General features: G+C 51.3%; 15 protein-coding genes across 41 annotated transcripts; 8 read left to right on the plus strand and 7 right to left on the minus strand.

Moving 5' to 3' along the window:
- Position 1: 1 nt before the first annotated feature.
- LOC128758646 (major histocompatibility complex class I-related gene protein-like) lies at positions 2 to 5470 on the plus strand. 14 transcript variants are annotated; one of them, XR_008414527.1, is made up of 11 exons: positions 4 to 285; positions 935 to 1177; positions 2481 to 2756; positions 2937 to 3239; positions 3439 to 3585; positions 3716 to 3733; positions 3821 to 4037; positions 4109 to 4160; positions 4297 to 4531; positions 4618 to 4935; positions 5165 to 5470. XR_008414527.1 is itself a non-coding variant. In XM_053864820.1 (10 exons), exons 1-10 carry the CDS (start codon positions 138 to 140, stop codon positions 5167 to 5169), a joined length of 1311 nt encoding a protein of 436 aa, XP_053720795.1. In that variant the 5' UTR covers positions 3 to 137; the 3' UTR covers positions 5170 to 5470. The 14 variants fall into 14 exon arrangements, 3 of the variants coding, with proteins under 3 accessions (XP_053720795.1, XP_053720796.1, XP_053720797.1); XR_008414517.1 differs by lacking the exon at positions 4109 to 4160 and having other exon boundaries at positions 3 to 285; positions 3821 to 3883; positions 4475 to 4531; positions 4661 to 4935; XM_053864820.1 differs by lacking the exon at positions 4109 to 4160 and having other exon boundaries at positions 3 to 285; positions 3821 to 3883; positions 4475 to 4531; positions 4885 to 4935.
- Positions 5471 to 6193: 723 nt separating this feature from the next.
- On the plus strand, positions 6194 to 7611 carry LOC128759684 (uncharacterized). The gene is made up of 2 exons (XM_053866836.1): positions 6194 to 7234; positions 7300 to 7611. The coding sequence occupies exons 1-2, from the start codon at positions 6295 to 6297 to the stop codon at positions 7470 to 7472; spliced, it is 1113 nt and encodes a 370-aa protein (XP_053722811.1). The 5' UTR covers positions 6194 to 6294; the 3' UTR covers positions 7473 to 7611.
- Positions 7612 to 8209: 598 nt separating this feature from the next.
- On the minus strand, positions 8210 to 13934 carry LOC128759683 (uncharacterized). The gene is made up of 13 exons (XM_053866834.1): positions 13766 to 13934; positions 13510 to 13706; positions 13144 to 13281; positions 12109 to 12220; positions 11865 to 12045; positions 10773 to 10914; positions 10550 to 10699; positions 10432 to 10487; positions 9922 to 10097; positions 9452 to 9852; positions 9286 to 9382; positions 8627 to 8858; positions 8210 to 8563 (listed from the first exon to the last, which is right to left on the minus strand). Exons 1-13 carry the CDS (start codon positions 13883 to 13885, stop codon positions 8343 to 8345), a joined length of 2223 nt encoding a protein of 740 aa, XP_053722809.1. The 5' UTR covers positions 13886 to 13934; the 3' UTR covers positions 8210 to 8342.
- Positions 13935 to 16906: 2972 nt separating this feature from the next.
- Positions 16907 to 23156, plus strand: arfgap2 (ADP-ribosylation factor GTPase activating protein 2). 2 transcript variants are annotated; one of them, XM_053866520.1, is made up of 16 exons: positions 16907 to 17037; positions 18760 to 18878; positions 18942 to 19014; positions 19086 to 19217; positions 20611 to 20691; positions 20767 to 20851; positions 20922 to 20978; positions 21038 to 21090; positions 21158 to 21294; positions 21355 to 21486; positions 21550 to 21681; positions 21742 to 21897; positions 22017 to 22140; positions 22402 to 22489; positions 22734 to 22858; positions 22930 to 23156. In XM_053866520.1, exons 1-16 carry the CDS (start codon positions 16966 to 16968, stop codon positions 22948 to 22950), a joined length of 1587 nt encoding a protein of 528 aa, XP_053722495.1. In that variant the 5' UTR covers positions 16907 to 16965; the 3' UTR covers positions 22951 to 23156. The 2 variants fall into 2 exon arrangements, with proteins under 2 accessions (XP_053722495.1, XP_053722494.1); XM_053866519.1 differs by having other exon boundaries at positions 22734 to 23156.
- On the minus strand, positions 22566 to 25349 carry pex16 (peroxisomal biogenesis factor 16). The gene is made up of 11 exons (XM_053866521.1): positions 25034 to 25349; positions 24748 to 24783; positions 24610 to 24686; positions 24399 to 24532; positions 24234 to 24328; positions 24110 to 24175; positions 23890 to 24036; positions 23742 to 23814; positions 23566 to 23685; positions 23435 to 23499; positions 22566 to 23368 (listed from the first exon to the last, which is right to left on the minus strand). The coding sequence occupies exons 1-11, from the start codon at positions 25164 to 25166 to the stop codon at positions 23310 to 23312; spliced, it is 1005 nt and encodes a 334-aa protein (XP_053722496.1). The 5' UTR covers positions 25167 to 25349; the 3' UTR covers positions 22566 to 23309.
- A 477-nt stretch (positions 25350 to 25826) lies between these two features.
- On the plus strand, positions 25827 to 35364 carry cars1 (cysteinyl-tRNA synthetase 1). Of its 2 annotated transcripts, XM_053864332.1 has the most exons (22): positions 25827 to 26243; positions 26815 to 27039; positions 28239 to 28330; positions 28471 to 28559; positions 28624 to 28720; positions 29473 to 29571; positions 30411 to 30560; positions 30622 to 30762; positions 30823 to 30911; positions 30973 to 31201; positions 31266 to 31394; positions 31469 to 31598; positions 32202 to 32305; positions 32734 to 32831; positions 33075 to 33264; positions 33908 to 33976; positions 34038 to 34119; positions 34183 to 34263; positions 34333 to 34400; positions 34464 to 34523; positions 34841 to 34924; positions 35000 to 35364. In XM_053864332.1, the coding sequence occupies exons 1-22, from the start codon at positions 26222 to 26224 to the stop codon at positions 35126 to 35128; spliced, it is 2457 nt and encodes an 818-aa protein (XP_053720307.1). In that variant the 5' UTR covers positions 25827 to 26221; the 3' UTR covers positions 35129 to 35364. The 2 variants fall into 2 exon arrangements, with proteins under 2 accessions (XP_053720307.1, XP_053720308.1); XM_053864333.1 differs by lacking the exon at positions 26815 to 27039 and having other exon boundaries at positions 25829 to 26243; positions 35000 to 35358.
- Positions 35365 to 36175: 811 nt separating this feature from the next.
- LOC128758448 (multiple epidermal growth factor-like domains protein 10) lies at positions 36176 to 49859 on the minus strand. 4 transcript variants are annotated; one of them, XM_053864330.1, is made up of 24 exons: positions 49708 to 49859; positions 48009 to 48741; positions 47786 to 47906; positions 47609 to 47710; positions 47124 to 47224; positions 46213 to 46305; positions 45905 to 46151; positions 45639 to 45836; positions 45397 to 45571; positions 43956 to 44076; positions 43731 to 43894; positions 43568 to 43670; positions 41717 to 41863; positions 41487 to 41621; positions 39915 to 40043; positions 39606 to 39734; positions 39413 to 39541; positions 39209 to 39337; positions 38360 to 38557; positions 38057 to 38286; positions 37920 to 37992; positions 37766 to 37846; positions 37211 to 37411; positions 36176 to 37144 (listed from the first exon to the last, which is right to left on the minus strand). In XM_053864330.1, exons 3-24 carry the CDS (start codon positions 47896 to 47898, stop codon positions 36969 to 36971), a joined length of 3174 nt encoding a protein of 1057 aa, XP_053720305.1. In that variant the 5' UTR covers positions 47899 to 47906; positions 48009 to 48741; positions 49708 to 49859; the 3' UTR covers positions 36176 to 36968. The 4 variants fall into 4 exon arrangements, with proteins under 4 accessions (XP_053720305.1, XP_053720304.1, XP_053720302.1 ...); XM_053864329.1 differs by lacking the exon at positions 49708 to 49859 and adding an exon at positions 49373 to 49699; XM_053864327.1 differs by lacking the exon at positions 49708 to 49859 and having other exon boundaries at positions 48009 to 49699.
- On the plus strand, positions 49339 to 60687 carry dis3l (DIS3 like exosome 3'-5' exoribonuclease). 3 transcript variants are annotated; one of them, XM_053864324.1, is made up of 19 exons: positions 49339 to 49656; positions 49723 to 49876; positions 50227 to 50355; positions 50448 to 50583; positions 51942 to 52115; positions 52183 to 52261; positions 53205 to 53387; positions 53445 to 53614; positions 53850 to 54011; positions 54077 to 54324; positions 54389 to 54481; positions 54539 to 54827; positions 54894 to 55129; positions 55194 to 55348; positions 55409 to 55584; positions 55666 to 55808; positions 55870 to 56041; positions 56132 to 58562; positions 58769 to 60687. In XM_053864324.1, exons 1-18 carry the CDS (start codon positions 49434 to 49436, stop codon positions 56414 to 56416), a joined length of 3207 nt encoding a protein of 1068 aa, XP_053720299.1. In that variant the 5' UTR covers positions 49339 to 49433; the 3' UTR covers positions 56417 to 58562; positions 58769 to 60687. The 3 variants fall into 3 exon arrangements, with proteins under 3 accessions (XP_053720299.1, XP_053720300.1, XP_053720301.1); XM_053864325.1 differs by having other exon boundaries at positions 56132 to 58108; positions 58769 to 60686; XM_053864326.1 differs by having other exon boundaries at positions 56132 to 57215; positions 58769 to 60682.
- Positions 56952 to 59369, minus strand: tipin (timeless interacting protein). The gene is made up of 8 exons (XM_053864334.1): positions 59190 to 59369; positions 58751 to 58848; positions 58465 to 58546; positions 58312 to 58387; positions 58122 to 58244; positions 57908 to 57971; positions 57631 to 57849; positions 56952 to 57429 (listed from the first exon to the last, which is right to left on the minus strand). The coding sequence occupies exons 2-8, from the start codon at positions 58839 to 58841 to the stop codon at positions 57080 to 57082; spliced, it is 1005 nt and encodes a 334-aa protein (XP_053720309.1). The 5' UTR covers positions 58842 to 58848; positions 59190 to 59369; the 3' UTR covers positions 56952 to 57079.
- Positions 59460 to 63241, minus strand: crybgx (crystallin beta gamma X). The gene is made up of 6 exons (XM_053864335.1): positions 63147 to 63241; positions 62995 to 63043; positions 61456 to 61577; positions 61243 to 61378; positions 60581 to 60720; positions 59460 to 60517 (listed from the first exon to the last, which is right to left on the minus strand). The coding sequence occupies exons 1-6, from the start codon at positions 63188 to 63190 to the stop codon at positions 60385 to 60387; spliced, it is 624 nt and encodes a 207-aa protein (XP_053720310.1). The 5' UTR covers positions 63191 to 63241; the 3' UTR covers positions 59460 to 60384.
- A 1505-nt stretch (positions 63242 to 64746) lies between these two features.
- Positions 64747 to 94449, plus strand: herc1 (HECT and RLD domain containing E3 ubiquitin protein ligase family member 1). 3 transcript variants are annotated; one of them, XM_053864568.1, is made up of 79 exons: positions 64747 to 65004; positions 66816 to 67816; positions 67919 to 68014; positions 68099 to 68293; positions 68510 to 68821; positions 68886 to 68982; positions 69059 to 69202; positions 69561 to 69688; positions 69764 to 69908; positions 69990 to 70161; positions 70226 to 70360; positions 70428 to 70593; positions 70819 to 70944; positions 71024 to 71242; positions 72156 to 72308; positions 72386 to 72518; positions 72619 to 72810; positions 72881 to 73105; positions 73180 to 73353; positions 73431 to 73545; positions 73689 to 73809; positions 73875 to 74028; positions 74351 to 74693; positions 74766 to 74883; positions 74977 to 75028; positions 75485 to 75756; positions 75847 to 76062; positions 76134 to 76254; positions 76327 to 76564; positions 76742 to 76899; positions 76980 to 77135; positions 77210 to 77316; positions 77793 to 77903; positions 77974 to 78144; positions 78219 to 78458; positions 78541 to 78624; positions 78712 to 79262; positions 79435 to 79969; positions 80084 to 80342; positions 80539 to 80749; positions 80826 to 80992; positions 81059 to 81175; positions 81234 to 81462; positions 82134 to 82255; positions 82329 to 82552; positions 82909 to 83177; positions 83249 to 83301; positions 83366 to 83566; positions 83626 to 83800; positions 83863 to 84127; positions 84686 to 84899; positions 84970 to 85178; positions 85243 to 85370; positions 85432 to 85568; positions 85640 to 85837; positions 85904 to 86034; positions 86414 to 86625; positions 86761 to 86875; positions 86940 to 87086; positions 87154 to 87255; positions 87321 to 87494; positions 87551 to 87850; positions 89849 to 89914; positions 89990 to 90115; positions 90187 to 90325; positions 90391 to 90572; positions 90632 to 90787; positions 90854 to 90976; positions 91034 to 91136; positions 91205 to 91374; positions 91458 to 91596; positions 91668 to 91837; positions 91909 to 92078; positions 92142 to 92307; positions 92380 to 92456; positions 92523 to 92775; positions 92859 to 93011; positions 93732 to 94037; positions 94120 to 94449. In XM_053864568.1, exons 2-79 carry the CDS (start codon positions 66842 to 66844, stop codon positions 94303 to 94305), a joined length of 14694 nt encoding a protein of 4897 aa, XP_053720543.1. In that variant the 5' UTR covers positions 64747 to 65004; positions 66816 to 66841; the 3' UTR covers positions 94306 to 94449. The 3 variants fall into 3 exon arrangements, with proteins under 3 accessions (XP_053720543.1, XP_053720544.1, XP_053720545.1); XM_053864569.1 differs by having other exon boundaries at positions 82329 to 82531; XM_053864570.1 differs by having other exon boundaries at positions 74375 to 74693.
- Positions 94450 to 95017: 568 nt separating this feature from the next.
- cog8 (component of oligomeric golgi complex 8) lies at positions 95018 to 98916 on the plus strand. Its single transcript, XM_053864571.1, has 5 exons — positions 95018 to 95340; positions 96057 to 96264; positions 96329 to 97153; positions 97397 to 97565; positions 97637 to 98916. The coding sequence occupies exons 1-5, from the start codon at positions 95018 to 95020 to the stop codon at positions 97879 to 97881; spliced, it is 1770 nt and encodes a 589-aa protein (XP_053720546.1). The 3' UTR covers positions 97882 to 98916.
- Positions 97870 to 101858, minus strand: nob1 (NIN1 (RPN12) binding protein 1 homolog). The gene is made up of 10 exons (XM_053864572.1): positions 101757 to 101858; positions 99990 to 100122; positions 99794 to 99927; positions 99454 to 99525; positions 99235 to 99396; positions 99049 to 99174; positions 98790 to 98990; positions 98525 to 98622; positions 98318 to 98462; positions 97870 to 98255 (listed from the first exon to the last, which is right to left on the minus strand). The coding sequence occupies exons 1-10, from the start codon at positions 101823 to 101825 to the stop codon at positions 97986 to 97988; spliced, it is 1410 nt and encodes a 469-aa protein (XP_053720547.1). The 5' UTR covers positions 101826 to 101858; the 3' UTR covers positions 97870 to 97985.
- Positions 101859 to 102514: 656 nt separating this feature from the next.
- Positions 102515 to 109000, plus strand: wdr59 (WD repeat domain 59). 5 transcript variants are annotated; one of them, XM_053866159.1, is made up of 26 exons: positions 102515 to 102582; positions 103104 to 103153; positions 103265 to 103400; positions 103465 to 103550; positions 103615 to 103695; positions 103763 to 103800; positions 103866 to 103954; positions 104020 to 104136; positions 104211 to 104288; positions 104351 to 104507; positions 104569 to 104648; positions 105469 to 105592; positions 105658 to 105764; positions 105824 to 105988; positions 106049 to 106144; positions 106213 to 106302; positions 106371 to 106492; positions 106572 to 106722; positions 106837 to 106893; positions 107141 to 107262; positions 107322 to 107403; positions 107463 to 107575; positions 107635 to 107749; positions 107807 to 107876; positions 107949 to 108212; positions 108293 to 109000. In XM_053866159.1, exons 1-26 carry the CDS (start codon positions 102529 to 102531, stop codon positions 108526 to 108528), a joined length of 2880 nt encoding a protein of 959 aa, XP_053722134.1. In that variant the 5' UTR covers positions 102515 to 102528; the 3' UTR covers positions 108529 to 109000. The 5 variants fall into 5 exon arrangements, with proteins under 5 accessions (XP_053722134.1, XP_053722135.1, XP_053722132.1 ...); XM_053866160.1 differs by having other exon boundaries at positions 107813 to 107876; XM_053866157.1 differs by having other exon boundaries at positions 107635 to 107876.
- On the minus strand, positions 108660 to 115119 carry gpatch1 (G patch domain containing 1). The gene is made up of 20 exons (XM_053866162.1): positions 114881 to 115119; positions 113017 to 113151; positions 112856 to 112941; positions 112634 to 112794; positions 112464 to 112561; positions 112342 to 112397; positions 112027 to 112275; positions 111819 to 111972; positions 111674 to 111753; positions 111375 to 111588; positions 110978 to 111310; positions 110722 to 110903; positions 110526 to 110650; positions 110351 to 110439; positions 110118 to 110281; positions 109729 to 110059; positions 109571 to 109648; positions 109071 to 109147; positions 108885 to 109003; positions 108660 to 108810 (listed from the first exon to the last, which is right to left on the minus strand). The coding sequence occupies exons 1-20, from the start codon at positions 114948 to 114950 to the stop codon at positions 108777 to 108779; spliced, it is 2835 nt and encodes a 944-aa protein (XP_053722137.1). The 5' UTR covers positions 114951 to 115119; the 3' UTR covers positions 108660 to 108776.
- Positions 115120 to 132816: the final 17697 nt, after the last annotated feature.

The raw sequence follows: 132816 nt of genomic DNA on the forward strand, positions 1-132816 counted from the left end.
CCGCGCTGCGGATTCCCCAGTAAACACCAGAGGGCGCTCGTCACTAGTCACTCGCTGCAAAGACAGCGGGTGTTGTAGTTTTACCGGCGATTTGGCGCGTCGGAGCTATAAAGCAGCTTCGTGAAGGAACGCGCCTCATGTTCAGCTGGATCTCGGGCTGCACACCGACAGCTTGTGTGTCTCTGCCGCCTGAAACTGCTGATACTTCTTTCCAAGAGAGGACTCGGATGGCGACGAGACTCTTGGCTGTTGTGACTCTATGCTGGATAAATGGCGCGAATGCAGGTAAATGTTGTTGACATATTTCACCGTGTTTGTTTGTTCGGTTGCTATTCTCCCTTTGTCTGGAGTCTGGTTCTCGTGAACTAAAACCAACTTATGGTGATGAAATAGTCGCAGAATAACATCCTGTAGTCACCAACATTATAGACCAATGAACTGTGGAATAAACAAACACACGATCACTGTTTTGATTAAAAAACCCCACTTATTTCCTTATTGGCTAAAGTAAAATGGATAATCGTGTTACTAATAGTTAAAACCTCTGTTCTCTGACTCTAATTCCGGGTTTAATTTCAGGTGCGACACAGACTTACCGGCTTTCTTTGCTCTCGCTGCAGTTGTTAAAAAAATATATATATTGATATTTCTGCCTCTCTGTTTCTCTGAATGATGTTTCAGTAGAAGTGAAGGAGAAACAAAAGGGAATCTTCATGTGTTGAGGATAATGGTTCCAGTTGGAACTCAGGTGTGTCCTGCATTTCAAAATGGCCGACAGAGAAGCGCATGAAGGCTCTCTGCTGTTCATGTGGAGAGAGTTTCAGCTTCCATCTGTGGTGGAGGAGGTTTCTCTGGTGACACGATGATGTCGTCATCTCTGCAGAGAAACGTGGTTTTGGTGGAGATTTCACCTGGACTTTCTTCTTCTCTGCAGCGCTTCACTCTCTCACCTTTATTCACACTGGATCAACTGACATTCCAAACTTACCAGAGTATGTGGAGGTTGGTTTGGTGGACGATGTTCCGTTCCTTCACTATGACAGCGACCGCAAGAGAGTAGAACCCAGACAGGACTGGATGATGCGACTCACAGCTGATGACCCATCATATTTGGAGAGAGAAACACAGAGGAACTTGAATAACCAGAAGATCATGATGAACAACATCAGAGCTAAAGGTTTGTACACACACACACACACACACACACACACACACACATTAAAAACTGCTGTTGTCACCAATTCAATCACTGTCAAAACTTGGCTTTGCTTCTTGATTGTCTGCCTTTTCTGTTTTGGGTTTGATTTATCTATCGGAGGAGGGTTCAAAAGTCCTGGAGGAAACCTGCGTTTTAAGTTTGTATTTTATTTAAAGCTTTAAAGTTGATGCTCAACTCCAAAAGTTTTGCTTATATAATTTCACACCATTTTTAAATTTTATTTTGTTGGTGTTTCTCATCAATGTAAAACAAAGTGAATTATTTATAAACACAGTCAACATTCGAAACACAGCAGAGTTGCATTGAGGATTTATTAATTCCTTCACCTGATTCAAGATGCTTATTATTCCAGATATTTGGTAGATATTTCAGTTGTGGTGCATCAGTCAACTAGAATAAATACACAAAAAGCATCTCTGGAATGAAAAGAATGACCAATGTTTTGACTAACACTTGGCTGGATTGTTGTGACTTTTAGCCGACTAAAACTTGACCAACAAAAATGAGATGTGAATGTCTAAACGTGACTCAGAAATGGGCGACAAAGTGAAGACTATTAGACTCTGAGTCTTGGGATGTTGGTTTTGTTAGGTCCAGTGGTCCAAGTGAGTCGTCTGCCATGGTGCTCTGACTGAGTTCACATCAACACAGGCAGGGTTTTGCGTGGTGCTTCCGCCTCAGCAAAAGATCCTGGTGAAAATGGTTAGATATTGGGACACACACTCTGGTATTGGCGATGCCATCCCCGGCTGCGTCCCCGGCTCACTGATGGCAGCCAAACTGTCTCACAGGCAGCGCCGTCAGTTAGGGACCGTCAACAAACTCTCATTCAGTCAAAGTATTGATGAAGCCATCGACCATGTCAATGAAAACAGCTGTTTTAGGAGAGACAATTTTATCCTACTGAGAATGTAATCCGAATTGATCACTTCCTTTCTAATATCAGGAAGTGGGTCCAGATGGGTCCAAGGTCACAGTGAAGTGCACTATTTAACCCAAACTGAAACTGGCAGCCAGTTTGAGAGAGAGTGAAACCTGAACAAGTGATTCTGGAGACAGACTCCTGTCATGCACAGAACACAAGTGACCAGCTAGTAACTGCTCAGTTTCATCATCAATTCATGGCAACATTTATCCTGATATTTTTACCCATAGCACCCATCCCTGGTCCCCACGGAGCAAATCCTCTCGCAAGCAGGTGCACACCCAAGAAACTGTGTCCGATCTCACCGTGACCTTCTGCAGCTTCTCTCTCCCTCAGGTGTCAACATTATTCAGAGGATAATCAGCTGTGAGTGGAACGATGAGACTGGAGAGGTCAGAGGTCATTCGCGGTACGCTTATGACGGAGAAGACTTTCTATCGTTCAACCAGAAGACTCTGACATGGGACGCTGCGAGTCCACAGGCTGTGAGCACCAAACACATGTGGGACAACGATGGTTATACCAAATACATGCAGCACTACCTGACCCAGGTGTGTCCTGAGTTCCTGAAGACACTGCTGCACTACGGGAAGAGCTTCCTCCTGAGAACAGGTAGAGTCGCATGCCCTGACAGGAAGTGTGTGAGTGACCTGTCCACAGCTCCTCTTCCAGAGTCAGAACAGGAAGTCGTCTCCTCATGTTCTGATCTCTCAGATTCCCAGCAGGATTCTGAGATCAGTTCAGAAATGAAGCTAATCTCAGTGTGTGTGTGTGTGTGTGTGTCTTCACCAGAGCTCCCCTCAGTGTCTCTCCTCCAGAAGACTCCCTCCTCCCCCATCGTCTGCCATGCTACAGGCTTCTACCCTCCAAGAGCCATGATGTTCTGGACCAAAGATGGAGAGGAGCTTCACAAAGATGTTAAAATCGGAGAAGTCCTCCCCAACCTTGATGGAACCTTCCAGATGATGGCTGAGCTGAAGCTGTCAGACCCGTCTGAAGCCTGGGAGAGGTACACCTGTGTGTTCCAGATCGGCGACGTTAACCACCGAACCACCAAGATCACCAAGCTGGAGAAGGAGGCCATTTTAACCAACTGTAAGACTGAACTCTTTCATCACTGACTGTGTTGAGCCAGAGCTTCTTTCCAGGTCACCTGACCCCCGTGATCCAGAGCAGGAGGTGTTCTTCTCTGGAGAACATCAGAGAGAAATGATGAGGCTTTAGCAAGAGCTGGACATGTGGAGCTGTTTGAAGATGTTCCACTCTTGTTCTTCTGATGATGGTGTCTGACCAGGGGAGCCGGAACAAGCCGTCACCAACACTGTCTCAGCGTCTGCTCTGGTTGTCGTCGCTGCTGCTGCTGCTGCTGTTGCTGCCGTTGCTGCTGTAGCTGCTGCTGCTGTTACTGCTGCTGGTGGACTGGTCAATTGCAGAACAGGAGGTGAGCAGACAGGAGCAGGCTTCGGTCGTCAGGAGAAACAATGTTCCACCACATGCTTCAAGGCTTCACATGTGGAACTCAAAGGTCCATCAAATGTTGTGATGTTTCAAGCTGTTGTTGACTTTTTCAGGCTCAAGTCCAGAACCCTGTGAGTCAATCTTCTCTGGTCTGCTGACATCATCAAACGTGCCTCTCATGATGAGGATGTGAGTTGAGAGTGATATTGATGTTTCAGCCCTCGACACCTCGGATGGACTTCTGCAGCCAGTGGGAGCCCCCGCTGAAGATCCAGCCCCCGGTGAGAGTCCCATTCTTCAGGAGTCCAGAGGAGAGACGCTGCTGTGACTCTCCTGTGAGCCAGTGTGAAGATGAGTGCAGGCAGGGTGGAGTACCTGGAGGAGTGTCAGAGTGAGAAGTAGAGGGAGTCATGGGGTCTGGTAGGAGGAGTCAAAGTGAGAGAAACTATGATGGGATATATGAGGAGAAGAAGAGTGAGGATGGAGTCATGGCTTTTTCTCTGAAGGTATCACTCCTGCTTCCTGAAGATGATTGAGCTGGGGGCCGAGAGGACACCTGTGAGTCAGATGCCGAGTTGTTCACGAGTCAGAGTCACCAACAAGATGACTCCCTGTGTTCTTGTCTGGTGTGGCACTGTGATGAGCAGCAGAGCTGCATCACATCAACACTCGGTTCCTCCTCTTCAACATCCAGTGGCACGAGCTTGTGAGCGCCACCCTGTGGTTCTGACCCAGTGCTTCTGATCAGGAACCATCATTGTGGTGCAGCGAGTGGAAATGGTTGTGTTTATATTCTGAGCAGAGTCGGTATCAAGAGAGTTGCAGCAGTGATGACTGTCATATTCTACACCTCCAAACATGTCATGTGACAGGAGGAGCAGACAAGAGGAGAGCAGGATGTGAAGGAGGGCCATGTGATGGAGAAGCAGGTGAGCTGATGTTGCGCCCCCTGGAGGACACACGAGGTCGAACACTTTAAATGACTGATTCTGCTTGAAAACTCATTATTTTGAAGTGATCTGATCTGGATGACTGAGATGAAACTGTTTCCCGTGAAGTGGTTTTGTGGAGCCAGTGGTTGCTGTGGAGATCACTATTATGGGATGGATTAGAGAGCTGAGAGGATGGACGTGCAGGAAGTGACAGAGAATGAGCAGAGGGGAGGTGGACCTGCTGTAGTGACCCTGAGAAAGAGAAGCTGGAGAACATTGGAACTCCATGTTCCCAGTGGTTCTTCAGCCTGTGTCTGGAGAAGGAGCTCACACTGTCTCTGATGTTCCAGCCAAGTCTTCAGACACGCCGGTGGAAGTCCAGGATGAAGAGCCTGCCATTGGTGAGTGGTAACTTGATGTTTGTTTTCATTCACTTGCTGTCTCCACCGAGTGAATGATCTACCAGTAGAAACATGGAACTCATGGCTACACTAGAAACGACCTCAGCACACTGACTCAGACTCAGCAGGCCTGTTGCCATGGTGATGGTCCACCTGAAGACACAAGTGAATCCCAGATGGACCAGTGAGGGCTTCTCCTCTGACTCAGTCGTTCTCTCTGGTGTTTCAGTGTGAACTCATGTGGCAGGAGAAGAAGAGTGGAGATGGAGTTCTTCTGTCAAAGTCACCAGGATTGGATTTGAGCGCCGCAGCTGTTGGAACAATCCATGAGTCAGCGATTTTTGCGTCTCTGCGCTTCCTTCTCTTTCTTACACACACACACATACAGGGTCAAAGCCACAAAAAGTTAGCAACTGTCTTTATTGAACATCTATTTTTAGTTGTCTGTGAACATTGTCTCTGTTTTGTGATGGAGATTTGTTCATAGCTGTTGTGACAGAACAACATTGTAAAAGATTCATGGATGAAAATTAAAGTGATGCTGTTTTGTATAAAGGGCCGTCTGTTATTTTGAAAGTGCGGTCTACATGTTACATCTACACATGCCGCTGGTTATCGTAGCGCCTGACTGGGCAGGGCACAAGGTTTGCGGACGCTCTGCAGTGCAATGTTTTGTTTTGAGCGCAGCACAGACGTATACGCCTACGAATACCGACCTTCCTTTGTTTTGGTGTTCAGGGCTGCTATCAATAATCTGGATGAGTATACAGACACTGACTTCATGGATCAGTGACTGAAGAGTGCATGGTTCCAACACGCACCAAGGTGAGTTATGCAAATGACAAACCTTGGTTCACAGCTGAACTCAGCCAGATTAGACGGGAGAAGGAGGCAGCTCGCACGAGTGGGGACAGGAACTGGAACTGCCACAAAGAGCTGAAGTATCGGTTTCAGAGGGAGCTGAAGAAAGCCAAGGCCGCTTAGGCAGCAGTTCTCAGCCAATGACTCGGCTGCAGTGTGGAGAGGGCTCCACCCCACCCCCTGAACAACTTCTACTGTGGCTTCAAGCAGCCATTTTGCACCAACACCTCTGTGGTCTCTCCAGCCCCCTGTTCCACTTTACAGCAAAGGACTATGCTGTCTCTTAGTGACACAACTAAGACGATCACAGTCACTTTTGATCTTTTGCGCCAACCCCTTCCCTCCCCCCTCTTTCTCTTGACATCATGAAGCAGGACGTGCTCACTCAGTTCAGGAAGCTGAACCTTCGGAAGGCTGCAGAGTTTCCCCTGCCATCCTGAGGCATTGTGCTGCTGAGCTGGCTCCAGTGTTCACGGACATCTTCCTTGGTGTCCTGTCATGTTCCTGCCTGCTTTAAGTCCTCCACTATCATTCCTGTTTCCAAGAAGAAAGCCAGGATCACAGGACTTAACGACTCACCTGAAATCTATCACTGCTTCTCACCTGGACTCATTGCAGTTTGCCTACAGAGCCAACAGACCTGTGGACCATGCAGTGAACCAGGCCCTTCATTTCGTTCTGGAGCATCTGGACTGCCCAGGAACCTATGCCAGGATCCTGTTTGTGGACTTCAGCTCTGTCTTTAACAGGATTCTTCCAGCTCTGCTTGAAGACAAGCCTCGCCAGCTGGACGTGCCTGACTCCCTCAGCAGGTGGATGACAGACTTCCTGACCAGCCGGAGTCAGCGTCTGCAGCTGGGGACAACTGTCTCCGACACTCGGACCCTCAACATTGGGTCTCCTCAGGGCTGTGTTCTCTCTCCATGGCTCTTCTCTCTGTACACTAACTGCTGCACCTCCAGCCACAAGTCCGTGAAGCTGATCAAGTTTGCGGATGACACCACCATCATCGGGCTCATCTCAGATGGAGATGAGTCGGCTTACAGGAGGGAGGTGGAGCGGCTGGTGTCCTGGTGCAGCCACAACAACCTGGAGCTCAACGCTCAGAAGACAGTGGAGATGGTCATGGACTTCAGGAGAGTAACAGTTTCTCTGTCCCCTCTCATGTTGGCTGGTTTAGCCATTCCTATTGTAGACTCCTTCTGCTTCCTGGGAACCACCATCACTGAGGACCTCAAATGGGAGCCAACCATCAGGTCCCTCATCAGGAAGGCCCAGCAGAGAATGTTCTTTCTGAGGCAGGCTAAGAAAACTACGACTGCCGACGAAGTTGCTGGTGGAGTTCTACACGGCCATCATCCAGTCCATGCTCACCTCCTCTATCACCGTCTGGTACAACAGCGCCACCTCCAGGGACAAGAGCCGACTGCAGCGCATCGTACGTTCTGCTGAGAAGGTGATGGGTTGCAGCCTGCCACCTCTTCATGACCTGTATGTCTCCAGGACCCAGAGACGTGCAGGTGGGATCAGAGCCGAGCCTTCTCACCCTGGACATGGACTGTTTGTTCCTCTTCCTCTGGCAGGAGGCTACGGTCCATCCAGACCAGAACCTCCCGTCACAGGAACAGTTTCTTCCCCTCGGCCATCAGACTGTTGAATTTGTGATCAGCCTTTGATTGTTTGTGGGTATTATATTTGTTTTTTATTTTATTATTTTACATCCAAAGCACTTTCCTAGTTGGTGGGATCCCCACTGACCATGACAGTAAAGTTGATTCTGATTAAATTTGAATAAAGTCACTGGCTGCCTCAGACTATTGACCCTGAACATTTTGATGCGACAGTTTTGATGACAGGAATAGAGGACTATATTTGGCTGGTGACCGTGATGATCGTCGGGATCAAGTCAGTTGCAGCGGTGTGGTGAAAGTGAGGGAGCACTACCGCCACCTGCTGTTCAGTTAAGCACATTGCTACTGTCAAACGATATCAAACGAAATAGAAGCGTTTCTCGTTTAAAGTTAGATCGACTGATTTGATTTTGACCGATGAAAAACGGTTGAACATCGTACAGTACAGACCCGTGCAGAGTTTGTAAACACTGATGACGTATGAAAGGACGCGCGAGACGGAAGTATGGCGGAGTGTTTGGTCATTTTCCCTCAGAAAACACTCACACAGAGAGATCATGAATCAACGTTCATGAATCTCTCAGTGCTCATTGTTGTGAGATAATCTTGGTTCTAAGTGACAACATGCAGGTTTAACGCCATGATTGTGTCACAGTTTAAAGTCGCGCTGCTGCCATTGTCATTCAGGACTGAAGTGAACCGATGATGGGGGAAGTTCATCCGCTGATCCTTGTGCTTCAACCTCCCTGCTGCCAGACAGCATGAAAACACCACATCACGTGTCAGTGAAAAACAGAGACTTTATTGACAGATAGAGCCACCCAGGGCGAGGAGGCTTTCTCAAGTGCGACTGTGTGCGAGCTTCAGGCGTGAGCAGGAAAGGACAGAGCAGCAGCAGCAGAAGAGAGAGCAGCCTCACATGTATTCCTTCAGAAGAGCCTTCCGATCCTCGGACGACCGCTTCCTGACACAGTGAACCACCACCACCACCAGGAGCAGCACGGAGGCCAGGAGGGTTCCGGCAAACGTGACAGTGCTGACGTTGCTGCTGAGAACCTCCCGGGCGTCTTCCTCCCAAACCCTCCTCTCCTGCGACACGGGGGGACTCGGGGGCACTGGAGTGGTGGGCCACGCGTCTGCACGTGACACCGACAGGTTGATGCCAGTCGATGGGGACTGGTGAGGGAAGAAGGACCCACCTGAAGGAGGGAGCCCGTCCGTGGTCGCTGCATCCAGATCTGCAGCTTTGTTCACGCCGTCCTGTTGCCCCTGCTCCACCAGCTGGAAGGGACCCTGGGTGATGTAGTGGCCGTTGGTCTCGCCGCCCGCTGAACGCTTGCGTCTGCGCGACGGCTCCGGCAGGCAGCCCTGGGTGCACCTGGAGGAGGTGCTGTGTGAGTCGCAGAGGAGGACCAGACACCTGACGTAGACCTGAGGAGGCAGAGAACATCACCGTCCACTCCTTCATTCAGCCCTGACCTCTGCTCTAGATCACTGGAAGTCAGCTCTTCACTTCCTCATTTCCAAATACCTAAAAAGGTCCTGAGGGGCCCCTGTGAGGGGCCACAGCACAAAAGTGAGTCTTAAATTTCACTTTTTCAGGTTCAAATAATCAAGAAAAACATAACTAGGATTAAATATATATTTTAAAAGAATTTAGTATTTCAATATGACTCTTACATGCAATGACAGAAACACAGAAAGATATTGGGGAAAATAAAATAAAGACCTCAAACGTGGCTAATATTTAGAATTTAGCCAAGCTTCCATCCATCCACCATACTCATGGCGGTCCTGGGTTACCATGGCAACCATCCAGGGAGCACAAAGCCAGTGTGAGTGAAGGCTGTGGCTTTACCGTGTCGTAGTTTCCAGTGAATTTGAACATCTGGAAATGGAAGTGGAAGGACATCTGGTCGCCTGGGTGAACTTTCACCGTCTCGTCCTGCAAACACCTAGGAGGCAGAGGAAGTGCGCTGAATCCGTCGTCCTCCGGGAGACACGCGCGGCCCAGCCAGACTCACCCGTCCTTGATGAGGTCGTAGAACATGGGGTTCTCCGGGTTGTCGTCAGGAGTGGCTCTGCACGACTCGACGAAGAGCTTGAGGTTTGGGAGCTCTGACTCGGCAGCGATGCCCATGAAGATGGGCTGCATCAGCTGCATCTCCACTGGGTAGCTGGTGGCCTCGTACCTGTCCGTGAAGTTGCCGTCCTTGAACACGTTGAACGAGTAGCCGAAGCTGCCGAAGCTGGACTCGGAGAAAATGTAGTCGCTGTTGCGAAGCGTGTAGAAGTTGGTGACGACGGCGCTTTTGGGGAACTGGCAGGCGAAGTCGATCTCCACCGTCTTCCTCCGGATGATGACCTCTCGCGCCAGCTCGAAAGACTTAATCTGGTTCTTGAAAACCATGTAGTCCCCCTGGTCCTGCAGGAGCGGGACACAGAGACATGGGGGTCAGGACCAGATGGCGAGGGACGGAGCGGCGGGCGTCACCTCCAGCTCTGTGCCGCAGGATCTGAAGGAGATGGTGCCCATGATGTGGGTGCTGTTGGAGGTCAGTTTGCAGGACGGGTCCTTCAGCTGCAGGTATCTCACGTCGATCCCAGGAATGGAGGCCTTCTCCAGGAACACGGTCATCTGCTCGGCCGCACAGGTCACACCGCCGGTACCTGCAGGGAGGCGAGGTCACGCTGCTCAAGGTCTTGTTCACGAGTGAGGGAAGGACGAACAGATGTGAGGAATCTGTGGCGGAGAAAGAGCTGAGCCCGGAGACGAAGCTCTCCATTGACTGCTGGGTTTCTCAGCTCTGGAGTGACCCACACGTTCTCGGTCTGGACTCAGAGGAGAACCTCCTGGAGAAGACAGTTGTCTCCATGACCAGTGACTTCCCTCTGATCTGGGTTCTGAGGTCAGACGTGACCGTGTTTCTGAGCTTGTTCTGAGCGTATGCTTGTTTTCACACATGGGTCAAAGAGAAGTGCTCTACAGATGAAGGAGCCACACCTTGTGAGATGGTGGATCTGGATACCATGATCACGACACACCTCATGTCTGACTGTCTGCAAAACAAAACCAATAGTGAGAAAGGTGAGTTGCTGCGACGCACGGTGGAGCGACTCACGACTGGGAGGCCTCTGCCGTGAAGCAGACGGCGTTGACGGTCTGCAGGTCGCTCTCCTGCGGCGTCCAGCTCAGCGTCATCTCCGCCCACCTGCCAGCATGCACCTCTTTGCTCATGTTTTGGGGGCCACTGACCTGGAAGTCGTGGATTCTGGTGGGAGAGAGGCGGACATGAGGTGTGCGACGGCGTGATGGGGTCACGCCGGTGGTGGGTGGATACGCACGAGTCGCTCTGCGCCTCTGCCTGCACCTCCATCCTGAAGGGCTGACCCACGGAGGCGTGAAGGACGTCGCCGTGGGACGGCGTCTTGGACAGGAAGATGGGTGTCCCATCACCCAGTTTACAGTTCGCCACCGATGGCAGGACTGGAGGGAAGAGGTTCTGAGGTCAGGAAAGTTGTTGATCCTTCAGTAGAGTTGGAAACACACCAGACACACGCTCCAACACATACGCACTGTTTGTGGATGCACACAGCACATTACCCCGTTCTCAGGCTCATCCTTGTGGGGACATTGTGAGGTTTCTCTTTGCTATCACCCTTTCCACAGCCTCTCCCTCTAAATTAGACCTGGGCAAACTGCGGCCCGGGGGCCATGTGCGGCCCGCTGCCTGTATTTTTGTGGCCCTTTTGACGTGTGACTCGAACTATAACTGATATGTTGTAATTTTTCTGCCTTTTTTGTTCTTTCTCTTTTAGTCACCGCCACCACTTCAGCAGTAAATGGAGCATGTTCTTCTTTCAAGACTCATATTTTCATGGGCTGTGTTTGTGCATATTTCTTGTTATGTTGAACGTCTGGTCCATAGTTATGTTGATTTATAGTTATGTTGATTTATAGTAAATTTAAGTGCGTATGAATTGAAATATTTCAATGGAATATTTTGTTGAATATTTGCACTTCTTAATATCCTTACTTCCATCTTTTTCGGTTCATTTTGTCCTTGTTACTTAAGTACATATTTTGGATATTTTTCCACCATGTTTTGTATTCTTCGCGGACTTTCTTTTGATAAAGGCCCCTCATAACAGGTACAGTTTCTAATGTGGCCCTTCAGGAAATTTAATTCCCCTAAAGCTAACCCTCCAAAACACATGGCCGACCTGAACTAGGACTCTGAACCAAACTGGAACCCAGTTCAGTCTTCATCCTCAAATTGAAGCTTAATCTTGTGGGGTCCAACTAGTCATACGGTCCTCACAAGGATAGTGTTTTGTCAAGAATCGGTCCCCACCAAGGTAGGATAAACAAATCACACACACACACACACGTGTGCGCATGTGAAAGATGGTGATGTTGAGCCTGGACTCTCTTACTCTCCAGTGTGAACTGCAGGGTGACGCTGCAGAGTGACTCCCCGCCCGTCGTATCCATGGCAACCGACGTCCCGTCGCGGTAGGTCAGAGTGATGTTCCTGGTGGGCAGGTCTTCCAGCTTCACCTCCAGCACGTGGACCCCGACGCTCAGATTCTGGTTCTTGGTGATGGTGCAGTGGCTCTGCAGAGGCAACAGACCAGCGTCAGCTCCAGAGCCGGTGAGTCCAGGGTCAGCGTGAGTTACCGTGTCCAGCAGAACCTCGGGCCCCGTGCTGTTGGTGAAGGTGCACCTGACCCGGTCCCCGTCTGGGTCGTGAGCCAGCAGGCGGATTTGGGAGAAACAGTTCTGTGGAACCCTGCCACACACACACACACCGACACTGAGAACCTAGATGAACGTGGTCTGGTGAGATGTTGGTCCTCCTTTAGAGGCAGCAGCTCGGTCCGGGTGGGATTTACAACCCTCTCCATGTGAGGACCGTTACAAAAGTTACGAAGACAATCTATCTCTGTTGCAGTGAAGAAAGACAGCTGTCCAATTCTGGTCCAACCGGAGGGTTCACCCACAGAAGAAGATCCCTCAGAGATGAGGGGAGGAGCTACGACTCTGCAGTGCCAGGTGGAAAACGTGAGAGGAGGTGGGGGACACCCTGGACAGGTCTCCAGCCAGGTGAGAGTCAGCGGCACAAGAAGGTCGCAGGTCCAATTCCAGCTTGAGGCTTAAAGACGCTGGAATCAAACCTGCAACTTAGAGGTCTCAGCAAAAATCACTCCTCCACCGCGCTGCTGGAAGGCAGTCTGTAGTTGACGTCACACATTCCATGGCTTCATTCCTTGAGTCGTCACAGTGGCATCAGAGTGTCACAGCCGCGGCTCTTTTGGTCTGAGAATGTTCTCAGAAGCTTTCCAAAAAGCTCCGCCCCCTCTGCAGCTGGCCACGATTTGTACAATGTACTTTAGATTTAATTCATTTATCGTGGTATGTGTTTGGAAACGAATGATCGAATGACAAAAAAGATCAATATTTCAGTAATAATAAACAATAAACAAGTGTCTGAAACCTTAGTTCACATTAGTGCTTGTTTGTGTTGCCGCTGCTTCCATACCAAGTTTAATAATGTCATCTTCCAAGAAACAAGATGCAAATGTTATGTAACCGACACTTCTGGAGCCGCTACTGAAGTAACAGTAACATCCTGACATCCCCCCAAGACATTTTCCTGATATATATGTATATATACAGTGCATATGTGTGTGTGGGTGTGCGTGCATGCCGTACCGAAGAGAAGACACACTGGTGGTGACTGGACATTTGTTCAGCGCCCTGGTGTCAGAGCGAACTCCCAGATCAAGGTGAAGGGAAGTGGACCAGTCGCGAGCTCCTTCCACATTGGAGGTCCAGCAGCAGCCGGAATTTCTGAAGCGAGACAGGATGTAGTTTGAACTCATGGGTCTGATCAATGTTCTGAACCTCCAGCGGCTTCCTCTCAACTCAACCCGTGTGCTGGGCTGTTGACTCTCCAAATATAGAGAGCAGAGGGTCAGAGATGTGTCCTCTGAGCTCAAGATAAAAACTGGAAGCCCAGAACCAGTTGGATCCTGGGACCAGGCTCGGAGTGCTACTGGTGTGAAGGACAGCAGGTACCTCAGGTCGATGTGCTTGGTGCCGCTCTGGATGTCAGCAGTTAAATGGGCTTCGCTCTGACACCAGCCTCCCGCAGCGCTGGCGTCCCCCTGCTGGGCCGGCGAGGCTGTGAACTCTGAGCATGAGCCTGACTCGCAGGTGAAGTTGGGGTTGTTGGTGCAGTTGCTCCTGCCGTTCTGCCGGTGTCGAATCACCATCTGTGTGGGGAGAAACGGCGTCAGGAACGAGTGCGTCCTCGGCTTCTCATCCACAGTACCTGGAACGCTCCTCCCTTCCTGGGCACCACACGAACGTTGACGCTGTCGCCGAAGAACTGAGCCCCTCCGCTTTCAAAAGCCACCATGAGAAGCAGGAAAAGAGTCGCTGCCATCGCCATCCTGAATCAACTCACTCCAGAGCCACTCTGGAGTGAAGTGCAGCTGTGTTGTGGGGAAATCACCCGACTGGTCCAACTGGATTCCAAGTCTGCGCCGCGGCGAATCATGGCCGAGAATTTTTTAGCTGTTCTTGTTCTGTGAGATTCAAGAGAACATTTTGGGACGGAGCAACTAAGGAGGAAGCTTCTCTGAAAAAACAGCTAACAGTAACACAACAATGAATCTGAGTGACAGATGAGTCACGCTGTCAATCAAGGCTCAGGGGATGATTCATGTAAACACATGCGACACAAACATGTGGTGCCTGGCTCTTTATACGGAAACTCTTAGCATTTGGAAATATCTGTCTGAATTGTCATCAAGCAGGTTGACAGCATTCCTGCTGCTCAACTCTCTTAATCCCTGTAGATCACATCAATGAAACTATATTCCACTTCCTTCTTTTGTCACGATTGTTCCGACTCATGCGAGGGCCATCGACACGAAGAGTGCGACTCGCTCAGCTCAGGTCTTCAGTCGAGCCATGACTAGTGCTCAACACAACCTTATCTTCCGATGCCTTGTGATCGATGAGGAGAGTTCAGATCCCAGTCTGAGTCGAGGGACGAACATTTATATCAGAAGGCAAAATAGATCGCAACAGACGCTCAAGTCCAGTGTTTTTAAAGTGGTGAGAGACTGTCAGGTGTTGCCGAGGGAAATGATTCACCCAATTTGAGATGGAGGACATGACATTAAAGCATGAACACATTCTTTCTATACACTATAGATCTATGCTGACGTGACTCGTCCATCACTCGCAACCCACGATGCCCAAGACTGTCTGCACCACAGAGCTCACACAGCTAATGTGACGTAATTGTAATTATTATACAATATTAATATTGTTGGAATTGCTTGTGCTGCTAATAAAGAAGTTATTTACAGATGGAGGAACGTTGAATGAGGGAGTGTGGCTGAGTGCGCGTGGGAAAGAGAGACGTTACAGGTGCAGTTCAGAGGCGGGAGTGAAGCACACTGGAGACCTGAGCAGACATTGGAACTCATTTCAAGGTTCAGACGCAGGAGACTGGAAGGAGCTGGTCCTCATAAGAGGGACCTGGGTACGGAGGAGGGGAACGTGCCTTGTGCTTGTTGCCATGGCTACGAGGGAGCCAGCGACCGGCACTGGAGTCAACGACTAAGGACCAGTCAGACGAGGTGTGTATAAAGGGTCAAGACCTCAGACAGTTTTTGGTCGCTCTACCAGACTACTGATAAGGCCAGGTCAGGTGTAGCTGCTGAGCCAGACTTCTGCTTATGTGTTGGACTCATCTGTCAGGGAAGATAGAACTTGGTTCTTGGTAGTCATTCTCAGGAGTGAACGGACGCGCGACGGTACACAGGAGGTGTATTTTCGACAGACGGCTCCCTTCAAATCTTTACTGACACCCGTGTTCTATTAAAGTTTGCTTCGTGGTCGGTTAAAAACTAAATGCAGAACCAAATAAATGTGCTCCAAAATGAGAGGAGAGAAAGAATCATTGCTGTTATGAGCCAAAGAATGTCGAAGGTTTGTTTGGAAATTCCTCATTCTAGAATCGAATCATACAAAAGACATTGTGATATAAACAGCTTTCTTCCTTTTCCTTTGGGCTTCTCCCTTCAAGTGCGGCCACAGCGGATCATCTTCCTCCATCTCCCCCTGTCCTCTGCTTCCTCTTCTCCTCCTCCTCCAAACCTCATGTCCTCCTTCACCACCTCCATCAATCTCCTCTGTGGCCTTCCTCTCCATCTTCTGCCTGGCAGTTCCAACCTCACCATCTTCATCTACCAATGTACTGGCTCTCTCTCTCTCTCTCCTCTGTACATGTCCAAACCATCTCCATCCAGCCTCTCTGTCTTGGTCTCCTAAACACCTGAGCACATGTGCTGTCCCTCTGATCCTCTCATCATCCTGCTCTCACTCCCAGAGAGAAGCTCAGCATCTTCATCTCTGCTACCTCCAGCTCTGCCTCCTGTCTTCTCCTCAGTGCCACTGTTTCCAAACCATACAACATTGCTGGCCTCACCACCCTTTTGGACACAGTGTGATGTAAACAGCTATTTAAAATAAACAACATATGTGACGTAAGACATTTTTAAACGAAATAAATTTTCTGCAATATATTTCTGCAAATAACCAATGCCAAACTCCTGCGTAAATACGTCCCCGTTTTTGTCCTTTATAACCAATAAAATGCTTTATCGCCGTAATCAGGACATAAAACAAACACAAATGAATAGAACTGTCGGTGAAACTGTGGCGACAGCTCTCTGCTTGACATCTCGCTCGCCATCATGTCTGCCCCCACTGCAGGAGAAAGTCACTTCAAAATGCCATCCGTTTGTTTAAAATGTGGCTGTTATTGTTCTGTAGCTGACAAGAACCAAGATATCGAAGCGTCTGCGGAGAATCTTCTAACACCACCGCTGTGGTAGAGCAAGTCTGAGAATCGACCTGTTCTCAGCAGCAGCTCTGTCGAGTCGAACAAAAAACTCCTTTTAATTACAGGCTTCATTGTGAAAGTTGAGTCCTCATGTCATCTGAGCACAAAAGGGCCGGTTTGGAAGCTGACGATGCAGCGTGAAAGGTATAAATTATGACGTATATAGCAGACGTATAGGGTCGTGGACGCGGCCCATCACACGGGTCTGTCACTGTGCGCTGAACCCTGGGGGTGGAGTGCAAGTTTGCATCAAGATAGCCACAGAAAACAACCATTTCACACTCCAGAAACAATGTTTTCTTTTTTCAAAATTACTTTTCTATGTTTTCACTACTCTTTATAACTTTGTGCAGCTTGTTTGATGATCTGTTTTTTTTTCTTATTTTGTAGGAATAAAATATACATATATCATGCTAAAATATTTCAGTCACATAATTTCCCTCGTTTAAAGAATGCAACAAAACGCGCTTTCGTCAGTTTAAACCATTGATGCCACATTAAAACGAAACTATATGAGCACGCGCTCGTAGCATGAGCGCTAAAAGTCCATCAGTTGTTTGGATTCGCGGGGCTCCGTCGTGACGTCACACGGGGAAACCGTCTAGGGCAAGATGGCGTCGGAACCAAACAAGACGGAGATCTTAACTATTTTTAAACGTTTAAGATCTGTTCCGACAAACAAGGTGAGTGATGCGACTATCTCATATCAAATCAGATCATATCGAGGTCACAAAAACCAACGGGATATTTTGCTTCATTTGGTCCCGTCATTTATTTCGGCGATGGAGCTAGCAGCGGCTAGTTGCTAATGCGAAGGAAGGCCACGTATGCCGTCCTCTGATCTCTGGTCGAGCCCTCGGACTTCGTTCTGGTAACTCGCCAATGGGTCTGTGACAAAGTCCACCACCCGACGACCAGATCCCCGGTCTGTATATCAATATGCGGACCGGGTACCAGGTCTGCTGCCCCGTCTATCGGTCCCATAAGCGCCGCATCGTTCATGGTTCGGTGGTGATCAAATGGTCATAATATTGTCATGATATTGTCGAAGGTGACACATAAACGTTGGTGATGGTCGTCACACGACCATCCATTGTTGCAGTTAAAACGTGACCCCTCCGTCTCCTCCTAAAGAATGTCGTCATACAAGTTAGTCTGGTGTGTTTTCGGTGTGGAGACTCTCCATATGGTCGACTGTTGTGCTTGTCCTGGAAAACACCCCAAATGAGACAGACCTGGTGAAACCAAGCCTCCATGTCGGACCGTCACAGCTCTGCTCCACCGTCTATAAGCGACTTTACGCAGCTCAGTGACGTGCTATTTACTGCTCAACATCCAGGCTGTATGGCTGCCTGGAGGTGGAGAAATGAGGCTTGAACCTCAGTGGAATGTTTTCAGTTCCTGTATGTTAAACTCCTGATATCACAACTATGTGAACATAGTTGGGTTACATGAGTTAGCCTGTGTTTGTCCCACAGTGGGGAACTTCAGCCATCCATTGTGTCGACACTTGACTTGTTTCACCACCTTCACCTGCAGATGATCAACAGTCTCTCTTGATCTGCAGAATGGCTGTCAGCCTGGAGTTGAGTTGGATGTCACTGCCGCGCTGCTTCTGTTTAATTAGCTGAAGGAAGGAACTGTTGAAGGTGGTGACGACGTACACGTTGCGCCTGATGTTGGCCTTTTGTAGCTCACGTTTAAAATACACTTGTATAAAGGAGCATTCCACAGCACAGTTGTTAATATGAAGTTCAATCATGGAAACAACATCTGGATGTTGAGAGTACAGCTGCATACAGCTACTCTTCCTAACAGAGTGTTAAACCATGAAAGAACAAGGTGTGAAGAGGAATAAACGTAAAACCTGGAGGGCCAAATGCAGTTGTCCATCAAAAAGCTTGTTACAGTATTGATTCCTCTTTGTCTCGTGTTTGTCCAATAAACAAAGCGGTTATTTGCTCTCAGAAAACAAAGAACAGGTTTGTGGCGGCAGACGTTCTCTGTTTCTTCCTGTTGCCCTGTAAGGGAATTACATTATGACCACCAGCCTGACATTAACAGTCCAATTTCTCTTCTTCACCTGGAACTTTTTACATGCCGAGACGACCAACCGTGTTGAGGCCCGCGGCCGACCTTGTTCTTGGTTCTGCCCTGCACTTGCCTCTTTATAAAAACCCTGAAAGATCCGATATCCAAACAGATCCAATACAGTCTGATGGATAAAAAGGTCAAGTCATCTTGGTTTAACATGAATATTGACTTATCTTTGTACCTCCTGCTTCATTGTTGTTGACTGAGTTCACTCAGGAGCGTCCGACTCTTCTGCCGTTTTAGCATTAAAATATTGTAAAAACAGATTTGTTTTGTGGGACTTGTGTGTCATGGTGTTTCCAAATGTGCAGGTTTGTTTCGACTGCGCTGCCAAGAACCCGAGTTGGGCCAGCATTCCGTACGGTGTGTTCTTGTGCATTGACTGTTCCGGGGTTCACCGGTCTCTTGGGGTCCACCTCAGCTTCATCAGGTCGGTCTCCACCTCTCACCAGACCTGACTGGGCCACCCGGCACTGACTGCGTGTCTCCACAGGTCCACTGAGCTGGACTCGAACTGGAGCTGGTTCCAGCTTCGATGTATGCAAGTGGGAGGAAACAGCAACGCTGTGCGTAACAACCAGACCGGACCTTGCTGTGTCTGGTTCCTGTCTGATCCAGTGGTGTTTCTGCTTCGCAGACGGCGTTCTTCCGGCAGCACGGCTGCTCCACCAACGACACCAGCGCCAAGTACAACAGCCGGGCGGCCCAGATGTATCGGGACAAGATCCGGCAGCTGGCCAACACCGCTATGTCCAAATATGGAACTGATGTGAGTCTGGAGCTGGGGTTACTTTCTCAGGGGTCCAGGTCCGAGACCTTTGTCAGTGTGTGAGACGAGACGTGTCCCAGTCGAGATCGGATAGAGTCCAGACTAGGGATGGGCGATAACTTATCGTACGTGATATCCCTATACGATACCATGACAGTTCTGCATAAACACGCGGCTTGCTGGCTGCCTTGGACCTGCACATGTGAACATGAGGAGACTGTGACGGCGCTACGCTCTCCAGCTCTGCGGCGTTTGACGCCCGACACCTGCGTGTGACAGTTGTGGAGAATGTGGTGGACTTTGGTTCACCATGGTAGTTTGAAAGTGATTTTGAATCCAGGGAACCTTTGTTCATGACACTGGTCGTCTCTGGATCTCTGTTTCTTTGATGAGATGGAGTGGTCCTCATAGGTTCTCTGATGCGCTCCTCTGCCTTGGTTCACATCAACACATGCAGCTCTCCTGCTGCCAAGGTGAAAACAGTTGTATATTGGATATTGGCGGTGTCGTCCTCTTCCGCGTCTCCATGAGGCTTCACTGATGGAGGACACACTCTCACAGGCAGCGCTAATGATACGAGCCGCCATCAGTTAGGGACCATCAACAAATTCTAAAGCCTCAAAGTATAAGTAAAATTTTTAATAAGGCCATGGAAAACAAGCATGTTAGGAGAGAGAATTGTGAAAAGGTTTTTCATCACACAAGACAAAGGACTCATGATTTGGAGAATACAATCTGACTCCGTGATCATTTCTTCACCTGATTTCTAATGTTTCTTCAGCAGCATCTAGGAAATGTGTCCAGACTGCTCCATAGTTCAAGTCAACTGTTCAGAGACATGAGATACAGCAGACAGACGGCTCCATTTAACCCCTAAATGAAGCTGGCAGAGCAGCCTGTCAGACACCAGCGGCTTCTACCAGAGACCTGAAACACTGAGTTTCTCATCTCTGCACTGAGTTCACTGTTCTATTGAGACGTCAACAAATCATGATGTTGGAGACAAACTCCACGAGTAGGTTTCATCATAACAGAGACTGTAGTGTCCGACACATGTAATAGAGTAAACATGGATTTATCATAATTATCGTTATCGCTGAAATTACACCATTTATCACAATAACTATTTTTGTCCATATCGCCCGTCCCTAGTCCAGACCCATGTTGTCCCCTCATGTGTTGCCCTCGTGCATCACCTTGCAGCTGAAGTGAGTTGACAGAGAGGAAGAGGAGCGGTGAGGCAGGTGCCCGGCTGCTCCAACTGAACAGGGACAGCAGGAATAGAAGTCCTAGGTCTGGGCCCTCAACTGACCAGGCAGATGTTCTGTACTGCTGAGGCTTTGATGACGTTGTTTCTTGAGGTCTTTCCTGAGTCTCTGTCATCACGCTGCAGCTGTGGATAGAGTCGTCAACAGGGGGCGGCACCACTGTCGCTGAGAAGAAGGAGACAGACTTCTTCACTGAACACATCCAGGTGAGTCTTCTGAGTGGGCTCTGACCCAGATCCTGGTTCCGAAGGGTCTCACCAGTCAAGCTTTCTTGTTCGCAGCTTGGTAGTGATGACTGGACTGTCGCACCAGCTGCTGAATCGGACCTGAACCGAGCCGCTGTCACCTCTCAGTCCGACACCATCCGTCAGTATCTCACTGTTGGCCGAGTCTCGACTCTGCTGGGCCTCATGTTTGTACCCTGTCACCCCCACAGAGTCTGAGGACGGACCTTGCACGGACGGACTCTGCACCTCGCCCAAAACCGCAACTGGTGAGTCCAGGTGAACATTCCTGGTGCAGAGTGTTGCTGATGTTCCTGTGGTCTCGCAGAAGTGAAGCCGTACATCATCGGGAAAAAGAAGCCGGCGGCGGCCAAGAAGGGGGTGTGTGCTGCTGCAGCAGGTGCTCGGCTCCGTCCGCCTGATGCCTAACGTGCAGGTGTCTCTACAGCTGGGGGTGAAGAAGGGACTTGGGGCGCAGAAGGTCAGCAGCCAGAGCTTCTCTGAGGTGGAGAAACAAGCTCAGGTGGCCGAGAAGCTGCGCGAGGAGCGGGCTGCTGAAGCCAAGAAGGAGGCGGAGCAGTCCATGTGAGTCAGCCCCCGAGCCCGCACTCCCCGTGACCTCTGACTCGCTGCTTCCTCTCACAGAGTGGAGTCCATGCGTCTGGCCTACAAGGAGCTGGAGCTGGACAGGAAGTTGGAGGACAAGAAACTTCAGAATTTGGAGGAGAAAAAGAGGAAGCAGGCGGAGAGGCTGGGGATGGGCTTCGGAAGCAGGAGGTGACGCCCCGACGGTCCAGTCTTGGACCCTCACTCGCTCACCGAAGGTGTCTTCTGTTTCAGTGCCGTGTCTCACTCCGTGATGTCAGAGATGCAGGTGATCGAGCAGGAAAGTCCAGTGGGAGCCAGGACCTCCTCGTCCTGCTCCAAGCTGGACCTGTTTGATGAGCCGGGCTTTGCTTCCGGACCCCCCAAGTAAGCTCCTGTCTGGCTCCTTCCAAGGATCCATCATTCACCTGAGCTGTGCGCCTGCAGGTACAAGGACAACCCGTTCACTGTGAGGGACACCTTTGGTTCTGGGTGGGACGCCGATGGCGGCTCCGCCTCCTCCTTCGCTGCGTCCTGGTCTCTGGAGAAAGAGGAGCCCAAAGACGACGTGACCATCTCCAGCATCCAGCCCATCGGAGACCGGTGAGTCTTGGCCAACAGAACCTGGCGTTAAACCCTGCGATCCATGCGAGCGACTCACGTCCAGTCTTGGGTCAGTGTGGGCCTCACAGCGACAGCTCTGACCGACTGTGTGTGTCCAGTCTCCCCAGCAGGAGGAAAGCCGACATCGCTCCGGTGTCGGAGTCCAGCGAGGCGCGGCAGAAGTTCGCCAACGCCAAAGCCATTTCCTCCGACATGTTCTTCGGTCGTGAGAGCAGCGCAGAGGTACACACCATGACTGACACACGCACTCATGTTTGTATCTCTGTCCTTGTGAGGACCCCACATGGCCGTCACCCTTTCCCCAGCCTCTCTCCCTAAACCTAACCATCCAAAACAGTTATTCTGACGTTTTCACCCCCAAAACTCTCTGGACCGGCTAAAATGTCCTCATAAGATCAGTGTCTTGTCAAAGATTGATCCACACAACAATATTACTATGCACACACACACACACACGTGACTAAGACTCTCCTGTGTCTTCAGTATGAAGCAAAGACGAGACTGGAGAGCTTCTCCGGAAGTTCTGCCATCAGCTCCGCCGAGTTTTTCGGGGACGGCAGCGATCATCGAGGTGAGTCCAGAAGTCATGTGACCTGGTGGTCATGTGATGATCAACACTAACAAAAAGACAGCAGTGCTTAGACAAAACAAGAATCTTTATTTATATTTCAAAAGCAGCCGTGTTGAAAGTTACGTCACTGTAAATGAGGGCCACCGTTACCATAGAGATGTATTAGGGGTTGGCAACGGACTGGAGGGAGGGTGGAGGAACTAAAGGACCAGGCGTTGACTCTGCCCCCCCCTGACACCTGCAGGCCGCTCCTCAGGCCTGGACAGCGTCCTTCCTTCTGCTCCAGACATCGCACAGTTCAAACAGGGCGTGAAGACCGTGGCGGGCAGGATGGCCGTCCTCGCCAACGGGGTCATGAACACAATCCAGGTGAGTCGCTGCACAGTCGTGACAGCAGGAGCTGAGTGCAGACTTTAACTAAAAATACGTTCGGTTTGTAGGACCGTTATGGCGCTTACTGACCAGCAGGGGGAGCAGACGAGACGACCGAGAGGAAAAATCTTAGTTTGTCCATATTTACTTTTTTTTTTTTTTTGGTCCTTCAGATTTTCAAATGTTTATTTTCTCTGAACTCATTTTTTTGTTCCATTGTGAAATACAAACCTGCAGCATGTAAAAGCTTTTAATTTAAAGATTATGACAATAAAAACATCTGCTGACTCGTGAAGACCTGACTGTGTCTCTGGCTCTGTGGTCACCAAACCAGCAGCTCTGGAACTGTTAAAACTATCCAACAAGGACAGGACAGGAGGAGACCGTTCAGTGAGCAAAGTAAACAAACTGTATTGATCCCAAATGCCGCTCCTCCAGTAGAAAAGAGTCATGACCAGGTGTAGAAGTAGACCTTCTGCCAGAAGGGCAGGTACTCCACCAGAGGACCTGAGGGAAGACGGCCATCACACACTGGACTCCACTCAGCGACACGACAGGCAGGCGGCCACTCACGTGACACCAGCCCCAGACCCGGAACGTTGTCTCCCAGCAGGTTGAGCAGGAAGACGATCTTCTCTCTGAGGTGGAGGAAAAGCAAGTGTGGTGACAAGTCATGTGGCCCATGGGGCTTCAGAAGGACTCACTGAGAAACCCTCTCATAGAACGGCGACCGCAGCAGGTAGTAGAGCAGCATGAAGCTCCGCCTCCTCAGCTCGGATTTCTCCCAGCGGCGGAGGAACTTCTTTTCCCGGAGAACAGCCAGGCTGGCGGGAAGGTGGAGGTCACCGACGGGCGGGGTCAAAGGTCACGTTGCACTTACCTGGAGACCTCGAGGAGTCCGGAGGTGAACCAGGGAGTCCAGGAGCGCCTCCCGCAGACGCCCAGGAGGACCACTGAAGCAGTTACGGACTTTAACAGTCGGAATGTTCACACAAAGCCCGAGTCCGAGCAATGCCTACGAAGGATACGGTGGAGCAGTGGACGTGCGATGTAAGCAGCCTCGGCCATCAACTCCCTCACAAGCAGCGGGGTTGCTTTCCCGTCCAGCTCCTCCCTGCAGACCTTCTTCGCCTGCTCAGCGGGGTTGGACCAGACCCGCGGCTGAGACGGAGGCACTGCAGCACCACGGACCAGTCAGTGAGGCTGCACACCACAGTTGATGTTTGTGACCAGCAGGGGGCTCCTTACCGCTGCCGAGGGGCCGCATCACACGTCCCGACCTTTCACCCCTGAAGAAGTCTTGCTGCTCTGATCCTGCAGACCATGTCGGCGTCAGACGGCCGCACACACGTCTTAATGCCACTCAACTGACCTTTGACCTCCGCCCCTCTGTCCAGCGGGGTGATGGGAGGAGTCGTTTGGAGACCCGACTTGAACCACAGAAGAAGAACGAGGCGCAGCACTGCCCTGGAAACACGGTCACACAAATGAAAGTGTGTTGACACGTGACATTAGCATGTTTGTGTGTGTCTCTCACTTCAGAACATGGATGACCGCGATGACAACCCAGCGGCCGGCGTCCCCCCACAGTCTCCAGGCTCCCAGCTCCATGAAGACCTCCAGGTGCTCCAGCACTGACAACCACGTGACCAGCTTCTGCTGCGTGACAGACTGACCCACACCCACGACATCGACATCAACATCCAGAACCAGCAACATGGGAAAGGCCTGCGAGCAGGTCCACCTACCACCTTCAGGACCGGTCTCAGGTGTTTCCTCAGGATGGTGTCGTTCAGCAGAACCAGCAGGTTAGAAGCGGAGTACACTGAGGGGAGACGGTTCTGATCTGATCCAGAGTTGCAGAACTTAACTCAGAAACTTCTTACCAAGCTCGGAGATGACGTGCGAGTCCGAGAACCGCCCTGCAACGAGTCAGATCGTGTTGTTGCAGATGTTAAGACGTGATAATGACGTTCAAGAAGAAGATATATCTAAAGTTTCTGTGTGGAGTTGAGCTGTTTCACTTCACAGTGAGACCTCAAATGTGAGTTGTACTACATTATGAGGTCAAATGCGAATATTTACTTTGGAGTCTGAACCCACAGGTGGCCATCTTCAGCGAGGCGTGGCCCCAGCTTTGACATCAAACCTCGACTGAGCGGCGGAGCTCACCTGCCAGGAGGTAGGACATGGTGCGCACAGCGCCCTCCAGCTGCGCGGCCGCCGCCGGGTTCCGCCGCACATACTCGGTGTACTGCTGGTAGAGAGTGGAAGCTCGGTCCAGCAGCTGCTTCACCTGAGACATCTTACCTGCGAGCCGCAGAAAAGTTCCTGCTAACTGCCTCACATCGTCCAAACACGCGTCACTTCCGGAATGACGTGCAACAAGTAAATGCCTCCTCCGGTCCAAACGTAGTTCCGCTCTGCCCGGAGAGAACTTTTCCTACATATTTAAGATAGTAGATCAAAATTACAGTTTCTGCGAATAAATGTACGTTAATTGATAGATCTATATAAAATATCAATCCGTTTGGTACAATGCTTATATCGAAAACGATTGTGATTAGTGTTGAAACTGTCGATATGTTGGACAGTTCATTTCGAACTGACTTAATTTAGATTGACCCTCAGTGAAAAGAATCATATATTGTAAATGAATATATTGAATATTGAAATTATATTGTTTTAATATTTATCAACTCGTTCCGACCGGTGCGCACACGCTACGACTTTTCCCTCACTATCCAAAAATGAATACGAGCTGAAACTGAAGCGAAACTATGACTGATCTTTTATTATCGAAGTTGTTGATTTACTCACCCTTTTACACGTAAGCTGCTTAAATCTGTCAATCAACAATGACCGATTGGTTGGGAGAATTAGTGGGCGTTTCTCTTGCAATAATCGGTGACTCTGAGTTTGACTTGGTTGCCTGGTGAGCGTATAGACGGACCCATTCTAAAATGATACTAGTTGATCTGTTTGTCAATTTTTTTTTTACACTTTTAATGATTATCTTCTATGTGTGCACGCCCTGCGCTTAACAAGAGTCAAATCTTTTAGATTTTATCGAGCGGCCATACCACTATTTATTGGATCGCTACATCTGTGTTTGATTTGTGTGGTCTTTGTGCGATTGTCATGCTCCAACCCGGTTCGGGGGTTAAACCATTCAAGGCTGATTTTACGAACGTGCATTATTTTTCTGCATCTAAAACCTCTAGAACTTGAGTCTGGGTTTGTCGGGTGCGTTTCAGAATCGGGCCTTTTTTACCCGGCCTTTGTAAAACACCCCGGTTTCCTCACTCTTCCGGACACGTTAATTGTTGCATCAGCACCGAATTCTTGCCTCCAGACACGATGTCGACCGCAGGGGATCCAGGTAGATGTCCGTGATGGCCGGTGTATGATGCAGTGTGCTGGGTGTTGTGTTGCTCTGTGTGTCAGATACAGCTGTGAAGCTTGTTTGTTTGTGTGCCGTCGTGAGTCGGATCGTCTGTCGCACCAAACCTCGTTTAAAAAACAGAGGGTAATTGTTTTATGCCGTAACGTTCCCCAGAATAACTATCGGAGTCATTGATCTTTGTAGGTCCCGGTCACATTTGTGGTTCGGTTCAGTTCGGGGCGGCAAAGTAGCTGTATACGAGAGGAAACAGCTGTTTGACACGGTGTGTTGGCGAAGGTGACCGACAGGGGGCGTGTTTATCCGGCATCTCGATGTGTTTTAAATATGTTAAAGGCTTTCAAACTCTTTTTTTCCTCGATATTGTCAGAGTGTGACGAGTTTTGTGTTCCGGAGTGAGCTGGGAATGGCTCCCTCTTAGGTCTGAGACACAGGTCCAGAGGGTAGGAGACCCGGGGCAGACCTAGATGAGGAGATTCCATGTGGACAGTGTTGGTCTTTGCTGGTCTGAGGCGGACCCTGGAGGTCTCCAACTGTCTTGTGTCGGCAGATTTTCAGTGTGACCACCTGCAGCAGATGACAGACCACAGCTCTCTGGCTGCTGCCCTGGACCACTACCTGACCTCGCGCAGCTACCTGACGGGTTTCCAACCCTCCCAGACTGACCTGAACGTTCTAAAGAAGCTTAGCAAACCCCCGGACCCTCGCTACGTCCACACCGCGCGCTGGTACAGACACATGACTGGACTGCAGGACCTCCAGACACTCGCTGGCTGTGAGTAGTGCGTTTGTTTCTGAGTGTGTGTTTGGTGGCGTGTGAGTGTTGCCAACTGACCAACCATCCAGACACAACTGCCACTCAACATGCACTGGACTGGAGTGTGAACAGACACAAGCTGTTGCGTTACTTGAGTCATGACTGCAGAACGCTGCTCACAACAGCAAAACATGACTCACAAATCTGCATGGTTTTATGTGCAACCCCACTGACAAATGCGCATTTGACTCTGTTCTGAAATACGTGACTCGAGTCACAAGTGTGTAATTTAAGCGACAAACATGTAACTTGATTAACAAAGGTGTAGCACGAGTCACAAAGTGTAACTCGAATCTCAGATAACGAGTCACAAATGTGCAACTTAATGGGAAAAGGTGTAACTCGAGTCAAAAATGTGTAACTCGACTCACAAACATGGAAATTGACTCACAAGCGTGTGACTCGAGTCACAAACGTGCAACTTAACTGAATGATGTGTAACTCAAGTAAAAAACGTGTCACTCGACTCACTAGTGTGAGCTGACTCACAAGCCTGTGACACCACTCACAAGCGTGTGACTCGAGTCACAAACGTGCAACTTATCTCGTGAATGTATGACTTGACTTACAAACACATAACCCGAGTCCCATTTAACTCGACTCATGACTCGATTTGCAGATGCTATCGAAAGCTTAAACACAGTCAAGTGGTCAGTTATTGGCTGTCCTGCTGCACGTGACTTTACTGCAGTAGTACTGTGTTGACTACAGCAAGACTACTGGATTACATGAGTAATGGCCTTTGTGACGACTTAACAACACACAGATTCCGCATGCCTTGTCCTTGCGTTACTCCAGGTGAGGACTGGTGAACTGCCCTGTGCTGGTGTCTCTGATGAGTTTGTAACGTACCCCTGGTGCACCAGTCGACAGCTTTGCTTGTCACAGCTCTGGAGTGCATAACTTCATTAAATGTCTCCGACTGCAGCACGTGTCATGTGACCTGCTCAAGTCAAGGTGGACCAGCAGAGACCAACAAGGGCGGCTTGAACGTTTGTTCTGTCTTGACTTCCATCTGAGACACGGCAGGGGAATGTCTCCAAGCTCTAGAGTTCCCAGCCTTGGCTGTGTGGTCTTTCATCACGCTCACGGCGGAGAGTGCCACCCAGAGGTCGTCTCTTGTGGGGGAGTAACTTTGATCACTGATTTCATTACAGCGAAGTCCAAGAGGGTCCAGCCTCCGTGGACGAGGCCTGCAGGAACAGATGTCCCCCAGCTGAGGCTCTACAACAGCCTGACGCGAAGCAAGGTGAGCTCACAACTGCAGTCGGTGAAGGTGTCGCTGTGTTCAGGAGTTGAAGTGCACACCGTGGATGTGAAACCCGAGCGGGCCTCACTCTGAACCTTGACGGACGCCGGCGTCTAAAACTGTCCTCTTGTGCCCTCCAGGAAGTCTTTGTTCCTCAGAAGGCCAATAAGGTGACGTGGTACAGCTGCGGCCCGACCGTGTACGACGCCTCACACATGGGTCACGCCAGGTCAGTCATAGGTCCAGAGCCGGGGACCCTCCTGCCCCCATGACTCACCGCTGTCTGTGCCCAGGTCCTACATCTCCTTCGACATTCTCCGGCGGATCTTGAGGGACTACTTCAAATACGACGTTCTCTACTGCATGAACATCACAGACATCGACGACAAGGTCAGAGCTTCCTGTCCCACTCACTTGGGCTGTCTCCCATCTCTCCCCCTAACACTGGGCTCTGCGCCTCACCTGTCAGTGTAGTGTGTCCCACTCCTCCTCAGACCCAGGGCACTCGCCGTTCACCACCTGAAATGCTCCCTTCAAACCCAGGGAGCTCCGGAGTTGACTTGAAACCAAGTGGGAATATGAAGTGTGGAGAGATGTCCAGGAGACCAAAGGACTTGATGTCAAAACAATGTTGGACAGGGGCATGTTAGTAGCCAGGACGACTCTTCCCTTTGTTGACTTTCTCTGGTGTCACACGTCAGCGAGCCAAATGCTCCACCGTGTCCCACAACATGAACAATACCACATGGATGTTCAACAGTAGGTTTGGATTTCTTCTGAACGAACAACAGTGGGCTAGCATCCAGGCTAACGTTAGCATCCTCACACCTCTGACACATCTGTCGCCGCAACATAGGCTCCGCCCATTTCTTCTCCGCCGGTTCACCAAACCAAGTGAGATGATCAGCGCCGATGCAAGAGGTTGCAGAAACGTTGGAGCTGTCATTTCCAAAACGTTGTCTCCAACACTGGATATGCAGGAAACAAAACACAGCACGGCAGCCAATGACACGCCGGCATTACGCGCAACGTCAGTCACTTTACTTGGCCGTCGGAGGGCGCTCAGAACCAAGTGCTGGTGTCAGGGGGAGGAGTGGGACACAGCCTTGGACCTGTCTCACCTGGACCTTCTGTTGCTGTAGATCATCAAAAGAGCCCGCCAGAACTTCCTGCTGGACCAGTACCGAAAGAAGAACCTGCAAAGCTCCCAGCTGGTCCAGGACGTCCAGACAGCCCAGCAGGTACTCTCTCACTCCTGGGTCCTTAGGCTGGAGGTGGTGCTGCTGTGGTGACTTGCGAGACTGAAGAAGTTGAGCAGCACTTTGTGCTTGTTGCCCGTTTCAGAACCACCGCTCAGGTTTTCTGTTCACTTGAAAAACAAACAAATATATCACCTCTGCCACTCCATGGTTGCTGGAGATTAACTTGAGTTGCTGCTGTACGCAGTTAAATTATCTTCATCAAATTCCATATTTTCAGTTATTTTCAATACTGCTTTTTAACTTCCCTGACACAGTTCTGCTTCTCCCAAACACAATTTACCAATATTACTACTGAGCAGTTGAAGCTATTCTCAGTACTTTCAGTCCAGATGTATAGCTTTACTTTATCGATACACAGTTTGTGTATCGATAAAGTCGATAAAGACAAAGTGCTTCTAGTACAGTGCTACTGCAGTACACCGGTACTACAGGAGTGAATATGTGCTCTCACACTGCAATGCTTCTCTCTACACTACAGAATACTTGTGGTGTTACTTTATAAGTGTTATTTTATGTAGCAATTAGTCGAAAGTTGTACTTGTTTTCACAGTACAGCTGTACATCTTTTGTGGTATTTTACCAATCACTTTTGATAGTGCTACAATTCTACAGATGGCAGTTACACATTGTACTACATGACAGGTGGTTCTACATAGTACTTTTCTGTGGCAGAACTATGACTGTTGTACAACTTGTTCATGTCGGCTCTTATGCCACTAAATTCTTGGCTACTCTGGTTTAGTACATTCAGTACTACCCACTACTGTGAGACGCTACAGTACCCATTGTGGGCCGGACTGAGCCCAGTGTCTCTGCAGGCGCTGCAGGTCCAGTTGTCGACCACCACCGACCCTGATAAGAAGCAGATGTTGGAGCGTCTGGATGCAGCGGTCAGTGCTGCTCTGAAGCCCCTGCAGGAGGCGCTGCAGGGCTCCCAGCCCGCCGCTGTGGTGGAGCCCCTTCATCAGGTCTGTCATTGCGGTTCTGCCTGAGGAGCGGCTCACTGATGGCTGCGGCTCCTTCCTCCAGGCGCTGCTGGAGAGCTCCAGGGACATTGTGGCCGACTGGCTGGACCAGCAGCTGGGCTCCAGCGTGGACGACAACTCCATCTTCTCCACCCTGCCGCAGCACTGGGAGGAGGAGTTCCACAAGGACATGGACGCTCTGAACGTGCGGCTCTCACCGTGAGGCGCGTCCTCGCCCTCCGCTCATTCTCCTCTGACCCCACAGGTCCTGCCCCCGGACGTGCTCACCCGGGTCAGCGACTACGTTCCAGAGATCGTGGACTTTGTGAAGAAGATCGTGTCCAATGGTTTTGGGTAAGAGGGAGGCGCCACTGTGGCAGCGGTGACGCAGAGGTCATCTGTGTTCTGCTCTCAGGTACGAGTCCAACGGTTCGGTTTACTTCGACACCGCAAAGTTTGACTCCAGCGCCAAGCACTCGTACGGCAAGCTAGTGCCCGAAGCCATCGGAGACCAGAAGGCTCTGCAGGAGGGAGAAGGGGACCTGAGCGTGGACCGGGTCGGAGACAAGAAGTCTCAGAACGACTTTGCTCTGTGGAAGGCCTCCAAGCCCGGGGAGCCCACGTGGGACTCTCCCTGGGGAAAGGTCAGTCAGCGCCTCGGTGCTGTGGCTCACCTCTGATCTAACTGGAGGACGTCCTGTGAGCCAGGGTCGACCCGGATGGCACATCGAGTGCTCAGCCATGGCGGGCTCTATCCTGGGCCAGTCCATGGACATCCACGGCGGCGGCTTCGACCTGCGCTTCCCGCACCACGAGAACGAGCTGGCCCAGTCCGAGGTACCGCCACCGCTGCTGGCGAGGTGAGGAACGCTGAGAGCGAGCCAATCACGTGCCTTACTGTGACCACGCAGGCCTTCTTCGACAACGACCACTGGGTGCGCTACTTCCTGCACACGGGTCACCTCACCATCGCAGGGTGTAAGATGTCCAAATCGCTGAAGAACTTCATCACCATCAAGGACGCGCTGCAGACCAACACAGGTGCGTGCGTGCGTGTGTGTTTTCATCTGTCCTTGTGGGGTCCTTACTGCCTTTATGTTGTGGGGACATTTTTGCCAGTCCCCACAAGTCCATGCCTCAATTTGAGGGTTCAAACTTCCAACTCAGTTTGGTTCAGAGTCCTGGTTCAGGTGAGCCATGTGTTTTGGAGGGGTAGGTTTAGGGAGAGAGGCTTGGGAAAGGGTGATGGCCAGGGGCATGTTTTGCCATACTTGACAAGTCTCCTCCTTGTGAGGACATTTGGGCCTGTCCTCACAAGGTTATGGGGTTAAAACCTCAGTAAAAGTGGTTCATTACAACTGGGTCTAACTGTCAATAACTTGCTTATTTCTCGTCACTATGATGCGGTTCAGAGGGAACTTTTGAGGTGAAATATCGTCAAGCTAACAAGTATGTTAATTACAGGCTAATACACGTACAAGTTGTTTATATATATGGGGATCAATGCTGCCTAATCTGAGGCGTGAACAATCTTGATTTATCCACTGTTTTGTCTGAGTCTGAAGAGAGTTGAGACCGACTGTCTCTGTTGTGTGGACCTGCACCTGTGTGTGTGTGTGTGGTGTAACGCTGGTTCTGGTTCAGCCCGTCAGCTGCGCCTGGCCTTTCTCATGCACTCATGGAAAGACACACTGGATTATTCCCCCAACACCATGGAGTCTGCCGTGCAGTACGAGAAGTTCCTGAACGTGAGTGCCGCGATGATGTCATCACCCAGAGCTCAGGAGCTTGTTTGGATGAGCTGGAACTGAAATAATAATAATTATTATTATAATAATAATTTGTTTTCCAACCCATAAAATAACGTGCCAGTAGTGTGTACTCTTTTTTTTTTTTTTAATTCTATCTTGATTTTTATTCTTAAATATTTATTATATTAATGTGTGTATATATATATATATATATATATATATATACAAGATGTATTTAAAAAGATCAGAAATACATTAAAAAAATATAATTTGAAATCTAAAACTATGTATTTTAGAATATATATATATATATATATATATATATATATATATATATATATATATATATATATATATATATATATATATATTCTGTCCTCACAACGTGTTTGAAGGTCTGAAATCTGTGCTTTCTCGCGCAACAGGAGTTTTTCCTGAATGTGAAGGACATCCTGCGAGCGCCGGTGGACGTGACGGGCCGCTTTGAGAAGTGGGACGCAGCAGAAGCCGAACTGAACGAGAGGTGAGCCTGTGTAACGTACGTCAACAAATCGGTTTGAGAATCATGTTGACTCCGTTTTTAAGGCGTTAAAGATGTAATTGTCAGAGAAACAGCTCAGCCGACACTTGTGTGTTCATCAACCAGAACGTCTCCCCACTGCTGCCACTAGGTGGTGATCCATGACCATTAGGACCCCGTGAACTGTCTTCTGTCGCTGAGATGCCTTCAATGCTGCGCAGTTACAGCCCTTGTTTGTCGCTGTAGTTTCTACGAGAGGAAGTGGGCAGTACACGAGGCTCTGTGTGACAATGTGGACACTCGCACAGCGCTGGAAGAGATGAGGGTCCTCGTGAGTCAGAGCAACAGCTACATCGCCGGCAGGAAGAGCAGCAAGCTGCGTCCCAACCGCCTGCTCCTGGAGAACGTCGCCGCCTACCTCACCTCCATGCTGAAGGTCGGTCTGGAGGTCAAAGATCGTCCTCTTACACTCTCTGGAATTTATCCTGCGTCTGCCGAGTTTCACTTCAGCTGATCTCAACTGATGCTTCCTCTTCATGTGTTGAGGAAGACTGAAAAGCGGGAAGTCACGGTTCAGTTTAGAAGTCAGAAATCTGAAGTATGGTTCAAGGTAGAATAATGAGGACAAATTAAGGTCAGAGCTTCCTGTCCCACTCAGGACAAATTAAGGACATTTTGTCTCATCTAATCCAATCTCCAGCCCCCTAAAATATCCCTCATGAGAATGAGGATGTCCAGCGACCTTCTGCCAAACATCAATCAAAGTCGGTGTTAAGCTCTTCCTACTCTCCTGGTTCGCCGCTGCCTGGGTCACGTGACCAGCTCCGGCTGGAACAGGCATCTGCCATCTGGTGCATGTTTGAGCTCATTACACTCGCTGTATTAAACATGAAATGTTTTGATCAAATACGTGAAAAGACCTGTGTTAAAAGAAAGGTCATGGTGTGATAAGGTGTTTGGTCCAACTGCAGCTCTATGATCAAACTCACAGAGTGAGAGTGTCGAGGGGGCGGGGCTGTTGCCATGGTTACCCATCTGCGGTGCTGTTATTCAGCTGGAGTGTGACACTTTCCCGGCAGATATTTGGCGCCATCGACGGATCAGAGCCCATCGGGTTCCCTGTGGGCGGAGCCTCTGCCAGCTCTAACGTGAGTGCCGCCGCCGTTGGTCTGTCGGCCGCGGACGGAGACTCATTGTGGCTTTGCTCAGATGGAGGACGTGGTGATGCCGTATCTCGGCGTGCTGTCCAGCTTCAGAGAGGAGGTTCGCAAGGTGGCTCGCGAACTGAAAGGTGAGGAGGGATGTGTCCGAGCTGAGCGCCAGTGTGTTCCACGTCACCTTCCTCTCCCTGCAGTGACGGAGCTGCTGCGCCTCTGCGACGTCGTGCGGGACGAAACTCTCCCGGAGCTCGGCGTCCGGCTGGAGGATCACGAAGGTATCGCTCACTTCCTGTCGACCCGGCGGGCGAGTCATGGCGCTGACTAACGCTGATGTGGCTTGACAGGTCAGCCGACGGTTCTGAAGCTGGTGGACAAAGAAACCCTGCTGAAGGAGCGTGAGGAGAAGAAGAAGGTGGGACTGGAGCCGGTGGCTCGCTGGCATCCGTGGAACTGACGGACGCACATCTGTTTTCAGTTGGAGGAGGAGAAGAGGAAGAAGAAGGAGGAGGCGGCGCGAAAGAAGCAGGAACAAGAGGTGAGAATGGCTGCGCTGCCGGAGCTGGAGGCCTGGGAGTCACCTCCTGGACCGGAGAACTTCCACGTTGACTGAGTCCAAGCGACAGTCCGCTCCCCTGGCTCTGAAGAACAGACTGTTGCACATGAATCTGAGTGTGATTCGGAACCACTGGTCCAGTTTGGTCCGGTCCATTCATTGGTGTGCCTCGGTCCTGGTCCGGATGACTTGTACCAGATGTCCAGATAGACTTGCTCCGGTCCATTCTTTAGAACTTGCTCTGTCTGGTCCTGGTTCTGGTCCAGTTTTGTCCTCACTTCCTGGTTTCCTCCCTTCAGGCTGCGAAACTGGCCAAGATGAAAATTCCAGCCGCGGAAATGTTCCTGAGCGAGACTGACAAATACTCCAAGTTTGACGAGACGGTAACGAACGAGGGTTTTGGCGGTGCCTTGGTGCCGGGTCAGGGGTTACTGTCTCACTTGCGTATTTCTCACCAGGGTTTCCCGACTCACGATTCGGAGGGGAAGGAGCTCAGTAAAGGACAAGCCAAGAAGCTTCGAAAGCTCTACGAAGCCCAAGAGAAGCTGCACAGCGACTTCCTGCTGACCAGTCAGAACGGCTCCTGATGGTTGTGTAGAAGCAAAATAAAGGTGTGTGCTGTGAGACCTGCTCTTCTCTGCTGGAGACCATCTTGGACCAGGCCTGGCCAACACGCGGCTCTTCCCCCAGTTTCATGCAGCTCTTCACCACATGAGCCGCCGAACTGGCTGGGATTTTGGTCAAGTTGCTGTTGAGATGTTTTTTTGATTTGATGAGGAGACTTTGCTTATCTTGACAAGACAAGACAATGACTAGACTAGACTAGACTAGACTTGACTTCACGATGACTAGACAAGACAAGATGATGACTTGATGGTGAGGATGACTAGACGTGACAAGACTAGAGACTAGAGAGGACTCAACCAGATAGTTTCTCGACTTGACGTAAAGATTTGCCTTAACTTGACAAGGCAAGACAATGACTAGACTTGACAACGACTTGAGACAAGACGACACGACAACTTGACTAGGCGCGTGCTCCAAGCCGGGGGGCGGTGCTTGGAGCAGGTTCAATGGCAATATTAGTCACGGTCCTCAGACTTGGAGCCTCATCAGATCCACCATCAACACGACTGACATGACTCCACGTTTGACTTTGTCCTTCCCTAAACTAAAGGTCTGGCATGTGTTTCACCTGTGACTCACTGTTGATGGTGGTGAAGTCTGTTGAATTCAGTGGAGTGAAGATGAGACGCTCCAGTCTGCAGCGTGGCTCACACACACACAGACCGGGGCCACGTTATTGGTGGCAGGAGCCACGTCCAAACATAGAGGAATCAAGTCAATGGCGCCCACATTTCTATCTACGCCGCTTGATATTTCCAGGAGGATCAGGGTCAAATGGAGGAGTTTGAAAGAGACATGCACCAGAGACATGCGCCGGACGTGAACCAGCAACCTGGTGACACACAGGGATGAGCTTTAACCGCTATACTGAGTCAGGTGAGCAGCTGCTCAGGTGAAGCCTCACAGCCTGACGTGTTGGTAGCATGTGGCTCTGTTCAGCAACACAGTCAAACAGTGGGAGTCTCGGACTGGATGGACACCCCTGTTGCAGACGAAGACAGTTTGGAAAAAATGCGTCAAAACTTTATTTACATCATGACAACGTAAAAAAGTGATTTGGTCAAGAGGCGTCAGTTTGTCCGATGTGGAGCTTTTATCTATGTACGCACTTAGTCGTTCCTCAAGACTCAAGTCGCAGAGGCAGCAGCGGGAGCAAAGAGGCCCAGACTTCCGCCTCTCCTGAACCCACCACTGGGCTCATTCCTGGGGCGATGGGTTTCACGGGGCTCCCTCCCAGTTGGACATGCTCCATGGAGTCACCTCACCTGACCTCTCTGTGTGGAGCGATTCTAATTTGAGTCTTCCCCAGATGACTTGGCTCCTTGCCATATCCCCATGGAAGACTTCAGTCTGACCAGAGGTGAGTGCAGAAACCCACCGCTCAGTGGAGAGCTTTGTCTTCTGGCTCAGCTCTTTCTTTACTCACGATGCTCGGTCCTTCCTTCACTCGTGAACAAGAGCCCATGATACTTGAACTCCTTCACCGGGGGGAGGGTCTAGCAAAGTGGACAAGACAGTCCACCCCAGTGCAACTGAGAACTAGGATGTGGAGGACCTATTTTCATCCCGGCTGCTTCACAATCTGCTGTGAGAACTGAAGGAAGGAGCTGCTGCTCCACATCCCCTGTGACAAGCAGGGAGGAGATCCTGAGGTCACTGAACTGAAGACCATCTCCACCATTGCTGCCGCGAGTCCGAGCCGCAGCACTACATTGCACCAAGTGACCTGGAAGGAGACCATTTGACTGGACAGCTGCGTAAGAGACGAATGAAAGGAGATCCAGCCAAAACTCTGGGGCTTTAGAGGACGGGACTGGGCGGCCTGCTGGAGGCTGGGGGGCCCTGGCTGTGGAGGGGGTTGGGACGGAGCGGCAGCAGGTCGTAGTGGCTCAGGATGTGACTGTTCCTGGGCAGGTCGTAGGTGTGCTGAAGGTAGCAGGGAAATCCCGGGGTCTGGATCAGGCTGATGGTCGGTTCTGGTGGATGAAAACAATGACGGATTCATTCTGTTTCTCCGCACAGAATGTGGTCAGCTCGCTCACCCGTGTCGTAGAACCTGCGGCCAGAGACCAGGGAGCCGCGGTGGCTCGCTGTGTCATGGCGAGTGGGCGTGGTCATCTCCACGTAGCTGCTCTCGTGCGGCCTCCCGAGGTGGACCAGCCCGTTAGGGGGGTCACTGATGGTGGCGTAGGGGTTCTCGGTGCTGACGGAGCCGCTGCTGGACCTCCAACCTTTGACGTCCTCTGATAGGAGCACAGTGAGAAGGTTACTCCCGGTGCTGTCCCTGCCTGATCTTCTGCCTGGCCAAAGGCAGCTCAAAGGCTTCAGCCAGGGTATCTCTGGTGGCTGCCATCTGGAGCCAGACTCTCATATTCCGCCTGGATCCGGGCCCTATAGTAACTAGTCCAGCCCAGATCCGGTTCAGATCCGTCAAACAGAGCCGTCCCGGATGTGGCCCACTGCTCAAAAAGCCTGTGGCCCGGATCACTGAGACTGTCCGGTCCAAATTGATTCTGCTGTCAGGCAAGTACAAGAAGATGGACGGAGAACCTGGTTCTGAACCCTTCTGGTGGACACTTGGAGTCAAGAGTCAGTACCGTGGTATTGGCGCTTGAGAGGCTCCTGGCTGAAGTGGTGGTCTGCTTGGCAACTGTAGCGCCGGTCGACGCAGTAAACGCCTGTGAAGTGGAAGGTCATGCGCTTCAGTTTGGTCCGGCAGACCGGTCCCGGTGCAGGTGACCGACAACTGACCTAGATCACGGAGGTTGCAGTAGGCACCCCACTCTGGCGCACTGTTCCGGTGCCGCCGCATTGTCGACTTCATCTGGAAAGAAAAGACACAGTGCTGAAACGTTTTCTTCGGATCCAAAGACAGTGGAGAACGGCACCTTGGCCTTGCTCCTCTTCTCTGATTTGGAATAATGTGCGGCATAAGCACAGGGTCCGACGGTGCGGTAGGTGGGGCTGGAGAGGCGGCGGTAGGCGGGACTGGAGATGGTGCGGTAGGCGGGGCTTGACAGGGTGCGGTAGGCCGGGTTGGAGAAGCAGCGGCCGCTGGAGATGCTGCTGTTCGGGGAGGACTCTGTGGAAGACAGCAGGCCGGTGCACTGCACTCCGGCTGCCGCCAAAACCCCGTCTGTTAACTGACACTCGGAAGGGTTCTAAAGTGTGAGTCGGGGCGAGGACGGTACCAGACGTGATGTTGAGGGCCGGTGTGTAGCTAACGCTGGGGAGGTGATGGTCCTTGTCTCGGTGGCGTTGCCACAACCAGAAGCCCAGAACCACAGCTGCAAAGATGATGGACAGGAGGAGGACGACGGCGAGCGCAGCGCTGGAGGCCCGGCGGTCTGAGGCTGGCACCGGAACCAGCTGCTCCATCGTCAGGACCGCTGGGTAGGAGTCACATGGTCAGGAGTTCTGATCGACACCGGAGTCGAAAGGGCGAAACTCCGCAATGCCACAGTGCTTGTGTAATGCCAGTATTATTGTTTTAGGAAATCCAACTCATTGCTCCCGTGGAAGACACCCGTGGACGTGGAAGTTAGAACTCAAGTCTTTCAAGTCTCAAAGTCTTTTGAAAAAAAGGATTTTTTTCACAATATCAATACATATATTTACACATCCACATTCAATATGCATCATTTTCAAAAGGCTTTTACTTTGAAATGACACATGAGATTGACTTCAAACCTCCTGGGTGGCTTCTAGAGATGCTCTAGTTCGAGGCTAGACCAGTGACATAGTGGTCAACCTAAGGGATTCTCCAAAATATCATTATAAATACGTACACATCCACATTCGATAAGCAGGATTTTCAAAAGGCTTTTACTTTGAAATGACACATGAAATTGAGTTCTAACGTCCTGGGTGTCTTCCACAGGACCAATGAGTTGAATTTCTAAAACAATACAGACTATTTCTGTGCCTTTTACTTTCTTCGCTTTGCCATTACCGTAATACGCGCATTACATGAGCACTGAGGAATTGCAGAGTTTCGTTTTGGTGCGGCTTGACTGCGGTTGGTTGACACAGTGACTCACCTCGGTCACAGTGGACCCCCTGGTATCCCTCTCTGCAGTTGCAGGTTCCCGTCACAAAGTCGCAGGTGGAGTTGTTCAAACACTCGCACAACTGCTGACACCCAAATCCAAAGGTCCCCGGAGGACAGCCTGGTCATGTGACAAGGAGAACACGGAGTCAAGAGCGTGTTTTCTGCCTCACTTTACTCTACGGTCCGGACTCACGGAGTTCACAGTTGGAGCCGATGAAGCCGGTCCGGCAGAGACACTGCCCGCTGACGTGGTCACAGTCGGCGCTGTTCTGGCAGGTGCAGGCTTGAGAGCACTGGTTGCCGTAGAAACCGGTCGAGCATCCTGAGAGGAGCAGAGGAAGACGATGGACGGAGGCCTCCACATGCACCGCGTCGCTAGGTCTTACGTTGTGAGCAGTAGAGTCCCATCCAGCCAGGGCCGCAGGAACACTCGCCGTCCGTGGAGCGACACTGAGCTTCGTTTTGACACTTGCATGTGTGGATGCAGTCTGGACCCCATGAACCCTGCGGACAAGCTGCGACACAGGCTGCAGTCTTAGTGTGACCCAGTTCAAAATAACCGGGTCATGGGTTTCAGTTTGGTTCTGGTTGAGGTTAACCATGTGTTTTGGATGGTTAGGTTTAGGGGGAGAGGGTGATGGCCATGAGAGGTCCTCTCAAGGATAGCAAAACAAATGTGTGTGTGTGTGACCTACAAATGGAGCAGTCGTCTCCCCTCCAGCCCGGGACACACTGACAGGTTCCATCGATGTGATGACAGCTGCCATTGTTGCTGCAGGAGCAGGTCTGAGAGCACTGGGGTCCGAACCTTCCACTGGGGCACACTGCACGCACACACACACACACACACACACACACACACACACACACACAAACACACACACACACACACACACACACACACACACACACACACACACACACACACACACACACACAGATATTCCCGTCAATTCTGAGCCAAGTCCACCTTTGCAACCAAAACAATATCTACCCACGTGGACGCACACCACTTAATAGATGAAACCACACACACACACCAACTATCAAGCAAACTCCCTCTGAGCCCCCCCACTGAAATTAAGTAGTCACAAACGCAACACTAAAACCACACAGTAGACTAGACGCTGCTGTTTCTGAATACACAGCTCGTGAATGCACCATGTGTGACCCCACTGCACTTGCTGTCTGTGGAGGTCTGTCACTACGTTTGAAGCTTTGAACGCCGTCTCTAGCTCAAAAGATGACCAAGATATGCTCCAGTGTCTGTGTCTGCTGTTTGAGCAGGCTGTGACCTTTCCCCTACTCTGCAGTTCCGTCGCCACGGCAACGCTCCCCCTCCCTTGCAGCTGTATCATTGTGCTTCAGAGGGACTTTTAAGTCCGTGAACAAACGGCCGTATCTCGAAAACCGTAGCAGATAGAAAAGCCGAGCAGACCGTGAGAATCCTGAGACTTTTGTCTCTAACTGAGCTGAATTCCATGTGTCTACAGTCTGGCCAGGATGGCGAGTTGAAAATGTGTAACTTTGCTGCAATTTTCGAGCAGCAGCCTGACTTCGCCAATGCATTTTCAATGGAGCCGGATCCGGGATTCGCCGTGCATTTCCGACTCTCACGCAAGAGAGAGGACGAGTTTGACTACAAAAGTGGGGATTTTCATGTTCCTGTGGCGCACTGTTTGGCCACCATCACAGTTTAGAAACTGGAACATGACCGGATTTCGACTGCTCTGCTCCACTCAAACCAGCTTCACTGCTCCCTCTAACTTTTGGATTTTTGCCATATCTCAGGTTCTTTGAGGCCGATATGTGTGCAAAACTTGGCTCTGATCTTTTTTAGGGCGATAGAGGACGAGTGCTTCTCCGTTTTGAGCTTTTCGCAGGGTTTCTAGGCCATAAATTTGGGGAGCTGCGAGCCGTTGAAATAGAGGCAAATGAAGTGGTGAATCCTCTTCCCAAAAATTCGAGGTCACAAAACCTGAACTATCCTGGGAATTCTGGCACCTAGGTCCGAGAAAGGTAATAGCAGGCGATTCCCGGTCAGTCCGCACGTTTTGCCTTTGGAGCCGCGTCTCTACGGACGAAAGCACTGGGAGGAGTAGCGTGCCGAAAATTTTAACAGAATGGCTGACGCGAAGAACAACACTTTCATTTACACACCAAAAGTCACACTCCACAGATGTACACACGCAACAGTCAGTCACAGACTGAGCACAGAGGTCAGACTCACACACACTGCGTGAGACAACCCCAGCGCTGACACTCACCCTGGTTGCACAGCAAGCCGGAGAACCCGGCGAGACACTCGCAGTGTCCGGTGACGTGATGACACGGCCCGTCGCTGTGCTCACACTGAGGACACGCCTGACCGCAGCGGTGGCCGAAGAACCCGGGGGCGCACTCTACACGCACGCATGCACGCACACACACACACATGCACGGGGGTCATATCCTGGCTCCACCACACGTGTGTTGTCTCTGCCAGCCTGTCTTTTACTTCTCTTGCAGTTGTTGCCACGGTAGCCAGGAGCGCACACGCAGGTTCCGTCCTCCGGAGAACACGACCCTCCGTTCAAGCAGTTGCAGCTGGACGAACAGTTTGGACCCCAGAGACCCTGAGGGCACTGGCTGTCGCACCGCACACCTGCACACACACAGACACGCTTGTGTTATTGGCCAAGAGGGTTGTTCTGTCTTCCTGGACGTTAATCCATGTCATGTAACTCCGTAAGAGCACCTTGAAGGAGTCCATCTCTTCAGCTCCCTGTTTTGTTTATGTATCAGTCTGACCTTCTGAAATTACTACTGCATGTGCTGGGCGAGAAAAACCCGGCTTCACTCCTCTTCGGTCAAGATCAGCACCCAGTGGACCACAGCCGACCCACCAGTCGTCTCCCTCGTACGAAACTGTTTGCAATTTCCAGGTATCGCCTCACTGCAGGCTTTAATTTGACACGTCTTTAATCGTCCGAGTCACACGCAGGTGGGTCAGCTGTCACTTCTTCTCCCATTCAGCGGCACACATAAGGATTGAACAAATCTTAAGTGTGTGCTAAATGTGTGCCACCGACCGAAAAGCTCAAGCCACAACAAGTCGAAAAACACAACTGGCAGCATGACATTTGAAGTGTTTTTTTCTTTTTTGGTAAAATGATCCAGAAAGAAACATCATCATCACTGAATGACAAGAACACAGCTTCTGCTCGCAGAAATAAAGTTCACCATCCAGACATCTGAAGGAGCAGAGCCAGTGAGACCGTCAGCAGGCAGCGGTGAGATTTCCACAGATTCAATTCAGATTTGCCTCCTTGTTTCTCAGTTGGTTCATTTCTTGATTGGCTTCCCTGATGGTGCCTGGACTGCACTCCGTCTTGGCCTCAAGACCACTTTTTGAGGGTCTCGGTCTCGGACTGGGCGGACTCCGAATTCCTATTCTAGACCGGTCGAGACCGACAAAGAAAACTGTTGATAATTGGTGAAAGTAGGATTCTGGCGACGTTGGCCGTTTTCAGATCCGATTATTGGAACAAGTTCACTCTTAACACACGCCAGACATGAGGATTCTCTCAGTGGATAGTCTTATCCGAGTTAGGAGAATTGGATGTCTACCATCTTCGGTTGGGAAGGAGCAAAATGGTGACAAAAGAACCCGATTACCGTGATGTGTGTGGCCCCCTTTAGTGGTTCATCATCAGGCATGAACCAGGGTCATCTACCAAGTTCACCATGGCCTTTACTAAAGCGGAAACAATCACGGATACCTATGATTAAAGATGTAGCAGCCAAGATACACGTACACCGTAAAAACTATTTGCCACTGGCCTCAACAGCCGAGCTAACTTCTCCACCATCTTCTGGCCCCCACAGAACTAGACGCAGTCTTCTAGATGTCTCCAGGAAGAGCACCTTCCAGTTTCCGACAGCCTCTCATCTGAGCAGCATCTTGACTTCCATATCTGTCGGTCTGGTTATCTTCTCCCTTAACCAAGGTTCAGTCACCCTCATATTGACCACACGCACGGATGGGATCCCACTTCTGACACCATTTGTTGTGCAGAGGGGAGATTATATCACTAAAAAAACTGCTCACAGAAGCTGAATCAAGTGTGTCGATTATGCCTTTGATGAAGTGCCGTAGAAATGCTGTGCAGGGTTAAAGGGTACCAGGTCAAAGGGGAAGAAGAAGAAGGTCAATGAGGCTCAGGGATGTAGGGCAACATGTAGAGGACGGTAGGAGGACTTGCTGCAGCAACCTCGGATGGGAAATGCAGAAAGGAGAAGGTTAAAAACAACAACGCTCTGCAACCGTCCACTTCACCGATGTGTGTTTTTTAGTGAGCGTCATCACCTGTCCAGCCATTGAGGCAGTGACAGACTCCAGTCGTCGGCTCACAGGCAGGCGCGTGGAGGCAGTCACATGACTCTTTGCAGTCCAGCCCAAAGGAGCCCACCTGAACACCAACAAGACGTTAGACCTTTGCCCGTTGAGTGGGCTGAAAAAAGAGACTGACCGGACACGGAAGGTCACAGTTCAGACCCGTCCAACCGGCAGAGCACTGGCAGCTGCCGTCAACTGGGTCACATGCCGCCCCGTTGGCACACTGACAAGTCTGGTTACAGCCCCGACCCCAGAATCCTCCGGAGCAGGGAAGGGAGCAGTCGACACCACGCCAGCCTGGGAACACACTTCAATCTCAGTCACTTCAGAACCACGGCATTTAGTGCTGGCTGGTCACCTTCTTTGCAGATGCAGGTCCCATCCAGGTGGGAACAGGAAGTGTGGTTGACACAGGAGCATGACAGTGAACAGTTGATCCCATAGAACCCTGGAGCGCAGACCCTGGAGCAGTCTTCGCCCTGCGAACAGGATACGGTCTCTGTGAGTGTGTGACACTGGTAAACAAGACTGTGAGTGGACATGGGTCTCACACACCCCCAGGTAACCATCACACATCAAACCCAGCCCCACTGTCTTCCCTTTTCTTGGAGGAGTCGAGTCCATCACATTGTTGATACATGAGGAGGTCATCACATGCATTTCTTGTGCCCACATGGTCATGGGCGTGTGCCCAGATGAACCCCTCTTCCTGGGAGGTGGCATCAGAGCGTTCATAGTCACTGACACCGTGTTGGTCATAAAGCATTGAAGCCATTAACCCAACCCCAGCCAGTCCCTCATTCCCATGCCAGTCACGCCGGCCCTTCCAGTCAACCTGTCAACCATTCTAACCCTTCAGTCGCCTTTCACCCTAAGCCCCTTTTGCCCATGACTGTAGCCCTCACCGTACCAGTGTTGCTGCACCCCTCATCCCACCAGTAGCCAAATTCCACACCCGTCAGCATACGCCTACCACTCAGTGCCCCATTACCGAACCCCTTTCCCTGACCCTACCACACACCCTTCACGCCTCACCCCCACCAATCCAACTCATCCTCACTCACATATATTGACGTTGGGAAAGTGGACTTTAGCTTCCTATACTGACGCCAAAGGCAGCCTTAAGTGTTGCACGTTGATGCATGGCCCATTTGTGCTCAATGTTCCATAACAATCTGGATACAGACACATCCTTCTGTCCGTGCTCTGCCTTCATTTCCTTCATATTTCTCCACGTGTCCATAAAGCTTATGGCCATGGACCAAACGGAGCAGTACAACTGAAAACCATGGGGGGCAGTGTTGCTGTTACTACCCGATATGCAACTCTAATGAGACAGGAAGAAGACGTAACAATGGCGGAAACTCTCCGTCCTCCAGTGGCGATATATTTAACGTCCTCACCAACCACCACCTCCGACAACGCTGCCTCCGTTTCCTCTTTTGTGCAAGAGCTGCATGATCAAGTTTGGAGTTTGTTGTTGTCATCAACTCTTAACCCTGGGCTGCTCCCCCTGGTGGATATATTGGTGAACAGCATGGAAGCAAGTGACCAGTGACATGGTTTGATGGGTACAATTTCATAGGTAAAGGCAGCAGACGAAGAGAGTGTCCAAATGTCTCCCCCGTGCTCTCGATATCCTCGCTTCTTTCGTCTTTTGTTTTTGATATTGATATTCCGAATCGATAAATACATACTTGGGTCACAGAAGTATACTTATGGTGGCATATTTGTCCTAGTTTCTTTTCTTCCCTCATGACAGTCCGTCGACCCAAACATGCATGTGTGCTGAGACTCACCACGTATCCAGGTGGACACAAACACTGTCCACTGACAAAGTCACAGTCAGCGCCGTTTGCACAGGAGCACTGCTTTTTGCAATTGCCGCCGTAGAATCCTCTCATACACGTCTCATTACAGTAAAGCCCCGCCCACCCGGCCTCGCAGGTGCACGCCCCCGTCAACTGATGGCACCTGAGAGAGACATGGTTGTTTAGGGAGAGAGAAGTGAGAGGCAGCAGATGGGGAAGCGGGTCAGAACCTGAGCGTGCTGGTGAGTCGACAGGGACAGATTTTGTCGCAGGAGACTCCGTACAGAGAGGCGGGACACTGCCGATTCTGGCACTCCTTGTCGCAGAGACACGTCCCGGCGATGTGGTCGCATTTGCTTCCGCTGGGACAGTCACACGCGAGGGCACACTGAGGTCCAAAGGAACCATCTGGGCATTCATCCTGGCAGCTGAGACACCGTGAGCCACCCTCGGTTATCTTTGTTTTAACAGACAGTCAATGTGGTATGAGACTCACAAGTCGCCTGTGTAGCCAGGAGCACACAGACACTCTCCCGTCTGGTGGTGGCAGGTGGCGCCGTTGAGACACTGACAGTCGAGCAGGCAGTTCTTGCCGTATTGGCCCGGGTCACATGACTCCTCGCAGCGCCAGCCGTGGAAGCCCTCGGCGCAGAGGCAGGCCCCGGAGATGGGGTTACACTTGCCGTCATTGAGACACTGGCAACGGTTGACGCACTGAGGTCCCCACAAGTCTGGCCCACACCCTGAAGACCAGAAAGCATCATCAGTCCCAGGATCCATCTGCGTGCGATGGTGGGCGCTCACCGTCTGAGCAGTCCCCGCCCCCCCAGCCGGGCTCACACTGGCAGGTGTCCGGAGCGATGCAGCGACCGTGGACACACTCGGCCGAACACAAAGCTGACAGACAGAAGAGACAGACCTTATCTCAAATGTTCAAACTCACAAACATACTTGTACTGCTATCTGTGTGAGGACCACCCTTTCCCCAGCCTCTCCCCCTAAACCTAACAATCCTAAACACATGGCTCACCTGAGCCAGGACTCGAAACCTAACTAGAACCCAGTTAGAATCGTCCAGTTATTTTGAAGTTGTCATCCTCACATTGAGGTTTTGACTTGTAAGGTCCAGCCACATGTCCCTACAAAGTCATATGGCCCTCACAAGGATAGTGTTTTGTCAAGAATTGGTCCCTACAATTGAGGATCAACCAGGTACTCACAAACATATACACATGCACACACGTTGTATCTCTATCCCTCTGGGGACCTCTCCTGGCCATCACCCTTTCCCCAGCCTCTCCCCCTAAACCTAACCATCCAAAACACATGGCTCACCTGAACTAAACTGAAGATTGACCCAGATATTTAGCCCAGCATTTTGCCAAAAATGGTCACCACAAATGAGGATAAGCGTGTAACACACACAATCACACACACACACATGCACTGGGACACTTACAAAAGGTTCATTGGGACAGAAAATAAAAAGTGCATCAGAAATTCTTCAGTACAAAACCACCTCTGCAGGGCATGTTAGCATCACACGAGTGGGCTGTTGCCCCCCGAGGGGGGCAGCATTGATAGTTCACAGGGCGGAGGGACGGACTTCTCCTCCAGCACAGTGAGTAGCGGGAGAAAGAGTCGCGGGAGACAGAAGGATGTATTCAGGTTGCCATCTAGACTGGATAATTGAAAACACTCGTGAATACACTCACGGACACACAGCTCTCCACTTTCATGGAATCCCGGGCAACACTGCGAGCGTCTGCGGTACATTGTCCGGACTCCCTGGCGGTACGCTGTCTTGTAGCTCGTCCTGTAAGCAGGAGGCGCATGGTGAGAGTGTCGGGGTGTTTCAGGGCGTAGAGTTACCCGGGATCAGGGAGGGTTGGAGTGGATCAAGTTGGTGTGTTGAGGTGTGTCGTGCGGTTTCAGGTGTCAGGGAGAATCAGTGCGACAACAGAAAATGTATCAGGAGTTTCAAGAAGTTTGAGGTTGTTTCAGTGAGGCTGAGGGGATGCCAGGGAGTGCAGCAGAGTCCCAGGGGTTTCACTACCTCAGAGAGCAAGTATTGGAGTGTATCCTTGTCTGTATATATGCGGTAGATAAAGGGGTTTCAGGTGTATGAGCTAGTGCCATTCAGGGTGCATCAGGGACAGTCGTCGTGGAAGTAGCAGGGGCGATATTCTCCGGACTCTACCTGTGTCTGGTGCACTTGAACCAGGTGAGGATGTCGGAGCAGGACTCGTAAAAGACCTGGTCGTACGGGTGCGAGTACGATTCCTGGACGGTCACCGTGTAGCTGCAGACAAGGACATTGATGGTGGGGGTGAGCAGGAAGCCGGGGACGATATTGATGGCGCCGACAGGAACTGACCTCTCCCAGTGGCTACACACATTGGGGTCATCCAGACTGAGGGGTGACACGACACCGAGGACCCCGAGGTGAAGCCAGAGCAGGGAACTGGCGGAGATTCCAGTGCACCACATCGTGACTCCTACAGAACAAACAGAGCCAAGCCTGAACTCACCACCACAGACCCTGGTGGTCCCACAACGGCATGTGTTACGGGTCACAAACCCTCTCATGTGGGTCTCACCTGCTCAGTCACTCCAGGTGAAAGCAGAAGGTGGATCTTCTCTGAGCACTGATGCAGCCACGGCACCTACATTCTCTATGGTGGCAGCACCAGCTTTGGTCTTTGTGTGGAGGCTGCAGCAGGAAGTAGGTCGTCTCTGTTTGTTGCTGCTGCTGCCGCCGTCGGCCCGGCTTCTAGATCTTCTGAAATAACTTTGACTTCTCTGACTGTGCCAGGTTCTGCTTCTTCTGTGGCAGTTAGATCTTCTGTGGTTAGTCCAGCAGGTGTCTCCGTGATCTCTGCAGCAACAGACTTGTCTCCTTTAGTGGCTCCAGCAGCTGGATCTTCTTCTGTGACTCCGGCACCTGGATCTTTGTCTGTGACTCCAGCAGCTGGATCTTCTTCTGTGGCTCCAGCAACTGGATCTTTGTCTGTGACTCCGGCAGCTGGATCTTCGTCTGTGGCTCCAGCAGCTGGATCTTCTTCTGTGACTCCAGCAGCTGGATCACCATCCCTTCTTTCAGATCAGTCCACAGTCCCAAAGACTGCCCCCTACCTCCCTCACCTCCCCCCCCCCTTTCCTGCCCCTGATGTTCATCCTACTCTCCTCTATTCTCTTCCCTGCCATCCCTCCTATCTGCCCCTTTTCCTTCCACTCCAACCATGGCCCGGGGTAAGGGAGGTGGGGAGTGAGTGGGGAATGCTTGAAGGTGCTATTTAAACAAACAGCATTGAGCGAAACGTCCACCAGCACCTGTGATGGAGACGCATGAGAAGGTCACTCAGCAGAAACTTCACGTCTCCTCTGCTCTTGAATGTGAAGGTGTGAATCATCCATGAGAGACTTATTTAGATGTTTCACTGGTTATGAAACACAGAGCATATAAAGCAAATAATCCACCCAAAATGAACAATCACGTGGACACACTAAAGCAAACACGTCCCCGAATGACATGCTGGACGTGGGTGGTTGACCCACATTCTTTAGGCTGATCGATCTCTTTCTTGTAATTAATTAAATATATTAATTACCAGTTCGATCAGCACAGCTCTGTGACCCAAATACACGCGTCCGTCCGCACCACAGCCACGTGTATCTGATGTTTTCCATAATAATAATAATAATAATAATGCTGTAATATGTCGAGATTTTAAAGGTATCAACTAAATTCGACAAACGACGCTGCGTCTATTTTAGCGCTGGTTCTGATCGCCTTCTGTCGAAGGATTCACCGGTGGCCAGTCACTACATTTAATCTCACTTTTACAGCACAGGTTCGCTCAAATTAATTTCAAGATGTCCATTAAACGTTCAGTATCTAAACGCGTATGGACGCGTATCGTCGCTTGATTTCAAACAAAACCATCTAAAACACTGTACTAACCTCAACTTTAATTATTTTATCCGTGTTGTGTTTTTCTTTTTAATTTTCGCCTTGATTTCCGATGCGCACTTTTATTGACGCACAGATGACGTCACGTGACGCGGCATCCCGGAAGTTTACAAATTCCCGCTTCTCCGTCAACAGCATGAAGTTGACAAAGACTCAGAGGATCGTCCACGTCAGGGGCAGCAAGGGTCGCAAGGTGGTCCGGGTGGTCCGAGAGCACTACCTGAGGGAGGACGTCCCGTGCCGGAGCGAGCTGTGCGTGGGCGGCTGCAATAACGGTGCGGAACCAAAACAACACACGCGGGAGAAAGTCGCACGCGCTAACCAACCTGGGTTTTCCTCAGAAGGGAAAGTGCTGGCGGCGGGCCTCACCCACTACCTGGTTCCGGATGTCAATGTGCTGCTGGACTTTCTGGAGGTTCTGGAGTTCAGAGAGGTTCAGGGGGTCATCTTCACCCAGACCGGCAGCCAGACCCTGCTGCAGAGCGGAGGACGCAGGTTGACAAACGCACGCACACGTGACACAACAACTCACTAGTACACAAACACACAGCACAGAATTAGCTTTATTGCCAAGGTCAGTGAGGACCCCACCAACTAGGAAAGTGATTCAGTATATTGTGCAATAATGAACAAAACGTAGTAATTATAATCATAAATAAATAAAAATAAACTATGCCTGCCCAAGGGAAGAGGAACAAACAGTCCATGACCAGGGTGAGAAGGGTCGAAGGCTCTGATCCCACCTGCACGTCTCTGGGTCCTGGAGACGTACAGGTCCTGAAGAGGTGGCAGGCTGCAACACATCACCTTCTCACCAGAGACCTAACAGGAGTGTTCCCTTTCAGACTCTACAACCGCCTGCAGACACTCCTCAAAGACCCCCTACACAACTGCGTGCTGTTTGCCAATGAGTTCCAGGAGAAGTCCTACTGCCCGAGAGAGCTGGGCGAGTCGCAGGAGCAATGGCAGACCAGGTGAGAGCCCAGGAGTCTGGGCCACACCAGCTCCCATGAAGGTCTGATGCTCGGGGACTGGCAACAATCTCAGAACATGTTTGTGTGGGCAGGTGCGTCTACTCTGCAGCAGTGTGGTACCACGATCACCTGGGAGGTCAGATGGATATCGTGATGGTAACGGAAGAGGAGGCGGCCATAGCTCGGTATGGCAGCCAGACCGCCGGGGTCTACGTCATCTCCCTCCAGGTACTCGGTCGTGAAGAATTGTGAGAGTTTTGCATCTCACGATATGCTCGATAAACACACGGCACTGGTTGCGTTAGACTTGCATGAACGCGACGAGACTGTGATGCCGCCGTACTCTCCAGCTCTGTGGCGTTCGACACCCGTGGTTCACCTTGGTTCACAATTGTAGTTTTAAACTTATTTTTAATACAGGTAACGTTTGATAATGACATTGGTTGTCTCTGAGTCTGTGGATCAGTCCTTGTTTTGTTAGATAGAGTGGTCCTCATAGGTTCACTGACTCGGTTCGTATCAACTAGGGACGCTCTGATCAGGATTGTTGCTGCCCATCACAGATACCGATCACATGGATTGACAATGAATTTGTGATCAGAATGAGACCTTCTGTGTCCATGATCTTTGTCCAGACACATTAAATCATTTTAATTCAGACACGTTTCATATACCTCTTCAAGGAGGCAAAAAAACAGAAAAACCTTGCTGAATGCAGCAACTATTCTGTCAAAAGAACTCGACCAAAAAACATTTAATTTGATGTGAGACGTTATAGTTTGGTGAATCTCTAGAGACTGTGCTTTGTTCATGAAATATTGACATACTGTAGCGGGACTCTGAGACAGAGAGGACTGCATTTATGAAAGATTCCACCCCAGATATTTTCGAAAGTTTCAGATTCAGGTGTCTGAGGAACGTTGCATCTGACTCCCAAAGGGCGACGGATCCGGTCGTTTCCATCTCCCTGAGAAAGGCTGCTCATCTAGCTCTTTGAAATGAATTGTTATTATATCTTCAATAAGGCCATGGAAAACAAGCATTTTAGGAGAGAGAATTGTGAGAAGGTTTTTCATCACACAAGACAAAGGACTGACAGTTTGTATCATGATCTGGAGAATAGAATCTGACTCCATGATCATTTCTTCACATGATTTCTTATGTTTCTTCAGTAGCATCTAGGAACTGTGTCCAGACTGCTCCATAGTTCAAGTCAACTGTTCAGAGACCTGAGATACAGCAGACAGACGGCTCAGTTTAACCCCTAAATAAAGCTGGCAGAGCAGCCTGTCAGACACCAGTGGCTTCTACCAGAGACCTGAAACATTGAGTTTCTCATCTCTGCTCTGAGTTCACTGTTCTATTGAGACATCAACAAACCATGATGCTGGAGACAAACTCCACTAATAAGTTTCGTCATAAAACAGTTTCAAGAGAGACAGTAGTGTCCAACACATGGAAGCGAATGAACATGGATTTATCCTTAAATTATTATTTATTTATTTATTATTTTTTGTCCCTATCACCCATCCCTAGTAGGAACCCCGTGAACTCAGCCAGTTCCTCTCTGATGATGTCATCAACAGGACTACCTGCAGAACTTCCTGCTGGACCTGCAGCCTGCTCACCTGCTCTACACGTCCCTCAGACAGGCTCTGCAGGAGAGGAAGGAGAGCCAGTGGTCTGAGCGGGGGGAGTACCCCGAGCACCTCCCCGCCCACATCCTGGACGCCGGACTGAAGTCGGGACGCTTCATCCAGGTGGGTCTGGACGGCGTGGGCGTGTGTCGTCCGGGTAACGCTGTTCACCGTGTCTCTCGCTCATCAGGGAACTCTGAACGTCAACAAACACCGTGCTCAGACGGAAGCCACGGTCTCGGCTGAGGTGCCCTCCAGCAAGACATCAGGTGATGTGTTCGCACGGCAGGGCGCCCTCTGGTGGTCAGGGAGGAGCCGGCAAGGCCGTGTTTCATCCGGTGATCGCAGGAGTGTTTTCGAAAATGTTGTGATGATGTTAAAATATCACAACTTTCCTGCATGCAAAGGTCATATGGGGCTTTCTTAACTATTTCTTGTCATGGTGGCGGCACCAACATTTCTGATCCAGACACGTATTTCACCTTTGACCTACTGACCTCCATCATAAGTCCAGGAAGCTGAAACAGTTGTTGGGAACCGTCAGAGGAGTAGTCTCTGTCCTGCATGATCCCATGAAAACATCTTCATTTCTTCGGTCAGTGATGTGTCTAGTCCCTTCTCCGTTCCAAATTGTGTCTGTGGTTCAAAGCGAGACGCGGCCTGTTCTTTAGCAGCGTGTGAGAGTGTGATCGGCTGCATGCTGCAGCAGAAAAATCCATTTTCTACCAAACAAGAGCGAGTCATTTGTCTGGCCGGGCACAGCGGGTCAGCTTCTGACCCACTTGACCTGTGGAGGAAAACATTCTTTAATGTGAGGACGTTTCGTTAGTCCTTTAAGAAGAACCTAGTGTTCCCCTGGATTAAAGACCCCAAAAAACAAAATGGCTAAGAGTCTTCAACAGTCACCTTTAGGATGCGAGGGTTTCTTCCAGGGGAAGGATCCTTGAGAACAAATCAGTCCTTTGTGTAGAAGAGATCCTAGAAAGCGTCGTGAATAAGAGGACAGAGTTGGAGGATCAATGCTGGGGAAGAAGACAGAAAGATTCCAGGAAAGAAGCGTGTTAAACTAGATTAGCAACGCAGGGAGGAGCAGCTCTTGATCTGAGTAAACACATCTGTCACAGATGCTTCAGGGGGAAAATCTTTGTCCTGAATACCCGTGGATGATGTCACCGTGATCATGACAAAACACGCTTGACCTCACTGTTGCAGATCCATGTCGGGAGGTGCTGGTTGTGGGAACCAAGCACCGAAACCGGGCCGTGCACGGCGACTTGGTCGTCGTCGAGCTCTTACCGAAGAGCGAATGGCGAGGGATGTTGATGGCGCTGTCGGACGGTGGGGAGGCAAACGAGGGGCCCGGGGGTGCGGGCGAGACCCCGCCCATGGCAACAGGTGACTTCAGGTGGTGATGTCTGGTGTGAGGGCGGAGCTTCAACCTGTCTCTGGCAGGTCGGGTGGTCGGCGTCCTGCAGAGGAACTGGAGAGACTACGTGGTGACCTTCCCCTCCAGGGACCCCGGACCCTCTCAGAGCCGCAGCTCCCAGCGCATCCTGACCGTACCCTGGGACCGCCGCATTCCCAAGATCCGGATCAGCACGCAGCAGTTTGACACCCTGAAGGTTTGACTCCATGGCTTGATGTAGATCATCATGACTGGAAGAACTAGATCTGTAGAGTAGAGGAGCTTCATCCTCACACAGCCAGGGTTAGACGGGTCTGAAGGGTTGTTGTCTCCCTTCAACTGTCCCTGGACCAGGGCCAGGTGGTTCTCTTGAGGCCGTGCAGATCCTGGTGATGGTGTACAGTTGTTTGTTGGAAGCGCCTCTGTTGACTCTGACGGTGCTCTGGAAGCAGGACCACAGGGTGGTGGTGCGTCTGGACTCCTGGGAAAGTTCCTCCCAGTATCCTAATGGACACACTGTTCGAGTGCTGGGCCGCGCCGGCGAGCTGGAAACGGAAGTGCAGACCATCCTCATCGAGAACTGCGTGCAGGTGGCGCCATTCTCGGAGGCACAGGTGGGTGCAGCTACAAGGCTGGACGAGGCCGCTCGGCGTGACTCGCCGTGTTTTCTCCTGAGCAGTTGAAAGAGATGCCGGTGAGTTCCCCGGAGCATCCGTGGTCGGTGGATCCATCCCAGGTGCCGGTACGGCGAGACCTGCGCGAAACTCACCTGGTGTTCAGCATCGACCCTCTCGGATGTGAGGATGTGGATGACACGCTGTCGGTGCGGCGCCTTGGCGAGGGGCTGCTGGAGCTGGGGGTCCACATTGCTGACGTGACCCACTTTGTCAAAGAGGGGTCACTAACTGACCTGGAGGCCCGCAGCAGGTGGATGGTCTAGATGGCAGAGACCTTCATGGCTGTAATCCTGACGACCCGTCTTGGTCCGCAGGGCGACCACCTACTACCTTGCGGACCGGCGTTTCGACATGCTGCCGGCCGTCCTCAGCGCAGATGTGTGTTCTCTGCTCGGCGGCGTGGACAGGTGGGCGGAGCCAGTGGTGGGGGTGAGCGTCCCTGTCTGACCATGTTCTGGCCTCAGGTACGCCATGAGTGTCCTGTGGAAGCTGGAGGCCGCCACCCTCGCCGTCCGCTCGGTGTGGTTCGGTCGCACCATCATCCGCTCCTCCTACCAGCTGCACTACCAGCTCGCCCAGGATCTGCTGAACGGGAAGGCGGCGGACGTCCCGGAGCTGAGCTGCCTGCTTCCTGGAGACAGAGAAGCTCGGCTGGCGGAGCTCCGGAGCTCGCTGGAGATGTTGACGCACGTGGCCCGACACCTGAGGGCGCAGAGGGACCACGAGGGGGCGCTGGAGCTGGAAGGAGTGGAGGTGTGTGAGTGTGCGCTGGTCGCCCTCAAATAGCAGTTTGAGTGAGGCGTTTGTGCGGTGCCCAAGGTCCGCGCCCAGCTGGACGAGCAGAGGAACATCACGGCGCTGGTCCCTCGCCAACCACTGGAGGTCCACGAGACTGTGGCGGAGTGCATGATCTATGCTAACCACTGGGTGGCGCGTAAGATCCGGGAGGCCTTCCCTCACCAGGCGTTGCTGCGGCACCACCCGCCGCCGCGACAGCACTTCTTCAAGCAGCTGGTGGACAGCGCTGAAGCCCGCGGGTTTCACATCGACACCAGGTATCCATCAAGCGCTGCCGTCTCTCACCTCTGCGGTCTTCATGACTCTCCCACTCCCCTTCAGGTCCAATAAAGAACTGGCGGACTCTCTGGACCGGGCTGTGGACCCGACCGACCCACTGGTGAACCGGATCCTGAGAATGATGGCCACCCAGGCCATGTCTCAGGCCCAGTACTGCTCCACTGGGTTCAACTCCCCAGACCACTTCCACCACTACGGTAGGTCCCTTCTGTTTGGTTCAGCTTCAAGGTCCGTCTGAGGTGCTGGGATTCTTCCAGGTCTGGCGCTGGACCAGTACACGCACTTCACCTCACCGATCCGGCGCTACGCTGACGTCCTGGTCCACCGACTCCTGACTGCTGCTCTAGACGTGGAAACGGGGCGGAACCACGCCAAAGTGTTGCCCAATCGAGAACTGGAGGATCTGGCTCACCACATTAACGTGAAGAACCGGGTCAGTACATGTCCTCAGCAGTGACAGCGGGAAGACAAGATGCTGACCCGAGTGTGTATGTGTGTGTGTGTGTGTGTCCAGGCGGCCCAGCAGGTCCAGAAGTTGTCCACAGAGTTATTCCAGTGTCTCTTCTTCAAGGAGAGAGACCCTGCACTGAACCAGAACCACGAGGACGCCATCATTTACTCCATCAGAGACAACGGAGTCCTGGTCTTCATCCCCAGGTAAGGACCTCCTGCGTGTTCGGCTCGGTCCCGCGCCTGACTCTGGTCACATGACCCCCAGGTTTGGTGTGAAGGCTCCAGTGTACCTGAAGAACAAGGAGGGTCTGGTGGTTACCACCGGGGAGGACCAGAGCTGCGAGTGGCAGGCGGGGACCCTGCGGCGCTACGCGGACCACATCAGAACAGAGTCTGCGAGTGGCAGCGCCACCTTCAGGCTGTTCGACCACATCACAGTGAGTGTTGGACGACACTTTTCCGCTTCTGTAGTCCTGTGAAGAGAGAGTTGTTGAAGATGATCTTCTGAATGTGTCCTCTGACCACAGGTCCAGATCTCTGTCCAGTCTTCCACTTACCACTCTGACTCTCTGCACCTGGACGTGGTCAGGAACCAGCCCCGCCTGGCTGACTCCTCTGAACCCTCCAGTCTTCAAGGCCGCAAGCAGCTGGTGCAGGAGGTGGTCCGACTGGCCGAGGTGGCCACACAGCAGAAGGACCGCGGCCCAGAACTGTCCCGCGAGGAGAGAGAGTTCCGCCAAAGCAGGGCACCGAACCTGTACCTGCTGCTGGAGGAGATCCGGGAACTGGCCTTGGCCGAGGTCCGGTCGTAGTTGTTGGTCTGAAGTTTGTGACTGGACTGGTAAAATAAAGGAGTCAATGATGGTTCTGTTGAACAGAGCGGAAGAGATAAGTGATGACTCATCAGAAAGGATGCGGTAGAAGACTTGTGAAGGTGAAAGGTAGAAGGGACCGAGAAGCTCAAGTGCTGTGGGGAGAAATGAGAAGAACGGGTGATGAACTGGACAGAAGGATGGCTGGTGATTAGAAGATCTTTGAGGACGGGAGGACGAAGAAGGGACTGGAAAAGTGTATAGGGAAGGATGCTGGAGAAGAGTGATGGAAGAGATGTAGCACTCGGTGCTGGAGTACACAGAGAGATCTCCATGTGACAGGCTGATGATGGGACTGGTCTGAAATGAGTTGGAGTGAAGACAAGTCGGACGACTGAGTTGAAGTCACTGGTTCTTAGGTCGAGTCCTCACAGCAAAAGCTTCAGGCAGGTAGTCATAATGTCACCAGCCTACTGTGATCAGACTCCTGATGCCAACAATTGAAATGATGGACAAACAGACTTCAGTTGTTCAACTTTATTAACACTTTAAAACAAGTAAATAGAACTTTAACATGTGACCATCAAGACTTCCCCCTGAGCCGACTGGTTCCCACAGAACCCAGGTGAAGGTCATGGCCATCTCACTCCAGGCCCCTGCTTTTCACTCCCTCATGTTGGATGGATCCAACACTGGGGACGACTCAGTTGGTGGGGTGTCTTCTATCGACAAGGGCGGCTTTGCATCCACCGATGAGGGTTCTTCAATATCAGCTTGGGATGGATCAACCGTTGAGCAGGTGGGTTCCATCGAGGGGGGCTCTTCCATGGATGCGGTTATTTTCTCTGGTGAGGTGGGATCCATCCAGGCCGGTTCCTCCCCTGATGTAGGTGGATTCTCAGCTGGGGATGGATCCACGCTGGGTGTGATCTCCTCCTCCATGAGGGATGTGCTGTCGTTGATGGTCTCAGCTTCCTCCTTTACCATCGGATCGACTGTTGGTGGGTCTGCAGCTGCAAGAGGGAGTCACGTCACTGGCTTCTTCTATGAACCCGGAATCATATCGTCAAAGAAGGTGAATTTGATGTGGATAAGAAGCAGGAAAAGGATGATGGAAGTCAAGAGGCAGGTTGAGAGGAGGAAATGAATGGCGGAACGATGAGATGCTCTCAAGATCTCAGAAGATCTAGACAGAGAGCTGTCAGTCATCTCACCTGCGGCCTTCTGACGGGTGAGTCTTCTCTCCAGGGCTTTCATCCGGTTCATCTCCATGCGGTGCTGTTGCTCTTCAGTGAGAGAGGGCGGGTCCGGGGACACCACGGGCGCGGGTTGAGGTGCCGGTGTGGAGCTGACGGCCCACTGGACGTTGGCAGGGAAGACGCTGAACGGATCCGAATCCATCACCGTCTCTGGCTCCACCTGCTCCTCTCCACCTGAGACAGCGGCGGTGTTCAGACGTCTCTTGAGCCACAGTGGCCGACCTGCTCTTACCTTCTTCTCCTCCGAAGTCCTCATGGATCAGCGGCATGTCCAGACGGATCCGCTTCAGACACGTCTGTCAGAGGGGCCAACAGTGACGTCAGACATCGTGACGCCAGTCGTCGCTTCGACCTTCTTGTGCTACAGCCTGGACCCAACTACTGCTGAGTCACTGACTGGGTCGAGGCCGGTGAAGAGAGGAACGACACCCAAGTCAGTTTCTCACCTGCACATCCTTCTTGCTGCCGAGTCGTTCCACGCGATCTATGAAGTCTTCAAACTGCAGTTTAGGAAACAGTCGATGCGCCCAGTTCTCCATTCGGCTCATCAGCACACGCAGGTCCTCCTGCTGCTCCACCAACACCACAGAGTGAGAGCAAGAGCCTGTGCCTGTGCCTGTGCTTGTGTGCGCTTACCTCATGTCCTCGACCTCTAAAAGGAGTGTCTTCAAACAAGGTGCGCAGAGCAGGCAGTCCTCGGCCCGACGTCAGTCTGGAGGCGTCACACAGAGACAGAATGACGTCATCAGTCAAGATCAAACATCGGGCTCATTGTGATGACATCATCACCTGTTTGAGTCCAGTTTGGGTTGTGGCCGCTTGACAGACTTCCTTTTGGCCTCAGGAACGTCAGCCAGTTGAGAGACTTCACCTGGAGCGACAACATTGTGAGTCCCTCTTTCAGAATCGAGTCTTCCCCAGACTCATAAGCTTTAGAGTCAAAGGAAAGGACGAGTCATGACTCACAGGTTTAAGCATGGAGTGATTCAGTATCTTTTTTTTCCCTTTTTAGCTTCCGATTAACTCAAGTCAGCTTGTGTTATGTCTATGTATTTATTACACAAAACACAATTACCTTCTTCTTCGTTTCCAGGAGACGTCGGTGGAGGAAGTGGAGGGAAGGCTTCATCTTCCACAGCATCGTGGTCCATAAGTTCACCCACCATGTTTGGTCTGAAAGTGACCGATGAGACAGAATATAGTGACTCTGATCTAATCCACTGCAAGTGCATTTGTAACTCGTCAATCCTTCATCTATATATGACTAAAACACTTGGGCTACTTCCTTATATCCATTTAAAATACCAGAACGAGGTTTTACATTCGCCATATAGTTATGTGATTTGCGATACCAGTGCGGTAATAACGCTTAGCCTTTATGTACTAGCGCCGATATGTTAATAATGTCCTTTTGATCAATACATATCCTTCCTTATGACTCATAAAAATTTTATATTCGTATTTGATCACTATAATCAATTATTGTGTGCACTGATCTCAATTTTCCTACTCACCAGATATAAACAGTAGTAACAGCGTTTGCTCGCCTCTGGTTCAGATACACGCCGTATTCGATCAGAACAAAAGTCAGCAAACTGCTTAAACGGTTCGAAAACTCGACCGCAGATTTGTTTACGTTGTCGTCAACCACTCCGGGCTCACTCAGTCTTCAATGTTCGCGCGTAGTGACTGGGAACAATTTCCGCATTCTGACGCAACATCCGCTGATTGCAAAATAAAGGCACGACATAATTAAACAGTCAAAGCACGTTTAATTCTTCGTCTTGTCTTACGGACTTGTTTATTTTTATTGGTGTGTGCAATCGTAACATAACATTTTTTCTTTCGCATTCACAGAAAAGGGCTCCAGAGTGATAATTACATTTTATTTTGAAATGTCGACAAGCAAACCGCATTTGAGCCATTGTGGGCATAAAAATGTCTTGTAATGAATCAAAGGCGAGGCACTTCAAAGATTCTAATGTTTATTTCTGCAGATGCGTCGTCGTTTTCGCTCTTTTTTAAACCTCTTCCTGCTATTATTTCTGCTGGGTTTTCTTTTTTCTTTTTTTTTTTTTTGTTGTTTTTCACTTGAGGACAAGTTTTCCCAAATGTCAGCTGTCCTTGTCTTATTGCGGATTTTCTTGCTTTAATTTAAATGAATATTTCGTTAGATTGCTGGATTCAAAATTAACAAGTGTTCTATAATTTTGTGCTTGAATTTAGTGTTGTATCAGTAAAAAATATTTTTATAAAAACAGAGTGTTGTAGAGGAAGTGGAAGTAAGAAGCGAGACTCAAATCCCTTCAGCGTGTGCTATCATGGCTTCTCCTGGGGTGTTTCCCCAGCTGGGCCAGGGGGAGAGGAACACAGAATAAATTGAAGTCCAACACAAAAGACCATGTCCTAGATTGCAGTTAATGGATCACGATCAAGGAGGGTAAGAGCAACGTTGAAAGGAGGAATGAAAATAGCTTGCAGACTTCCAGAGAGAATCCAAGACCGGCCACTTTGACTTTTGGAGGAGAGAAGGTCCAAGTCATGGGTGATGGAAACAAGGGAAGGGTTGAAGAGGTGAAGCTCTTGGGAGTTTGATGATCGAGGAAAGGTGGAGAACCTGCAGGCAACAAAGAAACCATGGCCTGGTCTTCAGTTTTAGCGCATTTATTATGAAAAATGTGCGAGCGGGGGTTTGGGTTCGTCCGCGCTCTAGTTGAATCGGATCCGTCGTATCGAGCCCACTGTGTTGTTTTGGCTGTTCCAGTCTGTGAAGCTGTTGTAGTCGCGCTTCTCCAGGATGTAGTGAGGACCCCTGAAGTTGGGCTCCTGGTAAACCACCCACCTGCACGGACAGACGGTTAGCTTCAGCGTATCATCGACCACATTCGTCCAGGTGGGCACTTACGCTCCTCCCAGAACCCGGATGGAGGCGACTCTGTTGAGGCTGAAGCGACTCATGAGGTTGGGAATGTCGTCATGAATCTCCATCTTCTTGCCAGAGAACCCGGCGCGCTCGAACAGCTGAGCTTTGGCGGGAGTGTTGTCCTGGCGACAAAGGTAACTGTTACCACTTTGACACTGCCATGCACGGTGGTGGGTGGAGGGGTGTCTGGGGAGGATGCCCACGCCTCATTTCCATCACGTGCTGGAGGCTAACCAAAGTTTGGGGTGGATAATTGACCATCCTCCATGGAAGTTATTGTCTCACTGATATGAGCAATGGGCCGACACTGGGCGCCTATTATTTGGCACTGAGTGGGCCCCCTAGTGGTCTGTGAGTAGAAGCTAAAATTGTCTTAAAAGAATGTGGGCCTTACGAGGTTTTCATCTTGGTCTGAAAAGTTTGGTTGCCCCAAGACAGATGTGGGCAAAGTGCAACCTTTGCCCTCATGAGATCAGAGCCTGTCTTCATTTTCTCTTTTTCCTCAATTGATGTGATTTTTCTTCCCTCCTTCCCAATGAAAGTTATTAAATTAAAGACTTTTTCCTCTTCTCTACTCTCATCTTCAGCCCTGAGCTTGCGCTCACAGGTGTCACGGCACACACAGTACCACATGTGCGTCTCACCTGTTTGACCGCGCGGACGGAGGAGACATGATCCACCTGACTGCTCCACTTGTCGCAGGAGTTGTACTCGCCGCGGTCGTACATGTCCCACAGGTACTGACGCCCCCTGAAGTTCTCCTGCTCAAACCCGATCCACCTGGGGCGGACAGGACCAGCACACTCTCCATCATGTGGAAAATATTCCGGACTCGAGTGAGGCGGCATGTGACTTACGCGCCGCTCTCCACCTGCACGGAGTTGCATCTCTCTGGAAAGTTCTTGTCACTCAGGCGAGAACAGTCCGAGCTCAGGTCCAGGCGTCGGCCAGCGAAGTTTCGCTGCTCGTAGAGCGTCACCTGAGGGACAAGCGGTCTCATCACGACAGTCATCACTTGGTGTAGTAGTCTGTAGTAGTCAGCCAGGTGACAATGTACTGTATGTGTGTGTACATGTGGGTCAGAACCCTGAAGTGCCTGTTCCGAGTATACGAAGTTGATTGTTAAAGTCTCTCCGTTCAAGACAAGACTCGCTTGAGTTACTTCACTTGCTTTGCTCTAAACACTGCTAGTGGGCCATAGTACAGGAGTGATATCAAATATGACTTGTGTATTTGGTGCAGTCACAGAGTGTGAGTGAATGTATATCGCTGCAGTCCTGTGCATCATCAGATGAGCCACGCCTGATGTGATCTTGCACAAGTGTCTGAGCCTCTCAGCGATCAAATCCTCCTCATCCCTGGTCTTTTTGAAAGCGATTTGGCGTCATAAAGTAGTGAAATGACCCGAGCAGCTCTTCTAGAGGAGCAGATAAGGTGCTGTGCAGACATGCTGGGTGTGTAAATACGATGAACAGGAACCTGCAGCCCTGATCTTCGCCGTCCCTTCTGGTGACTGAGCAGCTGGACACGGCAGATAAGACCATCGCTGCGCCCTAGAACCCGCTCAGCTCCTCTGACTTCATCTTGAAGCTCATTGATTCTTTTGGATTAGTTGGATATATCTCGACGTCATCCATCACTTGGGTTTTATGGAGGTGTGAAATCACCATGAACAAAGAAGTTTGCTGAGATCAGAGTGAAAACAGCAGACTCAAAATGTGACCACTTTATTGACTCTCCATGCCTGAGCAGATGATCACCTGATTAATAGAACCTTTATCAGATCTTTGTTTGTCTTGTCGACTTTTGATCAGCCTTGGGTAACTTCTGTTCGCTCTAGTAACACTAGTTCCTTCATGTGTTTATGGATTTTTCTCTTAAATACAGATATTTTTTCACATTTATTTCCTCATTATACACTAAGCACCTTAAACTCCACCTCTCGGAAAGTCAGCTTGACTTGAAATAGAATGCTCTGATGCCTGACATTTTAAAAAGTGTCCTCTTACTGACTTTTTTAAACCTCTCTAAACAGAGCCAGTTCTTGTAATGGAGAAGGGCCACGGCTTTCCATGTTTATCCCCCAAGAAAAATGGCTTTATTATTAAGTTTCCTTGGAGGCAATGAAGTGTGCGAATGGCACGTTTTGGAAGAGGGCTGATATTAACTGAATAAGTTGATTTAAAATGAGCCTTAAAAAGGAACTTTCATGAGAGGAAATGATGTAAGATATTCTTGGGAAACGTCCTGCATGTGCGGTCAACCTGCAGCGGACTGAAGCAGAAGATTTGGCTGAGAATGTGCTGGACATGGACCAAAGGGATGACTTGGTTGAGCATGTCCGAGAAAACAGACCTGTTCGACGACAATATAGGAAGCTGGTTTTCTGGACTCACCCGCCCACTGGACCCATAGAAGGCACGTTGGAGGACTGACCCCAGCTTGCTGTCAACACACACACATGTGATCTCTTACCAATAGCATCAATTACATGCTGCGGTTATTTGTTGGGGACGGAAAGGTTCCAGGACCCCGTGGCTTTCGTTACCTGGTTGGTGGTATTGATCCTGGGACTCGGGTGAAGATGTTCATGTCAGCTCGGCCGGGTCACGAAACAGCTGCTTAAATAGTGCCCAGTCACACTCGCCCGGGCGTACGCCAACACACAAAACAACTCGCACAAATACACAAGAGTTGCAACGATGACACTTTGAGTTTTCATGACTCAGCGTTTTTTTTTGGGATCATAAAGGCTTTCACACTTTGTCCACATGAGCGGCAGCATTCACAGAGGTCCTGACCCAGAAGGACGTCCATTGGTCCATACGCGTGTCTGTGTGTTGTGCGTGCGTGAGGGAGGTGACACCCTCTGACCTTTGTCTTTCATTCATGTCAGTGTAGCTTTCTCTGATCAGTAACAAAATAGAAACATGTTTACAGGGGAAATGCAAGTCCAGTCACCCGCATGATCGCTGCACATTGTTTTGTATTCTAGTAATGAAAGCCAGTGTTTTCAATGTTAGCTGGTCGCTAGGGGAAGAGAGCAAACTTGAAAGTCCCTTTTCCTGACATTTCACTGACGGATCACAAGATGTTTTGTCGGCAGAGTAGAGATGAAAAGCAGGTCTCTGGTTCAAGGTCTGCCCCTGTGGACCTCCCAATTGGAAGTGACTGGAAACATTTCAAATCAACGCAGCCCGGGGACAGAAATCTATGGAAAGAACTAGAGGGCGCTCTTTTTGTCAGGTAAACAAGTGATGGCCTTTCCATCACACACACATACCTGTTTACTGGGGCAAGGAGAGTCACTTGGTTGGAGCTCAGCTACACATAAGGACAGACCATCACTCACAAGCACCTGCGTGGGGTAACTTCAGGACTCTGATTTCCTCCCACAGTCCTGAACCAGTCCAGTGTGTGTGTTATCATGCTTTGTGGGGACCAATTCTTGACAAAACACCATCCTTGTGGTAGACCTTAGGCCTTTGCGGGCACATATTTGCTGGTCCCCACACGGGACAAGACTCAGTTTGAGGATGAAGGCTTCAAAATAACTGGGTTCAGTCTGGTTCAGAGTCCTGGTTCAGGTGAGCCATGTGTTTTGCAGGGTTAGGTTTAGGGGGAGAGGCTGGGGAAAGGGTGATGGTCATGAGAAACCTCACAATGTCCCCACAAGAATGGAAATACAAGAGAGAGGTTGTTTGTCGAGATATGACCCAGAAAATAACACAACCCATAATGCCATCGTCCTACATTTAAAGCCAGTCTTGATTGGTTGTTGGTCTTCGACTGAAATAATGAATCACAATTTTTGGTCACCGCAACCGCACAGAAGTTTGACTGCATACTGCGTTTAGAAAAAAAGTCTGGCTCAAACGATTATTTGGAACACTGCCATAAATAATCTATTACTTGCTGCATTTTGAACATTTAATGGCTTTTTCGGCAGCTTAACCTTCGAGAATAAAATACAATAAAAATGAATACATTCGGATGTAAAACAATGTGAAGAATAAATTCTGATATTTGATGATAGAGAGTGTAATTTAACTGATTACGTAACTTTTCCGAGTCATGGCGCGGCTAACAACAAGGGGCGTTGACTAGTGACGTCGATTGGCCACAGGTTTGGTGACGTCATACGCTGTTTTGATCTGTACGTCAACATTTTATGGAAGCCGGTGTTGCTCTGGAAGCAGACCAGACGTGGGAACCGGGCTTGCTGTGTTTTTTAAATGTCGTTCCGAGTGGATTAAATTGTAGAGAAAGAAGCGTCTGTGGAAACGACGAGGTGCCGTCAGGAGTTGTCAGAACGGAGCAGTGTCGGGGAGAGAAGGGGCCACTGTCCGAGGAACTGACCGCAGCTTGTGGAGGCTGACCAGCCTGGAGGCCGCGGACAGCGTCCGGTAAGAGCGCCAGCGGCATGCGACAGCACCGAGGCAGACCTATCGAGCAGCCGCTCGGAGGCCCCCCACCCCGACGGCTGGGGTCCTGCCTGCACCGGTGAAGAGGGCGTTAACCGCGCATATGCTAACTCGGCTAACGGCTAACCTTAGCTCCCGTCTGCTTCTGGAACATAACTCCAATTTCGTGTTTTTTTCCAAAAGTGCATGACAACAACTGATATTCGTTTTCATTCCAAGCATGGGACTTGACGCCAGCGGTGTTTAAGACGCGCCGTTCGTGTTTTGGTGGACAGTAACAGACCGAGCCAGTTAGCATGCTAGCAGCCAGTCAGCTGTGTCATAGTCTAACTCAGGGGTGTCACTCTCAGCCAGGAGATCGATACATGCTCCCCTGCGTTTATCAGTTCACCTGCTCTAATCTCACCTAATGCACGTATAAAAGCGGTGTAATCTGCTGCAGCAGGTCAATGTGTGTCTGCGTCCGAGCACCTGACCAGGCTCCCCCAGCAGTGGTTCCCCCTCCCGCTCAACCGGACCGACCAGACTCAAGGAAATGTTGCTCGCTTAACTGCCCAGAACGTTTGAAAAACAGCCTGTAAATATGACCTCTTGTTGCAACATGCTACTGATGGTACGACGTTTGCAACGGTTTCTTGGCAAAAGCTGCGGTTCAAGTTAACCTCGTACCTCGTACTTTTATTGGATTTGTTTATTGTAAATCCATGCACATAGACGCCACCCTCCTGTTACACTGCACAGCGTCTGTCCTCCGATGAGCCTTGGCCAAAACCCCAACCAAACTCATTAATTCACGGAATCCTTGAGTCGTGACTCGATCTAACGACGGTGGACTTAAATGGACTCAGAGATCACCAGAGCTAAGTCCAGTAGAGCCTTTGGGATGTGGTGGAACAAACGATCGGCTTCACGAATGAACAGCTGCCTGCTCTCCAGCAATGTTATGTCATTCATTGATTCATTTTCTGCAGTCTTTTCTTTTGAGGAATGTTAGAGACCAGCAGAGTTGGTTGCCTTTATGTCTTTATAATTAGAGAGGCAACTAACGACTATTTTTCAGTCGACAAGTGACTGACTACTTTAAGTCTGGAAAAAAGTTGTCATCATAATTAAGTGAAAAAAAGTGGTTGTTACAACTATTTATGTCAGACAAACTTGAGTTACCATTATTTTAATGAAATCATTAATCATTAATGAAAAATACAATCTTAAATCTCATCTTAAATCGTGCAGATCCTACTGAAAAAATATGTTACACATCTTCATTCACTGTGACTTTTTTTAATTAACATTATTATTAACTATGTTTTTCACTACTCTAGTGTCCAAATTATTAATTTATTATCATGACTTTGTATTTGTATCATTAAACACTTTCAATAACCATGCTTCTGATGCATTATTGCATTATACATTTGTCTCTTTTAGTTTAATATGTCCAATATGTCTTATGTCCAGCTTGTGGTGTTGAAATGAATTTCTGTGAGTTCAGTATTTCTCAAAAATAGTTCCATCATGCAGGACTGAGGTAGAACACTCGAGGGCGGGCTCTAAAGGGGGAACTAGTCAGTCACATAACTCAGTGGACAACTTCATGACTGTCATCTGACACATCTAAAAACTGCCAATTTTTTTTTATCCACGCTACAGCGAGTAGTTTTCTCTACAAGGTTTGTTGTGGAGCTCATGGCTCATTGAGAGTCAGAGAGACTGTCTGCTACTGTGATTGTTGCCAGGAATGGACTTGATTTAGCCTTACGAAACAAACGCTCACACTCCAACTATGTTGACAGGACTGATGGCTCCAGAGTGACGTGCCATGGCTTTGATGATCCCGCCAGTGAAGGTGAAATGGCTGGAGCACCTCAACAGTTCGTGGATCACAGAGGACAGCGAGTCCATCTCCAGGCGGGAGGGGGTCTCACTGCTGTACTCCAAACTTCTGGCCAACAAGGAAGTGGTTCTGTTGCCACAGCAGGTTTTGTGTCTTAAGGGACCTCAACTGCCTGACTTTGAGCGGGAGTCACTGTCCAGCGATGAGCAGGAGCACTACTTGGACGCGCTGCTCGGGAGCCAGCTGGCTCTCGCCAAAATGGTGTGCTCCGACTCGCCATTTGCTGCTGCCCTGCGCCAGCGAGTCCTGGTCTTGCAGCGGGTCTTTTACGCTCTGTCTAACAAGTACCATGACAAGGGTAAGGTGAAGCAGCAGCAGCACTCACCAGAGAACAATCTGAGCTCTGCAGATCAGCACTCTGTCCATGAGCGTCCGCGCTCCAGCACCGACGCACTCATTGAAATGGGTGTTCGGACCGGGCTGAGTCTTCTGTTCGCTCTTCTGCGTCAGAGCTGGATGATGCCCTCAGTCAGTGGGGGAGGAGGAGCGGCTGTTCACGGGGGAGGGACCGCTGGTACAATCAACTTGTGTAACGATGTCATCCACACGGCCATCGACGTGGTTAGCTCATTGCCTCCACTTTCACTGGCCAATGAGAGCAAGATCCCGCCCATGGGTCTGGACTGTCTGGCGCAGGTAACGGCCTTCCTGAAGGGCGTCACGATGCCCAACAGTGGCGCAGACATGCTGGGCCGCCGGCTGGCGTCTGAGCTGCTGTTAGGGTTAGCGTCGCAGAGGGGATCCCTCAGATACCTGCTGGACTGGATCGAGATGGCCCTCGCTGCCTCCGCGGTGGTCTGTTCTCGGGATCAAACACCGGTCCCCCAGGGTCAGAATCAAGAAGGTCTCATTGGATATGACTGCTTCATGAACATTCTGCTGCAGATGAGACATTCGCTGGTGAGTGTAGGTGTTCTCCTGTGTATGTCTCTTCGCACGTATACATCTTAGCTTTAAACGTTATAATGTGAAAAATAATTTTGGGGCAAATGTGTATTTCAGGGCTCCTCGGCCGACCGCAGCCAATGGAGAGAGCCAAGTCGCAACGCTGATGGACTCTGTTCCTTATATGAAGCTGCACTTTGTCTTTTTGAAGAAGTGAGTCTACCGTGGTCATGTGACTGCCGTGATAGCATGGGTCACTTTAAATCTGTGTGTTTTCTTCGTGTGCTCCGTCGCCAGGTGTGCAGGATGGCTTCGGACTACTCTCGGACTTGTGTGAGTCCAGAGAACATCCAGGCGGGTGAAGTTCCCGTGGTGACCGAGACATGCGAGGTCTTTGTGTGGGGGAGCAACAGCAGCCACCAACTTGTGGAGGGAACCCAGGAGAAGATTCTGCAGCCCAAGCTCACCTCGACCTTCTCTGATGCCCAGACGGTTAGATGCGGTCTAATTAGTAATTAGAGGTCTATAAAAACAGAACTTGAAAATGTCCTGTCAAAAAAAGGGTCTGACCCCTGTTTGTGTCAAAAAAAAAAGTCAACCAAATAGTCCGTTGACCTCTATGGTCCTCTATGATTTGTCCAAGTGTTACTCTCACACAGACACACCACGGTCCTCACAGCTGCTAACTGGAGTCTCTTGGTCCCGCAGATCGAAGCTGGCCAGTACTGCACTTTTGTCATATCATCTGATGGTGGCGTTCGCGCCTGTGGGAAAGGCAGCTATGGTCGACTGGGGCTGGGCGATTCCAACAACCAATCCTCACTGAAAAAACTGACCTTCGAGCCACACCGGGCCATCAAGAAAGTGTCTTCGTCCAAGGGCTCCGACGGTCACACACTAGCCTTCACCACTGAAGGGGAGGTGTTTAGCTGGGGGGACGGAGACTATGGCAAGCTGGGGCATGGAAACAGCTCCACCCAGAAGTACCCCAAACTCATCCAAGGACCCATGCAGGGCAAGGTATGAAGGTACCTGGAAAATACCGGTGTGCTCTTAATTCACCGGCTTTTGTGTGTTGGCGTAGGTGGTGGTGTGTGTTTCTGCTGGTTACAGACACAGCGCTGCCGTCAGCGAGGATGGGGAGTTGTACACATGGGGAGAAGGAGATTTTGGGCGACTTGGTGAGTGACACCTAAATTAGACTCTGATGATGTCACACAAATGGTACCTGAGGTGACCTGAGGTATCACTGTGCAGGTCACGGTGACAGCAACAGTCGGAACATTCCCACACTGGTCAAAGACATCAGCAACGTGGGCGAGGTGTCGTGTGGAAGCTCCCACACTCTGGCGCTTTCCAAAGACGGGCGCACCGTGTGGTCATTCGGCGGAGGGGACAACGGTAGGTGACATGACTGCACATCTTACCATTTGTCATATGGGCTACTGTCAACACGAAACATTCAGCACAATGTTCAACACCCGAACCTCATCACTGAAAACACTTGTCAACGCTCTAACTTCAATCCTCAACAAACGCCCACACATTATCAACCTTCGTCTACACTGGTTTAACCCGTTCAACACACTGCACATCACACGCTAGCATATGTTGCTACGTTCCTCACTTCACTCTTCAGAAAAGTTCTCTTGCACCATCACAGACCTCCTGTCCTCCACATACATGTCAATGCCTTTGCTGATGGACTCGCGCATGATTGATATTTGACTGAATGATTGTGATTGTCATTTGTGTTCAGGAAAACTGGGCCACGGTGACACCAACAGAGTTTACAAGCCCAAGGTGATTGAAGCTCTCCAGGGGATGTTCATCCGGAAAGTGTGTGCAGGAAGTCAGTCGTCTCTGGCTCTGACCTCGACCGGACAGGTGAACTTTGGACTTTCAGGAAACTAAAACTTTGACCTGGTAAAATTGTCATGTCATGTCGTGCTGTGCTTGCAGGTGTATGCGTGGGGCTGCGGTGCTTGTCTGGGCTGCGGCTCCTCTGAAGCCACGGCGCTGCGGCCCAAACTGGTGGAGGAGCTGGCCACTACCAGGGTGGTGGACGTGTCCATCGGAGACAGTCACTGTCTTGCCCTCTCACATGGTCAGTGCTTGATTGTCCTGATTGTTCTTGTTTGCGAACACCGAGATCCGAATTTCAACCCCGCCTTGGTTCTGTTTGAAGACAATGAGGTTTATGCATGGGGGAACAACTCCATGGGTCAATGTGGTCAGGGAAACTCCACTGGCCCAATCACCAAACCCAAAAAGGTCGTGGGTCTGGATGGAGTCGCCATTCAGCAGATCTCTGCCGGGACCTCCCACAGCCTTGCGTGGACCGCCCTCCCGAGAGACAGGTGAGCGTCACCCGATCTCAACCTTGGTTTCCGGCTTTATGACGTAGATGTTTCCCAACCTCAGGCAGGTGGTGGCGTGGCATCGTCCATACTGTGTGGACCTAGAGGAGAGCACCTTCTCTCACCTGCGCTCCTTCCTGGAATGTTACTGTGACGGCATCAACAGTGAGGCCCCCCCTCCACCCTTCCCTTCTTCAAGGTGAAAACCAAGGCTCCGACAATGTGAGAGATGAGTGTGCGATGTAATCGTTGTTCTCTGTTAACAGGGAGCATCATCACTTCCTTAAGCTTTGTCTGCGGCTCCTGTCCAATCACCTGGCTCTAGCGTTGGCCGGGGGCGTGGCCACCAGTATTTTAGGCCGTCAGGCCAGACCTTTAAGAAACCTGCTTTTTAGACTGATGGACTCGTCTGTACCTGATGACATCCAAGAGGTGGGTGACTCTGGCGACCTGACAGGGACCCTGATGTTATTATCGCTGGGTGTAGATGTGAGCATGAGGACAGCTGTACTGCTGTCTGTCGTCATGGCAACCAGATATAATTTTTTTCTCTGTAGCTATGGCAACAGTACATGTTTCCTGCGGTTCACTTACTGATGACATTGTCACTCTGCTTGTGAGTGTAAAACTTCCATCCCCATTTGATGTGTGTGACAGGCTGTGATTGACACGCTGTCAGTGGGCGCCACCATGCTGCTCCCACCCCTCAGAGAGAGGATGGAACTGCTTCACTCTCTGTTGCCTCAGGGCCCGGACAGATGGGAGAGTTTGTCCAAGGGTCAGGTATGACAAGGTCAAAATGTCACGCTTCTTCAGGTACTGCTCCACAGCTTCACAGTACCTCTGCGTGTGTCTGTCACAGAGGATGCAGCTGGACATCATCCTCACGAGCCTGCAGGACAACACGCATGTTGCTTCTCTGCTGGGGTACAGTTCTCCAGCCGACAGTCCAGAGGTTCTTACATCTGGCTCTGGTTCGGCTCCAGCGTCAGACCTGAATTACATTGGATCCAGTCACCCAGACACTCACTTGGCCGAGATCCTCATGAAGACCCTGCTGAGGAACCTAGGCTTCTACACTGTAAGTATAGACCTCGTGTTTGGATCACCACCCACATTGGTGCGCCTCTACGCAAGTATGTGTGGAGTAAGGATGGGCGATAACTTATTGTACACGATATCTGGCCATACACAATATCCACTATGACAATTCTGCATCTCACGATAAATCCAATAAACACGAGGCTCACTTGCTGCATTGGACCTGCACACGTGAACATGACGAGACCGTGACGGCGAGAGTGTGGTGGTCTTTGGTTCACAATGGTAGTTTTAAACTGATTTTGAATCCAGGGAACCTTTGATAATGACACTGGTCGACTCTGAGTCTCTGGATCCATGTTTATTTGGTGTGAAGGAGTGGTCCTCATAGGTTCTCTGATGCGCTCGTCTGCCTTGGTTCACATCAACACATGCAGGTCTCCTGCTGCGCTGGTGAAAACAGTTGTATATGGAACGGAACTCTGCTCCGGTATTGGCGGCGCGTCCTCTTCTGCGTCCCCATTAGGGTTCACTGATCATGGATTCGCTCTCGCAGGCAGCGCTAATGCTACAACCCGGCATCAGTTAGGGACCATCAACAAATTCTAAAGTATTAGTGAAATCTTCAATAAGGCCATGGGAAACAAACATTTTAGGAGAGAGAGAATTGTGAAAAGGTTTTTCATCACACAAGACAAAGGACTGACCGTTTGTATCATGATTTGGAGAAGAGAATATGACTAAATAATGATGTTGGAGACAAACTCCACTAATAAGTTTCATCATAAAACAGTTTCAAGGGAGAGTGTGGAGGAGAATGAAAATGTATTTATCGTGATAATTAGCGTTATCGCTGAAATGTATTGCGATAACTTTTTTTGGTCTATATCGCCCGTCCCTAGTGTGGAACTGTCCATGCATCATTCATCATTTCGTCTTTTGTGTGTGTGCAGGACCAGGCTTTTGGTGAGCTGGAGAAGAACAGTGATAAACTCCAACAGGATATGACATCATCGGACAGCAGCCAGCCTGCACACCTGCATCTGTTGCTGTGTTCACTACAGAAACAGCTTTTAGCTTTCTGCCACTCAAACAGCGACAGCGAGGTGAGTGTGTTGGAATGTGTGTTGTTGTCCGTGTTCCGGGTCTCTGGACCTTTCAGTGACAGGATGGGTTTTTGTAGAACTGGAGCAGTGTCGCTCTGCTGCACAAACACCTGCAGCTGCTGCTGCCTCATGCCACCGACATTCTCTCGCGCTCGGCTGTTTTGATCAGAGACAGCGCCGGCAACGAAAGCTTGAGAGAGAAACTGCAAGGTGAGTCTGTCATGTCACATGCTGTTGTAGTTGTAGATGTCTGGAAGAAGCTGCTGATGCATGATGTGAGAATTAACTGGATTGTTTTTCCTGCCACCAGAGGTCATCTATGTGTCTGCAGCAGGCAGCATGTTGTGCCAGATCATCAACTCACTGCTGCTCCTGAGTGTGTCTGTGTCGAGGCCGCTGCTGCGCCACCTGCTGGATCTGTTGCCTCCGTTGGATAGACTGAACCGTCTGTTGCCTGCTGCAGAACTCCTGGAGGACCAGGAGCTGCACTGGCCCCTGCACAGTGAGACACACACAACACTCGTGCACAAGGGCCCACACATGTTCTTTAATAATAAACCTCCATCCTTCAGGTACGTCGGACTTTGCAGATCCAGCCTCAGGAATGTCCCTGCCCCCGCCGGCGCAAATGTGGGTGTGGTTGGTGGACCTGGAGAGGACGGCCGCCCTGCTGGTGGGACGCTGTCTGGGTGGAATGCTGCAGGGAGCCCCTGCCTCGCTGGAGGAGCAGGACACTGCCTACTGGCTCAAAACCCCACTCTTCAGCAACGGCCTTGAGATGGAGAGCACACAGCTCGGTAACACTCGCTGCCACTGCTGGTTTCATGTAGTCCCATATAACCAACATAGCTGCGGTCTCATCGTCCCTCAGATGGCTGCATCAGCTCTCTTCTGGAGGCAGCGCTTTCAGGTAATGAGGAGCAGAAGCCCTTTGACTGTCCCCTCCCCTCGGACCTCATGGTTCTGGTCGAATTGTCCGTGGGCTCCACCAAGGAACCTGCCAGCAGCCTCTGGATCAACATGCAGGACTATGCACTCAGCAAAGGTTTGGACTTTCCTTGTCTCACTGCTCTGCTTAAAAAGTTTTGACTGCTGTAATGGATCTGTTTCTTCCTGGTTCAGACTGGGACAGCTCGGGTCTGGGTTCGGAGGTTCTGTTGGACACAGTGTCTAGATTTGTCCTGGCGGCGCTGTTGAAGCACACAGGTCTTCTCAGTGAGGCAACCAGGGAGGGAAAGTAAGTGTAACCCTACATGATTCACTCATAAACAAGCAAATGTTTTGTTTAAATTCTAAACCGTTCACTTTGTTGTGTTAATTATAAAATGCATACAGAAGTGAAGTCCAGCTTGAAACATGACGTTTACTGCTGTCCCTCAGGTATCAGCCATCTCCTTCCCTGGCTGAAGTCTATCGGAGTGTCTACAAGGTGCGAGGGCGCCTGCTGGCCTGCAAGAACCTGGACTTTGTTCAGACTCACCTGTCCTCTCAGGATGAAAGGGTGAGTCATGTGAATGCGTGAGGGGCATGTGAGGCAAAGACGTGACGTGGGTCTTGTATGGTCAGACTTCAGACAACCAGGACTGTGGGGACCTGGACCCGCAGGAACATTCTTTTACACGGACGATTGATGAGGAGGCCGAGCTGGAAGAGAGAGCCAGCCGCGAGAGAGAGGATGGCCATCTGGAGCAGGATGACGACGAGGACATTCCACCTGGAAGTGAGTGTGTCTTTGTTGAGTGTGTGACTAGAGGTGGTGACGGGCTTGTGAGGCTCCATGAAAAAGTGGCCTCATTTTCATTCAGCTGTGCTGTTTTAAAAACCTAAAGCTCTTAGAGCAGAGAGTGCCACCTAGTGGGCTCTGGGCATCAGGACGCTGTTTCCTGATTGAGCCTCATCAGCCCATCACTAACCGAAGGGTGAGTGGTGAATTCACTTTTTACTTATGTAATAATTTGTTACTGACAGTGTGTGTGTGTGTGTGTGTGTGTGTCTGTGTCTGTGTGTGTGTGTGTCTGTGTGTTTCTGTGTGTGCGACAAAGAAATTATGAAATGTTTCTTTTCAGCAAGAGAATTGGCTCATATCTGGGATGGGGAGCGGGCAGGCAGTAGCAGTCAGAACTCGGCTTCTTGGGGCGCTCTTGGAGCCGGAGGAAGCGCTATCCCAGATGTGCCGGTCCAAAGCCCGCAGGGCAGGAGAGGCAGCACTGGCCTCCCAGAGGGGCACGACGTGTACACCGCTACCTGCAACTCCGTCATCCATCGCTGCGCCCTGCTGGTGCTCGGCGTCAGCCCGGTTCTGGACGAACTCGCCAAACAGAACCAGGAGGAGCCGCTGACTCCGCCTACGGCACCCACCCATGAGTGTCTCAGTTTCATGACGAGGTCTGGTTAAGATCCCAGAAATCATCAAGAATCACTTGAGCTAATACAAATAAAATTCTATGTGTCTGTTAGGAGTGAGAGTCTGCAGTCTCAAGGTCGCTCTGTCCAGTTTTCTGGATTTAAACTGTTGAAGTCCAGAAGTGAATCGGATCTGTCGCAGCCAGACTCTGATGAGGAGGGATACTCTCTGGTACACACCGTTTATAGAACACAATGAATGGTTAAATGTACGGTAACAGTTACAACACATAATAAGAAAATTGTGTCTGATTTTGTTCTTCAGAGTGGCAGGTTCACTGTGGACCAGGACTCTTCCTTCTCTCAGAAAAAGAAAGGTAAATGTTTCTCATGTTCAGTTACCATGATTACTACTACACTTGTTTCTGATCATTGTAACTGCACTGCTGCTTTGGACGGCTGTTTTGTTGTATTGGGGATGTGCTTGTTAAAGAGGATCATTCCATGGGTATGAACATTGCTCTGATGGGTGTAGCCAGAATCTTCAGGGCAACTGATACTGTCCTTGCACATGTGCCAGTTGACTTGCCTGTGTTCCACTTCCGTTCAAGACAAATTCAAATGGGACGATTTTCCCGTCTAAAAGATATTGGTAGCAATCCCATCGTGCTTTTGAATTTTTTTGCTCCTTTGTTTGCACCTGAAGGGGTTGGACCACACAAAACAATGTGTAATAATGACTATTGCAATGTCTTTATTCATTGAGAGTTTGGTAGCCATGGTGACCAAACCTATGAATCGTCACACTGGTTTCTAATATTTCTCTCCCTCAGGACTTCGCCACTACTCTCCCGACTCTCTGGCCGAGTCTTGGTTCCGTGCCAAACTGTGTCACCAGAGAAGCTTTGGCTCCACTCACTGGTCTGGAGAATCGGACCTGGACCTGAGCTGCTCGCTCGGTGTCCACGCTCTGATAGACAATGTGGTCAGTTTCATCAGTGGAGATGTAGCGCTGAGTCCGGCCTTCAAAGAACCAGAGGAGAACATGTCCACCTGCCCCCAGGCCATCATCCTGGCCATGGAGCAGCAGCAGAACCGGGCAGAGGTAATATCGATGTAATATCACTGTAGGCGAACGCCTGTCATTATATTGTTTAAAAGTGGAGCCGTCACACTATAATGTTTGGCTCTCCAGCTCCGCCTGGAGTCTTTGCACCAGATCTTGACGCTGATTTCTGGCATGGAGGAGAAGAGTAGTCAGCAGAGTGGAGCGTGTCGCTCCAGCTCAGCCTTCCATTCCGCCTCTCTGCTCACCTCAGTCCGGCTGCAGTTCCTGGCTGGCTGTTTTGGACTGGGCACTGTTGGTGCTGGAGGTCTGAAGTGTGAGAGTGTCCAGTTGCACCACTACCAGGTGGGACATCGACCGTTTCTAACAAAGCCAAAATAAAGAGCATGAGTGAAAAGAACTTTGACTCATTGCAGGATGGTGTGAAAGCAGCCAGGAGGAGTGTCCAGATGGAAATTCAAACTGAGGTTCATAAGATCTACCAGCAGATGTCAGTCACACTGGAGCGAGCGCTGCAGGACAACAAGCATCACATTGGTAGGTGAAGTGCTTTTTATTTTGAGGTGAATCAGTTTATAGTTGTGCCTCCGTCTGCATCTCTCACAATAGAAGCCCAGCAGCGCCTCCTGCTGGTGACGGTGTTCGCCCTCAGTGTGCGGTATCAGCCAGTCGATGTGTCCCTGGCCATCTCCAGTGGTCTGCTGAATGTGCTGTCTCAGCTGTGTGGCACCGAGACCCTGCTGGGCCAGCCCCTGCAGCTGCTGCAAAAACCTGGTGTGTCCCAACTGAGCACAGCCCTGAAGGTGGCATCAACCCGCCTACTGCAGATCCTCGCCATCAGCACAGGGTACGAGGTCAAATCCAACTAGTAGACTCGAGTTTCGGGGTCATGTGTACACAGTATGTCTGGGGTTTTGATCCAGTGTCTAATTGGGTTGGCAAAAATAAAAGAAATTATGCAAAACAGATGCATGAAAAATGTCAGCTTATTGCTGCAGTAACTTCCTATGTTGTGATTCTACAGAACGTACGCTGACCAGTTGAGTCCAAAGGTGGTCCAGTCGCTGCTGGACCTCCTGTGCAGCCAGCTGAAGAACCTGCTATCCCAGGCTGCTGTCTCACCACTTGCCAGGAAAGAACCTGACAAAGACAGAGATGAGCTGGAGAAAAAAGACCTGAGAGGTTCATTTGAAAATCAGCGTTGTGTTGTCATTGATCAGCTGGCGTCCGCACTTTACTGACCTGTCAATCATGTCTCACAGCACTGCTTCGAAAGCAACACACTGCTGAGCTGCACCTTGGAGACTTCCTGGTCTTCCTCAGGCGGGTGGTGTCGTCCAAAGCCATCCAATCAAAGATGGCTTCCCCAAAGTGGACCGAGGTGCTGCTGAATATCGCAGCACAGAAGTGCTGCTCGGGTGGGTTCTCCTCCAGATAAGTGTCTTTGTTGGAATGTAAAACCTTGTTTTCTAGTGCACAAATCTGTCTTCAGGTCTTCCACTGGTGGGGAATCTCAGAACCAGATTACTGGCGCTTCATGTTTTGGAGGCGGTTCTGCCCGCTTGTGAGGCCAACATGGAAGACGATCAGGTGCATCAGGTATGTGTGTGGGGGAGTTCTTATTATCATGTGATTTAATTGGCAAGTTATGACTTGGATTACTTGGATTACCAATTCTTGTATGGCACTCTGTCAGGACATATTAACAACTGCCTAATGAAGTCAAGTCATCATTTTGATTACAAGTTCATTTTCAATCCATGTGATCGGTATCGGTGATCGGCAGCAAAAACCCTGATCGGAGCGTCCCTGCCACAAATCTTTGTCAGCGCCTCCTAACGTCATATGTTTGGTGCTGCAACTTTGTTTTGTCGTAGTTTATGTGTGCAATAAACTTTTTCATGAGGAAAAAAATTGTGACAGAGAATCATGATATCAATTCTTAGCTAAATAGTGATTCATATTTTCCCCTGAATTGTGCAGGCCTAGTCAAGAGTTCAACTGTGTGGCTTGAGTGTTGTCAACTGTTCAAGCTTTTGTCAGTGTTTAGTGACGCTAATGTGCGTGTGGCCCAGGTTGTGCAGCGGCTCTTCTCCCTGCTGTCTGACTGTATGTGGGAAACACCAGTGGCTGAAGCCAAACACCTGCTGCAGGTGAAAGAAAGGGTGGAGGAGCTCCATCTGCAGGTCAGTATGGTCTCCTTTTCCCTCGTCCTCTGAGGCGATGCAGCTGCTGAGGGTCTGGCTGAACCCACAGGGGGACGCTGAAGAGGAAGACGACCACCTTCCTGTTCAGGAAGTGTCCTTTGACCCTGAAAAGACCCAGTGTTGCGTGGTAGAGAACGGTCAGGTGCTGACCCACGGCAGTGGGGGCAAGGGTTATGGCCTGGCGTCCACCGGCATCTCATCAGGCTGCTACCAGTGGAAGGTATGTGATTTACATTAAATTGATGGGTTTTCCCACCTGTGGTCCGTATTCACCTGCATCACTGCTGTTCACAGTTTTACATGGTCAAAGAGAACCGTGGCAATGAAGGCACTTGTGTGGGCGTGTCCCGTTGGCCTGTCCACGACTTCAACCACCGCACCACCTCTGACATGTGGCTGTATCGGGCCTATAGCGGTAACTTGTACCACAACGGTGAACAGACCCAAACACTGGGGAGCTTCACACAGGGAGACTTCATCACCTGTGTTCTGGACATGGAGGCTCGGACCATCCTGTTTGGAAAGAATGGAGAGGTTGTGTGTGTGCTAACTAGAGTCTGTGTATGTGTTGTGATATGTGTGTATTTACCCTGTCATTGATTGTGTGACTCTGCAGGAGCCCAAGTTAGCGTTTGAGGACGTCGATGCCACTGAGTTGTTCCCTTGTGTGATGTTCTATAGCAGCAATCCTGGAGAGAAGGTGGGTCAGACCTCACACACACACACACACTGACGCACATATAAACTTACTGTACTACATGACCAAAGTGGATGTGTCTGGATGCAGGTGAAGATATGTGACATGCAGATGAGGGGGACACCAAGAGATCTACTCCCAGGAGATCCCATCTGCAGCCCGATGGCAACAGTCCTGGCCGAAGCCACCACACAACTGATCCGTATCCTGCATCGCACAGATAGATGGACCCACCCCATCAACAAAACCATGATAGAAAGGCTCCACAAGATCAAGCCGTGTCTCAGGGAGGTCGCTGGCGCATCTGGCGGCCAGCGGCTGAAGAAGAGCCGGTCCGTTCAGAGCCGTGAGGAGCATGACGCCCAACGAGACACCCAAGAACCTGTGACCCGGCCTGAGGAGGAGCGAGGACGCCACACCCGCCAGCACTTCTTGGCTGAGCTGTCGGAGAACCACCTGAGGGCGCTGTGCACAGACGTGTGGCCTGTCCTGGCTGTGATCGGAGGAATAGACGCAGGACTGCGGGTTGGTGGGAGATGTGTGCACAAGCAGACTGGACGACAGGCGACTCTGCTGGGTGTGGTCAAAGAAGGAAGCACGTCTGCAAAGGTTCAGTGGGATGAAGCTGAAATCACCATCAGGTAAGATTAGAAGATTACACCACAGAAAGAGGTCATGTAAACAGAACTTGTGAACGGTCCAGCTAGGACAGAGAAATTTGGGTGAACATCGCCTAATATTTAAAAAATAAAATAAAACCTTCTCACACATGGTGACATAGTCTTTTAACTGGTCAATCTTTCCCTCCTCTAGTGACACACCGCTTTATAACCTGGACCCATGTGACCCACTGTCCTTCGATGTTCCCCGTCTCTGTGGTTTGACACCTTCATTGCTTTTGGACCTCACCTGCCTCACCAGCGTGCACGAGGACACGCCCAACAAGCTGAGCGCCCGGCGTCACGACAAGAAGCACCGGGTCGCCTCCGCAGGGCAAGAGCCAACTGCTCAGGACAGCAAGGCGGACAGGAGTGAGAGCACAGCCTCGGATCTGCGGGTGTCTCATAGCCTGGAAGAGGTGAAGGCGCACTTGGCCTCCAACTCGAAGTCTGAGAGTGAGATCGCCAACGTTGTGGGCGGAAAGGACGGCCTCTTCACTGCAGGCCACGCCCCTTCAGATGCTAACCGGAGGAAAGGTCATGAACATTCCCGAAGTCACGAGCCGTCCATCTCCACGCAGTCAGAGATCCACGCTGTGCAGCTGTCCTACCTGTACCTGGGTGCCATGAAGACCCTGAGCGTCTTGCTGAGCTGCAGCAAGTATGCTGAGCTCCTGCTCATCCCCAAGGTACCACACAGACGGACTTCCATTTACACACTGACGCACTCACTGCTCCTGAACTGACTGACCTCATCCAGCTGACCAAATGAAACCTTGACCCAAACATCTCCTTCAAACCAGGCACAGCCGGACACCAACGGCAGTGGCCATAATGCAGACTTGAACATCAGCGCTAACTCGACGAGCCCACCTGTCTGCCCTGAGGAGGCGGAGATGCGAGCGGCGCTGCAGTTCCTTATGCGGCACATGGTAAAGCGTGCAGTCATGCGCTCTCCCATCAAACGGGCCCTGGGTCTGGTGGACCTGGAACGGGCTCAGTCCATCATCTACAAGCTGGTGGTGACTGGGTTGTTGGAAGAGTCCGGCCCATCCAGAGCAGGTAACAAGACAGTAGCTGCTGTGAAGCCTCAAGATCAATCTTTATATTTGCTTGAATATTCTCATCATTTTTATTCTCATCACATTGGTATCCAAAGCACACTATGATGGCCATGCTTTTCTTGCAGCTCCGAGGGGGAGGTCCAGTTTCAACCCATTATATCTGCACTACATATTTCTCATGTGTGTCCTGCCAGGACTCAGGAGTGACCCGGAGGGCCACAGTGACCCCCCTGAAGGCGATCAACTGGCCCAGACCCCCGTGACCACCAGTCCGTCCACCTCGAGCACCACCTCATTCATGAGTTCGTCCCTGGAAGACACCACCACTGCGACCACGCCTGTTACAGACACAGAGACGGCGCCTGCTGCTGAGTCTCCAGGAGCCATGCCGCTCAGTTTGCTCAGGTCAGGTCTCTAGTTCTGCTGATGGAAAACTCATGATTCTTTTCAAGACTGAACTTCTGATCCTGGGTTTCAACAGGCAAATGTTCTCCAGCTATCCAACCACGACCCTAGGTTCAAGCCGGCGAGCTCAGACGCCCCCAGTTTCCTCCCTTCCCACCTCCCCCTCTGATGAGGTTGGTCGGCGGCAGAGCCTGTCCTCCCCCGACACTCAGCCTGGCAGAGCTCAGAACAGAACTGGCACCTGTAAGTGATCCACCTCCCCTAACACTTCTGCTCGTGTGCCAGGAGCTCATTTCCATTTCCCTGCAGCTCTGTCGGACCCCACCAGCCGCCTATCCACGTCCCCTCCACCCCCTGCTATCGCCGTGCCGCTGTTGGAGATGGGCTTTTCTTTGCGCCAGATCACCAAAGCGCTTGAGGCCACAGGTAAGTCAGTCCTGCCACAAAACCAAATATCAGTTTTCCAACAAGCTTTTGGGTCCAGGTGCTCGTGGGGAAGCTGACACCCAGAACATCACAGTGCTCGCTATGTGGATGATTGAACATCCCCTCACTGACGACAACCATGAGGAAAGTGGAGCAGAAGCTCCTGACTCGTCCTGTGCTGGTGCCACTGCCTCTGGAGGGCTGAAGTCTGCTGACAGGAGGACATACTTTTCCACACCTGGAGAATCTTCTGATCCTGCAGAGATGGAGGAAGGCTTTAGTGAGAGGTACCTAAATCCTGATGCTCGTTTCAGATCACTGCTTTTCAGACAAAAGCTTTGTAATGAGGAACTGATCACAGGAACATTATCGCAGTCAACCCTGGTACCTGGAGTCTGGTTAGACCAGAGATGGTTGTCGAGACTGTCCAAACTCGACACAGAACACTAGCTGTCTTATTGTCTTATTGTCTCTTTCACAAACACCACAGCAGGTCTTAGAACTCCACTATAACCACCAGTGCCTGGTTACTTCACGCGGCAGCTCAAGTTACATCCCTGCTACAATGTTGCACCAAACTTCTCTTGAATGTCTGCAGCCGCGTCCGTTTCACTATAAAAACTCAAGATCTTACCAGGTTCATTAGTCTTATTTATAGTCCCAATGTTTCATCCTACTTGATTGAAGATAGATTCTCTGAGCAAGGGACGTTTCAGCAAGATGGAGGGACTTGCATCTTAAATATCATGTTCTGTCACTTTTTCTGTTGGCACATTTTCAAGTTTTTTTCTTGTTTTTGGAGGCACGTTTTTTCCAGTAGACTGGCGGTTTTGTTTGATCTCAAAATTGTCACGTGTGCCCAGTTTCTTGTTGCATACTGCTCACCAAGTTATCAAAGCTGTCGTGAAATGGACTTGGTATCATCAGTTAAATACATCAGTATTTTTGTGTGTTTCAGTGCGGAGTGTCCAGATCGGGATTGTACGTCCTCCTCAAGTGGAAACACCCTCACAAGCCGCTCGGCTGCAGGGAGGAAACAGCGGTTGGACTTGGCAGCTCGAACTCTCCTGGCCCGAGCAGGTGAAACCAGACTCTAGCTCGTCTATCTTCTGGTTCTGTGAGCACGTCAGTGACAGTTCTCATTGCTTCTCAGCTGGACTGTACCGCTCCGTGCAGGCCCACCACAGCCAGGCGCGGCGGGAAGTCCCACCCCTGCAGCAGCAGGACTCGGGAGCTCTGTACGACTTCAACCTCGATGAGGAGCTGGAGATGGACCTGGACGAGGAGACCATGGAAGCCATGTTTGGATCGGACCTCGCTAGTGACACGGACATTCTGGGAATGTGGATCCCAGAGGTACTGGACTGGCCAACATGGGTGTGTGTGACTTTCTGCTTTGGCCGGTGGGCCACTGTTCTGCTTGTGTGCTGCACCTCCTGCTACACCGGCATCTTCTTCTACACTTGCATGTGCACGTGCACATCAACACAAATTCACATGGGACACACATATTGTACACGCTCACACACATGCACACTCTTTATGAGGTATAGAGGCATTTATCCTATCACGTGCCATGAGCCACACATAAACGCACATGATACATCCTGACATACAGTGTGATGAGACACTGACTGATTAAAGCATCAGGTGAATGAAGCGTTGTTTCGACGTCCAGACTGATTTCAGGTCACATGATCAACTCTATTTTCCCCTCTGTGTGTGTTCGGCAGCACGTGTGCGAGGTCGATGACCGGGACGAAGTGGTGGTGTGTGAGTTGTGTGACGCTAATGTGGACAACTTCAACCAGCACATGAAGAAGTGTCACCCTGGCTGCGGTCGGAGTACCAACCGTCAAGGTTACCGTAGCGACGGGTCGTATGTGGACGGATGGTTCGGCGGCGAGTGTGGCAGCGGGAACCCGTACTACCTCCTGTGTGGTCCGTGTCGTGACCAGTACCTTGCCATGAAGACCAAAACCAAGATCCCCATCCTGGAGAGGTTTGTTTTTAAGATGGTGCCACATTGAACGTGCATCAATGTGTGTCAATGTGTTGTTTCTGTGTTTGAAGGTACAAGGGCCAAGCTCCAGACCTTCTGGGGAAGCAGGAGAGCGTGTATGAAGGTGGGTCCTCATCACGTGGCCAAGCCTCAGTCCGTTGTGTTGACTGTATGTGTGTGTGTAACAGAGGACTGGGACATGCTGTATGTTGATGAAGAAAACAAGATGTCTGGAGAGGAAGATTTCGATCACATGGCCGGAACCCTTGGCCTTAATGAGCGGCGAACCGTTCCAGAACCTGTCCAGTTCCCTGACAGTGATCCACTGGGAGCATCCATCGCTATGGTAACAGCTGCTAACAACATGGAGGAGACGTTGCTGCAAATTGGTAAGTATCACGGTGGGCAGTGCTGGAGAATTTGGTTCTGACACTCTGGTTCTGTTCAGGATGCCAAACCACTGTGGACAAAGGCCCATCGGGTCGGGCCTCTCTAGGAGAGCAGGCTGCGTCTCTTCAGAACCCTCATGACCGAGTCATGGCTCTACGGAGAGTCACAGCAGCTGCGCAAGTGCTGCTTGCCCGGACCATGGTGATGAGGGCCCTGTCACTGCTGTCCGTCAGGTGTGTGGGAAGACTATGTGTGCCAGTCATGTGTTCATGTTTAACCCTGTGATCTTCTTCAGTGGTTCCAGTTGCAGTCTGTCAGCTGGTCTCGAGGCTCTGGGTCTGACGGACATAAGAACCCTGGTCCGACTCATGTGTTTGGCTGCGGCGGGCCGAGCTGGTCTCTGTAGCCCCACTGCGGTATCCGGGCATGCCGAGAGGCCCAGAGGACCCCCGAAGACGAGTAAACCCATATCCTGCCTGGCGTACTTGAGCACAGCGGTGGGCTGCCTGGCATCGAACAGCTCCAACGCTGCCAAGCTTCTGGTCCAGCTGTGCACCCAGGTCAGAACCATGTGACGTACAGGACTCACACGAGCTGAGCTTACAGTACCAACATGTTTTCACAGAGAAAGAATGAGATCCAGCACAGTATTTTGTCTTTAAAAGACCCCTTTCCCTCACTCACTCAGAGTAACTTGGCATCAAATTACAATTTTAAATGTTTGTGTTTAACGAGTTATGTTAATATGGCGTTTACAAAATGACTGCCTCTGTAACAAACATCTTTGTTTACATAGAAAGGGCAACAATGACTACAGAAATGGCAGACACTCCTTCACTCTGAGACTGGTCAGGTTCCAACTGAGCAAATGTATCAATCATTATTTAGGGCATCTTAAATAAACGTTATGAATAAATCATTTTGTATGTGGCAATTTCACAACTGCACCTCAGTGATTCACTGATTCTTTCTAACTGTCAAGCCAGGAAGAGCAAAACAGAGCCCCTTTAAAACACACAGTCCAGTCTGCATTACAAACTCTGAGGACTTGTGAAGGCTCAGCAGAACTCGGATCGATTCACGAACGATTCCATCAGTGCAATGCCGATCTCTTCCAGAACCTGGTCTCTGCTGCCTCCGGCCTGAACCTTACCACCATTGATGACCCGGTTCAAAGAAAGTTCCTGCCCACTTTCCTGCGTGGTGCAGCCGAGGACAGCAAACTAGTGACATCACCGAACTTCGTCGTGACTCAGGCGCTGGTGGCGTTGTTGGCCGACAAGGGTTCTAGACTGAGACCCGCCGGGGACAAGTCTGACCTGGAGAAAAGAGGTGTGCTGAGCTGCTTTCTTACCCGGGAATCAGTGTGTTGGGTCTGTTGACGGCTGTGTTTCCGCTGCAGGACCTCTGGAACTGGCCAACGCTCTGGCAGCCTGCTGCCTGTCTTCCCGCCTCTCCTCACAGCACCGGCAGTGGGCGGCACAGCAGCTCGTCCGCACTCTGGCGGCCCACGACCGGGACAACAACCAGAGTCAGCCACAGACCTTTGCAGACATGGCTGGGGATCTTCCCAAGTGCTCCTCGATCAAACTGGAGGCCCACCAGAACAGGGTGAGATTCTCAGCCCCGTGTCTGGCGGACAAATGGGTCTGCTGACTCCGCCTCTGTCCCTCAGGTCATCACTTGCAGGTGGAGCAGCAAAAAAAGTCTGCTGGCCACAAGCGGCAACGACGGGACGGTGCGACTGTGGAACGTCTCCAAGAGCCAGTACAGCCTGCAGCAGACCTGCGTCTTCAACAAGCAGTGAGTCTTCCTGGCTTCCTCCGGGCTGTCGGCTGGTCACTCATCTCTTGTGTCTCCTCAGTGATGGCTCCTCAGAGGACGGCAGCTTATCTCTGGGCTCCCCCAGCGACTCCTGTCTGTGCCCTCTCTGCTGGAGCGTCTCTGGAAAGTTCTTGGCCTCGGCTGTGGACAAGATGGTCAATATCTGGCAAGTCACCGGTAACAATGTTTCTCAGGTTTTTGACTTCCAAGTGTCAGCTCCAGCAACACACAAGCCTGTGTCCCCTCAGGTGGCAGGGGTCTCCTGGACACGCAGCCTCACTGGGTGTCTGCTCTAGCCTGGCCCGAAAACGAGTCAGACTCCCTGTGGTCCGACAAGACGGTGGACGTGCTGCTGGTGGGGAGAATGGACGGATCCCTCGGCCTGATTGAGGTGATGGAGTCCAGTATGCAGCGCGTGGAGCTGGAGCACTGCTACAGGAAGGATGGTAGGTAACAGGACGATGACATCATCCCAGGGGTGTGTGACCACTCACCATGGCCTCTCTCTGCAGTGGCTGTGATGGACATCGCCTGGTTCTGTGAGGACAAACCTTTCGCTGTTGGATACTCTGACGGCAAAATCCTGATCGGATCCAGACTGCCATCGGAACACGGCGCGGTTGTGGTGATCGATGCTCACCAGGTGTGTGTGCCTCATCCACTCAAGTTCTCATCCTCATTGTTACAGATTTACATGCACTTGTGGAAGAACATGACACACTGGGCGCACACAACACTTCCGCTGTCTTGGCAAGTGCACATTACGCTATCATTTTATTCACAAGGTACCACAAACTGTTGCATACCCATGTACATGTACACCAACACGCACTCATACTGCCTCAGATATTGACATTAGAGATACACACAAGTGGACACGCTAGAGACGCACAAACACACTGCAAAGCTCAGGTCGATACACTCCCTGAAAGTGACACACCTCAATGCACTGATCTCAACAAGGTCACGCTCGCACCACCTTCACTCTTGGTTCTGACCCGGCTTTTGTCACCCGCACGCAGGAGTCGGTCACCAGCATCAAGTGGAGCCCGACTGGTCACATGATGCTGACCTGTGGCAAAGAAGACACGGTGAAGCTGTGGGCCGGTCCGGACCTGCATTTGGACTCGGGATGGCGTTGCCTGCAAATGTTTCGGCAGCCGTCACTGGTCAACGGCGTGGCCTGGTGCGGACTGGCTGGGCGAGGTCCTCATCCCCTCAACATGTTTGCCATGTAAGCGCCCCGCTAGAATGAACCAGACCTGTCGCCTCCCTGTGGAGAGACCAGGTCTGGTTCCGCTTGGTCTGGCCCGCAGTGTGGAGAACTGTTTTCAAACAAACTCGGTCATGTGACTGATCCCTCTTACAGATGCTGTCAGAACGGTCTGGTCTCTGTCTGGACTGTGCCTCAGATGGTGGACCACTTTTCAGAATCTTCCAACTCTGAAGGATGCTGGGAGCGCGGCGCCAAACCCTCCATGAAGGTTTGTTTTCCTTTGTGCTCACTGAGGGAAAAGGGCAACTGAGTCGTCTGTATGTGTGCTGCAGTCTCCACATTGGACAGAAGGGGGCGCCACCTGTGTCTTCCAACTGAAGGGCCACTTGACTCCGGTCAGGACCCTGGCGTTCAGTCCTGACGGTCTTGCCCTGGCATCCGGCGGCGTCGGTGGTCTCATGAACATCTGGTCTCTTCGGGTAGGAGTGTAGCGCGCCACGACCCCTCGACCTGACTCGGTCATTCAATCGTCCTGTGTCTTCTCAGGACGGCTCGGTGATCCAGACGGTGGTTGCTGGTTCAGGTGCCATTCAGAACATTGTGTGGATCCCTGAAGTGGGCGTGGCCGTCTGCTCCAACAGGTCAAAGGTGAGTGTGTGTGCAGCGTGTGTGACGTGGTGTTTGGAGTGTGAGAGTCTGCTGGGTGTTTGCAGGACGTGCTGGTGGTGCACTGTCACCGCGAGTTCCTGGTGTCGCATCATGGCTTGGCCACCTGTCGCACGGCTCTGAAGCAGCAGGGCGTGGTTGGCCTTAACGCAGCTCCGTGTATGAGGGCGTTTCTGGAGCGGCTGCCGGTCATGCTGCAGGACCAGTACACCTATGAGAAGGTGAGTCGGAGACTTGAGCCACACCACGGAGAACTGACCGCCTGCTGTCCCTGCAGCCTCACGTGGTCTGTGGTGAGCAGCTGGTCCACAGCCCCTACATGCAGTGTCTGGCCTCTCTGGCAGTTGGACTGCACCTGGACCAGCTCTTGTGCCGCCCCCCTGTGCCTCCTCACCTCCAGCACTTTCCACCGGAGTCAGCTGCCGCCACCTGGAGCGCCAGCGAGTGGGCGTGGTTGGATTGTTTCTCCACCACAGTGAAGGCGGCTGAGGCTCTCGCACGAGGCTCCGTCTTCCCCGATGCCTTCTGTGTTCCCGACCTCGAACCAGTCTCCAAACAGGACCTGGACCTGCTCATGGTGAGAACAGTTTTATGATCCCACCTTATTCACCACCCTGAGCCCTCAATTCTGCTGAATACGGAAACAGAAATAAGACTCAATGCAACTCCATGAGGGCGGTTCCACTGACGCTGGCAGCACTTCTGTTCCTTCTACTGGAACTGCGAAGCAAAGTGGATCATTTGCAAAACAAAACATTACACTCACACGCTACTATATAACAGTTACGACCAACATGAAGCAAAAACATGTTAATTTTGTAGTAAGTAAATATCAATATTTACTGAAAATATCAATATGACCTCTTAGAACATATTACATTACACGTCACACAACCTCCACAATGACAGTTCTGCGTCTCAAGATAAATTCGATAAACACGCGGCTCACCGGCTGCATTGGACCTGCACACGTGAACATGACTGTGATGCACACTGTAATGGTGCCGCACTCTCCAGCTCCGGGGCGTGTGACAGTTGTGGAGAGTGTGGTGGACTTTGGTTCACCATGGTAGTTTGTGATTAATAATTTTGAATTCAGGGAACCTTTAATCATGACACTGGTCGACTCTGAGTCTCTGGATCCATGTTTCTTAGATTAGATGAGTGGTCCTCATAGGTTCTCTGATGCTCTCGTCTGCCTTGGTTCACATCAACACATGCAGGTCTCCTGCTGCGCTGGTGAAAACAGTTGTATATGGACTGGAGCTCTGCTCCGGTATTGTCACTGATGGCGGACACACTCTCACAGGCAGCGCTAATGGTACGAGCCACCATCAGTTAGGGACCATCAACAAATTCTAAAGCGTCAAAGTATGAGTGAAATCTTCAATAAGGCCATGGAAAACAAGCATGTTGGGAGAGAGAATTGTGAAAAGGTTTTTCATCACACAAGACAAAGGACTGACAGTTTGTATCATGATTTGGAGAATAGAATATGACTGAATGGTCATTTCTTCACATGATTTCTAATATTTCTTCAATAGCATCTGGGAAATGTGCCCAGACTGCTCCATAGTTCAAGTCAACTGTTCAGAGACATGAGATACAGCAGACAGACGGCTCCATTTAACCCCTAAATAAAGCTGGCAGAGCAGCCTGTCAGACACCAGCGGCTTCTACCAGAGACCTGAAACACTGAGTTCACTGTTCTGTTGAAACATCAACAAATCATGATGTTGGAGACAAACTCCAATAATAAGTTTCATCATAAAACAGTTTCAAGAGAGACAGTAGTGTCCAACACATGGAACAGAATGAAAATGGATTTACCCTGATAATTATCATTTTCGCTGAATTTTTTTTTGCCAAAATTACTACATTTATTGCAATAGCTTTTTTGTCCATATCTCCCATCCCTAGTGTATGTTAAGGTAAACAAAAGTACAACAAAAACAAATTGAATTCCAACACTGAAAACATTTTCAGTCATGATTATTAAAGTAGAAGTAACCGGCCTTATTGATAGTCAATGCCTATCACGAACCAACCTCAGCAAAGGAAACGGCAACAAACGCACCACAGTCAGTGGAACTGAGGGGGTCACTGCTCGATTGTTCATTTTCTCATGGCTCAGCTCAGCTGTCTCATGCTCAGCTGTCCGATTAGCTAAACAGCGTTCGACAGTGCGTCGGAAAAAGTGAGTCCGAAGGATTTACTGAAACCTGAAGAATAAATGTGAGGAGTCGTTGCAATAGATATGTAAGCTAGTTCAAAGCCATCACTGTGGTTTGTTATTTTAGAGGTGCTACCATGTTAGAAAGTTCTAATATTCTATTTTCATTCAAAGCGTTCTGACGCTCCAAAGCTCACACTCAGCGCAAGTTACTGACGGATGATAGAGATGCATCTTACCTTTGGACAAAAGCACATTTTAGTGAGTCTCCTGCCATGAAATCAAACGGAACCTGCCTGAATAGAACTGTGGCCCCGACAGGCTTGATGTTCTGTCGTCATGATCATGATCTTTGTGGTTTGCCGCTGTGTTTTGCTGTCTGACGTGGCCTCTGTTCTTCAGGACAACAGCAAGTGGTCGTCAGGCATGGACGAGCAGATCATGTCCTGGGCCTCCACCCGACCTGAGGTTCCTGTCTTTCTCAAGCTCTCCTCCAGGTTGTCCGTCTGCGCCTTCTAAGAATTTGTCTTGTCATTTGACCAGGACTGGCACCTGGGCGGGAAGTGTGATGTGTTCGTGTGGGGCGCCGGGCGCCACGGTCAGCTGGCAGAGGCGGGCAGGAACACCCTGGTGCCCACCGCGGCCCCTTCATTCTCTCAGGCGCAGCAGGTACGCCGAGCCACCTGACGCGTCGCTGAGCTCTGGAGCGGGCCCTTCTCTCATGGAACTGCTGTGGTTAGGTGGTGTGTGGCCAGAACTGCACCTTTGTCATCCAGCCCAACGGGACCGTCCTGGCGTGTGGGGAGGGCAGCTACGGTCGGCTCGGGCAGGGCAACTCGGATGACCTGCACGTCCTCACCGTCATCTCCGCCCTGCAGGGTGAGCTCTTCCCTGCTCACATGAGGCCCACAGGAGGTCTGATCCCCAGCCGTTCTCCTCCTCAGGGTTCGTGGTGACTCAGCTGGTGACGTCCTGTGGCAGCGACGGCCACTCCATGGCTCTGACTGAGAGCGGGGAGGTGTTCAGCTGGGGAGATGGCGACTACGGCAAGCTGGGCCATGGCAACAGCGACCGCCAGCGCAGGCCGCGACAGATCGAAGCCCTTCAAGGAGAGGAAGTGGTCCAGGTGCGTGTGGGTGTGTGAGACCTGTCTGAGGACGAGGGTCACCTATGGTCCCGCTGCAGATGTCCTGCGGGTTCAAACACTCGGCCGTCATCACCGCCGATGGGAAACTCTTCACCTTTGGAAACGGAGACTATGGCCGTCTGGGGCTGGGAAACACCTCCAACAAGAAGCTGCCGGAGAAAGTGAAGGCTCTGGAGGGGTACCAGGTGGGCCAGGTGAGACCACTCCCACAGACCGTTGGACCTGATCTTCACCCGCTGACCGGTCCCGTGCTTCACCAGGTGGCCTGTGGGCTGAGCCACACGCTGGTCATCTCTGCCGACGGGAGCATGGTTTGGGCTTTCGGTGACGGAGACTACGGGAAGTTAGGGATCGGGAACTCTACCTCAAAGTCGTCCCCTCAGGTAGGTCGTCTGAACTCCCCTGTTGCCACGGAGAGCTAACCAGTCTGCGCTCCTCAGAAAGTGGATGCGCTCTGTGGCCTTGGCATCAAGAAGGTGGCTTGTGGATCCCAGTTCTCCGTGGCTCTGACCAAAGATGGGAAGGTGTTCACCTTCGGCCAAGGTGAGCAGGACCACCCAGACCTTTGACCTTTGCACCTCAATTCAAATCTCCTCCTGACGTGGTTTCAGATCGCCTGATTGGACTGCCGGAGGGCCGTGCTCGGAACCACAACCGTCCACAACAAGTCCCGGCCCTCGCCGGGGTTCACATTCAGGACATCTCAGTGGGTGCGGAACACACGGTGGTGCTGTCCTCCACTGGAGACGTCTACACCTGGGGCAGCAACTCGGAGGGACAGGTGGGATGAGCAGTGCTGAACTTTGACCTCAACCTCTCGACATGGGGCTTGAATGAGGAGGTGAATTCTGTGTCCCCCTGCAGCTGGGTCTGGGACACACCAACCACGTGAGGGAGCCCACCCTGGTGACGGTCCTGCAGAACAAGAACATCAACCAGATCTCTGCTGGGCGCTGCCACAGCGCAGCGTGGACAGCCCCCAGCGTCCCGCCCCGAGCTCCGGGTGAGTTTTCAGGACCCCCCCAAGGTTTGCGACGGCCGGCCCCTGACTCAGAACCGTCTGTCTCTGCGCAGGCTCCTCGGTCCATCTGCAGCTGGGTCTGCCTGGGTCCGTCCCGCCGCAGTACAGCAGTCTGAAGGAGCTCACCATGGAGGTGGTAAGAGCGCGACTGCGCCTCCTCTACCACTTCTCTGACCTCATGTACTCGTCGTGGAGACTCCTCAACCTGAGTCCCAACAGCCAGGTACCGAGCCAACACGCCGCAGCGACACCGCTGTCGTGCTGCCTCCGCAACATCTCCTGTCATGTCTGCAGAACTGCCCCTCCCACTACAATGCTGGCACCTGGGGTATTGTGCAGGGCCAGCTGCGCCCCCTGCTGGCCCCGCGGGTCTACACGCTGCCCATGGTGCGCTCCATTGGGAAGACCATGGTGCAGGGACGCAACTATGGACCTCAGATCACAGTGAAGCGCATCTCCACACGGTCAGTCGACCCGCAAACACGGGCTTGGCCTCGGTCACCGCTCATGCTTCTCTCTGCCTGCAGGGGGCGCAAGTGCAAGCCCATCTTCGTGCAAATCGCTCGGCAGGTGGTGAAGCTGAATGCTGCCGACCTGCGGCTGCCGTCAAGAGCTTGGAAGGTCAAGCTGGTGGGCGAGGGGGCGGACGATGCCGGGGGCGTGTTTGACGACACCATCACCGAGATGTGCCAGGTACCAGCTGCACTCGGGCCCAGCTATGTGGCTCTGAACCCACTGCTGCTAACGCCGGTGCTGTGTCTGCAGGAGCTGGAGACGGGCGCCGTCGACCTGCTCATCCCCTCCCCCAACGCCACCGCAGAGGTGGGCTACAACCGGGACAGGTGAGGGGACGGGAACCGCAGCGCTCCAGCCACACACACACACCAACTCACACCGCTCTGCTCCAGGTTCCTGTTGAACCCGTCCTCCTGCCTGGATGAACACATGCTGCAGTTCAAGTTCCTGGGCATCTTGATGGGCGTGGCCATCCGGACCAAGAAGCCCCTGGACCTGCACCTGGCCCCGCTGGTGTGGAAGCTGCTGTGCTGCATCCCTCTGCAGCTGGAGGACCTGGAGGAGGTGGACCTGCTGTATGTGCAGACGCTCAAGAGCATCCTGCACATCCAGGACAGCGACATCACGGAGGAGAACTTCCACGAGGTCTCTCTGGCGCTGCCCGCCTGCACACACTCTCACACACACACACACACACTCTCACACACACACTGCTCTCTTTGCTACAGATGATTCCTCTGGACTCGTTCGTGGGTCAGAGCGCCGACGGCAAGATGGTTCCCATCATCCCTGGAGGAAACAGCATCCCGCTCACCTTCTCCAACAGGAAGGAGTACGTGGAACGAGCGGTGGAGTTCCGGCTTCACGAGATTGACCGGCAGGCAAGGACACACACATGCACACGCACATTTCTCTCTTTATCCTTGTGTGGACCTCTCCTGGCCATCACCCTTTCCCCAGCCTCTCCCCCTAAACCTAACCATCCAAAACTCATGGCTCACCTGAATCAAACTGGAACTCAGTTATTTTGAAGTTTTCATCTTCAAATTGAGGCTTGACCTTGTGGGGTCCAGGAATAAGGCCTCCCAAATAGCAAAAGGTCCCCACAAAGAGGTGTGTTTCCAAGAATTGGTCACCACAAGTTTTGTTATAAAGATTTGCACGCACAGACCCATGTTTGTTTTGCTGTTTCTGTGAGGACCTCTCCTGGCCATCACCCTTTCCCCAACCTGTCCCCCTAAACACATAGCTCACCTGAACCAGGACTCTGGACCAAACTGAAACCCAGTTATTTTCAACTACTATTGCTGAGGTTTTGACCCTCTGAAGCTTGTGAGGACAGGCTCAAATGTCCTCACAAAGCAAAATGTCCTCCCAAGAAGGTGGCTTGTCAAGGGTCAGTCCTCACATGTATGGCAAAACAGTTGTGTTGAGACCTGAGAGTCTCTTCTCCACTCAGTGGGAGGAAATCATTCATTAGCCACGCCCCTTCCCAGACTTTTCAGTCAGGAGATCAGTGTTTTTTGTTTTTGTTGAACTGAAACAGTGGGCGGAAACTTGGCTGTGGTGTGTGCGTTGACATGCTCCCATGCGTCCTGCAGGTGGCAGCGGTGCGTGAAGGCATGTCCTGGATCATCCCCGTGCCGCTGCTGTCGCTGCTGACCGCCCGGCAGCTGGAGCAGATGGTGTGTGGGATGCCGGAGATCTGCTGCGACGTGCTGAAGAAGGTGGTGCGCTACCGCGAGGTGGACGAGCAGCACGCGCTGGTACAGTGGTTCTGGCAGACGCTGGAGGAGTTCTCCAACGACGAGCGCGTGCTCTTCATGCGCTTCGTCTCGGGCCGATCCCGGCTGCCGGCCAACACCGCCGACATCTCCCAGAGGTTCCAGATCATGAAGGTGGACCGGGTGAGTGGGCGGGTCGCGGGCCCAGGTCGGCCGAAGCAGCCGCTCCCTCAGGTTCTCAAATGTTTGTATGTGTGTGTCGCAGCCGTTCGACAGCCTGCCCACGTCCCAGACATGCTTCTTCCAGCTGCGGCTACCGCCGTACTCCAGCCAGAGCGTGTTAGCCGAGCGGCTGCGCTACGCCATCAACAACTGCCGCTCCATCGACATGGACAACTACATGCTGTCCCGCAACGTGGACAACGCCGACGGCTCCGACACAGACCTCTGAAGGGCTGCCGCCCCGCCGGCGCCACGCAACCAGTCTGACTCAAACTTCATCACCTCCTCATCCGCACAGTATTTATTGTCTCACTGACAAAACAATAAATCACACAAATACAGAGCCTGGTGCAGCCGAGGGCAGACGCTGGTGGATCTGCACACACACCTCACTCCGCTGGAAACACTGTCTCTTCTATGACACTGTCATTGAAAGGCTCCTAGCAGGGGAAACATGCTTCTCCTCTCACCTTTGTCTGTCTGGCGTCATCCAGGAGACTCAGAGCAGAGCCTCCTCCTGTACTGTGGAGGTGCCTCTTGTCGGGGTGTTTTCCTGAGTATGGTGATGTAGCTGATTAGGAGGAGGCCCCGGGGCAGACCAGGGACTTCCTGAAGAGGTGACGTCTCTTAGATCACCTGGAGCAGGAGGAGGCCTCTGGGCAGAGAGCGGTCTGAACCTCATTGCTGCCCCCATGACCCGGGCTCTGCTCAGCGCTGGGGGATGGAGTGGCCTATATTGTTTTGGTATATTATTCATGATTGAGATGCAACATTCTTGGTGAAGAACTCAGTTCCAGCTACCTGTGGGATAACGAGTATAAACACGAGCACAGTCCGATGATACTGACCGGCCGGTGAAGTACACATCTCTGTCCACACGGCGGCGACAAAGCGCCAGTGAGTCCCACCGCAGTCCAGCGAAGAAGAAGCCGACGCGGAAGATGGTGGACGTGGAGGACGAGAGTATTTTGGCGTCTCTCTTCAGGGACTCGGTCCAGGACGGCTGGAGAGAGAACCCGGACTTCACGGCGTACCTGTCCGAGCTGAGCTCTCTGGGTCTGGAGAACCTGGTCCGGGAGCCGGAGCGCCTGGAGGAGGAGCGGGCTCAGATCCTGCAGCAGACCCGGGACCTGGCCTTCTCCAACTACCAGACTTTCATTCGGACCGCCGACTGTACCCGGGACCTGTACCGGGACTTCGGGCGGGTGGAAGACAGCGTGACCCGGCTGCTGGAGAAACTGCCGCGGCTCGGAGAGCGATGCAGGTCAGTGACGTCATGTACGCACCGGCACATCGCGTTATGATATGGCTGCAAATCACCATTATTACTTTTGTTATTATTTTTGCTATTGATTCATTGCCAGAATTTAACCTACAGTCATGAACACGGCCATTACGATGTCAAATCACTGTACAGGTGCATGTGGATGGGCGATATGTATGAGAAACATATAAATGAAATGATAACAATAATAATCATGAAAAGAAAGAAATTACAAAATAAATAAAACAGGATGTAAAATAAACATGTACATATTAACGCTGGGGGCTAAAATGATTTAAATGAATATTTTAAATTGAGAGCACGCAGTTATTAATTTTTGTAATTTTTATTTGGTGGGATGTATGATGGTATTGAAATATTGCTGTGTTTCAATGTAGAAAGCGATTGAGGACGTGGATCTGTGAGCTTTTTAACAAGTTATTTTAACATGTTTGACAATTGCTCGTCGACGTCAGCGCTTCATTTGTTTACTTCCTGTTTGACCAGTCCTGTCAGATCGTCCGCCCCCAGCGGCGGAGAGTGTAACTGCATCAACACTACTGTCGCTTGCTCAGTATCAGAATCAGAATCAGCTTTATCCGAGGTCAGTGAGGATCCCGCCAACTTCGGAACAACGTGCAATAATGAACGAGGCATAATAATCGTAATAAACAAAGAATAACCATTTGCCGCATGTTTGCGGCTGTCGCGTGCAGGGTGTTCATGCAGGAGGCGGAGCAGATCTCGACGTCGCGGCGGCGAACCAGCCTGACTCTGAACCGACACACGGAGATCCTGGAGGTCCTGGAGATCCCGCAGCTGATGGACACCTGCGTGCGGAACGGCTACTGCGATGAGGCGCTGCAGCTCGCCGCCTACGTCAAGAGGCTGGAGAAGAAACACGCGTCACTTCCTGTCATCCAGGTGAGCCAGCGCAGGCGCCGACTGGGACGCCGGCGGTGTTAACCGCCACCGTCTCCGTGCGCAGGACATGGTGGGCGAGGTGCGCCAGTCCACCCAGCTGATGCTGAACCAGCTGCTGCAGCAGCTGCGCAGCCAGGTGCAGCTGCCCGTCTGCCTGCGCGTGATCGGCTACCTGCGCCGCATGGACGTCTTCACGGAGGCGGAGCTCCGGCTGAAGTTCCTGCAGGCCCGCGGCTCTTGGCTCAGGACCCTGCTGGCTCAGGTCCCCGACGAAGACCCCTACACCCACATCACCAAGACCATCGAGGCCTACAGGGTCTACCTGTTCGACATCATCACGCAGTACCGCGCCATCTTCTCCGACGACGAGCCACTGATGCCTCCGGGCGGCTGCTGGGCGGCGGTGAACGAGGGCGCCATCTTCCACGGCTGGGTGGTGCAGCAGGTGTCGCAGTTCCTGGCCACGCTGGAGCAGGACCTGCAGCGGGGCGTGGGCGGCCGGCTGGACTCGCTCCTGGGTCAGTGCATGTACTTCGGCCTGTCCTTCAGCCGGGTGGGCGCCGACTTCCGCGGGCAGCTGGCGCCCATGTTCCAGCAGGTGGCGGCAGCCACGTTCCGCGGTGCCGTGCGGGAGGCGGCAGAGCAGTTCCGGGAGGACATGAACGTGTACACGCTTGTCGCCCTGCCCGCTGTCCTGGGGGGCAGCGTTCCTGCGCCGGCGCCCATGGTTCAGCCCGCCACACTGCAGCCCCCCATGACCCTGCTGGACTTCCCGCCGCTGGCCTGCTTCCTCAACAACGTCCTGGCGGCCTTCAACGACCTCCGGCTCTGCTGCCCGCTGGGGCTGGCCGAGGACGTGACACGGACTCTAGAGGGCGCACTCCAACAGGTGAGTCGACCCCCGACCTCCTCCATGCTGCTACCAGCTGACCACAGGGGTCAAAGGTGATGAGGCTTCATGAAACTGTGTCCTCAGAAGGGGGCGCTCTCATGTTTACGTATGACTAAGTGGTTGTTCAAATCCAAAGGTTTCAAAGCAGAGAGCGCCCCCTAGTGGCTCTGAACATGAGGCGTCATGAAGCCTCGCTGGCCGAAGGTCTGATGGACTGTTGAGTTTGTGCCGTCCGTGCAGGTGACGCAGCAGATGGTGTCTTTCCACCGGGCAGAGGCGTCGGCGTTCAGCCAGCAGGAGGAGCAGCAGTTTGTGCTCATGTGCAGCGCCTTCGCCGACGACATGCTGCCCTTCATCAACCGCTGCCTGCAGCTGCTGTTCCCGGCCTCGCAGCTGGCGCTGGTCCTGGGTGAGTCCCGCCACCCTCTCCCCCCCCTCTGGTGCGCCCCCGCCCCGCTGACACCCCTCCTCCCTGCACAGGCGTCCCCCCCTCCCAGCTGGCCAGGTACCCACACCTGGGTGTCGTCGACGTGGCAGCCGTCCTGGAGCCGCTGGACTTCGTGCTCCCGCGCAAAGACACTTTAACGCCGGAGTTGAATGTGGAGCTGAGCCAACTGAACTTTGACCCGGTCGCTGAGGACTCACCCTCTGACCTGGACCCGGGGAGCCCTAGTCCCCCTGAGGTCAGTGCTGAGGAGAAGGAGGGGGCGGAGCCTCAGCAGTGAGGGAAGCTTTGGTCGAATATTTCTTTATTGCAACAACAAATAAAAATATTTGGGGGGGGATTTTTTTTTTCTCCAGTTTAATGTTCTGATCCGAAACGGCCATGTCACTTCTTCTTGACGAACTTCTTGCGGCTGGCGTTGGGGTTGACCCGCCTCCTGCCGGCGCCGCACTGCCCGTCCCGCAGGTGGAGGCTGGCGGCGCGGCTGTAGATGTCGTTCTGGGAGAAGGGCGAGGAGCCGGAGACGTAGTCCGGGTCGAAGACGTCGGTCTTCTGCCGGGCCTTCTGGGAGAGTCGCTGCTGCGGGAAGCGCTGGTCCTCCACCAGCTGAGGGTTGCTGCTGTGTTTGCCCCCTTGTGGCAGAGGGAGGGAGTGCTGCCAACACAAACAGGGCGGCGGTCAAATTCCCGAGCCGAGCACAGGTCAGAGGTCCTCACCCGGAGTCCTCGCGTGTTCAGCACTTTGGGGTTCCTGGAGAAGTGCATCTGCAGGCTGCCGTCCTGGCTCAGCGTCACCGCCACCTTCTTCAGTGTCTTGTTGCCGCAGTGGGGGCAGAACTGCTTGCTCATGTTGCTGGTGCTCCTGCAACACAACCAGGCTCAGCGCAGGCACGGCGCCCCCCACAGGCCGACACTCAGACTCACTTGAAGCAGGCGTGGCATCGCAGGATGTAGTTTCTCGCCTGCTTGATCAACATTCCGTCCACCGACAAAACGTTGAGGCCGATCTGGACCAGAACGTTCTGGAACACACAGGAGAGCCACGTGAGGACCGACACTCTTTCATCCGAGCCACTAGAGGGTGCTGTCTGCTCTAAAACCTTTCAGCAAGCATTTCTATGGAACTTCACATCGAGAGCCACCGACTGAGCTCTGGAGGTGCCTTCAAACGTGTCTGGCCTTCACTGACCTGCATGGCAAAATCGGTGGTCAAACACCCGACTTTGACTTGTGCTGGCGTTCTCCAGTCGGCAGAGTCCATCTTCACCTGTCCAATGTTGCTGGGAGTGATCCAGCCTTCGTCGTCGTCCTCCTCCTCTTCCTCCTCCTCATCGTCGTCGTCGTCTGCAGGCGTGGTCTTCTCCACAGGCTCAGAGGCATCGCTGGACTTCTGTGGGTCACAGGTGCTGGACTTGAGTCTCTGTCTCTGGAGGGAGGTCAGAACTCACCAGCAGGTCCAGGAGCTGGTCCTCCATGGCCGGCAGCGGCGTCCTCCAGAACTGGAAGCTGTTGAAGGTGTCGCCGTCAGTTGCGGCGGGAACAGGCGGCGTCTCCTCCTCGTCCTCTGAAGGTTTCTGAAGAAGAGTAGGTCGTGTCTGGGTTCTGACCAGGGCACCGCTTTAGTTCCGACTCACCAGCAGGTCCAGGAGCTGGTCCTCGAAGGCCGGCAGCGGCGTCCTCCAGAACTGGAAGCTGTTGAAGGAGTCCTCTTGTGAGTCGGACGCTGCGGTGTTGGAGGGAGGTTCGGATTGGGCCGGCGCCACCTTCTGTCGGAGCTTCAGATCCTCCGCTTTGTTCTGAAGACACAGCAGCGTCAGAGGACCTGCAGGGCGGCGACTCAAAGGGTCTCCTACCTTGGAGGGCAGATGGAAGCCTGCCATGTTGACGGGAGTCTCTGGGTGGCGCTGTGTGCTGCAGACGTTGAGCTGTAACAGAAGGAGCCGTCACGGGAAGAGGAGGAGGAGGAGAAAGAGAAGGAAGAGGATGAGAAAGAAGAAGAAGGAAGAAAAGGAGGAAGAAGATGAGCAGGAGGTGAAGGAGGAGGAGAAAGAGAAGGAAGAGGATGAGAAAGAAGAAGAAGGAAGAAAAGGAGGAAGAAGATGAGCAGGAGGTGAAGGAGGAGGAGAAAGAGAAGCAAGAGGATGAGGAAGAAGGAAGAAGAAGAGGAGGGAGGGAGGAGGATGAGGTGGGTACCTTCATCTCCGGCTCCTTCCTCAGGTGCTGCGAGCCCACGTGCTCCACCGTCAGCTGGTAGGTCAGAGCCAGGACCTTGATGTCGGTGGCCGACAGACTGGGATAGTCTCCCGTCTTCTTGGAGAAGTCTGTGACTGAGGAGCAGACAGGTTGGGTCGCAGCTGGGGTCAGTGAGCGGCGCGGGCGGACGAGTTACCCAGGCGCACGTATTCCGGGCTCGGCTCCTTCCAGGTCAGCTGGTAGGGCAGGAAGGCCAGACTCTTCCGGGTGGGTTTGTCCCGGATCTCGTTCACCACATCCCGGAGGGTGTAGATGTTCTTGCCAAAGTTCTGGAATCACACAGAGCAACAGGCGTCAGGCGAGTGACGTCACTGGTCCACGACAGCAGCGATTTTCACACGGGGTGAGAGAGTGTCAGGTGTGGTGCGGGAAAATTATGCAGTTTCACCTCATGTGTCCGGAGACAGAGGCAGGCGATATGATGACGTTAAATCATGACAGTGAGAAGGTGTTGAGGAGCAACCGAGGTGAGGAGATGATCCCATAGATTGGCTGCCATTCTTTCTCTCCACTCTACTGTAGAGCTCCAGTGTGTTGATGCGCTGATCCATCCCTCAGTCAAAGCAGCGCTGCTGTGGTGCGCCGCGCTCCTCGTCCCACTCACTCACAGCCAAGAAGCCGCTCACATGCGCAACTTCCCGCTAACACACTTTCACCGCAGAACCATGGAGGGAGGGAGGGATCCTTGTGGGAGCCGCCACCAGGCCAAAGACTGTCTGCAACGCAGAGCTAACAGAGCTAACCTGACCTGTCTCACTTCCAAACTGTATTGATGCTCATGGACTGTCAAAGTTTGCTGTGTGGTTTAAAAGTTAGCTTTGAAAAAACTATATACACAACAAAATAAATGCACTCCAGAATGTGAGGAGAGAAAGAATCACTGTTTTATGAAGCAAGTTCAGGCCAAGAAGCTGAGGATTTGTCTGGAAACTCCACACTACAAGATCAGATCATGCAAAAGAGAAGTGATCCAATCCAAACAGTGATTTAAAGCAAAATAAATACATCAATAAATCATGACATATTTTGCCATATTGCCGCCTCTTTCTGGACACATTTCAAACAAATATATTTTCATCAGATTTACAACTCATCTTGTACCATTCCAATTCAAATTCATTTCAAGGTGACTCTCTGTTCACTAGTCACATTATTTTTTTTGGCGAGAAACGCAACAGACTTAAAAAATTGTAAAACATTAGAAAAACCTTTTTTTTTTAAATAAAAATGTGTAAAAACATATATTTCTTAAATATGGCTCGTTCGAGAACATTTTCTGCAGTCGGGAACTAGTTTGATCTTCTGATGCTGATCAAATTGTTTTTGTGTTTTTTCCTCATATGATTGAACAGTGGTTCAGAAAATCCCACACATAAGTTGGACGTCTTAACTATTAATTTTATTTCAGACAAATATGCTACATTTTGCATAACAACTCATTTGAGCATTTACATGAAGCTCACTTTGAACCCTTCTCATGAACAGCTCGGTTAACAAATGGAGCGTAAGAAACGACACACGGATTACATGACACTTTGAGTCAAAAAACTAGCAGTTGAATAAAGTTTTAAATGTTATTTCACAGGCTGGTGTTGGGTTTACGGCTTGAAAACCTGTAATGATTTTAGATGAACAGCAGAGGTCACTATTGACTGATCAATACAGTGTCGACACAGTCTGTGTCGCGTGTGTCAGTGGGTATCACCAACCCGTCACGACACACGGCTGAACACTGACGGGCGGCTGAACTGCCGCTGTGGCTCTTCGCGTCCCACTCGACGCGTCCACGACCCAAACACCGAGCGTTCCGCCCCACCGGGCCTGATTGCTAAAGTATAAACGCGCTTCCATCACCGGAACCTTCTTTCGGTTCCGTCGGCCCCGCCAGCACCGAGACACTGACCTGCAGAGAAGCTCGCTTCAGAAAAGCTCCAGCGTCGGCCACAACATGCTCGACGAGGGGCTGCGCCATGTTGACTGGAGAGGCGCAGAGTGATGACGACGATGGGAGCGCGGCTTGATGACGCAACATAGACGTCCACAACAAGACAGCACACGTTGATGTTTTTTTGTTTTTTTTTTTTTTCATTCATTTCTCAGTGAATTATTAATGTCACCCATTTTTGTGTCGTTGAAAATACAGACCTGAAATAACCAATGGGTATATTTTTATGTTGTTATTTGTTTTTCTTCCCCTATATCTATTAATAGTAATATTGACTTTTTAAACTCAATTACATTCTTTGATGAGCAATGCTCATTTTAACACTATTTAATGTCCGTAAAAATATGAATGAAATGCATATTTGTTGTAACAATGTGCCTTTATCGTTATTATTTGTACTTAAGGTTCTATAAACTAGACATTCACACTTCATTAGTATCCAGTATGTGTGATCTTTAATGGGAATAAAACGTAGATTATCACATTGTTTTTCGTGTCCTTCGGTCTTCTGCCCCTCACTGCATTCACAGTATAACATGTGGCCCTTAAGGAAATTTAACAGCTCACCCCTAGTGTAATAGTTGACAAAGAAAATATAATATATATTTGGCTATACATTTCCAATGAACGCAACAACTGTTTCCGCCCCGAAATACTACATTCCGACAGTCCTGAACGCAGCGCCGTGTGAAAGCCGTCACGTGACGTTTGTTGACAGTGGAGGGCCAAGATGGCGGCGCGGTGGAGCAGCGAGAATGTGGTGGTGGAGTTCAGAGACGCTCAGGTGAGAAGCTTCTGCTCTCAGCCTTTGTCTGTCGCCGCGAGGTCGCCGTCTGCTGCCCGTGCAGCTGAGCGTCAAAGATGGAGGACTGTGGAAAAGTTTTAAAAGTGTTAATGAATCTTTCTCAAAGTTGCGGAGTCGATTCCGTTTTATCACGGTTTTAACTCGTGACGTGTCAGGTGTTGGTCTTTAAACCAGAACTTAATAGAACAAGTTTGAACATTTCTTATTCAAGTCAAGTCGAGTCCTCGACGTGTGTCAGATTGCGTTAGTTGTACAAAGTATGGCGGCGGGGCTGCGGTTGGCCGTCTGCTGGTAAATGCGCGGCCTTGAAGGCACAAAAGCGGTTCATTCTAAACCTGAGGGCAGAAGTTTGCCTGCAAAACGCCTCGCACATGCAAACATTCAAGGCCACTGACCCAGAGAGCGCTGTCGCGATGTTGTGAGTGAGCCGTTTCTGTTGCAGAACCGGTCTCACTCTTTGAGTTGTTGATATGAAATTATTGCCGCTGTGTTGTTGCCAGGCCACCGCCATGTCAGTGGACTGTCTGGGCTCCAACGCTGTGCTGTCTGGGTAAGTGTTTCTCAGTTTTCATTGAGCCCAGAGAAGCAGGTTCAGTTAGGAAACACCCAGCCAGAAGGAGGCGCCTCATGTTCCTTCTCATCCTCTGGTCTGTGCCTTTAGGAGGCGCTTCCTCTACATGGTGAACTTGGACTCCCCGGCCGACCAGCCCCGAAAGATCGGCCGTCACAGCAAGTGGGACGTGGGGACAGTTCAGTGGAACCACCACAAGTCCGAGTCTCACGTCTTTGCTGCTTCTGTGAGCGCAGACACGAGCTTTCTCTCCCTCTCAGTGAGACTCTCACTGACCCCTGTGTTCCCAGAGTAACCAGAGAGTGGACCTGTACTCGTGGAAGAACGGGACTGGAGAAGTTTACGCTTCCCTCCAAGGACACACTCGGGTCATCAGGTACACACACACCAGCGAGAGGACAGAGGGCGTCTCGACCTTGACACGGTCCTCTTCGTTTCAGTGATCTGGACTGGTCCTGGTTCGAACCAGAGTTTCTGGTCACCAGTTCTGTGGACACGTACATCTATATCTGGGACACCAGGTGAGGCGTGGGTGTGTTTGGTGGTGGTGGTGGAGGATGATGATGATCATGTGGGGTTTGTGCGCAGGGACACTCGTAAACCCACAGTGGCGCTGTCTGCTGTCGGTGAGTCTGGACAGGACCACAGAAGTGACAGACAGGACTGTTATTAACACTGTCTCCTCCTGTAGCTGGAGCCTCGCAGGTCAAGTGGAACAGGAAGAACCAGAACCTGCTGGCGTCCACTCACGATGGAGTCGTGCGGATCTGGGACAGAAGAGTGAGTGGCTTGGTGCAGGGTGAGAGTGGGGTGCGTGTGCTGACAGTGTGTGTGTGTGTGTTCAGAGTCCCAACACTGCGTCCGAGTACCTGGCGGCTCACCTGTCCAAGATCCACGGGTTGGACTGGCACCCGGAGAACGAGTTCGTCCTGGCCACGTCCAGCCAGGACAACTCAGTGCGGGTGAGATTCACGACTGCGCCTGAACTCACCACGCGACCTGTGGCCTCAGGTCACCCTCTCTTCTCTCTGCTCAGTTCTGGGATTTCCGAAAGCCCAAGAATTACCTGAACATCCTGTCGTGTCAGGTGCCGGTGTGGAAGGCCCGGTACACGGTGAGTCCGCACTGCTGCCCCCTGCAGGCTGAAGATGTGTGTGACAGGCGTGTGTGTTTCAGCCCTTCTCCCACGGCCTGGTCACGGTGATGGTTCCTCAGTTGAGGAGGGAGAACAGTCTCCTCCTGTGGAGCACCCTGGACCTCAACAGCCCGGTCCATGCTTTCGTGGGACACGACGACGTGGTTCTGGAGTTCCAGTGGAGACCTCAGAAAGAAGGTGGGACCTCCGGAGCAGCTCCTGTCAGCTGGCCACGTCTTCATGCTGCTGTGTTTCTCAGGCTCCAGTGATTTCCAGTTGGTCACATGGTCTCGCGATCAGACCCTGAGGATCTGGAGAGTCGACCCTCAGCTGCAGAAGGTGATCGTCCTCTCCTCAACTGCCACGATCTTCATCATCATCAAGATCCCTCCATCTCTGCCATGACTGTGTTTCTCAGCCACATGACCAGAAATCACATGATCCTCTTCCATCAGCTTCACTATGATTTTCACTCAGCTCCACCACTCTTCATCATGCCCTCCACCTTCATCACTCACCATCATCCTCACTGATCTCCAGCTTCATCATCTGTCTTCAACACACATCGTTCTCATCATCATCATTTTTATCTTCACCACCTTCATCACTTATCTCCACCAACATCCTCATTCCATCTTCATCATGAACATTTATGTCATCCTCCTCATCATCTCGTATCACTTTTCTCCTCACCCACCTTGAGCAGTCTCCTCATGCCCCAGACGTCACCACCCACCTCACCACTGATCTTCTCGTCACTCCCTTTGCCTCCTCTGTTCTCATCTCCACCTTCATCACTCATCATCATCATCCTCTCCACCTTCATCCATCACGTATCACTTTTCTCCTCACCCACCTTGAGCAGTCTCCTCGTGCCCCTGGCGTCACCACCCACCTCACCACTGATCTTCTCGTCCCTCCCTTTGCCTCCTCTGTTCTCATCTCCACCTTCATCGCCCATCTTCATCATCCTCATCCCCTCCACCTTCATCCATCACATATCACTTTTCTCCTCACCCACCTTGAGCAGTCTCCTCGTGCCCCTGGCGTCACCACCCACCTCACCACTGATCTTCTTGTCCCTCTCTTTGCCTCCTCTGTTCTCATCTCCACTTTATTTACCCGCTCGCCTCTCTGAATCAGCTCTTCTGTGCTACAGCTGTGCGTGAGTGATACCGTGGAGGACCTGATGGAGGGAATGTCTCTCTCTGTGGAGGCGGAGAAAACGCTGACGCTACAGGAAGTGGATGAGCAGATGAGGAGCGAGGCTAATGAGCCCAGAGGTGAGATGTCACCCCCCCCACCGCCCTTCCCCCTCCTTACCTGCCGTGTTGTCACCTGCTCACAGAGCCAGATGTTGGACGTCAGGAGTCGGCGCTGAGCTCAGGTCTTCCTCAGACACTGCAGCAGGAGTTCTCCTTGGTCAACTTGCAGATCAGGAACGTCAACGTGGAGGTGAGCCCCCGCACCCTGAGCCTCTGGTTGTGGACCCCTCGGCTCTGTTCTCGCCGCAGATGGACGCCGTCAACTGCAGCTGTATGGTGTCGGCCCATTTTGGCACTCACCAGGTCCACCTGGTGGTCAAGTTCCCGGCCCAGTACCCCAACAACGCCGCGCCCACCTTCCAGTTTGTCTCTCCCACAACCATCTCCACCGACATGAAGACCAAGATCCAGAAGGTTGGGAGCCGTCGGCAGAGCAGAACCCCACCGACCCTTGTGACGCTGCTTGTGCTTCAGATCCTGACAGACACGTCGCTGCAGAAGGTGAAGAGGAACCAGAACTGTCTGGAGCCATGCGTCCGTCAGCTGGTGTCGTGTCTGGAGTCCGACATGGTCAGAACCAGGACGAGCGGCGGGTGGTCACAGTGGATGTTAACAATGTGTGTGTGTGTGTGTGTCAGACGCAGGAGGACGGCCCGGCAGCGTTCGTCCCCGTCACTCCGGCGCTGCAGGCCTTTCCTCGGGTCATCAACACCTACGGGTCCTATCAGGTGAGGCCACGCTCCCAAGTGTGGCGGGACCTGGCCCTGACCCGCATGTGTCTGTGTATGTGTTCCAGGACGCCAACATCCCGTTCCCCAGAACCTCTGGAGCGAGGTTCTGTGGCACCGGGTGTCTGGTTTACTTCACTCGACCCATCACCATGCACCGCTCGGCCCCGGCCACCGAGCCCACCCCGAGGTACCATGGCACCGACGCTGCTGCGCGCACACACCAGGTCCCAGACCCGTCACCTCACACAGCCGGACCCGTCTTTCAGGTCCCTGTCGGCGCTCTCGGCCTATCACAGTGGAGTCTTGACCCCAATGAAGATGCGCTCGGACTCTCAGAACCTGCGGCTCTACAGCAGCAGCCCAACCCGCTCCGACAAAGACACCGTCTCCATCTCCTCCTTCTATTACAAAGAAAGGGTGAGGCTCACACTTGGACACACTGGAAAGTTACGTCCTTCTCACTGGCCACTTCTGTCGTCTCCTCCTGACCAATCGCCTGTTGGCCGCGCCTCCTCATTTCCCTCCAATCAGATGCCTCCTTTCTGTGGCTCGCGGCGCTGGTCCGTGCAAACCCTCCATGATTGGCCGGTACCGACGTCTTATCACGTCCGCGCTCGCTCATCAGCTGCTTCTCTGCTTGTCTCCGATTGGTTTCTGGGGCTAACCTTTGACATCGGGTCGGGTCACTCTTAATCCGGCGGCACTAACATCCGCAGGTCCGAACGCTTCTCATCCGCTCCACATCAGCTGTAACGGCCCGCCGCCGGCTCCTCGCTGTAATTGGTTCTGCAGACCACTTTTAATCAGGTGGTTCTCTGTGTGCGTGCGTGTGCAGAAGTCCAGAAGGTTCAAAACCAAGAGAGAAGACGTCAGCCGCATCAAGCTGGCGGGGAAAGTCATCATCCAAGAGATTTCCTGCCTGCTGCCGGTGCACAAGGTCCTGGGAGAGAACTACATGTGAGGACGCACAACACAGCCACACAGCCTCACACAGCACTAACACTCGGGCTTTTCAGCCTCAACATCCACGACATCCAGGACACGTGTCAGAAGAACGCGGCGGCAGCGCATGCGGTGGGACGCAGAGATGTCGCCAAGGTAACGCCGGTCTCACGCCGGCCAGCACGACCAGGTGACACCAGTGCGTGTGCGGGCAGGTTTGGGCGCTGGCGTCAGCAGCCACCAACCAGGATCTGGATCCAGACTCCGACCCGGACGCGGAAACTCCCTGGGCGCGCCATCCGTTCGGACGCCAGCTGCTGGAGACGCTGTGAGTGGCTGGTGATGTCACGTGACTGTGCTGTGGTCTGACGCGGCTCATGTGTCCAGACTGGACCACTACAGCAGGATGAGCGACGTGCAGACCCTGGCCATGTTGTGCAGCGTCTTCAGAACGCCGCCGTCGGCCGACTCGCCGTACCTTCCCACCCACCGCTCACGCTACGTAAGCCTCACCGGCGCACGCCCTTGTTCCTTGACAGGAAGTGACCTCATGTGGCAGTTTCAGCCCAGCTTCACCTCCGGCTCTGTGACGTCCGGGTCCTACTCCAGCGCCACGGACTCGGTCACCGGTGGGTCGTGGAATGTTGGTAAGACCCTGGCGCCGCTGGCAGCAGCTGACCTCACCTGACCTGTGTCCGCAGCTCGTGACTCGGAGCACATCAGCTCCTGGAGCGAGTCGTCCCCGGACGACGGCCGCTACGGCAACCACGCGTTTGTGGACCCCCGGGAAAGAGAGCGTGAGCAGCACGAGATGAACAAGCGGCTGCTGGACCCCGCCAACACGCTGCAGTTTGACGACTTCAAGAAGAGTTACGGCGAGATCCTGTACCGCTGGGGGCTCCGAGAGAAACGCGCCGACGTGCTCAAGTTCACGTCGCGGCCCCCGGAGCCTCACCGGGGCATCGGTACGTCAGCATCACACACTACAGTTCCTGACCTCCGACTTTGTCCGGGCCACCTCACCTCTCCTGCCGTCTGCCCGCAGAGTTCGGCGTGTTCTGCTGCCACTGCCGGAGTCAGGCCCGCGGGACTCAGTGCGCCGTCTGCAAGAGACTCACCTTCCAGTGCGCTGTGTGCCACGTGGCGGTCCGCGGGTCGTCCAATTTCTGTCTGAGCTGTGGCCACGGAGGACACACGAGCCACATGATGGACTGGTTCCGGCGGCGGGACGAGTGTCCGGCGGGCTGCGGCTGCAACTGTTTACTGCAGAGCGCCGTCTGATCGGCTCGCCATCACTGAGGACAGAAACCCAGAGTAGCTCGAGTCCAGTCGGGGAAAGTTAAGGACCGGGCTGTGCTCACTGGCCAGAAGGCTCTGGATCTAGGACTGAACCAAAACCTTGCGGGAGTTCACCTGCCAGTCAAAACTCACGTCAGAAAGTCAGGTTTGAATTCAAGTCTCAGTGTTTTTTTATTTTGAAAATCAGATGGTTAAAATGCTGTGTTCAGAAAATAGATGAGTCTCTGAGGTCACTTCCTGTTAGCTTCTCTGATGCTCTTCAGCCTGCGGAGACAGAAGCGACGATGACGTGAGACACACAAACCCACGCTCCTCTGCATCAGGCCACGCCCCCTCACCTCTTCAGCAGGGCATCTGCTGAGTCCTCGTCCTGGCTCGACTCCTCGCTGCTCTCAGACTCCGCCTCCTTGCTCTTCTTCTTCTGCTTCTTCTTATGTTTGCTCTTGTGCTTCTTTTTCTGAAGGAGAAGTTGGAATTCCTTTTTCTATCTGAAGCAGCGAGTAAAGCATCAGAGGTGGCTTCACCTTCTTGTCTTTCTTGTGTTTGTGTTTCTTGTTCTTCTTCCCTCGGTCCTGGGTTACCTCGCTGGCGCCTCCTCTGGCTGGACACAAGAACAACACAAACATTCCCATGTACAAACGAACACACACAAGACAGCAAATATGAGTCACACAAAGCTAGTACACACACGTGCAGTCAAGTAATCTACAGTACGAAATCAAAATCTAGAAACACAAACGCACACAGACCAAATCATGGACAGGCAGACAACGCAGCCATGACAAACGATGGCAGAAACTGACAATTAACGCTCAACAGATAGAAAGAAACTCTGGGACTCTGAACAAACTGGAACCCAGTTAGAATCACCCAGTTATTTTGCCGTTTTAATCCTAAAACTGAGGCTTAACCTTGTGGGGACCGGCCTAACGGTCGCAACTAAGCCAAATGTCTTCACAAGGAGGTGCCCCCCCCCCCCACATTGGTCCTAACAAGAATCGATAAACCAAACCGTCTGACTCACATTCATGGAATGACGGCGGGAGCTTGGGACCAAACTCCTCCTCGTCCAGTGTGGAGCTGCGACAGGAAGCAGCTGCTTCTGGAGGACGGACGACAGAGCTGATCAGATTTCAATCTGACCCTGGGAAAGAGCACATGTGTGATGTCTGTGGTACCGACCCGTGTGCTGGTTGATGGGGTTCTGTGAAGAAGGCTGCGTTGCCGTGGGCGGGATCACAGCTGGAGGCGGGGCTGAGGTGGCAAGTGATGAAGGAGGAGCTGATGAGGAGGAGGAAATGCTGAAGAGGTTGAACGGTTGTGGGTCAGCCTCCTTCTGGTCCTGGACCTCTTCCTGACTCGGGTCCTCCTCCTCACTGTCCTCAGAGGAAGAGGAGGAGCCAGAAAAGATGGCTTTGAATAGGTCCATGGGCGGCCGGATCTCCTCTTCCACCTCCTCCTCCTCCTCCTCTTCCTCGTCGTCGTCCTCATCCTCCTCAGACTCCGATTCCTTCTGCGGGTCACGATCAGGTCATCACATGTGGAGGTCCAGAGAAACCCTCCAGACTCACCTCCACTTTCCTGTCTGCAGCCGTGTTGGCGGCGGCGGGCGAGGTGGGGGGCTCCTCCTTCACCTCGGGGGAGTCTGGCTTCTCAACCAAGCTGTCCTTCTTGTCCTGGTCTGACATGTCCCACCTGGACTTCTTGACCGGGGCTGGAGTGGGTTTCACTGGCCCTGGTGGGGAACACAACTCAGCTCAGTCATAGTTCTGGCTTTGCCCGTGTGGCTGCACCTTGGCGGTACCTGAGGGGGTGCTGGGGTCAGTCACGGTCAGGAAGTTGAAGACAGAGAACTTGTCCCTCCTGACCTTGGGCACGCCCACCAGACTGGACCTGCACCAGAAAAAATGGCCGTGAGGTCAGCACCAGGGCTCTTCAGGCAGGTGTGAGTGAGGGGGGGGGGGGGGGAGGGTGCTTACCCAGGATACGGATGAGGGACGTTAAACCTCTTGCACAAGACTTTATCAGGATGGAACTCCAGCGTTTCTCTGGTCAGCTGCCCAAACATCTTCATCCTGACGGCGGCTTTTTTATCATCCAGGTCCTGGCGACACCATTCACAGCAGCATTGATGAGTGTCACCACTTTCATCATCACGTCAGAGGCGTGGGGCACCTGTGTTTCGGGGTGCACCTCCACAGTGTCGTCATCGTCCGCCTGCGCTCCTCTGGTGAAGCGGGAGGACAGCATGGAGGAGGACGAGGGCCGATACAGGATGGAGGCCCTGACAAACTCCTCCTTCTCCCTGCTGCGCTCCCACTCCGTCATCCCCTCGTCCAGACTCTGGTCCAGGGCGTCTGGGGGCAACAGCGTGCTCTGGTGAGACCTTCCACACACCTGAGGCCATGTGGGAGAGTGGGCGGAGCCTCACCTCGCTCCCCTTGGCGCAGGCGCTCCAGGTACTGCTCGTAGCGGGCCTGCTTGCTCGGGTTCTTCTCAAAAGGTTTGAAGGCGTGTGATGTGGAGCGGCCCTTCCACGCGGAGAGAGCCTCCGCCTCCTGAGCTGAGGTGCCGAACTGAGGGAACCCGCCGGGCTGGGGGAGAATCCGAGGCTGGCGGACCACCGGGGGCTCTGGGACCACGGGGGGCTGAGGGACCGCCGGGGGCTCAGGGGGCGGTGCTGGACCTTGGCCGGTGGCTGCGCGCACACGGAGAAGCCTCTCTCTGTCTTCAGGTCTCAGCAGGTCCATAACAGACGTGGGACCTGAACAGAACCAAAAGAATGGGTTAGCAATGGCTTCACCAGGGGGCGCAGTCACGCTCTGCACCTTTCAGGCCGTCCTCCCCCAGCAGCCCCCTCCGCTGGCTTGAGTCCAGCTGGTGCCGCCCCACTTGCTGGGGCTGTTCAGGGACCATGTGGCCCTTGGACGCCGCCATGGCCTCCGCCAAAGCTGGGCTGACGCCATACAGGCGGGACACGTGGACGGCGGGGCGGCGGTGGAGGGGACGATAGTCCTTCGGCAGCGTGGGCGGAGCAAAGATCTGCAGGTGGACGGCAGGTCGAGGTCGGGATAAGGTCAGGTGGAGGGCAGGATGAGGTCAGGTGGACGGCAGACGTGCTGCTCACCTGCTTCTTCTCCAGTGGGGTCTGAGCCAAAGTGAAGCCTTCCAGGATCCGACCCAGATACGCCGCGTCCCGGCTCCTGACTGACAGCATTTTATGAGTTCTAATACCTGCAGCAGACCCGTGAGTCACAGCAGGAGGAGCTTACTGGCCGCGGTCTTCCTGGTGTACTCTTCCGGGGCCGTCCAGCCGTACAGACCGTCCCCTGGCTCCTCGTCCTTCAGCACCGTGTCGTACCTGGATATGCAGTCCCGGGCGTAAACGTCTTCGTCCTCGTCCTCCAGCGCTCCCACCCCGAACGCCTGCAGGGACAGCGGAGGTGAGCCGAAGTCACGGCCGCGCTGTGTCAGCCGCACCTGTCCGACCACGCCCCTCCGCCGCTGCGGCTGCCCCCTGCCAGCCTCTCCGAACAGGTGACCTCTGGACTCTGTCTGAGGGCTGAACAGGTTGATGTGTTCCATCGGGCCACTGTTCCGAAGAGCCTGTCCCGGATCCAATCCGCAGTAGCCCAAGCCCTGCACCCCGACTCGCGGAGTGAAGTCCACGGGGGTCACATCTTTGGGTGCAAAGGTCACATTCTCTGGAGCAAAGTCGTCGTCGTCCTCCTGCGGTGAGAGACAGACTTGGTGGTGTGACACTCACTCACGTGCTGATGTCACTGCTGAGCTCACCTCTGATTCCTCAGATCCAGCAGGGGGCAGCGCACACCCGTAGACTCTGGCTCCATCTGTGGGGACAGCAGAACATCATGAATTGCAGAGAGGCACAGTAGCCCTGCAGAAGTGGGGCGCACCAGTCTGCCGCCGGCGAGGTCTCTTCTTGACACGAGGCCCGACTCCTTGCCCTTCCCTCCAGCCCATCCGCCGCAGCAGCTCCACCCCCACAGACGACCTGAGACACAGCCACACTTACTGAACGTGTCAGGTCTTGGGTGGGCGGCCCACGTGTGTGAGCAGTCTCTACCTGGCGGGCGCGATCAGATCCCCCAGCAGGGTGTCTCCCGGGATGAGTCCGGCTTGAGCGTTGATGGCCTTGGCACGCTCCTGGACCGGGTCTGCCCGCCGGGACCAGAACTCCTCCTGGGTTGTAATTTCTCGTGGAGCAATGCCGTGTTCCCCGAAGTCCTGAGGACAAAGAGACACATGTCACCTTCAGAGCCACAATGCCACCACGTGGAGATCCAACCTCCTCGTCCATGAAGTCTTCGGGCCGGGCCTGCTGCTTCTCTGCTTTCTGCTGCCGCGATGACTTGAACGTTGCAGGGCTCCATCCTGAAGAACACACACACAGCACATAAGACATGAGCAAAGCTGATTCCACCCACGATCTAAGAAACACAGACTCGCCTTCTTTGGAGCCGACGGTGTTGAAATATCCAGCAGAGAAGCCGCCAGTGAAGGCACCATGGAACCGCTGGTACCGACCCTTCTCATCTCTTACAGTCTGCTCGTGGAGGGGGATGGGCTTCTTCAGCGGCTCATCTAGAATTAGCAGATGACACAACAGAAAACACAGAAAGGGCAGGGGGTTAGACCTTAAGATATTTCACACATTTCCACTGTTCTATACCTATATTCATTATAGTCGTTTATGTATAATCACAGGCTCATGTTACATTACAGAGAGATTCTAAAGGTGCAGATTGAAGTGATCATTTCTGCCCCTGAATCACACGCTTTCCTGTTCTCCCGACCAGCGGTTGAGTGCAACTGTGAGCGATGTGTTTTGTTTTATTCAGCGTTGCTTATTTGCCGATACTTGAGATTTACATGTGTTGGTCATGTCCTTCATGCTGTGTTTTGTGTTGCTGTCCATCAGTTGCTTCCGCTCTTTGAAGTCTCTTCTCCAGAGTGATCTAGCTTTTCATTTTGTCGGTGAGTTCCACATTTTCTCTCCCACTATTGCAGTGGACACTTGTCTCAGTGTGGCTCTAGCATATGGTTGGTATAAGTTCCCTCTTCTTCTCTGCTCTCCTCCTCAGGAGTTGGTTTAAACAGTTGGTTCATTATAAACAACTGTCTTGACCTTTTCATTCTGCTTCTCATTGATACTGAAACCCACAAAATGTCACCTCTGATACTCCATCTAATCTCTTTCCAATAATTGTCAAGTTACTGTCCACATATAAGATTTGTGTTGTCTGCAAACAACACATGGTTCATTTGTACTGACACCTCACAGATATCAATAATATATAGAGGCTCAGAGCCCCATTGTTTCACTGTGTTGCTGAAAACAGCCACATGCTACAAACATGTCAGGCTGTGAGGCTTCACCTGAGCAGCTGGTCACATGACTTAGCGGCATGTATTTTTCAAACTCCTCCATTTGACCCTGATCCTCCTGGAAATATCAAGCGGTGTAGACAGAAATGTGTGCGCCGTTGACTTGACTCCTCTATGTTTGGACGTGGCTCCTGCCACCAATAACGTGGCCCCGGTCTGTGTGTGTGTGAGCCACGCTGCAGACTGGAGCATCTCATCTTCACTCCACTGAATTCAACGGACTTCACTACCATCAACAGTGAGTCACAGGTGAAACACATGCCATACCTTTAGTTTAGGGGAGGACAAAGTGAAAAGTGGAACTAAGTCATGTCAGTTGTGTTGATGGTGGATCTGATGATGCTCCAAGTCTCAGGACCCACACTCACATCGGCACTGAACCTGCTCCAAGGCCCCACGTTACACACTACTTACAAACTTACACGTACAAACTATCAAGTATCAGTCAAATCAGCCACTCTAATATAAAGGGGTCAACATTTTAGTGGGATTTCAGTATTTGGTTCATCAGCCTCAGCTGTGTTTAATAAATCGGCTACACGACGCCTACCTATTCGAGCACCCTCTCCATGACCTTTGACCTAACCATGTTATATGGTGCGGCTAACATGAGTTAAATGTCATAGGGAAAACCACAAGCTTATTATTATTATGTATACATTTTTATCAGCGTAAAAATCTCATCCACTGATATTAAAGGGGGTTGTACGGTTTCTGCAAGCAAGGAAGTCTCTGCAACCAACGTCTTGGTAAGGTCAGCTATACAAACGATTTGGAGGAAACTCCACTGTTTTGAACTGACGGTTAGCTTAGCATCACTCAAACCCGTCTAGTTCAAGAAACCCGGCCGCTTCCTCTTCACCGAGGCTAAAGACAAGCCGCAGACACGGTCGACAACATTGTGCGCCATAACATTTCAACGCACCTTCTTCCAGGGGCTCCAGCGGGGTCCCGTAACCCACGAAGTTCGGCGCAGCTTTTTGGTCTGCCGCCATATTGGAAGTCCATCACAGACCGTTTTTCCGGTCAGAATAAAACAGTGCTTCCCCCTGCTGGCGCGGCGGTTCGGACGAAACGTGTTCAAAAACTGTAACATGTTCATCGCTTTGATCCAGACTTTCATCATCGACGACTGATTTCCCATACAGCGTCATAAGTCCATGCCCAACACACGACGTCAACGTCTTGCTTCCTTCGGCTGGTTCTGGTCCGACCCTCCGAACGCTTGTCCTCGAGACGGGTTCACGCTGCAGTACCACTATTTCACCGGGAGATGTCGCTGCATGACCAAGACCATGGCTTTACGCGCGCACTGTGCGGGACGTCAACGTGTTTGTATATATATCTGTATATATGTAGATAGTGAGTTTTTTTGTGTGCGTGTGTGCGTGTCCCTGTTTTAGCAATAGTTTTGGGGGCCAATACTTAGAAACACGCCTTGTGAGAACATTTTGCTCTATGGGGACCCCATGGCCTTTAACCCCGGGTTGAAGCCTCGACTTTGAGAATTAAAATTTTAATGATAAGTGGGTTTACGTTTGTTTTAGAGTGTGTGTGTGTGTGTGTGTGTGTCAGTGTATTTGGACTTACAGGTGTGTGTCTGTCTGACTTTGTGTATATGTTAGTCTGACTGGAGTGTTGTCTACATGTTAATGTTCACGTGTGCGGCTGGATATCGGAGGCGTGTGTGTGTGTGAGACACTGAGAGTTTGTGGGTCTCCGTTTGTTCAGGAGGGTTGTACATGAGTGTGTGTGCGCCTGAGTGTGTTGTGATTGTTTGTTGAGCGATTGTGTGAGTCACTATCCTGGTTCAACCCTTGTGTTGTGTTTGAATTCTTCAGCTGCAGCAGAGAGCCGGACGCTGATGTCGGCTCCTCTGGTTTGAAGGAAGAACATGATTTGACCTCAGTTTTCTGGAGTCAGAATTTAAAACAGTTTCTCTAGTTCACCTCCCTTTTCCCCACCAACCGTTGTCATGGAGACCAAGTGAAGTACTGCAGGAGAACCTGGTGATGATGCAACAACTTGACACTGAGCAGGAGGAGGAGCAAGAGGAGGAGGATGAGGAGGAGGAGGAGGAGGAGGCCCCTGACATGGAGAAGGAGGTGAAGCAGGAGAAACAAGCGAGGAGGAGCCAACAATCCCACATCCATGCAGACTCTGCCAACACACACACACAGACTTCGGAAACATCATGCTTATGCACAAACACACACAAAGACTCACACCTCTGTGGCCACACATCGCACAGAAGAACACACCTGAAATGCTCAGACGCACAGCCCTGTGTTGCAGACACATATAGTCCCTCATAACCCACACACAAGCTGTGCCCACTCACCTTCCATCAGCACACACACGAAGACGAAGACATGTCCGTATGAAACCTCACTGCGACACACATGTACACACAACATGACTGACATTGACTCGCACTGACGTGGCACTCTCAAGATGCGTGCTCCACATAACACATTCACAATCAGACACACAATCATCTCACACGCTGAATGAAACGCACACGCAGACGTCATGCGGTCACGGCCACGTGACACGCACTCACGCACAAACTCACAAAACCGATGACTCGAAAGAGATTGACCACGGACACGCCGTAAATAAAACAGCGAATCAGTGTGTGTGTGTGTGTGTTTGGCTATACTTGTGAGGACCAACTCTTGGACATTTTCCCAACAAAGTAAAACTGGGTTAGGTTTAGGGGAGAGGCTGGGGAGAGGGTGACGGCCATGAGCGGTCCCCACAACGTCAGCCCTATGTTGGTGTGTGTTTCCAGCTCAGCCCTCCTCATCACTTCTTCATGACTTCTTTCACACGTTCATGTTATCCGCTCATGTTCCCCTCACGTCCGAGCGGCTTACGGTCGCCCGGCACTTGACCCCCAGCTGGCCCCTGACTGACCCCGGGTTGGCCCCCAGGGGAGCTGATGCTCTGCATCAGGTGTGGAAGTAGAACAGTCGTGTTTCTGTGTGACGCCTCGGTCACATGATCACTTCTCACCTCTACAGCTGATTACAATGGCAAAGGTTTATCGCCCCTAATCCCGACTAAATCCCGGTTTAATCTTGAGTCTGCGTCTGTGCGTGGGTAGGTACAGAGGACGTTCAGTGTGTGCGTCCTGCGGGTCGGAGTGTGTGAGCGTTCACACTCAGAAAATGTGAGCTAATCTGTCGAGGAATGATGACTGACCTTTAACATCAGCAGAAACGCTGTCGTGCTGCGAACTCGCAAAGCTTCCAGGAAGCCGCAAGACTTTGAACGTCTCTTTTGTTCAAACCATTCCCTTCGGCATGACATTCATCTGACACGCGACTGGAGACACAGTGGTTAGAAGGGTCGGCGAAACCAGAGAGATTCAGGAAAGGTCTTCACCAGCTTGAGCTAAAGACGGCGTGTGGCCGTTCACTGCGAGATGTCAGTCCGAACCTTTGCTTCAGAAGGAGGAGCTTGAGGCAGAGCTGTGGGCAGAGAAGCTGTGGAAGTGAATTACGATCAAGCTAGGGGCCATTTGTGGCCTTCAGGATGCAGTTCTGACGCTCGCCACTAGCTGTCCAATTGTTCTCCGAATGCATTTAACACTTGACAAACACTTGATTTAAAAACAACTGCATTTCTAGCACTAAGAAATAATCACCTCTCTGTTATCTATTTGGCTGGAGTGACATGCTGAGAGTGGTCAGTTGAGTTTGGGAGCCCTGGTGTACAGCAAGAAGAGTAAAGGACCCAGTGCAGAACCTTGAGGAACACCAGGGGGAGAAGGTCAAATACAGATGGGGAAGCAGCGCGATGAAAGCGTTGGAGAGTCAGAGTCAGAAGTGTCAGAGATGAAGACACACATGAGTCTATCAGGTGGCAAACTCAGGGAGGACAGGTGGTTTGGACCCGTGAAGAAGAGAGTTGGACTGAGGATGTTGGAGATGAAAAGGAGGACAGACCTAGTTTACATTTAGTTTTTCCAGAAATGCATTGCATAATAAAAGCAGAGACTGGCAGAGGTCAAGTCCTGTGGCTCATATGCGCCTTAATTCTCATCATTGATGGTCATAAAAGTTGTTCTTTTGGTGCAAGATTGATTAAAGTGTTGCAAAAGTAAGCAGTGATAGTTTTTGTTTCTTCAGTCTGCCTGCGCGGGTGTGTATCTGTGGTGTGTGGGTTTGCTGTTCGGCGGTGGTCATAATGTTCTGGCTCTTGTGTGTGTGTGTGTGTGTGTGAGACACAGCGTGGAAACTGGCCTGTTAACTTTATATTTTCGAGTTGACCAGTAAAGATCAGAAGCAGTGAGTCAGCACTTGAACGCGAACAAGAAGTGGTTAATCCGACTTCCTCTTTTCTCGATGACCAGTGGGAGCCGGGAGGAGGTGATTGACAGCTGCGCCAAATGAGCTGCGAGAGGTCTGAACCGGTGCACGATCCAGGTGCTCTGCTCTCCTGAACGGACCGTATGACAGTGCCACATCAGCCATGTATGGCTGCGGTGATGAGTCACATGATCTCCCACCTTCCTGTGGTACAAATGTTTTGCTTCTGAGTATTGAGGTGTTATGGAGGCATGAGTGTTCATGAATCATAGGTTAAACCGAGGCCACTCAATGGGTGGCCCACGGGCCACGTCAGGCCCTTAGAGACTTCTTGTTTTAGCCCCCAAATATCACCCAATTTATGTAAATGATCAGGCTAACCCCTCATGAAACAGTTGGTGCAGTGTTTCTTCCACTACAGCAGGGGGCAACGTTGAGCAAGAGTTACCACGAAGCAGCAAGATGCTTTGCTACTGCTGTGGAAGTAATGGTGCGGCCATTTTCCTCTGAAGTCGGAGCTGGTAATGACTAGGCTTCATGAAACATTGTACTCATCTTCAGAGCTCAGTAGAGGTCAGTCATTTGGAAATGGAATAACTTTAGAGCATAGAGTGCCATCAAGTGGGCTCAGAAGATGAAGACGCTGTTTCATGAAGCCTCACCAGCGCGTCCAGTCACCAACGCCGACGTCCACGAACGCCATCCTTGCTCTGGCCTTGTCCTACATCAGGGGTGGGTAATTGCATTTCCCAAGGGGCCACATTACGTGCAGGGGGCCGTCGAGCCGACGAGGACAGAAGAAAAGTTCTTAAATTTAACTTGGAATTTGTGACTAAAACATTAAACAAGGATACAACACCATGCTGTTGAGGGCTGCAAAGATGTTTTAGTTCATTTTATCCTCCGTGAAAACGATAAAAGTCCTCTTTAAAATGTTTATTTTTCACTTTATTTTGATAGACAATAAATATTGATGAATTAGACATATGTGATATTTAATTTAAGATTCCAGAATAACTATTACTAACTATGGCGAGGGAAACAGACACAGAAAATGATACCTAGTTTTATTATTATTATAATTTTTATATAATAAATAAACAATGAAATTACAATCTCCATAGTACTTGTGCTCTGACATCATGATGAAGGTAAGGGGGCGCATGTGGCCCCTGAGACGCACTTTGCTCGCGGCTGTCCGACGTGCTCCTTTTGCAACTCGGCCACATGGAGATGGCTTCTTTCAGTGGTTTCCATTGTTACAAGAGTTCAACTTCCTGTTGACACTTGGGAGGCCATCTTGGATTGTCATCTTGAGGGTGCTGAGGTTCCTCACATTGACTGCTGAGGAAACTTTAGGCTTATAACTCGAACATGCCTGGTTCCGTTGTGTCAGGTGACCGGGCCACTCTTCGATACACAAGTGGTGAACTCACTGTTGTCTTGACGCAGCCATGTTTATCATTTTGAACATCTGCTAAAGTCATCTGCAGCATCATCATGACTGCTTTCATGTCCACACAGCGATTCTATCTTCTGTACAAATCCTCGTTTAAACCCGGTGTCACTCACACTATCTGACTCATATGATGAATTGTTTATGGAAAAACAAGTGTCAATATCTGTGTCTACATTGTTGATGCTGGTGAAAGATCCTCGCGCTGATAAAACACAACCAATTTTCTCATTTCCTGCATGAAGTCTGAGTGGCAGAACAAACCTTTCCTTTCAGTTTACCGCCATCTTTTACTGTCATTTTGCGGGACATGATGAAATATCACACAGTAGGTTATGGAGAGCTCAGTCTCCAAAGGAGCACAAACATAGTGTTATTAGAGGCAGTTCATGTTTTGTCGTGTGACATCAGTGATGTCATCATGTGACCAGCAGTAGGACTAGCTGTTTCCTCCCTGTGAGTCACTGATCATCACTCCATCCTTTCCTGATAAATGACATGTCTGCCGAGAGTCAACGCTCGATGAAACACACACACACACACACTTGTTTGTATTAAGTTTGTACCTTAAATCTATTTATAATGACCCAGTTATTTTGAAGTTTTAATTCTCAAACTGAAGCTTAGCTTTGTGGGGACTGGCAAAAGGTGCCCACAAGGTGGGTTTCCAAGAATTGGTCCCTCCAGTTAAGGCCACACGAGTTCACACACACACACACATATGTATCTTTTAAGCTTTTATTTTTAAAGTCAAGGCCCGTTCTGATTAAGGTGGACTTTGGAAGTTTAATTTTGCGTCTCATCGTGACATCGTGACGTCCTGGTCAGAAGCTGCGCCCCCATTGGCTCAGCCTAAGAGCATTAGCGACATTCTTGAGGGGGCGGAGGGGGACCGGGCCGACGTTCAGGGAACAGCCGGTGATGTAACAGCAGCCGCCATTGTTCCGCAGCTTTAGGACTCCTTGTTATCCCACCTGGTGGGCGGGACCGTTATTAGGTAACCGAGTCTCAGAGACCAATCCAATCTCAGTACCTGTCAGAGCTGCAACTTCCTCCCAACGGCTACGACTGCGTCCCGTAAGCGAAGTTCTGTTGTTGCAGAACGTTCGACCACAGCAACCTCACTGGTTGGTGGTGCAACAGGGTGTCGACAGGTCCGGCGCTAAGGTGGGGCGACGCTCAGACAACCTCACCGGACACTCGCCTTTGACACTTGATCAAAGTGTGTTTCAACCAGACATCAAAGCTTCATAGATTCAGTCTCCTGCTGCATCAGTGTCAAATAGTGGGGCGGGCCTCCCGGGGGGCGCCGCGGAGAAATGCCAGCATGTGACATCAGGGAACATACTTTTTTGCCATGCTAGAATAAATTGTAATTGCACACCCACTCATGATTTTTTTTTTATTTGAGGCAAATTAATGCACTTTAAGTCTTTTCTGTTACAGATAAACAGTGTGGATACAGTGTATTCTTTATGGGAAGTTGATCTATAGTTCATGTTCTTTAACGTTAACAAGGATACAGTGTTGCAGAAGTGTACTTATAATAATGTTATAGACAAATTATGTTCGAGAAGAGAAGAGAAGAGAAGATAGAGAAGATAATTGAGGAGCACTGGTGTAGAGTGAGGCGTTTAAGAACCCGGTACCATCAGAGTCGTCCTGTTCGGGGCCAACAAAGACAGACTATGTGCATGAAACTGTGACGATGATGATGATGGTGAAGGTCAGAGAGGGACAAAGGACGTGGTGCAGGTGATGGAATGACAGGGAAGAAGAGATGATGGTGAGGTGAAGATGATTCAATGCTGGGCTTTGATGATGAAGATGATGGGGTGGTTTTGATGAAGAGGGAAATGATGGTCAACAAAAGGGTTGTGGGAACACTGGCCTTAAGTTTGATCCAACCTCAAGACAAACAGAAAAAAGAGAAGTCTTCGCCTGCCGTCAGCCATTTTCACTTCCTCTTCTCCCTGGAGCTTCACCGGGGGAGGAGTGGGGGAGTGCGATCGAGAGGAGAGGGAGGAGCGGCGGTTACACACCCCGTACCCTCCTGACCTTTATCTCCTCGGTGTCCGGCACATGTGGTGTCACGATGACGGCGATGTCGATGATACTGAGGCGGTTTGAAGCGGCTCACCGGACCCCCTGTCTGACTCAAGGGCTTCTGGAGGAGGGTCAAGTCTTGCGCTGGGAATTTAGCCTCTAACTTCACACAATGACAAGCACTTCAGCTCCACTGGTCAAATAACGCTAGCTAGCTTCTCATTTGAAGCAATGACAAGTGTTCTGGGCTCAGCCACCTGTGAGGGTCCCGTGGCAGGTGATCAAACGGGCCCCAGGATGGACTTCGGACGTGAAACCCAAGGTTATTACGGGATAGAGAACGAGTGACCGGCCTGACTATAGATCTCATATCACTAACCATTTGCCATCGCGGTGTTGACGGTGACGAATGCCTTCGTCAGACCTGAGGTGCGATCCACAGGAGTGGACGATGATGCTGGTGAAGGCTGGCCGTGCTGATGAGACACAAGTGGCTTCCTCATTTCCAAGTAATCGCTGTCTGATCTTTGTGAGTCAGCTCAGCTGCAGCGATATGAAGAGTCAAGCCACGCTCACTGCTGCCTTTAAAATACGTGTTCAATTCAGAGCCACTGAGTGGCCCGGTGTGTTGACGCCACATATAACAAACTGCAGCAGCTGAAGTTCAGCCACTGGGTGGCACTGCTTAATGTCACGTCTTGTGTTTCTTTGCATTTGGTTGCTTATACATAGGGTTTATGGCTATCAATTAAAGTTTGAATCTCAAATGAGTCGCACTAAAACTGAGGTGACTCGTGATTATGTTGTGTTTCACCAGATATGTTTAGTTCCTCTGTCAGTCTGAACATTGGGTTGTTTATTTCCTGTTTTATTGTGGTGGGGTGAGTCTGGTCTTCCTGTGTGCGTCTCGTCTGTCTTGTCTCCGCCTCCTCTAGTCTCTTCACCTGGTGTGTTGCTTTGTTCCCCCTTTGTCTGCCCCTCGGTTCCCGTCTTCCACTGTCTGTGCCTTTTCCTCAACTGTCAGGTCTGCCTGTTACCTTTCGCCAAGTCACCACGTGTAGGCAAGTGACAGTCTGGTTGAGTTCCATCTCGTCAAGTCATTGTTTTGTCTTGTCAACTTTAGCCAAGTCTCCATGGTAAGAAACTCTTTGGTCCCGTCTCATCTAGTCAAACCATTGTCTCGTCTTGCCCCCATCAAGTCAAGTCTCCACGTCAAATCAAGAAACAGTCTGGTCGAGTCCCACCACGTCTAAGCAAGTCATCATCTTGTCTTGCTCCGACAAGTCTCCAAGTCGAGAAACAGTTTGGTTGAATCTCGTCTGATATAGTCAAGTCATCGCCAAGTCTCCACATCAAGTCAAGTAACCGTCTGGTCAAGTCTTGTCTTGTCAAGTCATTGTCTCGTCTTGCCCCAACAAGTCTCCAAGTCAAAAAACATTGAATCTTGTCTTGTCTAGGCAAGTCATTGTCTAGTCTTGCCCTGTCAAGTCTTCACATCAAGTCAAGTACCCATCTCCGAGTCAAATCAAATAACAGTCTGGTTCAGTCTCGTCTTGTCAAGTCATCGCCTAGTCTTGCCTCGTCAAGTCTCGTCAAGTCTCCACGTCAATTCAAGTAACCATCTGGTCAAGTCTTGTCTTGTCTTGCCCCTTTTAAGTCAAGTCTCCAAGTCAAATCAAGTAACAGTCTGGTCGAGTCTCGTCTTGTCAAGTCGTCGTCTGGTCTCGCCTTGTCAAGTCTCCATGTCAAGTCATCAACCTGCCAAGTTAAACCAAGTCTTGTCTCGTCACAAGTCTTTTCTAGTCCTGCCCTCCTCTTGCGTCGCCCTTTAAGGTTTCTGTCTGGATGCAACACCATGGTGAAACTCTGATCCTGCTCTGGCTCCTCAACCTCCACAGACCTCATGACACAAACAGCACCAGACGAATGAAAACAAACACGTAATAACCAGCTTGGAGAGCCTCTCTGATTGGCGTAAATCAGGTTAAAAATGTGTCAGCTCAACATGAAGGATTAACAGTTTGAGTCACAGTCACTTCCAGTGAACTCAAGTGCTGGGAGGAAATGGCTTTGTTTTTTTGTTGTTTTGTCTGCATAATCTCTGACATAAACTACTACTAAACATGAAGGTACTTTCACTGGCACACTGACAAATCCTAACCCTAACTCAACTCACTGAGAATATTTTATTAAACATCGCTCTACTATAAATAAATGATTTTATTTTATTAGTAAAAATGCTCCCTGTATTTTAGGAACTTAAATTTGACGGGCTTTTACACCTGAGACGCTCAGTTTTAATACATGAGCCACGTATGGTGGCAGAAGTGTGTCAGTGAATTGACTTGACAGCTGCAAATCTGTGACAATCTGTGACAACAACTACTTCTTGAAAAGAAAATAAGATAAAGAAAGTGAAGCTGCTCCCCTCAACAGTAAAAACCATTCACCTGTTGCAGCAGTTTTTAAAATAATAATAATAATTAGCACATTTTATGGCGAGACTTTCATTTACACTTTCCTTATATCTTCTTATTTCAATAAAATATATTATTTTTATATTTAGACATTCAGTTTTTTCAATTTTCTCAACAGTTTGCATCAAGTGTATTTTTTTCTTTAGTAAATTTGATGAACGTGACTTGCACCTGCTTCTGCTGCTGGTTGGACTTTTCCATGACAAATATCTTTGCGATGATCACATGGTTTCATGTCACTTCACAAGGTTTTGGTTTGTCTACGTATGAGTAGATTAAATATGGTTGTTGATCACAAATGAAATCAAGGGTCATGAATCAGTTCTGATGAATGGGCCCCGGGGCCATTTGTTCTGGGAGAGATGGGCCCCGGGGTCAGAAAGCTTCAGGACCCCTGATCTAACGGATTAATGAAGTGGTGTTTTGTGTTGCCAACAGTTAACCAGTCATTTCACTTCATGGGTGAACATTTTTACAACATCCACAACCTCCAGGGGGCGCTGTGATGGGGAGCGGGACTGGACATGATGGGGTATTGGTAAAGAGCTGTTAGGGGCTTAGACGTGATGATGATGATGATGATGACGGCGTCAGGGTTTGAGTGTCTGAGCCGTCTGGACACCAGAGTGGAGATAAGCGTGTTGACGTCGGTTCTGGCGAGGAAGATGAGGGTGATGAAGATCTATCACATCTCTTTACATGTTACATAAAACCCTCTGCGAAGACTTTCCCCCTTACAGTTGACAGGAAGCGTCGATGTGACGGACATCTCGGCTCTCAGGAAGGACCTGCCGATATCAGAGCTGATAAGCTGAGGATGTGGTCAGGTGTGTGTGGCTCGTTCCTTCCCTCATATCTTCATATCACAACCAGCTGCTGCGTCTTTTTTCCCGTCACTCGCACTTCCTCTTGCTCGCCCCGGCGACACCACAACACACACGCACGTTAAGTAACCCAGGCTCTTTGAACGACACGCTCCTCTGCAGACTTGTGCTGCTGATGAACACGGCCGTCTCCTGAGAGCTCAACAGTTCCTGACAGTAACTGTAGCGGCGCAGAACTGGGCGATGATGGGGGGGGGGGACAAGATTTTAATTCACTCACGTCATCATCATCGGCGGCAAGGTGGAGGAAGGATGAAGGGATGAGAAGGAGGGTGAGGGGGGGAGGAGTCAGGAGAGGAAGGAGCTGGACACCAACTGATCAAGAAGATGGAGTCTGGGATCAGGACCACCTCCTCCTTCGTCTCTCCCTCCGTCTGTTGCGTGAAGAGGAAGTTAGTTTAGTTCCTGCAGATCCACGTGTTTCCTGTGGCTGTCCAGACTGGGTCAGGTGGGGGGGGGTGTATCAATGGCTGTTATCCATCCCCCCGACCTCAAGTCTGTTGCTCAGCAGCGCTCCAGCGGCTCTGAGGTCAGATGTCGCCTCCCGGCCCTCTGATCCTGCTTATCAAGATCCAGCAAACGCCTTGACAGAGGAGTGTGTCACCGAGTAGAACGACCACGATGATGTTCACGATCTTTATCATGAAGACGCCGGATAGACAGCCGTCTCTCCATCTAAACAAAGTGAAAAACCAAAAACAGGATGAAAAAAATTAGAAATAAAAAAGAAACTCAGAGAGAGAACGAGGCCAGTGTCATGAAAAAGATGGACACACGAAATGGAAAAAGTGTTGATGAACAACACGGAAAGTTGAATTGATGAATCGGGACAAAAGGAAACAAAGATGAGGTTGTTAATGATGAAAGGAAGGAGTTTAGTGGAGGAAAAAATCATAAAGGCCTTAGAGTTGCTCACAGATGACAGAGGAGGAACATCTGAGGGCGACTCCTCCATCACCGTATGGTGTCCTGCTGCAAGCATCACCGTCTTCCAGCCCTCCAGGCTGGACGTCTTCTGGACCGGGAGGTGCTGACAGAACCATGAGCAGGAACCATCATCATCTTGAACTGCTGCCCAGCCTGGGGTCGGAGGAGGAGGAGGAGACCAGGTCCAGGTGACCCACAAAGCTCATGAATCGGGCGCGTGTGTGTTCACAATGCTGCCAAGCAAGAATATAATAACACACTTCCTGTAGGGGTCAGGGTTCACCAAACAACTATGTGGTCCGACAGGTGGAGTTAGCTTCACACCTGAACGCCCTCGTGTCGCACACTGAGCCTGCACACACCAGTCACACACACTCACACACTTGCACCAACAATAGCTGTCCGAACAAATATTCAAGCAGGAAACTTCTTCAAACTTCTGCATCACAGACTCTCTCACTCTCTCACATGCACACACACACACACACACACGCACACACACAGACTGACAATAAGTATTTTCAGAAGAAAACTTTAGTCAGCTGAATCTAAAATTGCAGCTGAGTATTTAAGTTTTTCCTGGAGTCAGACTGTCAGTCGAGTCAGAGAAACAAAGACTCACACACAAACACACACACCGACTCACACATGCCCTGTAACACATTAACCCTCTCCACACTATTCCATACGTTCTAGACACACACACGTTTGTATCTCTGTCCTTGTGGGGACCTCTCATGGGCATCACCCTTTCCCCAAAACCATCCTAAACATAAGCCATAAGGTCCCCACAAGGACAGTGTTTTTGCAAGAATTTGGTCCAGGAAAGGCAGGATAAGCAAGTAAGCACACACACATTTCTATTCTTTGTATCCTGTGTTCCTATTTTGTGGGGACCACGTCACGCGTCACCAGTAATCCCTTGTTAGTCTGTAAGTTCCTGTTTTATTTTGTTGGGGTGAGTCTGGTCTTCCTGTGTGCACCTTGCATGTCTTATCTCCGCCCAGTCTGCATGTCACGTTTTGCCAAGTCCTCGTCAAGTCAAGAACCTGCTCGGTCGGATCCCGTCTCGTTCAGTCAAGTCTCCGTGTGAAGTCCAGTGTCGTCTGATCAACTTATCGTTTCATCGTCCCCATCGAGTCAAGTCTCCATGCCAAGTCAAGTGACAATCTTGTCTTCTAGTCAAGTCATCATCTCGCCAAGTTAGGTCAAGTCTCGTCACCTCTCGTCTAGTCTTGTCAAGGTCAAGTCTTTTCTACGTCTAGTCCTTGTCTTGTCCTGTTTACATCATATTTATTATTATTTTGAAGTTTTACCCCGCAAGTTGAAGTGTAAACTTGTGGGGTCCGGCAACAGGTCCCCATAAGTATAACTGTTAACCATACACATAAACAAAAAGCGCGAACATCACACAAACAACACTGCTATCATGAAGACGCACGCAACACAAAGACAAAATAAAGTTAAGATACACTCTCGGACAAAAACCAATGACATGCTCGCAATCGTGCACCGACTCACTGCTAAAATGGCCACAATTACACTGATATAGCCTCACAATGAAGGGAACAAAACACTCAAACGCAACACAGACACACAACTCTAAGGCACAACCATTATTACACACTTGAATGCAAATACAGTCAGCAAGAAGGCACCCGGCTACAGGTTTCTAACACACAACAGCAGCCTGAAAACAGCAATAAATACACACAAACAACCTTAGACTCTCTGACAGACTCGTATCCGGGACACACATAAACAAACACACTTTCCGACACACACTATAACAATTCACTGACTATTGACGGTTTTCCCACACACACTCCTCACTGTTAATATTCCTCCACCAAAGTGCTGACACGCACACTTTCACTTCTGGTTTAGCTGCACGGCATGATGGGAGATTTGCCAGTCAGCACAAAGCCCGGTGGGTGAGGGAAGATGGCTGTGAACGGACCGGGTCAGCGCAGGTGATGGGACGTGCCAGACGAGGCCTTCGTCAGGTGACATCACGACGCTGAGGTCACATGGTCAGAGAGGTGCGAGGCCAAGGCTCGGTAGGTGTGTGTGTGTTTATCAGGGACTCACAAGCCCTCACACTGGTACACACTCAAACCTTCAATTCAACAAACACTCGTGCATCGTCTTGGGCCTCGTGCGTGTAATTACCTGACACAGGTTTGCACACGCAGACACACGCAGGTTTGGATCTCTATGTGGGGACCTCAATTCCCCAGCCTCTCACCCAGAACCCCACCACCCAAAACACATGGCTCACCTGAACCAGCACTCGGAACCAACAAACACGTCCCCACGAGGAGGTCAGTTTCCCAGAATTGGTCCCCACAAGTGCAGCTAAACCAGGCGACGCACACACACACACACCCCAACTTAGGCAGCGTTCACTATTTTTGCACTAAAACTATTTTTAGTGTTTCTTTTGCTCCGACTAGGAGCAGAGTCAGACGCCCGCCGTCCTGCCGCTGATGACAGACCACAGACTGCCCACTAACTGTGTGTGTGTGTGTGTCTCTGCGGGTGTGTGTGTGTGTGCGCGTGTGTGTTTCTGTGTGTGTGTTTCTCTGCGGGTGTCTATGTGTGCGTGTGTGTGTATTTCTGTGTGTGTGTGTGTTTCTGTGTGTGTGTGTGTCTCTGCGGGTGTCTGTGTGCGTGTGTGTGTTTCTGTGTGTGTGTGTCTCTGCGGGTGTCTGTGTGCGTGTGTGTGTGTTTCTGTGTGTGTCTCTGCGGGTGTCTGTGTGCGTGTGTGTGTGTTTCTGTGTGTGTCTCTGCGGGTGTCTGTGTGCGCGTGTGTGTTTCTGTGTGTGTGTGTCTCTGCAGGTGTCTGTGTGCGTGTGTGTGTGTTTCTGTGTATGTGTGTGTGTCTCTGCGGGTGTCTATGTGTGCCTGCGCACGTCTGCGTGTATTTAAATCCCTGACTGTGTGTGCAGGCCTGCGCGTACTGTGATCATGATCAGGGATGTGTGTCAGCGCTCTCGTCGATACAGATGAATAACCCGATACCAGCGTGTATTACCACTTTGTTTCTTCACTGTCTGTGCTGTGATTGCTGTGTGTGCATGGATTGGTGTGTATTTGAGATTTGTTTGAATGACTTTTTGTATTTGCAGTATCTCGTGCTCAGTATTGGTGTACTAAACTGTCCGAGTGTTTAAAGGGAATTGTGTGTTCCTGCGTGTGTTGCTGTCCAGTGTGTACGGGTTATGGAAATGGCAGGTGTGTGTTTGTCTACTTTGTAACTGTGTCTTTTTGTCATGCTGTAAGTGTGTTGTTCATTTGTGTACCTGTGTGTTTGGGGGCTTGTTTATCCTCCTTTGTGAGGACCAATTCTTGACAATACACTGTCCTTGTGAGGACCACATTACAATGCGGGGACATTTGGCTGGACCCCACGAGGTTAAGTTTCAATTTAACTGCAAAATTATTGGGTTCCAGTTTGGGTCTGAGTCCTGGTTCAGGTGAGTCATGTGTTTTGGAGGGTTAGGTTTAGGGAGAGAGGCTGGGGAAAGGGTGATGGCCATGAGAGGTCCTCACAATGACCCCACAAGGATAGAAAAACAAAGGTTTGTGTTACTACGAGTGTGTGACTCTTCACTTTGAGAATGTCAGGCCCCGCCCACCTCAGGTGCGACCAGCTAATGCTAGGATAATGACACACTCTGGCCGTGGCTCCGCCCCCTGCTGCTGTCACTCACAGTTATGTGAGGAATGTGTGTCTCCGTGTGTTTGTCTTTGCAGAATAAAGAACAACTCCCCTCATTATCTGTCTGGGACTGATCCTGGTGGATCCAGACTGATCCAGACTGATCCCTCGCCACCATGTAGACCAAATCCTGACTCCCTTGTTTGTTCCTAATCCAGCACCGAGTCGGGCTCGCTACCTGGAGCTCACAGGTCCAAGGTCTCAGGATCTGAAGGTCTACTTTTGGGACACCCTGGACAGCTCTCCGGTCCAAGCCAGAGCTCCTCACTGTGGGAGGAAACCTGAGTGCCCAAAGGCTTGAACCTTGTTGCCACAAAAATGTATAGAACCGAACCATATTAGCAAACGCAGGAGAGAACCATGGTCAAACGACGCACATGTTGGTGAAGTTCTCTGCACAATCCTGAAGCTAAATACAGAACAGGAAGTGGAGCGAAGTGAAAAGTGGAGAGATGTTTAGCAGGTCTCCACATCTGTTTGGAGCTCAACAGTGAAGGACACCATCTCAGAGTCTGTCTTGGAGCGGCTGCTTCTCCAAAGTGTGACACTGCATTGGAGATATGAGCAGCTTCAGAAGTGTTGTTCTGTTGCCTAGCAACCAGCTGTCTGATCTCCTGATGAGGATTCGGTGTTAACCACGACTACGCCCGCCGACCCAGACCGAGGGCGGGGCCTTAATCCCCCAATTATTCACCTGCCGCCAATTAGACAGTCTGAGCGCACACACGCACACACACCTGACACACACACACACACCTGACACACACATACTCGCCAATCGGTTCATCTCACCTGAAGCTTCGGGTCCCATGTCCCATCATCTGCCCGCCTCTGAGGGAGCGGTCACGGTGGAAGCGTTGGGATCATGGCACTGAGGAGCTCAGGCAGCGAAACAGATCCAGGTTCCTGGACAAATGGAACGATTCCTGATAACAAGGTGTCCCTGACACGCCTTTGGAAGGCTGGGGCTCTTTCCTGGGTCCATCCATCGGAAGAGAGTCGCAGCCACACGTTTGATCCCGGTGTTGCCCTTTCCTTCAGCAGAGGTCGACTCCTCTGATGCCTTTAACCCCGAGAAACGTGTTGTGAGTCTGATCCAGGCCTCTGGGTCGGTCCCGAGACCTCCTCCAGCCGGTCCAGCTTCTGGCCTCAAAACCAACGCTGACTGACAAAATGGCCAGACTTCCCGTTTCCGCCGGTCTATTTTAGACCGGTGTGGATTTCACTGTTGAAGTTAACTAACCTGCTATATAGTTAGCAGGTCCATGTCAGACTTGAGAGCTCCAGTATATGATGAGCTTTTTAATCTACCAAGTCAGTTTCAGGCCTCTGAGTCTGCAGGGTCTATTCCAGTCAGGTAACCAAGTCTTTAGTGAGTGAGTTGCTGTTTTCACTTGCCAAGTTCGGAAGTCCATTTTGGGTTTTGTAGTTTGTCGAGTCAATTTTACCACCTTGTTTACTGAGTCTGCTTCATGCCTTTAAGTTAACCGAGTCTGTAGCAGACATCCAACCTAGTTAACCTAGTCTCTGGACGAGTCAATTGTTTTGTTGCTTCGTCAACCACGTGTTTCCCAGTTGGCAAGACTTTCTCGTCCACCAAGTGTGATCTTCCAAGTTGATCAAGTCGAGTCTGGTTTTCTAGTGAAACAACCAGTGTTGTGGTGGAGAAACTGACATGTCTGACACTGACATGGTGTGGTAAACTGGCCATCTGAAATGGACCTGGTGAATCAAAAATGTAGCTTGTACTAGTGTTGGAGGTGACACCTGGTAACTCGAGACCGAGTCCAGACCAAGCCCAATGAGAGCGGCACAGACCAGGACCGAGAGCCCACTGAATGACTATAAAGACTTCACTTTGGTGTCAGTCTCAACTTGGTCTCTGGCTTTCAAAGTGGCCTTAGACTTGGTCTCTGTGTGCTCTGGTTTTGGTCCCTCTCAGGGTAGGTGGTCACCACTACGACACCAGTACCAGCAGGACTATTTGTTCACCAAGTCCATTTCAGAAATCCTGCTTCATCAAGTCACCTTTGGACTGACTAGTCTCCAAACCTCTGACTTGCTTTCTAGCTCATCAAGTCTCAGTGTCTCAGACTTCTTTCTTTCAAGTCTCCTCTGGGCTTCTCAGTGTACCCTGTCTACTTTGGACTGTGTAGTTTTCCCAGTTTATTTTGGACTTGTTCGCTTGGTTTCATGCCGTCGGCCAAGTCCACCGATGACATCACGCAGTGTCAGTCAGACCTCTGGTCAGTCGGGCCCGTGTCTCTTCACCACTCTTTCTTTAACCTGCCTGGACTTTGATCCTGTGGAGGAGCAGGACTGTCCCTCACAGCAAACTGGACCATCACACCTCCTCCTCCTCCCTCCTACGGGACCCCCAGGGGCCACTCTCACAGCGGTCCAGACCACCACCAACCCCACGGCGCCGTGCTCTCACACAACATTCCCAGCAGCAGAGGAGGGGGCGGAGCTGGCGGCCGACCAGTTCTGTTCTGGTTGGAGCCGTGACCCGGTCCAAACATCTTGTAAGCATAACAGTGAGTCTGGATGTCCGCCATGTTTGTGTGTTGGTGCATTCCTGCAGAGCGCTGGACTCCACTTGAAGGGGGGTCGAGGAGCGCTCCAGTGTTCAGAGAATCTCCGTGGACTTGTTCTTCAGAGCCTCGATCCTCCTCGGCTCTCTTGTTTGTCTAACGTCTGCTGCCAGCAGTTGAAACAATAGCAAAGTTCTCCAAATCCTCCCTGGATTTAAACAAGAACATCAATCATACACACACACACACACACACGGACGCCAATGATTTGTACATGCATGCTTGAGTGTGTGCGTGTGTGTATCTGTGTGTGTGTGTCAGAGGTCAGACAACTTGGACTCCGCCCTTGCTCCACGGCCCACCTCGACCCGTCGGTGCTGTATCAGGTCCGAGCAAACAGAGTCAGGCCCATCCCACCACACTCCTCGTGCCTCGCTGCGGCACCAGGACTGTGGACTTAGTGGGGGAGGAGGTCCAGCTCACCCCCCCACACACAC

The sequence above is a fragment of the Synchiropus splendidus genome, chromosome 5 (genome assembly GCF_027744825.2).
Source record: "Synchiropus splendidus isolate RoL2022-P1 chromosome 5, RoL_Sspl_1.0, whole genome shotgun sequence".
In the NCBI taxonomy this organism is placed as follows: Eukaryota; Metazoa; Chordata; class Actinopteri; order Syngnathiformes; family Callionymidae; genus Synchiropus; species Synchiropus splendidus.

Coding starts and splice junctions, on each gene's coding strand:
- wdr59 (XM_053866157.1), top strand. CDS start 102,529: ATGGCGGCGCGGTGGAGCAGCGAGAATGTGGTGGTGGAGTTCAGAGAC. Junction 104,649..105,468: donor TCGACCCTCAGCTGCAGAAG/GTGATCGTCCTC, acceptor TCTGTGCTACAG/CTGTGCGTGAGTGATACCGT. Junction 105,593..105,657: donor CGAGGCTAATGAGCCCAGAG/GTGAGATGTCAC, acceptor ACCTGCTCACAG/AGCCAGATGTTGGACGTCAG.
- dis3l (XM_053864324.1), top strand. CDS start 49,434: ATGCGCACTTTTATTGACGCACAGATGACGTCACGTGACGCGGCATCC. Junction 54,325..54,388: donor GACCTGGAGGCCCGCAGCAG/GTGGATGGTCTA, acceptor CTTGGTCCGCAG/GGCGACCACCTACTACCTTG. Junction 56,042..56,131: donor GGCTGTTCGACCACATCACA/GTGAGTGTTGGA, acceptor CTCTGACCACAG/GTCCAGATCTCTGTCCAGTC.
- gpatch1 (XM_053866162.1), bottom strand. CDS start 114,950: ATGGCGGCAGACCAAAAAGCTGCGCCGAACTTCGTGGGTTACGGGACC. Junction 111,754..111,818: donor CACCAGGAAGACCGCGGCCA/GTAAGCTCCTCC, acceptor AAATGCTGTCAG/TCAGGAGCCGGGACGCGGCG. Junction 110,282..110,350: donor TGACCCCAGCACCCCCTCAG/GTACCGCCAAGG, acceptor GTTCCCCACCAG/GGCCAGTGAAACCCACTCCA.
- LOC128759683 (XM_053866834.1), bottom strand. CDS start 13,885: ATGGCGATGGCAGCGACTCTTTTCCTGCTTCTCATGGTGGCTTTTGAA. Junction 12,046..12,108: donor CCGAGGTTCTGCTGGACACG/GTAACTCACGCT, acceptor TTGCCTCTGCAG/AGCCACTGCACCATCACCAA. Junction 8,859..9,285: donor TCACTGGAAACTACGACACG/GTAAAGCCACAG, acceptor CTGCCTCCTCAG/GTCTACGTCAGGTGTCTGGT.
- cog8 (XM_053864571.1), top strand. CDS start 95,018: ATGGTGGACGTGGAGGACGAGAGTATTTTGGCGTCTCTCTTCAGGGAC. Junction 97,154..97,396: donor TAGAGGGCGCACTCCAACAG/GTGAGTCGACCC, acceptor CCGTCCGTGCAG/GTGACGCAGCAGATGGTGTC. Junction 97,566..97,636: donor GCAGCTGGCGCTGGTCCTGG/GTGAGTCCCGCC, acceptor CTCCCTGCACAG/GCGTCCCCCCCTCCCAGCTG.
- LOC128759684 (XM_053866836.1), top strand. CDS start 6,295: ATGTTCCTGCCTGCTTTAAGTCCTCCACTATCATTCCTGTTTCCAAGA. Junction 7,235..7,299: donor AGAGCCGACTGCAGCGCATC/GTACGTTCTGCT, acceptor GTATGTCTCCAG/GACCCAGAGACGTGCAGGTG.
- arfgap2 (XM_053866519.1), top strand. CDS start 16,966: ATGGCGTCGGAACCAAACAAGACGGAGATCTTAACTATTTTTAAACGT. Junction 17,038..18,759: donor GATCTGTTCCGACAAACAAG/GTGAGTGATGCG, acceptor CCAAATGTGCAG/GTTTGTTTCGACTGCGCTGC. Junction 19,015..19,085: donor TGGGAGGAAACAGCAACGCT/GTGCGTAACAAC, acceptor TCTGCTTCGCAG/ACGGCGTTCTTCCGGCAGCA.
- nob1 (XM_053864572.1), bottom strand. CDS start 101,825: ATGGCGCAGCCCCTCGTCGAGCATGTTGTGGCCGACGCTGGAGCTTTT. Junction 99,175..99,234: donor ACCAGCTCCTGGACCTGCTG/GTGAGTCGGAAC, acceptor ACTCTTCTTCAG/AAACCTTCAGAGGACGAGGA. Junction 98,463..98,524: donor CGATGCCACGCCTGCTTCAA/GTGAGTCTGAGT, acceptor GTTGTGTTGCAG/GAGCACCAGCAACATGAGCA.
- tipin (XM_053864334.1), bottom strand. CDS start 58,841: ATGGTGGGTGAACTTATGGACCACGATGCTGTGGAAGATGAAGCCTTC. Junction 58,547..58,750: donor TCCTGGAAACGAAGAAGAAG/GTAATTGTGTTT, acceptor TTGTCGCTCCAG/GTGAAGTCTCTCAACTGGCT. Junction 57,430..57,630: donor CACCCGTCAGAAGGCCGCAG/GTGAGATGACTG, acceptor TCCCTCTTGCAG/CTGCAGACCCACCAACAGTC.
- pex16 (XM_053866521.1), bottom strand. CDS start 25,166: ATGTCTCAGGTGAAGCAGCTGCTGGACCGAGCTTCCACTCTCTACCAG. Junction 24,784..25,033: donor CATGTCCTACCTCCTGGCAG/GTGAGCTCCGCC, acceptor GACTCGTTGCAG/GGCGGTTCTCGGACTCGCAC. Junction 24,037..24,109: donor GATGCGGCCCCTCGGCAGCG/GTAAGGAGCCCC, acceptor GTGGTGCTGCAG/TGCCTCCGTCTCAGCCGCGG.
- herc1 (XM_053864568.1), top strand. CDS start 66,842: ATGGCTTTGATGATCCCGCCAGTGAAGGTGAAATGGCTGGAGCACCTC. Junction 68,983..69,058: donor AGGAGATTTTGGGCGACTTG/GTGAGTGACACC, acceptor ATCACTGTGCAG/GTCACGGTGACAGCAACAGT. Junction 85,371..85,431: donor ACCTGCGTCTTCAACAAGCA/GTGAGTCTTCCT, acceptor GTGTCTCCTCAG/TGATGGCTCCTCAGAGGACG.
- LOC128758646 (XM_053864820.1), top strand. CDS start 138: ATGTTCAGCTGGATCTCGGGCTGCACACCGACAGCTTGTGTGTCTCTG. Junction 3,240..3,438: donor GGAGGCCATTTTAACCAACT/GTAAGACTGAAC, acceptor GTGTCTGACCAG/GGGAGCCGGAACAAGCCGTC. Junction 3,884..4,474: donor CGCTGAAGATCCAGCCCCCG/GTGAGAGTCCCA, acceptor GTCATGTGACAG/GAGGAGCAGACAAGAGGAGA.
- LOC128758448 (XM_053864330.1), bottom strand. CDS start 47,898: ATGTGGTGCACTGGAATCTCCGCCAGTTCCCTGCTCTGGCTTCACCTC. Junction 46,306..47,123: donor AAGTGGAGAGCTGTGTGTCC/GTGAGTGTATTC, acceptor TCTGTCTGTCAG/CTTTGTGTTCGGCCGAGTGT. Junction 37,993..38,056: donor AGAAGAGGAGCAAGGCCAAG/GTGCCGTTCTCC, acceptor TTTTCTTTCCAG/ATGAAGTCGACAATGCGGCG.
- cars1 (XM_053864332.1), top strand. CDS start 26,222: ATGTCGACCGCAGGGGATCCAG. Junction 31,395..31,468: donor ACGAGCTGGCCCAGTCCGAG/GTACCGCCACCG, acceptor GTGACCACGCAG/GCCTTCTTCGACAACGACCA. Junction 34,401..34,463: donor AGCGTGAGGAGAAGAAGAAG/GTGGGACTGGAG, acceptor ATCTGTTTTCAG/TTGGAGGAGGAGAAGAGGAA.
- crybgx (XM_053864335.1), bottom strand. CDS start 63,190: ATGAACATCTTCACCCGAGTCCCAGGATCAATACCACCAACCAG. Junction 63,044..63,146: donor GGATCAATACCACCAACCAG/GTAACGAAAGCC, acceptor GTGTGTTGACAG/CAAGCTGGGGTCAGTCCTCC. Junction 61,379..61,455: donor GTGCAGGTGGAGAGCGGCGC/GTAAGTCACATG, acceptor TGTCCGCCCCAG/GTGGATCGGGTTTGAGCAGG.